A 111,398-nucleotide genomic window follows, 5' to 3' on the forward strand; every position below is an offset into this window, starting at 1 on the left:
GAAAGCCCACTGCATGGGAGAACATATTTGCCAATGCTATTTCAGATAAGGGTTTAATAATCTCCAACATTTACAGAGAACTCACACAACTTAACAAAAGGAAGATAAACGATCCAATCAAAAAATGGGCAAAGGACCTAAGTAGACACTTTTCAAAAGAGGACATACAGAAGGCCAAGAGACATATAAAAACATGCTCAAAGTCATCAATCATCTGAGAGATGCAAGTCAAAACAATGAAGTAGCATCTCACACCTGTCAGACTGGCTATCATCAACAAATTAACAATCGACAAGTGCTGGTGAGGATGCGGAGTAAAAGGAACCCTTGTGCACTGCTGGTGGGAATGCAGACTGGTGCAGCCACTGTGGAGAACAGTATGGAGTTTCCTCAAAAAACTAAGAATGGAACTCCCATTTGACCCAGTGATCCTACTTCTAGGAATATATCCCAAGAAACCAGAAACACCAGTCAGAAAGGATATATGTACCCCTATGTTCATAGCAGCACAATTTACAATAGCTAAGATTTGGAAACAGCCTAAGTGCCCATCAGCAGATGAGTGGATTAAGAAACTTTGGCACATCTACACAATGGAATACTATGCCGCTATAAAAAAAGAAGGAACTTTTACCATTGCAACAGCATGGATGGAACTGGAGAGCATTATGCTAAGCGAAATAAGCCAGTCAGAGAAAGATAAATATCACATGATCTCACTCTTATGTGGGATATAATGATCAACATAATTTGATGAATAAAAATAGATCCAGAGACAAATGGCAGGGGAGGTGGGGGGGGCGTGGTTTAGAGAGCAACCAAAGGACTTGTATGCATGCATATTAGCGTAACCAATGGACACAGACACTGGGGCGGTAGGGGCTTGCCTGGGGTGGGAATGGTTAGGGGGCTGGGGGTGAGTCGATTGGGAAAAAAGGAGACATATGTAAAACTTAAGATAATAAAAAAATAATAATTATGCTGAATGAAAGAACCTAGATGAAAAGAGCACATTAAAACCTAAATATGTTTGTTAGTGATCAAAAATGGGAATAACAAGATACTAAATTCCAAGCTTAGATACCAGTCACTGAAGAGCACATCGATGATAGAAAATTATTAGTGACCTGGAGATGGAAATCAGGGGATTTCATCTTTCTTTTCAAAGGTTGGTGAGAAATGGCAAGTTGATTTCAATAGTCAGAGTCTCCTTGATTATTAACTCATGAGATCAGATGTCAATGTTCATCCTTCCCAATCAATTCACCTGCAGACAACTCGTTCTTTTTTATCATCAGGGATAATTTTAAACAATCAGAGTAGAATGAACACTGTAATGAACTCTCCTGTTCCCGTTAGTCAGCTTCAACGATTTTCAGCTCATTGCCTGTCTTGTTTCATGTCTATATCCCCACCCACTCCCTGTGCCTCCAGGCCCGACATCTTGCCGTTTCACTTGGAAATATTTGTTTGTATTTCTACAAGAAACGGATTCTTTTCAGTCTTTGTTTTAAATTCCTAATAATTCAGAACCAGTCCTGGCAACTTCATCTGAAAATCTTGGCGGGGTTTAGAAAGAATGTGGGACTCTCTTCTCGCACACATTGATAAAGGAGAAGGGTTTACCTGCCAAGAAATTTTTCTTAAGGAAAAAAAAAAAGGCTTATCTTCTCTGTTTACAAAAAAAAAAAAAAAAAAAAAAAAAGTTGGTTCTTCTGTAGCTAGTGGCAGTGATATCCTTTCAGGCTCTCTGTGAAAGTCCCAGGGGCCGTTGTGTAACACGACCATCATCCAGGAAAGGAATGTGCATTTTTAGATGGAAATGTGAAATTCTAGAATCTATTCCCTGTGCGCAGCCGGGCTCGTAGGGCATCCGCACTTGCTGAAGGAGGCCACCTGATATGGGAAACCTCGGACCAGATGTTATGCTCCTGCGAGTGCTTCTAGGACACGGTCTCTCTGGAGATGTTTTCACGAGACACTGGGAGTCTTTGTTCTTCAAAACCTTCAAATCTCTCAGCTTCCTTTTTTTTTTCCTGCTGTGGAACCATCTCTCTTCTCAGATGCAATAACTGTACTAAAGTTGCTGCCAAGGGAAATACTGCATTGCATCCAAAGTCTTTCTAGTGAGAAAGAAGTAACTTTTTGAAAACAGAAATTTAGGGATCCTGCTCTTTCCCTCCTTTTTTTGTGTATGTATTTAGGTATATGTACACGAGGGGCGCTTCAGAAAAGAGACCGCTTTAATCATAGGCCAAGTGAAATGTGTTCAAGTTGTTGGGGCACCCAAAGGCGATCAGAATCAAACTGTAACTGGTTAACTCCAACCCCAACAGCCTGGTTGGATCCTGGAGATGGCTCTTGCAACAGCTGATGGTTAAAATTTCAGAAATGTTGCAAGTTGGTTACTGATTACAGCTTTATTAAAAATTAAATCATATAAACTCACAATTAAATAAGCGGTATTAAAAACAAAGGTTAAAAAAAACCCACAAAGGTAATACTCAAAAATCATCATTTTTCAATTCGTTTACTATCATCTTTGCCCGTCAGGTAATTTCCATTTATTGTACCTATATGGTGAAAATAGTACTGATGGCCTTTTCCCAACGCTGCATTGAGTGGCATCACAGCGGAGCTGGAACTTGGCTGTGGTGGGAGTATTTACACCTGCCATGGCTCCTACAGCAGCGGTTTAAAAACCTAGTTCCAGGACCTGGCCCTGCTGCTCCTTGTTACACAGTTGGATTATACTTTGGGAAGAATGCCATTGTGATGGTAGCCTAAGGCTCCTTGGAGAGGCTTCAGGTGTTTAGCATCTGATGTTCAGATGGGGGAGTTACAGGGCCCCTAGTACACACATTTGGAACAAATTAGCTTTTACTTATTTATACACTAAAGTTTGGGATCTTTGCCATTAAAAAAATAAACATAGCAGATCTACAGGATAAAGTCCACCGCATATTCTTCTCTTGATACCCACAGGTCTCCTATCCTTCCTTCCCTGCCCTGCTCTGTAGGACCTCTATGGATAACACCAATCAGGGTCCCTGGCCTGCTATGCTCCCAAGGGTTTCAGCCAATGGGAGGCTCTGATGGAAGATGGGAGGCGGGACAAGAGACAGGTCAGGGTATTTATGCCCTGGCTCCCTCCTTGCCAGGCTGTGGTTGGCATCGGCTGTCGAGTGGCTCTCTTATAGGTAGTTTTCTTTTGCTAATGACTGCGTCCTTCTCTTAGCCCTCTGCCCCTAGGGATGGTAAGTTTTCCCCTTCCACGGATACCAGCCCAGCTGCTTCACCTCAGTTATTGGTTTCCTGAACCCTGCCCATGCCCTGGTCCATAGCCCCTTTGTTATGCTCTCCTCAGCCTCCTTCTGAGCAGGCTGGCTGTTTCCTCCTGGATTCCGACCCAGACCAAGCCCTTATTCTTGTGTGACTTACAAGGCCCCCATCCTTCCTCATTGCACCCTTTCTCCATACAGCTTGCCTCCATCACCTGAGACTGGTCAACGCTCCACTCACACTCTCAGCCCTTCTCACCTGTATGCATTGCTTCTGCTGTGCCTTCGCTCCTCTGGGCCCTGATGCCATCAGCTTCACCCGTTTGCATGTCAGTCTCGCTGCTGGGGCATGTGGGTGCTCTTGGGCAGCAGGAGAGAAATCCCCCTTGGGTCTGGCACAATCCTGGTACAGAGCCATTTTCTGGCTTAAAATGACGGCTGAAAGGCAATTATTTCCTTCAAATGGCATCCCTGTGCAGCAAATCATTAGCGCATTTTCTTCCTTGGATGGAAAAATACCCAGGCACAGACAGGGTTACTGAGGCCTCTATGCTGGTTAGGAGAGTGGGGGATACTTACCTTGCTCCTCCCACAGTCGCTGACTGGACTGGACACTCAACCAACACCAGGGCTGCTTCCAGGAAAAGAGCCCTATTTGTTGGGTTGACAAAGAAGGTGAGGATAGTCATCAAGCCAGGGCTGGCTTGTCACTGGCTTACCTACTCCCCAAACCCATCAGAGAAGGGGTGGGGGAGTGTCCTAAGGAAGCAAGGTTTGGAAACACCAGGAACCAAACCCTTCCTGTAGTCAGGTCTCACTATCTCAACTTCCATTCACAACAGTACATTCAAGGGCAAACCGTTTGCAGCCTGCTCTGTACTTACTAGTCTAGGTTACTCTGATGGATTATGACAATGCTTTCTGGGAAATTCTCCACACACCACGGGCCTCACAGGGCAGGAACCAATTAGTCAAGAATTGTGCAGCATGAGGGCCGAAGTGGCCGGCCCTTCCTCCCCGGGTTGGGAGAGAAACCAGCCCGGCATCACTGAAGGAAGGAAGGGCTCGCTGGCGTTGGACTTCATCGCACCGGTGACACTGCCACTCAGAACCCGCCCTTCTCTGGTAACGCTGGGTGGGCTGGGCGGCTTTCTCTGGCCTGGAATGTACATTCTCACTAACAGCAACGGCGTCCCCACTGGCGTGACTTAATTAAGCAGCTCGTCCCGTGGGGCTGCCCATTAGAATCACCTGGGGAGCTACCAAGGCTGGGCCCCACCCCCAGAGGACGGCCTTTAATTGGTCTGGGACTTTTTACAGATTTCCTTTTGGGATTTTAATGTGCACCTGGTCTTGTCTAACCCTATCAGCCAGCTCATAAAAGAGGACCCGGGATCCTTGTCCTTGTCTCGTAGGGGTTCACTGGTTAACCAGAGACACAGACAGTCTTGGTGTTCAGGCAGAGATCCTGGGGGACTGTGAACTTCTCAGCGTCTAAGGCTGTGAGATACTTCACAGTCAAGTCCAGAGCTAGCAGACTCCCCCCGCCCTCCCCCCCCCGTCCCCGAACTCTCCCTGGGTTGGTGTGTGTGTTTGTTACCCTCTGATGTATGTTATGGTTATAGTCTAGAGCAGCGGTTGCCAACCAGTGGTCCATGGAGCACTGATGGTCCACAAAGTCTGAAAGGTTGGCGACCGCTGGTCCAGAGTCCAACTCAGAAGCCTTGACTCAGACCCAGGCAGTTAAAGCCCATGAGAGAGGTTGACTATGGGATGTCCTGGTGCTGTGCCGTGGGACTCACACCAGGGCTCTGGCCCCCTAGGCCTGAGGCCAGGCCTCTACACAAAGCTGCTTCCCACAACCTAACGGAAGGATACCCCCAGAGGCTGAGCCCAGCCACCAGCCCAGGTCAGAAGGGTGGGAGAACACGCCCCCTGGCAGCATGCAGCATGGCTGGTTCTTTGGGTCTGCCCTCACCAAAGTGATCTTCCCTAAAGAAGCAGGTGTGGAGGGTGCCTCTTCCTCCAGGAAGCCTTCCAGGCAGGCCCCTGGAGAGCTTCCTCTCATTTTATCAGGCTGCACTGTCTCCCCTGGGGAGGGGCATATCTGCATGACTGCTGGGTCCTCGGTATTCATTCTCTTGGCACAGTGCGTGTTCTGGTGGGCCGTATGGCTGAGTGGAAGTTGTGCCAGTCCTGACCCATTCCCCAGCCTGGATTGGCTCCTTCCAGCCTTGAGCCTGGCTAAGCCACACACTAACCCTTCAGCAATCTGCATGGCTCCTTGGTGATGAGGTGCACTTCCAAAGTCACACCCAGCCCCACCATTGGGTCTACTTTGAAATGGTTGTCTTACAGGGTTTACCCTGCTTGGCCCTGTGTCCCCTGCAGAGCTGCCTTTTGGACATCACAGCCCTGGCCTCAGGAGCTTGCCCTGTTTTTCCACCATCACAGCCAACTTTGCATGGGCCCAGGACCCGGGCACAGTTGCTCTTTCAGGGCAGGCCTTTGTCAAATGGCTAGAGTTTGGGCTCAAGTGGGGACAAGACAGAAGAGACAAGAACAGTCTGGAGAGGGAGTCACATTCCTGCCTGAGTGTCTGGGGAAGACCAGCCAGGTTGACAGAAGAAGCCCTCCCCCCCTGCCCGCTCCCCCCCCACACACACACCACCAAGAGCATGAATAAACAGCTGAAGGACTGAATGACACACTTTATTAGAAACGTTCCTCATTCATCAGTCAAATTCACATTAAAGTGGGGGCGGCAGTGCCGTCTGGGGCTCCGAAATTCCACTGCTGGGACAATTTCCAGTTAAAAATGAGTCTGGGCAGAGAGCGTCGGCTGCCCAGGGAGGTGCTCTCAGCAGCAGCATCCTTCCGGGAGAGGGCCAGGTTTGGAGCAGGCGAAGAAGGTGCCTCTCACGTCCACCCTTCCAGTTACGGGGCTGCCCCCACGGGCCCCACGCTGATAAATAAACAGCACGTCACACACACATTTGAAACAAACAAGCTCGTACAAGTCTCCTAAAGTGAAAAAATAGTTTGCTCAAATAAAGCTTTGTGGCAACCAGGCTGCATCCTGAGTGGATGGTTGCCTAGAGACCCCGGCCTCCCCGGACATCATCCACCAGGGGGTTGCAATGCCCCCAACCCCCCCATTAGCACCTTTGGACTAAGTACTGCCCTCACTCCTCTACTCCTCTCTTAAAATGCACCTGCTACTTAAAATAATAATAAAAGAAACACTCTGTCCCTGGGGTGAATTGTGAGACTCAGCTTCCCTGAATAAGAGGTGCCGGGGCAATGGGGGGCGGGTGAGGGGCAGGAAGGCAGTGACTCGGGTAAGTAAACGACTTTCAAAGAGGTAAGCCAGAGGCGGCTAAACACTGCTCGGGCCACTTGCCAGTTCTGCCTGCGGGCATCCCTCTCAAAGGGGGGCAGTCCTCAAGTACCGGCTGCCCTGACAAGGGGTGAGGGCCCAGGGGACCTGGCTGCTGTCATCATTCATGACCCAGAGGCAGTTTCTCCCCCAGCCGGCCCTGTCTGCTCGCACACAACAGTCTCCTGCCCCAATGTTTGATTCATTCTCTTGAATACGGAACGGGCTCCCGGATCAATACCATCCTGCGGTGTCCAGTGGGCAGGCCGGCCCTCCTCCGGGGGCTTCGCGGCTTCCAAGGAGGTGTCGGGACTTGGGGGAGCTGCTTCTCGGGCAGCAAGTACTGTTGGCAACAGACATTCATTTTTCAGGTTGGGAACGCGTACTGGCCTTCCAAAGAACTGCAAGTTCTGGGGCGTCGGGGCGAGAAAGGCCCCTTCCTGAACGTTCCGTGTGCCGTGAAAGGCAAGGCCGGGCCGGCGGCCTGCCCGCTGCTGCCCTCGGCGCCACAGCCCGTCACTGGTACAGCAGGTAGTTTTTGAGGGACTGAGGCAGGGGCAGGGCGCCGATGTCCTGCAGGCGCTGGCGGCCCAGGGCCAGGCGGATGGATCTCCGGCACAGGTCCATCAGCGGCAGGGGCTCGGCTGCAACGACAGGGAAGCGGGTTAGAGTCTCGCCAGAGCCTTCCTCGCACCTCCTCCCGCCGGTCCTCCCACCCGCCCATTGTGCGAGGCCGCCTGTAAGCGCAGCAACAACTCTGCAGGTTTGCGGAGGGGATGGGAGGGAGTGACAGGTGCACAGTGCCGTGCCCGGGCCACGGATGTGATGTAGTGGGAGCTCCGGTCCCGGCTCAGGGCGTGCTGGCACCGAGCACCACCCCGACGGGACATGCCCTCTTCCTCCCTTCAGACAAACAGCAAGGATTTTCCGTTTCATTCACTTAATGAATTCGTGACAAGGAAACTGTGAACTTCCTAGAGGACGTGACCCTGACTCATCCGTCCCAGGCCCCAGGCTGAGCCTGTTACCGGGATGACCCGGTGACCATCGGTTAAATGAATGAACTGACTTGCTGCTCCGGGTCTCTCCTCTGTAGCTGTTGGAAGCTATTGAAATAAGCTGCTCTTACCCGGCAGCACTTCTGTCCTGGCGCCCTCCTCTCCTCTCCTCTCCTGTAAACTCCCGAGAACAGGGCATGTTTTAATGGACAAGAGGCTTGTGGTGAGAGTTAAATGCGTTGGAAACTGTAAAGAACTTAGCGCAGGGCTCAGCACATAGTAGGTGCTCAGTAAACACCATGTCCGGCTCTCTCCCTCATGCCCAGGCCTTGGCTGGTTGCCCTGGTGAGGAAGAACTCAGGAGGACTGTTAGCAGGATAGGCTCGGGCTGGCAGACAAGCAGTCCCTTTTCCGATGGGAGATGGGCTTGCATTTTGTATCGGAAAAAATTGAGCTGTTAAAGTTTGATAATCATTGTCAAAGTTTAAAAGCTTTCTTCATCACTTTAATGCGCTAGGCACATACTAGGTCCTCAACCCCCCGAAGGCATAGCCTTATCAGCACACTCAGCTCCCTGTGTGCTCCCGGCCTAAGTAGGAGCTGAACGGAAGGGAAGGTGGCCTTTTACCTTCACTCCTCTGCAATCACTGAAATCAATCCAGAGCCCAGACTCCAAAGGCAGAGAGAAAGGAGGGGCTGGAGTTCAGAGCTTGTCTTTAGGTCTGTGTGCAATACCAATCCTCTCTCCTAATTCCTATGGCTGCACAGCAACCCCCAGTGCACAGAGAGCGCCTGGTGCCGCTGTGGAGCTTCCAGCTCCGAAGATGCCAGTAATGCCCGGCCGTCCCTCCAACTCCTCCTCCTCACCCACCTCGGCTTTGGAACTTCTTAGAGCTGTCAAATGTCAAAGTTTAGAAACTGTGGGCGAAAAGGGGCCACACTCATCGGACTGGCTCAGGGAAGGCCTGCCTGGCGGCCGTGCAGACTTAGAGACAGACCTAAAGTAACCACCGAGGATGGTCTGAAATGAAAACTTTTAAAATTAAAAAGCAATGTATGGTGAGTGGTCATGTCCTAGGCCGGAATTTCCCCTGATAAAGGTCAATCTTTACTTTAACTGAGCCTATTGTCTTTTTCTATCTATGATAACATCTCGTTGGAATGTCAAAGTAATTTTCCTTTTTTCTGGACCCCTCCAAGCACAGGCACCGCTCTGTGGAGACCACAAATCCCCTCATTGTTATTGAGTTAATTGTTGACTGTTAACTACCCTGCACTCACCTAAGTAAAAGAAGTATGTGTCTGTCATTTTACTTTTTATCCAATCCCAGAGGTTTCCCCACTTTGCTTTCTCCCACCTCCCTAACCATCACCAATGGATTCTGTGTAACCCACTTCTGTCTCCTCTTCCGATTGTAATGTAAAAAACCAGGTGCAAAACTGCCGTTCTCTGGAGCATTATCTCAATCTGTTGAGATTCTGCTTCCTGGCAATTGTTGACAGTTTGGCTCAGATAAACTCAGAAAAATCTTCACAGGTTTGAATGTTTCTTCCCTTAACAAAATGATCAACAAAGTGATGAGAGGCATTCTCAGAAATGCTTTCTGACTAAAGATAAAATTTAAAAAGAAACATTGTTTGCAAAAGTGAATATCCAAATGGCCAATAAATATATGAAAATGTGTCTACTTCCTGAGCCATCAGGGACATGCAAATTATCACTATACTGTGACTCTCTGAGATGCCAACCAGGATGGCTAAAATGAAAACAAGACAATAGCAAGTGTTGATGAGGATGTGGAGCAACTGGAATTCTAATAATGCTGCAGGTGGGCGGGTAAACTGGCACGCCCACTTGGGAAAACCGGAGGCATCTCCTCAAGCTGAACCTATGGCCTGCAATTTTACTCCCGGGTGTACACATGTTCACCCAAATGCACATGCACGAATGCTCATGGAGGTAACCAACTGCAAACAACAACTTTACTAGCCACCAACAGTGGGATGTCTACATAAATTGTGTATCTTCACAGAGTCAAATACTAATCCACCATGAAAATGAAGGAACCACAATTACATGCAAAAATATGGATGAATCTCTCAAACATAAGTATGAATGAAAGAAAAGTACATTTGGTGTGACTTTATCTGTACCAAGTTCAAACACACAGAGGGATGAAGTTAGGGCAGTGGTGACGTGGGGGGAGCAGTGACTGGAAGGGGGCATGCTGGAGCTCCTGGGGGGGGGGCTGGTATTGTTCCCCTTGATTTGATTTGATTTCTGCCTATACCAGTGTGTTCAGCTTGTAAAAATCATCAAGCTTACTCACCGGAGATGAGTACACTTTCTGCATAAATGTCAAAAACAAATTCACAGTAAAACAATGAGTCACTGAGTCCAGAGTGCTTCATTCAGCTCCCCGCCGGGTGAGTGTGGATACAACACAAGCCAGTGAGGGCAAAGTAGGAGGAAGGGGGCTGGCATGGAATCCTGGCTCATGCTCCCACCACCAGCGGGCCAGAGAGCGGGCTCACCTTCCTGGAGCCACGTTTTGCTCATCTGTGGAGAGGGATAGCAAGGCCTCCATCATGCATTGTGACGATGGCAAGACCCAGCATGCTCCTTTCCTTAAAGGCATTCTCTTATTTCATGCCATCAGCCCAAGAAGTACCTTTAAAAATAGTAATAATTTGCTTATTGTGGTTCAAAAATGCCTCAGCACATCATACTAATTGTCGACAATGCTATGCTCTGGTTGAAGATTCATTGGAGCCGGAGCTGGATGTCTGGTTCTGTGTTAAAAATATCACCGGGCGATCATTTCCGAAGTGACCTGCATTTTCCATGATTCTCCATCACTATCCGCCTGCACGACCCCGAGGAAACCACATTACTTCCTGGACTCTGTTTTGCAGGCAGTAAAACGGGGGAGTTAGCTCTCTGGTTATGATGGTCTATGACTGTGACAGGAACGAGGAGATCTTGGCACAGGCATTGGTAGCTTCGGCTGCTTCCCTGGGCCCCTCCAAATCTTCGCTGCCTGCAGTGGGGAGATGCTAAGACATGAGTCACCGCCCTACCTCCTTCCCTGTGTTTATATTTTGGAAAAAAATGTCAACGTTTTAAGGTCAGGAGGTGCAATTTTTCTGCAACAGTTGAAGACAATGATCAGCAGATGGAGGAAGGTTGGAGCAACAGCCCTGAGATCGGAACTTAAGTAGACAGGGCACCGTTGTTTGTTTTCAGGAAAAGAAATGAGAAGACACACATGGGCACGCACACACACTCCATGTGTCAGACACATCGCTCGTCACTTATCCACAGCCCGAGGCCTTGGTGTCTGGAGACGGAATTGCCTGCTGGCCTCTGGGCCTCTCCTCACGCAGCCCCTTCAGCTGGAACTCCCTGCCCTGCTCGTTCTGCTGGGCCTGCCTCCTCCTTCAGGACCCAAATCAGGTGCTTCCTCCTCCCCAGGGACTTGGCTCTTCTGCCCTCGGCTGGCACCTGGCAGGCGTCGACTCACTGAGGAAACTACACAAATGGTCGAATGTATCCTTACCCACTCACCTCTCAACCACAGCATCCCTGTGCCTGTTGGCCTGTCATGGCCAACAGAGACCTCGGCTCACGTCTAGAAAGCGTCTGGAGTTTTCTCTTAACAAGCCTCACCATTTCCCCAGCAAAAAGGTGGTGACGACAGGTGGGACACGGCAGCATCTTCAGATGAACTCTGTGCCAACAGGCGTCATTGGCCCAGGCGGTCCCCAGGGCCCAGGTGGGGCTCATGTTTCCCGGGGATCTCGAGTGAGCAAGTCACTTCACGTGCTCAGGAGCCCCACACAGCAAAACCGTCCAAATAGTGCATGGCCTTCCCCAGCCACCCTGCCGGGCAGGGACGTGCAGAATCTCCAAAGGGGAGAACCAGGAACGGGGAGTGCGGGAAATGCCACCTGAACTGGGGGGGGGGGGGCTGTGCCCCCGACGCAGCGTGTCCCTGAAATGACAGAAGAGATGTGCGTGTGCGTGTGCGTGAAGGACCTGAGAACAGTGCTGTGAGGCAGGAAAGGCAGTCAGCAGGCTAGAGGTCGGGATGGGGTAGGAGGGTGGAGACATCGACCAGGGGACAGGTAGCGCTACACACCAGGGGTGAACACGGCCCTCACCAAAGGGGCCCTGGAGAAGCCCCGCTCCAGCAGCAAAGGCCGGCTGGGCCCGGCGCAAGCACCAGGGCACCCCCTGAAAGGGCCTAACGCCGATGCCTGGGCTGCTCTCCGGATGAGGCGGCGGCCTCCGGGGCCCTGCCAGCGCTGAGTGCAGGTGAGCCCTGCACCCCGCAGAGGGACTGGCTGCCCGGAGCTCCCTGACCCAGTGCCCAACAGGAGAGTGTGTCCCGCAAAACCTTCTCAGCCAAAGACTTCCAGGGGCTCCCAGCAGAGAGCGGTTCCGCTGCTGCAGGTCGCACAGCCGCTCCACTGTCAGGTGTGTCTAGTGAAAGAAGAGCCCGGCCTGCCCAGTCTGAAGATCACTCGAGGGGGCAGTGGGCGCTCCAGCAAAAGGAAAGCGGATCCAGAAAAGGGGGGAGACTCGGCGGAACTCAGAGTGAAGGAAGGTCGCTGAATGATGGGAGATCCATTAGTCTTGATGCTTGGAAGAGCCCCTCACAGTGGCCTTCATTTCCCTAAACCCCCCCCCGCCCCCCCTACACACAACCCCCGCTCACACACACACACACACACACACACACACACACACACACACACAACCGCTCTGTGCCTCACCTCTGACCCAGCCCGCAGCTTCCCACCACTCACATCTCCCACTGTGCCCACTGCACCTCCGCCGCCCGCCTTCGCGGGACTGCACGTTCTCTCCCAGGACACCGCTGCCCTTCCTTCCACCTTCTCTGGGCTGTCTGTGCTCCCAGGCTTGTGGCTCCCAGGCTTGTGGCACATGCCAGCCGGGCTTCTGAGGGGGGTGGGGCCGGACTCCTCGCTTCCTTTTGCCGCATACAAGGCGCCTCCGTCTGCTTGTGAGAAACCCCAGCCCCTCCACAGCTCACACCACTCGGCTCAGTCCTCTCCCTCCCCTCACGGCTGCTGACTACTGACCTCTGACCCCGGTTTGCCAGGGCTCTGGCCTGGCCTCCCAGGCCCCCTCTCCACCATACCTGCCCCGCCCCCGGGACAGAATCCTCCACAGACACACCCTCTCATGCCTCATCCTCCGGGCACTCTCCTTCTCCCCCCAGGGACCGACTCCCTGGGCCACACATGGACATCAACATCACCCCCAAATGCCCATTCTGGTACTTTATGGTCTGACCACCGGATCAGCCCCCCCCACTGTGACCCTGTTTCCCATCACAGACACCTCTAGACGTCAGAGCCCCCTCTTTTTGCTCAGTCCATCAGCATTCCTTTCCTCCACCTTCCCTCTTCACCCAGCTGAACAACCCACTCTTCCCAGAGACACAGGGCCTGGGGCAGGTCGGCATGACGGCGTGGCCAGTGAGTGGCTGGGGGCGCAGGGTTGGGGCCTGGACAAGTGGGAACAGCAGCATCTTGAGTTCAGGTTATCTGTTCGGTTCCGTTTCCAGGCCTCCTCTCCTGGGACCTGCCACACCGCTGAGTGGAAAGTGGCTGAGGAGCTGGCGGCCCTGGTTCAGGCCAGCCTCAGCCACCAGCTGGCAGAGCGGCCTGCCTGCCTTCCCAGGGCCTCAGAGTCTGCAGTGTGGCAAGTGGCTTGGCAGAGAAGACGCAGGGTCCTGGCCACCAGCTGACACTTGGCAGAGCAGAAATCACAGATGAGGTTAACATGTCCATGAAAAGTAGATGGCAAGCCAGTGATGTAAATGTTAGCTAAGCCTTGGAGGCCCGGGGTTGTGGCTCCCAAGTTTGTGGCACAGGCCAGGTGGGCTTCCTGGAGGAGGTGGTGCGGGAGAAGGCTGTGGAACAACCCCAGCTGGAAACATCCCGTCGTGTTCAGACGTCATCATCTAATTTTCGGTTCAGGAAATGTGGTTTCCCTGCCCCCGACCTGCAACAAATCCCTGACTGCCCGGAGGTGCTGTGGAATCCCTCCCAGCAGCTGGTGTGGTCTCGCCCCTGGAGACTTCGGGCTGCCACTGGCTCTTGTCCTTGCTGGCCAGCCCTTATGGCTCTGCCTTGACATCATGGGGCTGGGGCTGGGGCTGGGAGAGGGGCAGCGGCTCCTGTGAGCCCCGTCTCTACAGAGGCCACTGTAGCTGGAGAGCCCTCCAGCGCGGTCCCGGCAGCCGGCAGAATGAGAAACACTGCGCCAGTTCCTCCGTCTGGAAGGCGCTCCTGACTCAGCTGAAACATTTCCCAGAAAATCCGACTGTTTTCAGTTTGGAGCCCATCCTGCTGGCTGCATGGTGGCTGGACAAGGGCAGCCCCGAGTCACATGAGAACCTCAGGGAGGGGCCTCTAGCTGGCGTGCACCCTGCACCACGGGACAAGTTTCTCTGCCTCTGCAGCCATGGGGACAGCCTGGCTCCGTGCAGATGCTGAAGGAAGCACATGGGACAAGGGGAGACAGGCGTGGGAGCAGACAGCCCTGCAGACAGTCGATGCTCGTCCCACCCAGGGCAGGGGCAGGCCCTCAGGGATGGGACCCCTTCTAAGAGGAAGACTAAGGAGTGTGGGGCCGCAGGACTTGCCTACCAGAGAGCAAGACCTATTTAAAGCCACAGCACTGAACAGTGTGGCACTGGCACAGGAAGAGACAAACTGGAAAATTCTAGACCAACTAGAACTAAGCATGGCATCGTTTAGACACACATCTATATGGAAAATGTGGAATGTCTACAAGGAAAAAAGCAAAGGAAAAGTGAACACGAACTTCAGAGGCGTGGTTTGTCTTGAGCAGAGGGTGGGGGTTGGCAGGGATGAGGAGGGAGGAGCACAGAGGTACCCGACTGTCTATGACTGGTCCTCCGGCTGGGGGCAGAGTCATGATGGCACTGACTCCTAAAGAAGGAAACACATACATAGCAAATTAGGGGCTATGCATGGCACCACCGTGGGACTCTGTCACAACCAAGGGTTATGTTTAGTCCAATTCTGTGTATCAGAGGTTCAGTTTAAGAGAGAGAGAGGGAGAGGGAGAGGGAGAGCGCAAAAGTGAATGAGAAAAGTTATGAGTTGGTCTCAATCTGCCTCAAACAAGAGCATGCCTAGAAGATGGGTCAGAGTTAAACTCTCGTTAATAAACAGTAACAGTCACTCTTGCCTAAGCGCTGAGGCTGCTCAGGAAAGCATCGCGGGCCAGGGGCAGTAGCCGGCGGGAGTGAGACCTGGAGACGCGTTCTGGCCGCATCCTGGGAGCTGGGGGACCACGCCGGCCTCCCGGGGAACGTGCCAGGATGAGACGAGGGGCAGAGGCCAGGCACCCTCCTGGCACAGGTGGGCGATCAATACACGGCAACTGTTGTTTCAGCACAGTTAGTCCTTCAGGACAAAGTGAAAGTAGAGGCAGCTGGTGCGGAGCCGAGGGCAGGACACCAGGTGGGACGCCTCTGTGTCGACAGCCACAGGTAACCCCGCCCAGAGGTCCGAGCGGGCAGAGTAGCGGGCCAGGGAGCCGGGTCCGAGTCCCGTCCTGTGGGGTCCCAGCGCCAGCCCTGTCCGTCAGCCTCTGCTCCGTTTCAGGGTGTTCCTTCCAATCTTCCCATCAGAGGAAGCATGAGGAAACCCGTAAATGTTGGCATATTTTCCAAGTCCAGGTTGATGGTCTCACTGGGCTCCTCGGCAATAACAACAAGTTACAGTGGGAAGAGTCGCAGCGAGGACTCACACAGCACCTCCCGCGTCATGAGACGCTCTAAGCACTTCACTTTCTGTGCTTCTCACTTCGGAGAAGGTGGCTACTGATTTGCATGTCTGGTTACAGACGGAGGAACCGGGGCACAGAGAAGTCAAGTAACTCAATGACCAAATCTAAGGGGTAAAAACAAAACTGGAACTCGGGCAGCCTGGTTCAGGACCCACCCTCTGTTGCCAGACTCCTGGGGAGGCGGGGTGACCGTCACTGCAGAGGAAACCTTTCCCAGCCCCACCGATCTGTCACTCGGTCCTAGTGTCCCAGTCCCTGCCCCTCAGCCTGGCTCCATGTGCGGTTGCTGGCTCACCCCTGTGTACTGAGGCCCCAGAATGCACTGGAGGTGGGCCCCTGACCCAGCAAAGCCCTGCCCTGGGCTCGCAGGGAAGCTGTGAGGTGGCCCCGACGAAGGACCCTGCCTAGTCGGGGACAGTGACTACTGGGTCGTCCCACCCACCTGGTCCTGACGGGCATTTGGCCTGAAGAGTTTGGAGGGGAGAAGGGAGCCAATGCAGACGGTGCGAGGGGTCTTCTCCCCCCAGGCCGCACCGCCAGGCCCACCGCCATCAGGCTCCGTTGCTAACGCAGCCCTCGCTGCGCTCTTCCCACCCATCGGGCTGACGGGCCCGGCCGACTCCTGGTTTCCAGCACGGAGCCAAGGTCAGGCACACTCCCTCCACTTGGGAAACGTCACCAGGTTAGCCTCTTGCTAAGCTGCACGAGCCCCTGGGGTTTAACACGAGGGCTTTCTAATGGATTTATTGTGTGTGTTTGACCTTTCCAAGTGTGAGCTCAGACCAGGCCCAGAGGAGGATGCTGGAAGCCCGTTTTTCGCAAAACTGATAAGTAAACCAAATTCTTGGATGGAGTCTGCCAGGTTTTCTCAACAGCGTAGCTTCAAAGAGACCCCGTTAGGCTCCAGAGGGGGCTGTGCTCACAGGGGGAGGAGTGTGCCTCCGAAGGAGTGGTGACTGAGGAGGTCTGCAGACACAGATTTTCCAGCGTGGAAAGAGCCACGCCACAGAGAAACAGCTAGCAAACCTGGAAACTACTGCTCTCGCTCCACTTCTAGTTTCAAGGCAAATGGTTCCTTGTTTTAGGAGACTTTTTAAAAAGTTAGTGATCAGCACGGCCGGGGTCGGGGGGCGGGGGCGCACTCAGTGGTTGAGCATTGACCTATGAACCAGGAGGTCACGGTTCGATTCCCAGTCAGGGCACATGTCAAGGTTGCGGGCTTGATCCCCAGTGGGGGGGTTGTGCAGGAGGCAGCCAAACAATGATTCTCTCTCATCATTGATGTTTCCGGCTCTCTCTCTCTGTCTCCCTTCCTCTCTGAAATCAATAAAAATAAATGTTTTTTAAAAATGTTAATGATCCGTGCATAAATAAAAATCACTTCTAGTAATCACAAATATGTTTGGACTTTAGACCAGAGGCTGTGGACTCCAGTGCCTAGGGCCGTGATGGCGAACCTTTGGAGCTCGGCCTGTCAGCATTTTGAAAAACCCTAACTTAACTCTGGTGCCGTGTCACATATAGAAATTTTTTGATATTTGCAACCATAGTAAAACAAAGATTTATATTTTTGATATTTATTTTATATACTTAAATGCCATTTAACAAAGAAAAATCAACCAAAAAAAATGAGTTCCCGTGTCACTTCTGACGCGCGTGTCATAGGTTCGCCATCACTGGCCTAGGGGCTGGGCAGGTAACCTAAGTGACTAGCCAGGAGCAGGTGTAAGCAGTGGGCAAAGGGAGGGGGTGGGGCTGTGGTCCCCACAGGACATGCAGAAGGGGCCACCACTCAACTCCAGCAGGAAGGTGGGCCCCTGTTATAGATGTCCTGCTCTTTCAAAAAAAAAGGCCAGGAAGCAAAGATTTTTATGTGCTGTCCGGGCTATTTTAATTTAGTATGGCCAAACAAAGTATTTCTAGGCCCAGACACAGCCTGGGGCTCACCCTGCCACTTCTATTTCGGAGTGAATCTCACCTGCCACCTTTACGGCAAGTCGGCACCTGCCACCCCACTTGGGGGCAGCCCATCCTCAGAATCTGCCAGAAGCTCTGATCCAACCACAGAGACACGACTCCACCGGATCCAGGCACCTGCTCACCGTGCTTCCGCGCCGTGGCCAACTCTAGCTGCAATCCCCATAACTCTGTGCAAAACCCAGAACTGGGCGAAGACCCACTCTCCCCGTGAGGTGTCCCAGTGCGGTTCTCCGCACCCAGCCTGGGAAGAGCTCACTGTCCAGCTTTTAAACTGAAGGTGTGAAAGCAACAACTCAGGTTTACAAAGCATGTTGTCTTTTCCGAGGACCTTCCCAAACATCCTATTGGCAGCGAGAGAATCATTCCACCAACACACTCACGGATGTCTGAGGCCCTAAGGAACCTGTATTGAGCAGGCAGCAGAGAGAGCTGCTGGTTTCAGTAACATGCAGACCGGAGCGCTCCCCTTTCTCGTGCGTCGGACTCCGCTCTCTCATGGCAATCTCTCCCAAGCCCACGCCTCTTTCCTGCCTCGTCAGTCCAATCTAGGGGCCTCAGATAGCCACGTACTACATGCTGGGCCCTGGGCCCCAAATCTTTGACACATCATTTCCCTCCATCCTCACTCCCAGCCCATGAGAGAGGTGCTACAGAGCCACAGTCCCTTATCCAAAACCCTGGGGCCAGCCTGTTTCAGAATTCAGAGAATTCCAGAGCTTAGCAATTTGGCTGCATATGCCATGTATATATTGCATAACATCCCAGTGGCCCAAGGCAGCGCCTGCAATCAAACACCTTCATATTTCTATAGTGAAACCTATGAATATTCACACCGAGTGGAATAAGAAACAACTATAAATAGCGTTACACCAGTTCAGGTTGAGTGTGGCTGCCAAATGAGTTTGGCTCAAACTTAGGAATAAAGCTTTGGTTTTCAGAACACAGTCCTACACGAGAATCTTCATTTTACAGATAGACGAGGCTGACAGGTGAAGTGACTTGCCTAGCGAGGGTCATCCTGGAGATGGGATTCAAGCCAGAAGTCTGTCTTCAGAGCCCAAGTCTATAACCACTTCGTTACACGGGGAAAGAGCACAGATTTCTGTGGGAAACAGCTGAATGTTCTATTCCCTGCTCTGCCACTTAGGAGCTGTGGGATTTGGGCAAATCTTCACCCCCAAGGCCCTCAGCTTCTGTGGAGGTCATTAGAACTCTTTTCAAATGTCCCAGCTGTCACACACTGGGCACAGGATGAGCGTACCCTTCTCCACTCACTTGAAGTTGGGTGTGTGGCCATGAGACTTACTTTGGCCGGAGAAACGTTAGTGGAAGTGACATGTGTCATTTCAACTGGAAGTTTTAGGAGCCTGTATGTGCATTACTGCCTTTTGTTTTCCATCAGTGACCATTAGGGACTGCTCCTTCTGCCCTGGACCTAAATGAGGACACAAACCTTGCACAATCGAGCCTTCTGCTGACCAGCAATAGGCATGCAGCAAGGGCAAAAACAAACATTGCTTGAAGCTAGTACCATTTGGGGCTTGTCTGTTACTGCAGCAAGGCCTGGCCTATGCTGAGTGATATAGGCTCTTTCTCTATAAAACAAGTCATGTGAAAACTGAATCAGGGGGCACATGTGAAGCTCCAACATTAACTAGTGCCTGGTAACAGACACTAGTTAATTCCCCCTCCCATTCTCAGCCAGAATTTCCCAGCTGTAAGGGAAGGGGTAATAGTTAAGCTGCTCTGTTTCAATGCGTGAAACTGCTTGTTGGCCTATGCGGTATTAGTGGAAAGGATTTTCCAGCATCCACAAAAATGTGAATGTTTGCTGATGCATTCAAGTCACTCATGTCCCTCACCTCACTCTGGTCTTGATGACAAGGCTGGGAAAGATGGTGGGAGGTTGGGGACAGAATCCCAATCTAAGGATCCCAGGTTCCTCCTGGACAAGACAGCGTGGTCCAAATATTCCCAAAGATGGGACTGCAGAGGGCCCACTGTCAGGAGAGATCAGGAGAGCCAGGCAGCCTGCAGACAGCTGCTGAGCACAGGGGAGGCACCGTTTCCCGGGAAGGGCTGCCAGGCGGGGGCTGCTCAGGCGGACAGATGGAGGGAGTGAGGCTTCGGGGAAGAGAATCTCAGAGACGAAAATGTTCAGTTGCCACAGAACTTGCATTAAGACCCCATTTAGCAACACTGATTAGGGAGCTATAAATAGCACCTGGGCTCTCACAGGCCATAAAACACACTTCCCTGCAGGCTCCCAGCCTATAGTCGGCCCTGCTTAATTGGGGCTCCAAATAAAATACCTGGAAGGCCCTCATTGTCATAGTAACCAGTTGCTGGGCTAGGGATGGGGCTGAGGTTAGGCACAGGGCAAAGGTGGGAGGAGGAAGCTGAGGAGGAGGAAAGAGAAGGGGGAAAGGGTGGGGTCACTGCTAAAGGTTACCGTGGAGTCTGGGATCACATCAAGAGGCTGGTGGATGAGCAGACTGCAGCCTCACCCATCTCCTTTTCCAACCACAGGCTACCGAGGCAAGGCAGTGGGCCCGGCCGGCCTTGGGTGGATATGAGAGGCAGAAGACCCGAGTTTGAGTCTTGGCTTGGTCACTGACCAGCTAGGAGACCTTGGTGGGCTCCCACCTTCTCTGGGCCTCTAGTCTATCCCACTGTAAAAGGAGGGGCCGAGTGGGAGGGGGGTCTCTAAGCTCCTCATGCACAGCTGGGGCTCGACAACTGGACCCCACCACTGCCGAGAAGAATGGAAAAGCCCTCCATGTTCCCAGTCACCTCCAAGACGTGGAAAGCAAGGCGCACACCAGGGCGTGAGGGGGATGCTGCCGTGGGTGTGTTTGCAGAAAATATCTCAGAAGAAAACACAAGAAACTGAAGCATCTGCTGCCTCTGGGCGGGTGGCTGGGAGCAGGAGCTTGTCACTGTCGTGTTTTATTTGAGCTTTATGAATGTAGTTCACATCAGTGCAGCCTAAATCTAACAAATACTGGACTTCAAAAGGCCCAGGTTTTATTGAATGAACAAATGACCCACTAGACAATGGGTCACCCTCCATGAACTGGTCTCTTCCCTGAGGACTCGCTGCCCCTGTGCTCCTTGCGGTCTCTGGAGCTTGGCTATGTGTTTTGAAGCCTCCGTGCCTTTGCACAGGCTGTACCCACTCCGGAAATGCCTTTCCCGGACTTTTCCGTCCAGTAACTTCTTTAAATGAAACTCCAATATCCCTCCTGCTGGGAACACTTTCCTGATGCCACAGCTGCCCCAAACACCTGTTACTCTCTCCACTGCACTCCTGCCTCACTCCCTGTGGCCCTTTATTCATGCTACCGCATATGTGGCTGCCCCAATAAACTAGGAGCCTGTGAGGGGGGCCCAGGTGGGACTCTGGGGGGTTCACAGGTCCTAGCACACAGTGCTGCTCGGTACAACACTCTCATCCCCCAAAGGACCACGCACAGAGCATCCATTCCAGGTGATTCCCTGGCAGTGTCCCTGCTGAAATTCAAGTCTCTGCTCTCATTCCACCTGCTCCCTCGGCCTCATTTGAATATGCTGGGAAAATCCACTTCTTAACTTTAGCCTGAGCTAAATAGTAGTAGGAAGGGCTGCACCCAGCAACGCACGCAGTGAGGGGCCTGCCCTCCTGCTCTGCCTGACTGTGGATAATGAATGTTGTGGATTGTCCACCACAAAGGTATCTTCTGGGCCTTCGCCTGGGCTGCCTTCCTGCCTGCTAGCTAGAAATCCCATGGCAATGAGGCACCCACAGGAAGGGGCTGCCAGGCAGAGGGTCTTGGCAAGACCCTGACCCTTGCTGGTCCCCATCCACAGCAGGAGGGGCTTGGACCAGAGTCCCTAAGGCCCTGCCCTTTTGGACAGTCTATCTGGAATTTTAATTATCATCCCAAGCAGGGCCGAACAGTGAGAGAAGTCCACTGTAGATAAACAAATAAAATCCCAAGTGAAGGTCAGAGACCAGAGGAGGGAATGCGGGGAGGCCTAGTAGTCACAGGATGATAGTTACATGAAGGCACACTCCCGTGGGTAGACCCAGACACCTATGGAAATCTCTCGTCTTCCAGGTCTCTGAATTGAGGTCACTGTTGAAGTGTGCCAGACTTCCCCCTGTGGATGGCGTGTGGGGAGGACAGGACACAGATTACACCCAACCCCTCTCTCTGCTACAGAATGGACTTTCCAGACTGAATAAAGTGATGCTGTGGTCAGGACAGCCTTATCACCCTGATTGATCCGAAAGATCAATCGCTTGTATACTTTCATTCTATTAACCCTTATGTTAGTTACTAATGGGTTTCTGATGGTTTCGCTTCCAGCATCCTTTGCCTCTTTTAATTCCCTTGCGGAGGGTGTTTATTCCAGAGACCGCCCATCTCAGCCCCAGGGGGGGAGCCTGTGACAGAGGCTGAGCCAGTCAGCACTTTCCAACCCAGTGGCCATGTTCAGGGGTGGGTATGTCACCCAAGTCGGGCCAATCAGAATGCATTCTAGAACGTGTGCTGGATGAGGCTGGTGCAAGCATGCTGGTTCCTCAAGGCTAAGGGAAGGGAAGGGGTAGGCCCAGGGCTCCTCACAGTCACTTTGGGCCTGAGAAAGGAGACCCCAGGGGCCCCCATCCTTAATGTGTGTCCAAGGGCCTGCTGTGTGATGCTCTGTGGGATGGGAGATCTGGAGATCAGTGTGGAAACAGTCTTTATTTTCATGCAGGTTGAGAGTATGGGAACCTAAAGCCCTATTAGATATGAGACACAAAGGACGAAAAAGCTGAGAAATGCAGAGAGAGAGAAACCAGATCCTGGCAATAGTGTTTGAACCCTGGATATAGGTGAGGTTCAAGCCAGATTCACCCCAGGACTAGTTAGTGAAAAATTCCATACATCCCCTTTATCAACATAGGCGGTTTGGGTAAGATTTCCTGTTTCTTACACATGAGAATACAACTAATAAACCACCCCCTCTGTGCCAGGATGTCTCTAGACCCTGAACTTGAGTTCTTGAAGTCTGATCAGAAGTAGTTCCTGGTGGAGACACCCTGGTGTACGGAAGTTCAATGCAACCTAAGAGTGACGACCAAGAGTCGGGGGTGTTAGGTTAGAAGGGATCCCCAGAAATGCCCGTCCACACAGACGCTGCATAAGCAAGGACCTGCCACTCACTCAGAGAACTCAAGCGCCTGGCAGAATGGCCGCGCGGCCAGTCTAGGCCAGAGAGCAGACCAGCGCCCCCGATTCTCACTTCCAACATGGATTCCCTCCAGGGGCCCACAGCAGTCCTCTGGTTAGGTCTGCGTTTCTCTTCTCAATCTCTCTCCCTTGCTATGTAGAGGCTCTGCCACCAGGTGGCGATGTGGAGTCACTGCATGCGGTGTGGGATTTTGTGGTCATGAATTGACTTTTTTTTTTTTTTTAAATATATTTTATTGATTTTTTGCAGAGAGGAAGGGAGAGAGATAGAGAGTTAGAAACATTGATGAGAGAGAAACATCAATCAGCTGCCTCCTGCACATCTCCCACTGGGGATTGTGCCTGCAACCCAGGTACATGCCCTTGACCGGAATCGAACCTGGGACCCTTCAGTCCGCAGGCCGACGCTCTATCCACTGAGCCAAACCGGTTTCGGCATGAATTGACTTTTAAGAAAAATATATCTTTATTCATCTCAAACGCTAATTCACATATAAACTATGATTTACCTAAATATAACTTCGAAGATAAATCAAAGAATTATAATTGGGGTTATTTACACTGTCTCTTTCCTAATTATTTGCCTCCCTGCCATGAGTTAGCTGGATGTATTTGGTAAGTTATCCCTCTAGGACAGTGGTTCTCAAGCTTGGCTGCACATTAGAATCACCTGGGAATCTTTTTAAAATCCTGATTTCTGGGCCTCATCCTCCAGAAATTCTGTTTCTTTGTTATGGGGTGGTGATTCTAATGCGCAGCCAAGCTTGAGAACCACTGGTCTAGGAGCTCAGCTTAGCCACCCATACCAGTGGGTTCACTGCTACTCGGTACAGGGCTGTTGTGAAGGAGAATGTCACGGCGGCATCCTTAGGCACTAGCACATAGGAGGTGTTCAAAGCATCTCGGGGGAAGAAATGAATGTGGGGCCTAGTGAAGCAGTATAGCAACCGCTCAATAAATGACACATTACTGGAGGCAAAAGGGAAGCAGGTCTACTTCTCAAATGTTAGGCCATGGGCAGCAGAAAGGGTTTGGGGAACTCACTGGGAAGCCAGAAATCACAGTGCGTCCATGGCTGCCCATTTGCTGACCCATAAAGCTGATCCCTCCCCACCACGTACCACGCACCCCGGCTAGAATCCTCTCTGCCTTGTAAGTTCTGCCGGAGAATTCCCCTTCCCCTTCCCCTGTGGGCTCCCTGGCCTCCCCTGTGAACAGGGGGCTAACAGGTCCCTGAAAGTGCTCAAGATTCTCAGGGAGCTGGGTCTCCTCGTTTCTCACTCTTTCACGGGCTGCCTTTCCGGGCTCAGGGCCTCATTCTCTGCATCTGTAAAATCTGCCCCGGCTTGGATGTTGCCCCCATCTCCTCCAGAGGGGGGACCCTGGGAACACCCCTCCCTCCCCTCGGGCTGACAGGCCTCCCCAGGGGCCCCGAATTCCCTTAACTTCAAACCTCCTCAACTCTAACGGAACAAATTATGTGACGCTTTATTTTCCCCAGCTTGAATGGGCAGAGCTAGCACCTCATAAAGTGACAGGGAAAATATTTGGCTGGTTTCGTAGGCCGGGGCCACAAAGGCTCGCTTGTGATGGGCGGCCCTGCCCAGATCTGGGCAGCGAGGTCTGCAGACACTGATGCCCGCCTGACACGGGCCAGCTGTGCGCAGTCCACAAGGCCTGGGAGCCTCTCGGCTGCACCAGGCCCTCTCCTCCCACACACTGCCAGGGCCCGAGCTGCCAAAACAACCCGGTCATCGGCCCTGCAGAGGGATCCTCGTGGGCACGCCTGGGAGGCCCTCGCAGAGGCTTCTGTGGACTGGTCAGCACAGCCACCCAGGAGATGTCTGGAGGGTGCCCGGGCCACAGCCTGGCCCCAGCAGGAATCCACCCACAAACTTCCTTCTGGCCAGACTCAAGTGCTTTCCGGCCTCCCTGCCTTTGAAAAGCTCCTGCCGTTCCTCCTGCCTGGAACCACCACTCCGAGTCTTCTCCATCGAGTCTTCTCCATCGAGCCCAGTCCTACCCCTCCAGCCCCGCCCAAGGTCCTCCTCGGCCCACCCCTCGGGGATTCTGCACACGCAGGGACACACCCTTCCCTGAGCTGACCGCACCCCCTGCCTGTGCCCCTCGTTACATGATTAATCACACCCTTCTCGGGGTGCCTTTTATTTACTGCTGAGATTACTTATTTCACTGACACCTCATTTATTTGAAACGTTGAGAAAGAGCTTTTACAACATCAGTGACTTTTTCTGGAAAGTTATCCTTTTAAGTATAACCCACTTTTAGTTTGATCTCTTTGGGTGAAATTTTTTCTAAAATGCTGTATGCCCTCATCTTTTCTTAAAATTTAATATTTTTCAGTTTTATTGACATCTAAAACCATGTATGCTCTATAATTGACATATAAAACCATGTAAGTTTAAGGTGCACCAGAGTGATTTGATATACGCTTATATTGTGAAATGATACTATGCCCTCGTCTTAAACCAATCACCCTACACATAATGGAATCCATTTTTGAAGATTCAGGATTAGAAAAGGCAATGCCACTTTTGGTACTGACTGGGTTCTGCCCGGCTCCTGTGGTGGGGGCTGCGTGCCCCTTTGCCGAATGGCCCAGACTGATGTGCCTTAATGAACGGCCCCCACTGCTGTGCCTAAGCGCTCTGGCTGCTGTCACTGTCCTGTGCCCTCCGTGTGGGTGAGTGGTCCCTACTGCGGGGCTGCAGCTGGTGTGCTTGCCTCTGCGCCTCCCCCCACGTCCCCGCCCCTCCCCCCACCCCCACTCTCATTTGCTGTTTCTATTCAGCGAAAGCAGTGGGAGGAAGATGACCAGGCTAACGTAAACTCAAGTCGGGTATAGATGAACAGTAAATAGTATCTGAGATATTTTCTAGACTTCAAAACAGAAATTGGGTCCCTTTCACTGAGTGAATCTTTTCATTCATTCTCAGGGTGTGTGGAGCTGGGGTGCCAAATAGCTTCCTATGCTGATGGGTCCTCGGGTGATGAGTAGGCTCCACTGTCCCCACCCTGTGTGTGACCCAGCCTGGCTCAGCAGTAAGATCCGGATGACGCGCTTTGGGCAATGCGTGGCCAGGATGTGGCTCACCCTAGAGCACCATTACCAGTTGTTGCTTTAGAATGAATTGTGTCGTGAAAGAGGGGCCTCCTGGGCCTGCAGGGGAGCTGGCTCAGCCTCATCGCAGGCTCAGAGGGGCGTGGCTCCAGGTTGCTGGCAGCTGCTGCCTCCAGAGGATGCACCTTTGGGATGGGTGGGGATTTCTAAAGCCTCATTGCAAATAGTCTGATCTCTGGTTCTCGGGAAATAAGAGATGTCAAACAACTTTATGTAGCGCACAGAATCGCATGGCTACTAAGAACCCATTTCTTTTCTTGTGAGTTACCATAGCTGGTTTGGGCTGCAGGAAATCCTCTTTTAAGGACTGGGAACTGAGGGGCTGAACAAAGAGCTGGGCTTGGTGACTGCACAGCCCATCAGGATTCAGGGACAGCAGGAAGAAAGGGCCTGGAGCCCAGTGGGAGGTGGAGGCAGGGGTGTAGCCTCTGACCAACAGGTGGGGTAGCCTGGCCGCCCGGAGGCTTGATGAGTCCTGCCAAGCAGTGTCCTTCTCCCCAGTGATGCTTTCCTCAGGCAGCTGCCTTGGCCATGAGGCATCTCACTTTGGCACCTGGCCTTGGGCACTCACTGTTAATGAGTTTGTAATCTCACCCACACACCGAATCTTCCTCTCTCAAACCTCTTATACACACAAAGCGTTACTTCCTGCTGGCTTCCTTCAACCTCTGTGAGACCGCATCTGTCTCCCCAGCTTTGGTTCCGGCCCCACTCCATGTGTGCCACCTGCTATTCCAGTTCTTAAATTGGACAAGACCCCTTCTCACCTCAGGGCCTTTGCACATGCCATTCCTTCTGCCCGGAATACCGTTTTCTTCACTCCTGCCCCACAACAGATACCTTGCTAGATAATTCCTCCTCTAAGCTTAGGGGTTCCCTTGATTTGCCATCTCTGACTCCCAAGAAGACCAGGCCCTCTTCACACACTCTCCCAGCACCCCCTGCCTCTCTGGTGTGCCACCCCGCACTATGGTGACCACGGGGTGATTTCCGTGATTGGTTGTAACATGTCTCCCTGCTCAGTGATGAGTTCTCTGGGCTGGGCTTCCTGGCTGCCTTATCTTTAGCACCTAGCACAGGGCCGGGCACATAGTGCATGGTCAGTACAATTTTACTCAATGAATCAATCACTACACTTTCCTCTCCAACACCAGCCATGGCAAGCTGCCCCAGGTCCTAAACCCTCTCATCACTCTGATTTCTTGCATTTTCTGCCAGATACATCTTTCTTGCCTAAGTACTTCCTGCTCTTTGATGAAGGAGTGAATGAATCATTCAAACAAACAAGCCATTAGAATTGCGGATAATCTACCTGGGAATCAGGAGGCCCTGCGCTGCACACCCGGAAGGCACCGAGCGCGGCGGAGAAGCAGTCACAGGGGAAGAGCCCTCGAGTGGGGGCCTGCCTGCAACGGAGCTCATCGAATTCACAAGCATCCCTCTGAGATGCTTTCGGGAAATTCTAAAAAGTCTCCAGGGAGCGAGGCTGGTGAGTGGAAATGAATAGTGCAGGTTCTATTACGATTAATTTAAGATGGGCATGCGTCCTCAACACATCTCATACTACTGTCGTTCGGCCTAGGGAAGTGGAAATATCCATTAGGTGGGAAGAACCTGGGTGTCCATCATCTCGGGAATATTTTGCAGGGAGCCATCAGAGCTACCTGGCCGTGACCACTTCTGTGTGCCGGCACCATGCTGGGCAGTCACATCCATCACATTACTTAATCCTCAGGAGAACTTGGACAGATGGGAGTTATCTCCATTTTACAGATGAGAAGGTGGAGGCTCAGAGAGTGTGACTAACTCAGCCAAGGTTACAGAAGCAGCTGTGGCAGAGCTGGGCTTTACCTCTGGTGGCCAACCCCAAAGTCTCTGCCCAGCTGCAGAGGGAGGTGCTGGGCAGAGGTCCTCTGAGCTCCAGATGAAGTGCTGCCATGGAAACAAGGTTTCCAGCCTCTGGTCCAGGCAGACCTGGGGTCTTCAGTGGGGCCTTCCCCAGCCTCCCAGCCTGGACTGCCGTGGCCAGGGAGGAAGGGAAGGCGGCCCTCAGGCTCCCAGGCCAGTCCAGGCCACTAGAGCACGCAGGGTCAGCTTGCTAAGGTGTGGCAGTCTCCCAGGGGACGGCATTGGGCTCTAAGGTCCCCACCCTTCTCCCCGGGGACCGCCTGCACTGCCAGCCTTGGAAGGTCTGGATGGCATGGTTTTGGGGCCAGTGCCATTCATGAATGACAAGTCCCACCTGCACTGACAAAGCCGCGGGTGTCACGAGAAGCCAGCCCTCTGTCTCCCTGAAGAAACAAGCACAATGGCCCTGGTTGGTGCATTTCAGAGGTTGAGCATTGACTTATGAACCAGGAGGTCACAGTTCAATTCCCAGTTAGGCCACATGCCCAGGTTGCAGGCTTGATCCCTAGTGTGGGGTGTGCAGGAGGCAGCTGATTAATGATTCCCTCTCACCATTGATGTTTCTATCTCTCTTTCCCTCTCCCTCTCTGAAGTCAATACAAATATATATTTTTAAAAGAAGGAAGCATGATGGGTCCCAGGGAAGTTGCATTCCCTGTGTGGTCACTATGGATCTCCATCCCCAGAGCAGCAGGCTTGTGGTTTGGGCCCTGGAGAGGGGGCCTCTGACCCTTCACAGGACTCCTTGGTGGGTTTATGCAAAAGCCTTCCCCTAAGAGCTACTGTGTGGTTAGTTCTCGGGGTGCAGAGGGTACCCTTGCCTTCTCTCTCGGGACTCCAGGCCTGCACCCAGGGCTGCCAAGTCCTGGGACCGAGGGCGCCCAGTCTTCAGGCTCTCTCCCCTCTTGCCCCTCCTCACCCCTGGCCTCACCTGTTCATGCCATCTCGACGGGTTGTTCTGAGCACACACTCTGCGGCCATGGCTTCCATTGTTGAGCGCATGAGCCTTTACCCTCTGCCCGCGTCAGCCGGCGCTGCCAATTCCAAGCGCCACAGGCTCGGTGGCCTAAGCAACAGCAATGCTTTGTCTCCAGTTCTGGACGCTGGGAGTCTAAGGTCAAGGTGTCGGCAGGGTTGGTTCCTCTGACTGGGAGGGAGCCTGCTCCGTGCTCTCCCCTCGCTCTGGGGGGTTTGCTGGCAGTCTCTGGCGGTCCTTAGCCTGCAGACACCTCACCCTGACTTCCCTTCACACGGTGTTCTCCCAGCGTCCGTGCCTCAGTGTCCAAATCTTCCCTTTTCATAAGGAGGTAATCGTATTGGATTAGAGCCCCCTCTAATGACCTCATCTTAACTTACACGTTATTGCATCTTATTTCCAAATAAGGTCATATTCTGAGGTACTGGAGGTTAGGACTTCAACATACGGCTTTTAGGGGGACACAATTCAGCCCATAATACTCTGTTTACTTCCTGTAAGGAGAGATGAGGGCTACCAGGGAAGAACAAGATGTGGCCCAACAGTGGCTACTGTGTGGCTGGTGGACAGAATCCCCAAAGACGCCCTGGAGAGGCAGGAAGTGAGGAGTGAGACGTGTGCAGAAGCAGCACGGAGAGGCAGAGCCGCCAGGGCCACAGCAGGAGACCACGCGGCCGCTGTGTGCTGACCACAGCCACGGCCACACACTGTGGCTTCTGGGCCTGGGCCTGGGCCTGGGCACAGGTCTGATGGTTGTGTAGTTTACAGTGGCCTCTCACCGAGGGCATTCTCAGAAGAAGGTACACATGGGCTATGGTGATAAGCCTTCGGCTAAGGTGAGCCCAAGAGGACAGACTCACCTCAGCACCAGCCCATTCTGACGCCACAGTCTCTTGTCCTTAATTAAATCTGAGTTCACAATAAAATACCTTCCCAACAAGACCAACAACCAAGCTCACTCCATATAAACCCCCCGAAGGAAGGGTCCCCCCAATCCTGAGATGCAGCAAGGCATTAGCCAAAGCTTTGGTGCCCCCCCTTTCCAGGGCCCCGAACTGTAAAATATACATGTTACTTTAATTAAGGAGAAACCATTTCTGGAAAACCCGTTGGCATTTGGTACCAGCAACCTCAAACACACTTCATATTCCCAGACCCATTATTTTACTCCTAACAACCTCCCATGCTGAGGTAAGAAACAGAGGCAGCAGGCAAAAGCAAGCGCATCACTGCGATCCTGTTTATAAAAGGGAAAAATCGGAAACAACCTAAATGTACAAAACAGAGGAGGACTAATTACATTATGACATAACCAAATGGTGACATGTTATTTAGTCGTTAAAAATCATATTATGCCACCACCACCACCGCTACTTATCACTGTTCTGGAAGTACTGGCCAGACAATTAGAAAAGAGAAAGCAGGCAGTATGGTCCTAATCTGCAGACGATGACTGCATACCAAGGCCACCCAAGAGAATCAAAAGAGAAATAAAAATGCACCGAGGCGGAAAATTACTGGCAATCCAAAACCAGCAGCTTCCCTGCAGGCCTCTAACAAGGTAGGAAATACAATGGGGGGTAGAATTCTCCCCATAATAACAACAACAAAATGAAAGATGACATACCTAGGAATAAACATGACAAGATATCTGTGAGACTCGTGAGAGTAAAAATCATACTAAAGCGCATAACAGAAAACTTGAACAATGGAAAGACATATTTTATGCTTGGATTGGAGCTCTTAATAACTCAGAACTATCCATTATCCCATAACATAATCTATAAATGCAGTATGATCCCAATTAAAGTACCAACAGGGTTTTAGGGACACCTTACCAAGGTGATTAAAGCTTACCCGGAAAAGTACACACAAGAGAAGAAATGGGAAAATACTAAAAATAAAGAGCAATGCGGCGGGAACTGTCCTACTGGCTATGAAAACAGCTTTTTAATCATAGCACGACAGTAATTAAAACCACTTGGTGCAGGTCTAGACGGATGGAGCAAAGGAATGCTGTGTTTCTCCAAGAATCGGCAAATACCTGCTCCTCCATAAGATAATGGTCTGATGGAGAAGCAGGGGCACAGATTGAAGAACCAGATGGCCCTGGGCTGTCTTCCCAGCCTGTGTGGTCCCAATGCCTGTTTTTATTTCATGTGACTCTGGTGAGAATTAAGGTAATGCATGTAAAGTGCTCAGAATAGGGTCCCAATGCAGTGGGTACTCATTAGAAGGTCACTCTTATTATCAATAGTATGTTATTATTTTTTATTTTACAATGATTTTAACTACTGGTTATTACCACACTGCCACCCAACCAGAGGCCTTCTGTCCTGCGGCATCAGCTACATCCTAGCTCTCCATCGGGCCCCTCCCCGCAAATAGCACTACCTACCGACCTCTCAGCCCACCCTCCTCAGTTAACAGAGGGGAGGCCTGAGTCCACCCTCCTCATCTAACAGAGGGAGGCCCGTCTCCTCCGTGGGAGACGAGCGGAAGGTCAAAGGGAAGAGGCCGCAGGGGCTATTCCCACGAAAGGATGAAAACTGTGGGACACGTGTGTCTTTGGAGGGAAACGTGGGCAGCCTCGGGAACATGGTCTCTGTTGTTCGAAAGCCGGGGACAGAATTACTCAGGCTCTTCCCATTCTCAGGGTGAGTCGGAGCAGCGACAATGGTGAAAATGGGTTCAAGGGCCAACAAAGGCCCAGCCTGAGTAATTCAGGGATGGCCTGTGTGAGGGCAGAGAGACGCTAGGCCACATGGGGCCTGGCAGCTGGTGATGGCGAGGCCTGGTTCCAGCCATAGCACAGACGGTAAGGAAAGGATGGAGCCAGAAGAAGTGGTGTTTGAGAGGGATGCATCTGGAAGCCATGGACCAAAGATGCCAGGGTGAGGACAGGGCGCCCAGAGACAGGAAGGGCAGCCAGGACGCGGATGCAGCCGACCAGGAGAGCGGAGATGCCGGGCTGTTTCAACCCCGGGGCACTCCAGGCACAAGGCTCTGGACTACACATTTTTTAAGGGCCTCAAAAATGTTGGAGTCCTAACATGAATTCATTGGTTCAAAAACGACTGGGGGTGGGGGGAGTTTGCAAAATTAATACATGTTTAATTCACTATCTACCCCAAATAAAAGAGCATTACGTCAGGAAGTCAATTGCAACTTAGCACAATTCAACTCTCAGTTATAGCTTCATTATAATTAATGCAGGATGGTGTGCATTTTAACATGTTTGTTAAGCAGCACAAGCTAAAAAAGAGGTAACACAGAGGATGGAATTAGAAAACCAAATAGCCTCCATACTCTAGGAAATTTGCCATAATGCAAAAAGATGGAACCCACCGGTAATTCCTGTAAAGTCCTTGGAAATAAATCCAGTTGGCAGGCCAGGGAGAGCAGGCCAGGCAGTGTGTTCAGTGAAGGGAGTTACAAACTCCCTGAGACTGGACTATGTGAGCTGGCTGCCCAGTTAGCTAAAACTAACATTAGCATCCAGAGAAGTATGGGGTCCAGAGAACAGGCAGTGAGGTCCCACTATAACCTGTGTTCGAGGGGCCCTGGCTGTCCATCGTCCCATCTACCTCTTTTGGGCACTAAAATCACTTGCTGTCTATTAGCCTATTTAATTGCCTCCACCTGTGGCCCTGGCAGTCACCACATCCCGGGTTTGGCTCCTCTTCCACAGGGGTGCTTAGAAGAAGCTTCTGGTTGGGGGTTATTTCTACCCCATCTATGGGCTTCTGGCTCCCTAAGTCCAGGCCCGGACTCAGCCCAGACTTGCTCACAGGCATCTCCTCACAGCTCACCAGTTTGGACCCAAGATCTCAAATGGTCCTTTTTTATTTGGGGAGAGTCCCTCTGCCCACAGCGCCAGCTGCACCCTGTTTAGCCCCATTGTCCCCTCTGTGACTGTACTTGGTGTCTCAGAGAACATGTAGGGTTTAGAGAAGGCACAGCCACTTCAGCAGAGAGCACCGGGGCAGATTACCTAGGATGTTCCAGGGGACAAGGCACAAAACGTCCTGAGCCGTTCTGGGATTCCAGGTCCCAACTGCTTCCCGGGAAGTTTGGGCAGCCACGGCCCTCCCCACCATTCCTCACACAGAGAGAAGTGGAAATGTCTGGGGCCTGCTGACAACAGAGCCAGATGACATTAGGATTTATATGAGTTTTGACAACATCAAGTCCCAGCAAAGCCCCAGGGGAGCGGGAAGGGAGCAGGTGGGGGAGCGAGGAATGAATAGTCTGTTCTGAGCCCCAGGACAGCCTCTTACATTATGCATTTGTATTCATCCCCGTAGCCATGGCGCTCCAGGCAGAGGCCCAAACAATACAGAGGACACAGCTGTTGAGGAGCTTACAGTCTCAAATTTTCCGCCTCAGAGTAGCCCGGAAATCCCTTCCTGAACATGCCCGCCGCAGACTCCGAGGCCTGCAGAAGCCACCCTCTCCAGGGGCGCGGGGCTGCCACATCACCCTCACACCTGGCACCAGGCACATGTCTGTGCCAAGGCCCCTCCGCCCCTCGGCCGCGGCTCCCTTCCCCCCACAGTGCTGGGCTAGAGGTGCAGGACCAGCCAGGCCCATGGTGGAAGGAGGAGGGGCTGGCGATGCCCGGTCAGCCTGGAGAGGGCTGCTGCGGGAGCCAGAGGAGGAAGAGGATGGAGCTGCGTCCACGGAGAGTGACTACTGTGCTCCAACTGGCCCCCAAAGCAAGGCTGCCGCAAATATTGTTCTAGAAATAGAATGAGCGTGCCCAGCTACCACTGAACCAAGGGCACCAGGCCAGGCCAGGCTGGCATGTGTAAACAGAGGCTGTGCGCTGGGCACCTGGTGGGCTGTTCTACGGACATCCCCCACCAGCGCCTCCTGGTCACCCGAGGGGAGACCTGACCCTGCTAGTACCCACTTCCCAGAAGAGGAGACTGCAAGGAGGTTTGCATGGTATCAGGCGGCTCAGAGGTTTGCATGGTATCAGGCGGCTCAGAGGTTTGCATGGTATCAGGCGGCTCAGAGGTTTGCATGGTATCAGGGGAGGGGCCGGTTGCCAAGAGTTCAGCGAGGCATGGCTCAGGCTGCGGGAAGCCGGGGAAGGGGGCCCATGGCTCCTCACACCCAGCTGGTCAGGGCGACCCTGGGCTTCCAGCTGAGCCTCTTGCAGAGGTTGAGATGCGCATAAACACATATCTCTGTGTGTGTGACAAATATTGGTGCGGGAGGGGCGGGGAGCACAGCCAGGCTGGCAGCCGGCACAGCCCCTCTCCGGCAGGCACGGTGCTAAGGCGGCTCTGGAGATGCGGAAGTTTCTGCAGCTGTGACTGATCCACTGTGGGCCTAGAGCCCAGCTTAACCTCTCTGGGCCTCCCGTGTCACCTAAGAACAAATGTTCTGATGAATGAAGTTACACCTCAGTTAGTCTAGCACAGTGGTTCTCAACCTTCCTAATGCCGCGACCCTTTAATACAGTTCCTCATGTTGTGGTGACCCCCAATTTCATTGTTACAAATTGAACATAATTAAAGCATAGTGATTAATCACAAAAACAATATGTAATTATCTATGTGTTTTCCGATGGTCTTAGGCGACCCCTGTGAAAGGGTCGTTCGACTCCCAAAGGGGTCGCGACCCACAGGTTGAGAACCGCTGGCTCTAGCAGAATAAGCATGCTGAGAGAGAAACATCAATGGGTTGCCTCCCATATGCATCCCAACCAAGATCACACACACAATCTAGGTATGTGCCACGGTGGGAATCGAACCCACAACCTTTTGGCGTATGGGACGATGCTCCAACCAGCTGAGCCACCCTGCCAGGGCTGCTCAGGACACATTTTGATGGTCAAAAATAATAGAAAGTAGATGTAAACGTTGAAAAGCACTTGTAAGAAAGAGGCACTATGTTTGTTGAGACAATGATTTCCATCGTTACCAGAGTATGTTACTCTGTGCTGTTCCTTACTATGTGCTATCTCACATAATCTCCACAACAGCCCTTAAGAGGTAGTGATGGTTTTTAACCCCCGTTTTAGAAGGAGAAGCTGAGGCTCGGTTTCTAAGCGTCACAGTGCCCAGATACATGGCTGCAAAGCTCTTCTGCGTGCTCCACCTCTCCTCGGCACCCCTCATCCAGCTGCCTGCGCAGCACCTCCTCTTGAATGCCCATGGCCATGCCAACCTTCACAGATCCAAGGTCAAGGTCCCATCACCATCAGTCTTGCCCATCTCGGTTAATGGCACCCCCATCCTTCCAGGTGCTGGGCCCCACACCTGGAGATCATCCTTGACTCATTGACGCTTCTCTTTCTCTCACCCCCTACAGCAAATCCCGGGGGTCTTTCAGAACATATCCAGCCACCAGCTACTTCTCATCACATGGACTGCTACCATGCTGATCCAAGCCACCAGCATGAACAGCCTCCTAACTGACCTCCCTGCTCCCTTACAGCTTATTCCCAAGACCACAGTTAACTGACCCTGCTAAAACCCAAGGCAAGTGGTCACTCCCCTTCCCGGAAGTCTGTAGACTCTTCATCTCACTCAGAGAGAAAGCCGGATGTCATACTTGACCTGCCTGCCCCCAGGCTCAGGTCCTCTGTGCTTCATCCCTTGCTCCTCTTCCCTTTGCCCACTGGTTCCATGTGCCTCAGGGCCTTTGCACTTGCTGTGACTTCTGCCTAGACAGCTCTTTCCAGATATACCCACCTTGCTTGTTCCCTCTCTTCTTTCAAGTTCTTTGCTCAAACGTCACTTTCTCAGCAAGACCTTCTTCCTCAACACCTTACTTAAGTCTGCAAAGTCCGGCTTCCTCCAACTCACTCTAGCCCCTTTAGTACTTTATTTTTCTCCATAGCACTTACCATTTGCTAACATTTTATTATCTGTGTATTGACTGGTTATCTATCTCCACCTACTAAAGCATATGCTTCGTAAGGACAGGGATTTTTGTCTGTTTTGTCCCTGCTGTGTATCCCCAGTGTATGCAATAGTGCTTGGCACATAGTAGATGCTCAATTAATATGTGCTGAATAAATGAATTTAAAAAATTACTTGTTCAGGGTCATATGGCGGTGGAGTTGGGGTTTAAATTCTGTGCTGACCCTGATGTATATATATTGCCAATCTGGGAGGTGGAGGAGAGAGGAATGGGGTGGAGGGAGAGAAAGAGAAAGAGGACATGAGTGAGAACTGTTCTGCTTCCTATTTCCCTACATTTCTAAGTAGACTGAAGGGGGGCAGAAGCAGAAAAGGGGGAGGTGGCCAGCATCATCCAAGAGGATCCCACTCCTCACAAGTAGACATACCGAGCTCTGACCAGCTGCTCTAAGGAAGCAACAGAAAGCAATCCCAAAGGAGGCTCTACAGTGACTTTCTCAAGGTCACCAGCTAATTAGGGACAGAGCTGTCAACACCCACAAATTCTGGAAAGATTTCTGTGAAATCCCTGAAAATTGCTTTTTCACAGATAACTGGCTTTTGACAAATTTTCCAAAGAATAAGGCCAGGGCTTCCGTCTAAATGCGTCCACCCGTCCATCATCTCACCTGGTTCCTGACCCTGAGGCTGCTGGCAGACACAGGTTTGTGCAAGTCTCTGATAAAGCAGCAGTCAAGGACAATGGTAGGCTGAGTGGGTAGAAACACCACATCCGCTCATGTCCTTCCCCTCTCCACACCCTCCCCATGCCCTCTGTCACACCCCCAGCCTTTGCTCAAACTGCCCCCAGGGCCGGCCCTGCTCCTTTGGGCTGTGCCTCCAGGCAGAGGTCCATTCCTCTGCAGAGCTGTCCTTCACCCAAGCTCTGTGTCCCCTGTGTGCTCTCTGTCCCTTTTCTGAGGTGGATGTATGAGCTGGACCCAGTCAGCCCATTTTGCAGCCAAAACGCCCAGCCCAGGTCTGGGGGGTGGAGAAGGTTTGGCCTATGTTTGGACAGTTAAATACAGGCCTGCTGGACGAGGACAAGGATTCCTCACACACTCCCCTCCCTTGAGGGCCTGTACCTCTAGCTGGGGTTAGTCCCATCCTTGGGGGGTGAGGAGTGGGGAGTGGCAGGAAGCAGGCTGCCAGGAAGGGCTCCTGGGTGCACCGACGGGCACCCAAAATTCAGTCACGAAGGATGAAGTTTCAGAAGGGTAAGTATAGTGTGGACCCGTTTACGGCTTTTTTTTTTTTTTTTTTTACTTACTCAGTGAATTTATTGTGTGGATGGAATAAGACAAGCATAAAGGGAATAAGATGTGAATCTAGCAATCAGTATTAGAGGCGGATGCAGATGTGCCTGTGTGTGCCTGGAACGGGTCTGAGGGGCTCTGCAAGCAATCGGTGACAGCGGGCATGTCTTCCTGGGGTTCTCCTGAGACAAGGCTTTGGGTGCAGGGAGTTTTGGGGGCAGGAAATAAAAATGAGGGAGGGGGAGAGTAAAACAGGGAAGGGAGTGAGACGAGAAAGGTGCGTTGATGAGTGGACCCTGTGGGTGACTGGGGCCCATTTCTGTGGGACTCTCTGGCCAGCTGTGTGGAATGCAGCTCAGAACTGTCCCACTGGAGGCTGGGGAGGTGGGGCACTTAGCCACTGAGCCCTGCACCACGGGGGGCTGAGGGGTACCCCCAAGGGAAGGTCCTGGGAGGGAGCAGATGCCACCGCAGTGCGGGAACAACAGGGCTGGGACCGTCCACCACAGCGGCTCTGAAACCTGGCAGGGCGAGGGGATGCGGGTCCCAAGCATCTGCAGGGAAAGGAGGATGGCGGAGACTGCGCTTTCCACAGTGACACCCTCTGTGGGGCTGGTTTGGGAAGGACATTAGGCACAAGGAAGCCCAACAGCCACCTCTTCTCCTGCCACCTGGGAACAGCCTCCGGTCACCTGGTGGGCGCAGCCTCCGAGCATCATTGTTCTGCTGAGTGAATCTGTGCAGCAGAATCGACTCTGTGCTCTTCTGTGTGTCCCCACAGAGCACAGGTGACACCTCCCCGATGCTGGTGCCAGCCGCCTCTGCAGGCCAGGGCGGCGGTGGGCAGGCGCCGGGACCGTTTCCAAGGCAGATCTGGGGAGGAGGTTCGGGTCCAGCTGGAACCCCGAGCAGGGAGCCCCGTGGGCCGGCTCCCCACCCCGGCGCACACAGTGCATTTATCACCGACGCCAGGGCCGCAGCCATGACACACGGTGCTGCCTAAACGGCCACTGGGGCTTTAAATCCCTGCTCCAAGGTCACTTCCATTTTCCTGCTCACTGAGCACAACCAAACATTTGCTTCCTAGAGAAAAGTCTATCCCTTAACGTGGCAAGCACAGAAGTGACCCACCGCCCACCTCCTCTGCAGAGGAGACAGCACCTCCTCGGGTTGTGGCTGGAGACACTCACTACCCACCTCCTCTGCCTTCCCCCTCCCAGGGCAGCCTTGGCAGCAAGGGGAGTGCAGGGCTCTGAGGCTTGAAGGCACTCGGCTCTGGGCCACCTCTGGGGCCTCTGCCTCCTCATCTGGACAACGGGTACATCACGCCCACTTCCCAGGACACAAGATCGTGGGTGCAGAGCAGCGGCCGCGCTGCCTGATGGTGCTGGGACCCCAAAACTGGGAGCTTCACCAGCGCACCCTGGACTTTTTGCCTCCTGCTGGGTCCCTCCTCCTGGGTCACCTTCCTGTGTGACCTGCCTGCCTCCCACTCCTCCAGTCTTGTCTGCACCAAGTCCGCGGTGCCTCCCACCCTCCACTAACTGGCATCCTCTGCAGACGTGGCTTCATCAGCTCCTCCAGCCCCTCCCGTGGCTCCCGCAGCCATGCAGCCTGAAGTCTAAAATCCGCAGCTGAACTCCATGCCTGTTTCAGCCCGGCCCTGTCAACCTCTGCGTCTGTCACCCTCACCACAGCCACACTACTGACCACACTGCCTATCCCATGAGCTCCGTGAGGACAGTCCTCCTTTGAGGCAGGCCTGGAGGGCTCATTCTCCGAGTGAGGGTCAGGGTCCTGTGTGCAGATTTGACCACAAGAGCTCAGAGGTCTAGTCGTCGGTGCTGCGCGTCACCACAGGGCAGCTGTCCCCAAAGCTCCGGGCCATCTTCACCCTCAGCCCTTCCCCTCTTAAACCCGGGTCTGCTCTGCTTCAGAACCGACGTCCCCAAGCAGGACAGCACAAGCTCTGGGTCAGCTGACCCAGGAGGTCAAATCTCAGCTTTGTTTTTCACCAGCTGTGTGATCTTGGGCAAGTCCCCATGCCTCAGTTTCCCCATGATGTTCTTATCAGGTAAAGGCTCTAAGAATGGAGGCTGGGGCACAGCGTCATCATTATAATCTTCCCCATAGTTCTGACTTACGGAGCGTGTCCTATGTGTCACTCTACAGTCATTCTGTCCTCACTCTCACTCTGCAAGGAGGGACATATTATTCTTGTTTTACAAATGAGGCAACCAGGTGCTAGAGGGGCAATTTACCTAGAATCCTAGCCCAGGCTTTCCTGATCCCAAGCCCCTCCTCTTTGAGCCAATACCTTTTACATGCACACACCAGACGCTGGGTCCTAAGCTCTTTATGTGTATTATCACATGTGTGAGCCTTGCAATAGCCCTACCAGGTAGGTACTATTATTATCCCATTTCACAGATAAAGAAACAAAGGAACAGAGAGGTTCAGTAGCATACACAAGGTCACACAGCAACCAGCAGCACAGCCAGGACTGGAACCCAGGCAGCTGAGGTCAGAGCCTAACTGCTCCCTTCTGTGTCTCATCCCTGCTTTGCCCTCTCTTGTTTCCTGTGATCCTCTTAACAAACCCTCAAGGCAGATAGTCCGAGTCCTGTTTCACAGCAGGTGTGAAATTAAACCAAGAGACAATACATTTCCAGCTGTGCAAATAAAATGGCTCAGAACTTTCCTCAAGTTCTTTCTGCATTATTACATTCTGGAAAAGCTCTCACTGGGAGCTGCGGCTGCAGCTACCTTGGTGACACTGCATTTCTTTCTTGTCCTTCTAGTAGATGCTTTAACCGCACAGACTGTTCTGCGGACTCCAGACTGGCAGAAGGGCAACGGACACATTAAGGGGGTCACAGATCAGGAATGAAATCTGACGGCAGAACACCAAGAAACCCTTCACCCAGAATTCAGCTCAGTGCTGGGGGTTGGGGAGTGGCTGGCCGTGTGCCTGACACTGTTTTCAGGAACTGTACCCAACACCTTGGGAATGCCTGGAGGGAGGACCTTCTGGCTGTAGACCAGCATGTCAAACATGCTGTTGGCTCCATGCCCACAAAGAAGGAAGGCATCGTTCATTGTGCTCAATGTTCTTTCCCACAGAAGCAAGGTGCAGCCTCAGGATCCTTTGTAGAACAGAATTCCAGGCAGCACTTAGGACTGCATGTTGCCGCTTCCTTGCAGCTAAGAGTGGTATGTGATAACTTTTTGGCCAATGAGCTATAAGCAGAAACATAGTGTGGTATTTCTGAGGCATCATCTCAAAGGGAGACAGTGTGTCCTCCTTCAGCTCTGCTTTCATCCTACTGCCTGGAATGTGGATGCAAGGGCTGGAGCTCTGGCAGCCATTCCGGGTCAGGTGGTACCTTTAGGAATGGAAGTTACAAGTTGGGAAAGTAGAGTTGCAGGCGGAGAGAGTCTGGGGCACCTCGTGGAGTCCCACAAGATCCTTGAACTGCCTGCTTCCAGACTGGTCTTAAATGAGAAACGAACCTCTATTCTTGTTTAAGCCTATAGAGTTATTAGGGATTTGGGGTTGTACAAAGTCCGACCAAACTTATACTGATATCCCCCTAACACCCTCTTACTCCCCATGTGCACTTCCAGCATGCCGTCCAATTTGCAGGCCCCTGAAACTATCAAGCTGCTTCACACCCCAAGCCTGTACCTGTGACATGCTGTTCCTTTCTCTGAAACACACTGTCCCACCTCTAGTTGGCAAACACCACTCCTCCTTCAAGACTCAGCTCAAGTGGGAAGACTCCAGGGGAAGCTGCCTTGGATTACAAGGTTATCGTGCATCTACCTCCTGAGTTTTCATGGTGCTCTGCGTCTCCTGCTCAACTGTAGCCCCTATCACCCTCTCCTGTAATTATCTATAACCAGGGCTATCTTGGGAAGCTCCTGGTAGCAAAGGCAGTGCCCAAGCTTCCCCGTGGGCTCAGACGGAGGGAGCACCGTGAATGTCTGTGGAAAGAATGAATAACATATGAATGAGTGTCTGGAGGGGTCAGACATTCTAGGCTATAAAAGCTCCAGCAGCTGCTCTAGCCAGGGAGGGCTTCCTGGAGGAAGAGGTGGTAGACAGGAGCACAGAGCACACTAGCTTGGGCTATTGGGCCAGGCTACTGCCTGTGGCACAGAAATCAGACACCATAAACCCTCAAGAGATCTTTATATGGCTTAACAGAATGTCTCCAAGAGAGTCCCTAAGCATCTCTGAGAGGTCATGGCCCCCAGCTGCTGGATCACCAATTGGTAGTGATTGACAGGGCAGCTGTCTAAATGAGCTCCAAGGCCCCGGGTCGGGCAGGGGAGGGGTCAAGCATTGTTGGAAACTGAGCTTACTCTGCTGGCGTTGTGTAGCCATCTGGTTTGGGTCAGAGGTCTCCAGGGACAGGTTTGATTTATAGGCCTGTGTAGCCGACCAGGCGGCATGGGGGAGGGCACAGAGAGGCCAGGGCAGGGGCGTGGGGGAGGAGGAGAGAGGGCCAGGCAGGGGCCCCTCGGAAGCTGAGCAAGCACCATGCTTTTGCTCTCAGCCTCGGAATGCCTCCGGTTGCTTTTAATAGAGAAACATCGCAAAAGAAAGTACTGAAAAAGCCAAGAAGCCTTCATGGTGCACCACTCCCGGGGCTGTAGCACGGGCTGCAATCGGAGGAGACACGGATCCACGTGAGCTCCTGCCGTGAGGCCCTGCAGGAGACGTGCTCTGGGCTTCTCACACGGACGGGCTCACTGACCTCTCTGCCACCCTCCAGCACAGCCATTATTAGCCACATTTTACAGCCGACGACACCACAGCGAAAGCCCAGAGAGTCCCACAGCCTTGAGGGGCAGAGCTGGGATTCAAACCCCGGCTCTCTGCCTAACTTCAGAGCCTTTCCTCTCCTCAGGGCCTCCAGAAGTTTCTGGAGTTCAGAGGAGGGAGAGGTAAGCAGGGGCCACAGTCCGATGAGGAGGAGCCACAGAGAAAGGTGTCCGGGGACTGGTCACTAACAAGGTGGCCGTGCCTTCCTCCTCTCTGGGTTAAAAAACCCCCAAATCCCCTCCATCCACCCAAAGGTGCTCCAGCAGCCCAGAACGGAGTTGTCAACACGGACCAAGAGGATCAAAGAGGACTTTTAAAACAAAGTTGGCATCTCTCCGAGCCTGGAGAAAGGATCGCTCTAGGCAGATGGAGGAGTGGGTCTGGCCTCAGGCAGGGGGCACAGCACAAGCAAAAGTGTGGGGGTGAGATCTGCCTGCTGAGACGGGGGTGCTGGCCTGCGGCTACAGGGCCAGCTGGGCCTGGGGAGGGAGACCACACACGGGGCACACCCCCTCGGGTCAGCCTAGAGAAAAGCACAGCTAAGACCCTCCTCCCTGGGGCAGAGCCAGCTGTGGCCTTTCCCCTGGGAGGAGGCTGAGAACTTGGGACCAAGAGACACACCACCAGGGTTCTACTAGGGGTGGTGGGACTGGGCAGCACAGGGACAAGTGTCTCCTCTTCCCCTGGGCCCTCCACAGGAGCCGGGGAAGCCATGTGCCTGGCACTGCACCAAGCTCCTTGGATATGTAAGGTGGCCCCACTGTCTGGTGAAGGCGCCTGGGTCTCAGGGGAGTGCCATGGCCGGCCCAGGTCACATAGCTCGGCAAAACGGGCCTTAAACCCTTATCTGGAGAAGTTCAGATCATCACGCCGAGACTGAGCAAGGAGAACAGGGACGCCACTCTGCATTCCAGGTGCTTAAAAACCTGGTGCAGCTCATCAGAGCAGAGGGACGACACCAGGGCCAAGAAAGGAGGCCTCGGGGCATCCCGAAAGGGAGACTTAGAACCTGGGAGTCAGACAGACTCGGGTCCCAGTTCCAGTTCTGGCCCTGCAACCTCTCACAGCCTCAATGTCTTCATCCATGAAATGGGGATATTAACACAAACCATTCAAAAAGGCTTAATGGAATTGCATATGCATATACTATAAAGCCCTTCCTTGGGGGCAGGGAGATGTTCATCAAATGGTTACTCTGACTTATCTTCTCGGAAAGGTTTGTTGGGGAGCACACCCATTTTGGGTGGGAAAGATGGCTCTGGAGGCATTCAAACTCCCCTCTCTGTTCTGCACATCTGTGGTGGGGACTTCACGAAACACCAGATCCGGAGCGGAGCAGTGAACCCAACCAGGGCTGGTGTGCAGCCCGCAATCCATCACCAACAAGTCAGCCAGAAATGTCACCTAGGAATGCAGATGAAAGCCCATTTCAGCCGGGGACGGCCGCATCATGAAACTGGACACCAGGCTACTTCCTGCCAAGCGCACACCCGCAGGAGATGCTGGCGAAGCCCAGCCCTGGCCTTTGACCTCTGCCCTTGAGTTGTTTACGTGCACCAGCGGGGCGGGAGGCGGAGCCTGAGATGGGCCAAGGGTTCAGAAAATGACAACCAGACCCAGCCGGACGCACACATGTGTCAGGTACAGGGAGGGAGGGGCATGAGGACCGCTGGTGAAAGGCGGCGGGGTCAGGAGGAAAGCCAAGAGCCAGCGTGGCCCCACAGGCGGCCGCCAGCGCCTCTCTGCCCCACTGCGGTTCCACAGCATGGACAGAAAGCCACCTGCGTGTCCAGGGCTGTGAGGTCACGGGAAGAACATGCTTGTCGCCTTCCCCAAAGAGCCTACTGCCCACGTGGAGAGAAGGAAGGGAACCCCAGTACCTTCAAATCACGCTGCAGACAGCCTATGACAGTGATGGCGAACCTTTTGAGCTCGGCGTGTCAGCATTTTGAAAAACCCTAACTTAACTCTGGTGCCGTGTCACATATAGAAATTTTTTGATATTTGCAACCATAGTAAAACAAAGATTTATATTTTTGATATTTACTTTATATATTTAAATGCCATTTAACAAAGAAAAATCAATCAAAAAAATGAGTTCACGTGTCGCCTCTGACATGTGTGTCATAGGTTCGCCATCACTGGCCTAGGATGACGAGTCAAAATGCATCGTCCACAGCCTGTGAGAAGCAGCCTCTCACATGATCCGGCCGTATCACGTGCAAAGGGCTTGCAAGGGTCTGATTTAGGCCGTCTCCATAACAACCCTCTTGCTTATTCCTCCCCTTTCACCGGAGGAGTCAGAGGCCCAGTGGGCTCAGGGCCTCACCCAAGGACCTAGGAAGGGTGTTGCTGCTCCCCGACCAGAGCCAGGGTGTTCTGGGCTATTGTCTCCCCCACCAAGGCTGCCTCTCCCTCCAGCAGCGCTCCTGACCCCTGCTGTCCCCCAGGCCCCCCTCCTCTGAATTCCTGGCATACCTCTTGTCATTGCCCCCCTCGTGGCTCTCCCCACCCAGGAACTCTGACCTTCTGTAAGGTTGCCTGGGCATCTGCCCTGCATCGTCTTCCCACACCCACCCCCTCATGCTGGGGGCCTGTGGCTGTGGAGCACTTGAGTGTGGCTAATGCAACTGAAGAACTGAATTTTTAGCTTAATTTTTTAAAAATATATTTTATTGATTTTTTACAGAAAAGAAGGGAGAGGGATAGAGAGTTAGAAACATCGATGAGAGAGAATCATCAATCAGCTGCCTCCTGCATGCCCCCCAGTGGGGATGTGCCCGCAACCAAGGTACATGCCCTTGACCGGAATCAAACCCGGGACCCTTGAGTCCGCAGGCCGACGCTCTATCCACTGAGCCAAACCAGTTCGGCTAGCTTAATTTTTTTAAAAAATATTTTTATTGACTTCAGAGAGGAAGGGAGAGGGGGAGAGAGATAGATACATCAATGATAAGAGAGTCATTGATCGGCCGCCTCCTGCATACCCCACCCTGGGGATCGAGCCCGCAACCTGGGCATGTGGCCTGACCGATAATCGAACCATGACCTCCTGGTTCATAGGTCGATGTTCAACCACTGAGTCACGCCAGCAGGGCTTAGCTTAATTTTAATTAATTTAAACTTAACTGTAAATAGCCACATGGCTACTATATTGGGCAGCGCAGCAGTGTAAAGTGTCATCCCCCCAAATCAGGTATGCAGACAGTTTCCCAATAATTGATACCAATGAACAATGGCAACTCTGAGGCCATCTTGTCCTTCTTCTTCTGATGGAGCAGCAGAGGCACAGAGCGGGGAGGTGGCTTACCCCAGGCCATATAGCTGGCGGCCAGGCGTCCTGGCTCCCAGTCCAGTGCTCTGTCTCTTCCTAGGACTCGTCTCTTCTCCTCCCTCTTTTCCACCCAAATCAGACTCAGGGTAAAATCCAATTAGTTCAGGTAGAGAATGCTTTTTCAGCCTGCACCCATCTGAACAACCCATTTTGGCAAAACGCCTTGAAAAGCCAAGGAAGGCTCCCCATGCCAGTCAAAAGGGAAACAAAAGCCCTCAAACCGCCATGTCCCTGCTGGGTGGCTTGCCCAGCCTGGAGGTGACATGCGCCCAGACCAGCAGAGGCCTGTCCGGGCCTTAGGGCTCCGCCACACCAGGGGACAGAAGGGAGGGCAGAGCCCGCCTGAGCAGAACCAGCCTGGTGTCCCCTCCCAGGGTATAGCCAGACGTGGAGAAGCCACAGCACAGTGGACAGTGGGTGGCTGGGTGGTTGAGCATCGACCTATGAACTGGGAGGTCATGGTTCAATTCCTGGTCTGGCATGTGCCAGGGTTGTGGGCTTGGTCCTCGGTGTGGGGCGTGTACTGGGGGGAGGATTAGTGGTTCTCTCTCATCATTGATGTTTCTGTCTCTCTCCCTCTCCCTTCCTCTCTGAAATCAATAAAGACATATTCTGAAAAACAAACAAACAAAAACTACAAAAGAACAGCATGGGGTGGGGACTCCTCAAGACCACATGGGCCCCCCTCCCGCTCTGTAGGGCCCCTTCTCTGGCTGGACTGCCCGGTGGCGCTGGGTAGACCCATGGAACTCTGTGCTTCAACAGACACACACCTAGAGTTCTGCTTCTGGGACAATGACAAGGTGTCAAAACAAAATATGGGCTTCAAATCAGCTCTCCCACTCGCGGGGCGACCCGGGCACGGCCCCCAAACCTTCTGGGCCTCCACCAGCTCATGCGCAAAGTGGAAATGACGATATCCACCTCAGTCAAAGGCCATACCCCACCGACTCGCTCTCCTCCCGGATCCTCCCCCGGCTCTCACGTAGGGCTCACTCACATTCCCCGTCCCCAGAAAGGGGGCCACGGCAGCTGGTCAGCCACACTCTGCATCATTTCCTCCAGTTTTGTTCTCTGAAATCACACTGGACTATAAATTCACATGGCATCGGTTTTTCTGGGGTTTTTTGTCTGTTTGTTTGTTTTTGGGTGTTTTTTTTTCTGTTCCTGTCTGTCTCCCCCTGAATAGTCATCGCAGCATCGCCAGTGCCTGGCACAGAGGAGGTGTTCAGAAACTAGCCACCGAGTGACCGGTGGACGGGGGAAAGCCCCTCCCACTGTGGCTGTGGCTCCCGGCACAGGCGGCACAGGCAGGCCCTTCACAGACGCCGAGTGACAGGATCAATGCTGACGTCACCGTCCCCTCCCACACCAGGGCAGGCTGCCTCCGCAGGACCATGTGTGGCTGTGGAAAAGGCAATGGCTTCTTGACACGCAGATCAAATTAGTGGCTGTGGCAGGGCGCGCCTAATTTCCAGGTACCGTTCCCAGCTAATTGGAACCTTCTCAGGATTCCCTTCCCCGAAGTTTCAGCGAGAAGCATGCACACGCTTTCTGTTCTGTGCCGAGGCTGTGGCAAGGGGGTGCTCTTTCCCCCGGGCCCTGCTCTCCACCCAGAGGTGGGGGCTTTGTCCTCTGCTGTGTGGACTGAGTTACCTGGCCATTCAGTCAATAGACGCTGATTGAGAGCCCACCACATGCCAGGACACAAGGGCAAATGGGACAGTCCAGCCCCCCTCCTCCCCACCCCCTCCCGCGGGGAAAAATGCAGCAACTCAGGGGGACTCCTACTGTACCTACGCCATCTTGGTGGAGGGCACAGAAGTGGCACAGAGAGGAACACACGGCTCCCAGAACCCTGTTTGAGGGACTGACTTTGGGCATTGCTTCCGTCCATCCTGAGGCCTCTCCCCCCGCCACCCCCCCGGGATGCTCCAGGAGGAAACGGGGGGGAGGGGCATAAAGCGGCCTTTCCAAACTCAGTGCCCAGCACTGACACAGGCCACATGGACCAAGCGTCTGTCTCCTTGGTGCTAGAGCTGCAAGCACAGTCCTCAGGTCCCCAGGCCTGACCCAGTCAAGACTGGGATCCTGAGCCCTGCTGCCTGGGGAGCACTCCCCACAAGCAGTCCCTGGGAATCGGGACATCACTGCTCACCCCCCCTCCCCCCTCCCCCCTCCCCACATGACCTTGCACCCACCCACCCAGCAGCCTCCTCCCAGCCAGGTATGCCAAACAGCCGACTTCTGGCCAGTGCTGGATTGATGACATGATCACCTGGGAAGCTTGTAACACACACACACACACACACACACACACTCCAAGGCCCACTGACTCAATAGGTGAGAGATAGCCAACATCTGTGCTTTTCACACTCTCCCTGGGGGATGCTGATATACAGGCAGGTGTGCTAAGTAACCAGCACATAGGACCCAGCCCCAAGGCAGCCAATCAGAGGACTGGCGGGCACCTCTGCCTGCACCTGGGAAGCACTGGGCCCATCAGCGACTCTCAGGACTTTAAACACAACCTGGGACAATAACGTGCAGCCAACAGTGAGGAGGAAGCCATCAGGGCGCAGCGCTGGGGTCAGGGCCACCGTGAGCTAATGCCAAAGGCGCCCGAATTATGAGGGAAGAGAAAGAAATACAGGAGAGGTCAGAAACAGTTCGGGGGGGAACGTCCATGGAACAGACGTGCAGCTGAGGCAGCAATGGGGTGCCTGGGCCTACCCCAGTCCTCACGCAACCTTACACTCACCCCCTTTCCTGAGGCAGCTTTAGTCTTCTGGGGTGTGGACCTCCAAAGGGGCCCCAACTAAACATCCCAACCCCATTCCTGGCGCCTGGCCTCTGGGTGAGCGCTGTGAGCGACCCTCAGCTGTGATTCCGGCCCCTCGCCCCAGAGGTGGCCACCCGGGGGACCCCATGTGCCTCTCCTGGGGAGGCCCAGACATCAGGCAGAGAGCGGTCACCTCCTAACTAGGCACCAGCAGCACACCAGCTCTCACCGGGGACGTCCTCGTGAAATGCGTTTTGAGGAAGAAACATCAACAAGCAGGGCAACATCTGCAACGTGGCTGAGGCTCCAAATGGCTCAACTCAAAGGCTTCCTCTGAAACGGTTCTAAGCCCAGCAAAGACAATGTCTTTGCTGGCAGCGCTGGCCCCTCGCTGCACCGCAGTGGGGTCACTGGCCTCGGAGGTGGGAGAGATGAGGGGCGGCAGGTGTCCCATCAAGTGTGGTCTCAGGGGCCAGTGACAGGGAAGCCTGTGCCCATCGGAGCTCCCAGCGGTCGGGTCACAAAGTAGGGCTGGCAGCTCTATTTATAGAAGCGGCCGCCAGCAAAGATAAAGAAGTGGGAAGCCAGCACGGCAGTATTTTCCAAGCTCACGCTGTCTCGGCTTAATTTCATCCCAAGCAAATAAATCATTAAGGAGGCACCGAGTCCTGGAAGATCTGATGAAGAAGGGCTATTAAACAGCACAGCCTTAACTTGAATTATGGAAGGCCGCAGACAAGCAGCCTTATTAGTGTCTGGGCTAGGCCGTAACTCACGCTAACCGCCCCCTCGCCTCAACCAGGGGACAAGACTGGGAGGATCCGCTGGCTTCCCAGCCTCGGCAAACAAATGCCGCCGCCTGCCCAGCAGGCCGTGGGCTCTCCCGGTCGTTTAAACAGCCTCCTGCGGAGCTGCAGGCTCCAGCCACGGCTTTCCCAAGCAGCACCCACTCAGCGTCAGCACCCGTTCCAGTCGGCAGGGTGAGGACGCACGCAGCCTGGCTGTACTGTACTGTACTGAAGGGTGTTTAAACGGGCCTGCCAATGCTAGCTTCGGCAAACACTCGCTGTGACGAGCATGGCGTGGAGGTTAGAGACGTGGGCACTGGGTTTTGAGGCCTGGGTGCGAGTCTGCAGATGGCTGCCTCCCAAGCATGTGCCACATGTGAGCAGCCCCTTCATCTCCCTCGGCCTCAGTCTCCTTGCCTGTGAAGTGGGAGGACAGTTCCTTCTCCTCCTCTGCGGGGGTTAAGTGAGCTCATGTGCAGGGGGAGCTTGCTAGCATTTGCACTGGCTGGTGGAGGTTTAAATCAGACGATGCCCGCAGCCCTGAGCGGTGTCTAGCCTTTTGTAAGCGCTCAATCAATGATATTTAACAAAGAGCCATTTCTATTTGCGATAATCCCTTCCCAAACAAAGTGGCCCCCGTGGGAAATTCATGGATAATGGTGTGGATTGACTTGTGTTGACCTTGCTGGCAACTGTGAGAACCTGGGTTCCAGGACACAGAGACGGAGTCACGTGGCCGTAGGGAGGGTGAGAACAAGAGGGCAGTGGGCTGGGTAGGAAAGGGAGTGGATGCAGAAGGCACGGGAATCGCCCTCACAGCAGCCAGCCAGGAGGGTGAGTGGCAGAGCCAGACTAGGCAACACTGGGCCTCGCTGGAACAGGGAAGAAGCCATTTCCAATAAAGAGCTCAGCACAGACCAAGGCGCGGAGGAATAAGCAGGTTAATGTGGCTGCAGGATCAGAGGGGGGTTTGGCGGGCGGAACATGGGAATATGAGGCACCCCAGAGTGTGGTGGCCTTGTTCTCGGCCCACCTTCATCGGGCAGCATCATGGGCATCACCTAGGAACTGATGAAATGCAGAGTCTGGGACCCTGCTTTCCTAAGTCAGAGTCTGCACTTCACAAGAAACAAGACACCCTCCCCCGCTGTACTGACCCCCCCCCTCCCCCCCCGCGCCCCACGCTGACTCCAAGGCTCGTCAAGGTTTGAAAAGCACTGGTGACAAGCCTAGGGGTGAGTCCCACCATCATACTCACTTTGCAGGTAGGAGAAGGTAGGAAACTTAGGCCCAGGTCACCCAGGTAGTAAGAGAAGAGATCACTAACTTATGGTCTCTGAGATGCTGAACCTCATTGTTCTATGGTCTCGAGCATGTGGGAGGCATTGAGAAGCCAAAGAGGGTCTTTGTGTGGGTGTGTGGGGCTGGGGGAGCACCTATCTAAATCCTGCCCAGGCCCCAAGGCCACCCCCCTAGGAAACCCTTCAGGCCCCTGCCCCCCTCCCCATCCTTCTGCACGCCAATGTCCTCCAGCATTTGTGCCAGGGTTCTTCAAGACAGGCCTATAAACTGCATGGAATTCTCACTCATCTCTGACCAGGTGTGTTTTCAAGGGGGATTGGAGGCCTGGGATTTTTTTTTTTTAATCAGCAGGTAACTTTGGACAAATTCTCCCAGCTCCGTGGTCCATTCAGCTCCTACCTGTAAAGTGAGGGTCTTGCATTGGCTGCAGGAACCTCATCTGTTCCAGCCCCGATGCCTGTGGCCCTCCCACTCCTGCCAGCCCCTGAAACTGGGAGAGAGGCAGCCTCTTTCCCCTTCTCTTTCTTCCAAAGATCCGGTAGCCGACAGCCCGCAGCCAGGCCTAGACACATCTGTTCGGAGGCAGAGTCTGCCCTCAGGCCCACCAGCTCAGCACTCACCTCCCCCAGATACACATGGGCACAGCTGGGGGGACACTGCCTGTTTGGAACACCCTGGCGGACACACTCACCAGGCAAATCACCCCTGGGAGCTACAAAACACTTGAACCCGACATTAAGCTGGATGCCTTTAAAACGGCTCAGAGTGAAGGTGAAACACTGTTGGCTCATTGGTAACACAGTCACAGTGGCCTTTGAACCTCCGATGGCATTGCCATCATATCCATTAAAGAGTCAAAAACCTCCCAAACCAGCATACTCCCTGGTGTGAAATCCCTCAGATTTCACGACGAGGGCCCAAATTTAATAACAATAATTGTTTCTGCATTTAATAACACTAAGTAATTTTACCAATCTACGGAGCTATTTCAGTCATAATGGGCATTCTTTAAACCCACCTTTTTCAACACCTACTATATATCAGGCGCCAGCCTAGTCATTTTGTACTGGAATGTCAAGATCCTGAATTGAATTGCAGGGCCCATCGTGTGGCGTCCGCTTGGCCTGGATATGGGGACAGGTGTGCCCGGCATGGCACACAATTCAAGGTGGGAATGGGTCACTTGGGAGGCAGGTTTCCAAGGCGGCAGCAGCTGGTAGCCAGGCCCTCTCTACTCCAGCCAACTGTGGCTCGGCCCTGCTGCCAGGCAGGAAAAAAGGCTGTGCAGGTGACGGGAGGCCAGTACATGAATGTGCATTTATTGAGCACCTACCATGTACTCTGTTCCAAGGGGTGCTGTGGGGGGTGGCCAAGAAGGATACAGTCTCCACTTCAAAGAATACCACTTTCAGCCGTAGCAGCCACAGCAATAACAGCAGCAAAACACACTGCGTGTGGGCCTCCTCTGGGCAAGTCAGGGGCACAGGGGTCCCACTCTGTGGACATACACCTTACGTGAGGACTGACTGGGTTATACAGCTCGAAGGAGCTTAGTCCAACCATGTGTTTAAAACCTCTTTAATAACAAATCAATGCTATTCCACTGTATTTTAAACTAGAAATTGAATCATTCACAAGCATTCATCGGGTGCCCACGATGAGCTCGGCACTGGGCATGCTCCGATTGGTCATGCGGGAGAAGCTTCGTTTCTGCATCCATTTTAAGACCCACAGCAACTCTGCAAGGTACATGTCATTATTCCCATTGCACAGATGGTAAAACTAAGGCTCCAGGGTGTTGATTTGGCAGAAGGGGGTAGACATGGAATTCAAATCAAGATCAAGAGTTTATTCTCAAAGCCTGGAAACTGTCTAGTCTCCAAAAATAAGGGTTGGAATAATTAAATTATGATACAGCCATAACATGGACACCCATGCAGCTGTTAACAAAGAACGAAGCAGCTCTATGTTAATCATATTAAACAATCACCAAGATATATGAAGAGGGGAAATGAGAGGCAGAGCCATGTTTGCAGTATGATCACATGTGTGTACAATGTCTGTGTCATAAAATTCTGGAAGGACACACGAGAAACTGCTAACAGTGGTTGCCAGCAGGGAGAGGAGCAGGGGAGCTAAGGGGGTTGTGGGGGTATTTCACTGGCTACCCTTTGGTAGTGTTTAAATTTGCTGCCATGCACGCAGTTTACCTTTGAGAAGTAAATGCATCCTATTTTTAAATCTCTCTCTGTCCACTTCCCCACATATGCCTCCTGAGTCACCCTCCGTGCCCCAAGCAACTTCATCTCCATCCGGGGAAAGAAGGCAGACTCACATGGAGAGTGAGGGAAAGGGGCGAACAGGAGGAGAACTCAGTGCTGAATTGAGGGCGCAGGGGACAAAACCCTGGCTGAGGGCTGGGGGGCGAGCTGGATCCAAGGCAGAACCATAGGGCAGGAGTGAGGGGGAGGCCAGGCCTGGGCCTGCTTAAGAGGGAAGGGGAGCTGAGTCCAGATGTCAGCAAGGCTGCGAGGATCGCGCCGCCCAGGAGACACAGGGGAGTTGAGCAGGAAGGTCAGGAGTTCAGCGCAGACTGGGAGGGAAGCTCTGGCGAGGGCATGGTGTCCTTGTGGTCATCCTGGTAGAAAGCTCTCTCTGGCCTTCGTCAATACCGGGAACCTTGGCTGGCCGCCAGCCTCCTCTGCTGAGCCATTGCGCCAATAAATAGTTGTTGGCAGATCAATTAAACCATCTAGGAACTACGTCTGGAAATACAATTTCCCCGGCTCGATGCAGGCAGACAAGTCTCTCTGCCAGTTAGGACCGAGATCCTACGGTTCCCACTCTCCACCCTCAGAAAGTCAGCCCAGGACACCAGCACCTGCTCTGTGGGATCAGGCCCTGCGCAGTGGGCAGAATGGAAGAGGGCTGGCCCAGGCCACGGGGCCGGGCACAGGAGCGGTTATGACCTGGGTTTAAGTACAGCTCTGCCACTTGCTAGCTGTGTGGCTTTGGTCAAATTCTTCACCTTCCAAGAATCAGTTTCCTTTTATAAAATGGGGATGATAACAGTCACCTTGCCTCTAGGTTTATTGTGTGGCACACACGCACACATACACACACACACACAGAATAAAATGAGTGCAACACTTGGCCCAAGGTACAGAGCATGGGTGGCATCTTTTAAAAGGTATAATTATTATGACCCCCAAATCAAAGCTGTTCAGGACTCCACGCCTGCTTGTCTCTGCCTGTGGCTCCTCTCCACTTCCTGTGTCACTCACATACCACTCACCACCCAAGAACTCCAAGACAGGAGACAAAGCCGGTCTGTCAGCCCTCCTGGCAGCCAGCATGGAGGAGGAGCCAGGAGCATGAGCCCGGGAGCAATTCCTGAAACCAGCCCAGAGCTGATTCCAAAGGCCTGGCCCATCCCAGGGGCCAAACCTCACAGCAGTTGGGACATTTTCAGCGACATTATCCCGTTAGCAATCAAAGCATGCCTGATTCATGGCCACTGCTGGGCCGCCTTCATGCTACTAGCTGTTTGGAACACCCAGAGGAGCTCTGTGCTGAGCCAAGAGCTTTGAATGCTGGGAGGGAGTGGGAAACACAGGGGCAGCATCTCAGGACCTCCCCGAAACTCACAGCTAGAGGAAGGGTCCCGCCCTTTGCTGCACCGGGATGGGGGAAGCACCTTCTTCTGTCCGTTCTCTTTCTGCCTTGTCTGCAGACAGCTCCACAAGGGACCCATTGGACCAGTCTGCCAATGTGCATCCTGCTTCCCCCAGTTACTAGCTGTGTGACCTTGAGCAGCTTACTCAAGCTCTCTGTGCCTCAATTCTTCACCATAAAATAAAGATGATAACACAGGGATTAGCCCATAGAGTCGTTACAAGAATGGAGTTAGAATTTGTAAAGTGCTTAGAATACAGTCCAGCACAGACTAAGCACTATATTAGTTTTTGCTGTTATTGTATAAGTATCAGTTATTGCTGTTGTTATTATTTGGGCCCCGGGCCCCATCACCTGGAGACAACTTGCCCATTTGCCTGGCTGCGCATCGTGTCTCAGCTCACTCAGGTAGCAGAGGCCCCAGGAGGCCTGCAGCTCTTTAGAGCAAACCCCAGATGCTGAGCGGCTCTCTCCGGGGCATAGCTGAAGAACTGCATTTGCAACGGAAAGAGCACTTCCGGAGCTCTTCCCTCAACAAACACATGCTTCAGAGTCAAATGCAGTTAGCACTTTCTAAGTCTTGCTTTTACAGTCATAAATATTCCAAATTTGAGAAAATGGTATAGCTTACTTTAATCACATTAGAGGAGAAGCCTCTATTAAGGCCATTTCTGTTTTAATCCATAAGTGAACCCCAGGACCCGGCCCAGCTCACTTAGTTAATCAAAGCAGTGAGCACCAATCGCTGTGCGCCTGCTCTGTGCTGGGCGAGCTTTGTCGTACCCGCTATACAAAGGAGAACAATGGGTTCAGAGAGAGGAGGTAATCATTGTCCATGGCCTCCTGGTGGGTGCTGGGGTCTGTGAGGGCCCTGGGCAGAGTTCTGCCCCATGATCTTGTGGGGAAACAACCCCAGAGAGCAGCCCCACCTTTCTGCTCTGGAGCCTGTCTCTAACTGCGGCCAAATCCCAGGAGGGTCTGAGTTTGAGGACCCACCATCATCCCACGACCACTGTGGGCTCGGAATTCTCATGCACAGAATCCCACCTTGGGTCACCTTCCCTGCCCAGAGACTCCCTAGGGCCAAACCCTTCCCAGTGTCCAGGGACCCACTGGTGGACGTCAGCCCAGGTCACCAGCTATAGGCATCACAGAGTCCCTTCCCTAGTAGTTCCTGCAGACTCCACTGCAGCTGTGCTATGGCCCATCCTATACTCAAGTCTTGTCCCACTGACCATGGGCCTTTAGAAGCCCAGAGAAGCTGAGCTCCCCATTTCTGCAGGCCTACCCTGTCTGAGACAGAGAACATGACTCCTATTGGGGGAGCAGGCCAGTGGCACAGCAGACAAGGCAATCCTGTCACCAAATGGGAGATGCCACAGGCTCACATCCCATGACATCCTGGACTCCCCGGGAGTCCTGGATGAGCATTCCAGCTCCAGCCACCCTGAAAAAAAAATCACTGCCAGTGCGGAGGACGGAACACTCCAAATTTCAGTCTCAAGTCCCTTTAGCCACCTGAAGGATCCAGGAGTTCAAAATGCCCCAAACACAACTGTTCTTTCCCCACCCCCAGCAGCACACCCAGGAGGATGCCATGGCTAGATTGCTCCAATCCTATCATGTGTGGGAGAGCCACTGGCTGCAACCTTGCTAGCACCTTAGCTTTGAACCTGAAAACCAAGCACCAGATGATACCCAAGTGTGAATCAATGCCCAGGCGGAAGCCCACCTCGGGGCCCAACTGTTGGCTCAGGTAGCTCCCACAGGGTATCAATGTCAGCCTTTAATCCCAGCTACCATATTATTGGTGCTCCCACACCAGATCTCACAGTAGCTATGAAAAGGATCTGATACTGTCCCAATTTACAGATGAGTAAAATGAGTCACAAGGCATTAGTGTGACTGACTTGCCAAAGACACAAAGGCACTGAGCGTTAAGGATGCAGTTGGAAATAAGGCAGATCAGACTCAAGAGCCATACACCAAGCCCACCTGTCTAGTACAGGGATCAATTCTGGCAAGTAAATGTTCCGATTCTGATTTTAAACGAGTGTTGTTGGTGTTGGGTTTCTCAGCACTGAGGTTTGCCTGGTCACCATGTCCAGACATTCTCCACAGGCACTGGGATGACTCAACTAGCCTTCCTAGAACAGACTCATCTGCTCCTAGATTTAACCAGTTAATCAGAGCAACCAGAACAACACTGTGCCATTCAATGGCGATCTTAGTCCAGAAGGTAGAAAATAAAATATGAGCAAGAATGTCACCAATTATACCAGAGAGCTGAGCGTACCAGCCATGTCTGTTGGACTGCCACCCTTGAAAAGCCAACCACCCTGCACGTAAGTATAAATCTTACTTGAGTAAAACCTTGTTCTTGACTTTTCTTGAGTATTACCCTCAGTCCCTCAACCTATGGGGGAAGCATGAAAAAAAAGTGAGCTTCAAAGGCTGACACACCTGGGGAGACCTGATACTAGCTCTCCGTAGCCCCACGCTTCAGTTTTCTCATTTCTAAAATGGGGACAATTATGGCTCTCATTTAAAACGAATAAACTGAAATGCTGGCTTTCAGCACCCACCTCTGGGAGCTTTATCAGGGGTGTGAGCTTTTAGGGGTGTGGCAGCACCTCTGTTTGGACAAGGAGTGTGTGAGCCCACAAGATCCTGCCATTGTTATGAATAGACATCCATGTGCCCCTCTGTCCAGAGGCCACCCTGCCTCCAGGAGTGACTCCATCCTAAAACCAGTAACCACTTCTGTCATTGCTGCCTCGCAGGAGGACTGTGTATGTTCAGTGCAGGGAGACCTTAGAACTGTTAGGGGTCAAACCCAGCAGCCTACGGGCTTGTCTGCAGCCTGCAAGGGTGTTTTGTTGGCCCACGTGCTGATTTCAGCAGCGACCAACTTTAAAATTGGGATAGCTCACACAAAATCTAGATTTCTGGGTCCCCTTGAAAAAAACCAGAAGATTCCCCAACGTGCAGCTCTCATTCCCATCGAGGGATGATCAGCCAGAGAGGAGAGGCAGCTGCCCCCTGTAAGAGACAAGTCACTAAGAAGAGCCGGAAGTGGGGTGTTTAGCCCCGCACACAGTGGGTGGTCAATAAATGATAGTTGTGATCATTACTTATTATTTTTCAGTAACTTCGGAGCATGGCACTTACATACAGGGACTGTGCCTTCTACTGGCCACTCCCCTTCTGCCGTGAGCAAGAGGCTGGGCACACAGGGGACCTCATTTTGCATAACCTTTATACGGGCGGAAGGATTCAAAGTCAGCATCCACACTCAAAGCCCTTACTAGGTGCCAGTCCCTCTTCTAATTACTCACATACAGTATTATCTCATTTGATCTTCAACGCAGCCCCAGCCATAATCACTAACATTGGGGAAACCGAGGCACAGCGCAAGGTCACTAAGCCAGCAAAGGGGAGTTGAGAATCAAACCCCAAGAGCGTGTCCCCAGAGTCCACGTTCTCATCACACTCGACCCACGGCAGGGGCACCCCAAGTGCGGATGGAGGGGGGCGGGGCCTCACCTGCGTCCAGCCTCCCTCGCCGACCCCCCGGGAGCCAGGCAGACTCCGGATGCACTTACGGTCAAGGCCGTTGATGTAGCGCATGGTGACTTCGCAGTGGCCCCACACGGCACTCACCACCGGGTACAGCTTCTTGCCCTTGAGGCCACGGAAGGCCACGCCCAGGTACTGGCCGTCCACGACGAAGCTGAGCGTGCCCTCGTCCATGTCCAGCACCACGAGCAGCGAGTCCGGCAGCGCGAAGGCCTCCTCGGGCTCCAGGAAGGCCGGGTACGCCACGCCGGGCCGGTTCTTGCCATCGTGGTAGAGGCGACTGCGGCCCAGGTCCCAGCCCCACGACTCGGCGTCGCTGCCCACCAGCGCCGTGTAGCCCACCGAGTGCAGGGGCGCCCGGGCCGTGGCGACGCCCACCACCGCGTGGGTGCCCCGCTGGCGCACGGGCCAGTGGATCTGCCAGGCGTGCAGGCCGCGGGCGTGGCCCACCTTGCCGCGGATGCCGTCGGTGCTCTGGGCCACCGGGTGCCGGTGGAAGGTGAGCCGGTCGTCGTCCTTGACGAAGACGTTGAGCGAGCGGTCCTCGGGGTTCCACGCGTGCCGCAGCTGCACCGCCAGCCCCGCCGCCGGCATGTCCAGCAGCTGGTCCAGCCGCGCCGGCCGCTCGGGCTCTGCTCCGCGCAGCTCCCGCTTGGCCGGCCGCAGCGCCGGCTCGCGAACCTCCACCGACTTGAGGCTCCCCGAGAGCTTCTGGCCCATGGTTCACTCCCGGGAGGGGCCCCGGCTCAGGCCTCTGCTACCTCGTGGGAGCTGCCACTCCCCGCTGCCAGGGATGGGCCAGGGGCCTGGGGACCAGGCTGCCGGACGATCTACCTCCACAGCCTCTGCCGGGCTGGGGCAGGGGCCCAAGCTCCTGGAAGGAAGCAAAGGGCACGGGTTATAGCAGCAGCAGCAGCAGCCACGCCATTTATGCCCATGCCTTGGCTGGGCCCTTACCATGCCTTAATAATAATGAATTAATGTATCTGGCACTTGCCTAATACTTGCCATATGCCAGACACTGTTCTAAATGATTTACATGTATTATTAGCTTATTTAATCCTTAAGCCTCCCCATGACATATACACGACTCCCAAATTATAGATGAGAAAACTAAGAGACAGGGTATGTAATTAACCAAAGCCCTACAGCTAATAAGGGGCTGAGCCAAGACTCAAACGGAGGCCACCTGGCTTCAGCGTCCATGGCCTGTACCATGGACATGTAGATCATTTCCTTTGAGAAATACGGACTACACCCAGAGAAGTTAAGTGACTTGTCCAAGATCACCGAGGCTGGAGAGGAACCCAGGTGGCATTTGATTCCAGAGTGCACGCCCCGAGCCAAGGCTGGGGGCACAGCTGCCTAAGACATGGGGGCCGGAGACACAGAGGCCATGGCCCCTCATCTCCTTTCCCTGGCGGCCCTGGGGAGCTTACACAGCATCTAAAGTCCAGTCAGTGTTGAGAAGTGAGATACGGAGCGAGGATCCAGCACCATCACCCAGGGACATGGAGATGGATACAAGGCAACCGTCTGAGGATAGGGTGGGGTCTCCATGGCAAGATGAGCAGGAAGCAGGGGGATAAGGGAGCTGGTGTCCAGGCTCTGGAACCAAACGGAACTGCATCCAAATCCCTCTCTCCATCTCTCTGAGACTCCAGTTTCCTCAACTGTAAAATGGAGATAAAACGCTTCCCCGCAGGTGGCATAGGAATCTGAGAGACAATCATGTAAAGGGCTGGCCTGTGGGCAGGCTTTCCTCGCTGGGTCTATCCGCTGGGCATCCCACGTGAATGGTTTCCCTTTGGAGGGGCAAGCTCTTTCTTTGGGCGTGTAAACACTGTCCACAGCATTCACTCCGGGAAACCTCCTGTGAGGCAGGATCCTAGTGTTCAGGGAGGAGCACTTGGCCACCATCACTAGGAGACCAGCCAGACCCAGGGCGCTTGGAGGGGCCCTGGTGTGAGTTGAGATGGGGAGCTGAGCCCTGCAGCCTGTCCAGGGCAGAGGCATGTGCCCTCCCCACCCTGGCCTGAGAGTGGCTGGGCTCAGAAAATCTTCCACGGAGACAGACCAGGAGACAGGTGTTTTCCATCCCTTGCTCCGGCGGGCCGTGGCCTCCCACCCACACAGTGGCACGACTCCCAGCCAGAGTGCAGGTGGAGAGGGAGGGAAGCCTGCTGCCACACAGACAGGCAGAGATGCTGACATTTCTTCTTTAACCCTCCTACTTTATTCTCAACTCCCGTCTCCTTCCCTTTCTATGGTTAGACCCCAGCTTCAGTTCGTGCCCACACCATCCAGAGAGCTCTGGCTGAGGTTGAATCTGGAGGGATACCAGAACACATAGCGAGAAAAATTCACAACCCCAGACAGTTCTAAGTTAGCAGGATAAAGGTACGCCTTTTGATATCCCAGATCACCCACGGTAAGAGAGAAAGCGACACAGAAATGCAAATTCTATCTTCGGCAAAACTAGAGCACATTTGTAACCCGAGCCACAGCTTCTAAGGAGAGGCTGCCAAAAGCAGTGAAGGGCTGCCAGAAGCAGTGAGGATCAAAGGGGGTGTGAGAAAGCACCTACACAAGCCACCTGTGGCTGCAACGCTCGGATAAAGCTGTCTGATCTCTCTTGCTTGTACTCCCAAAACAAAACAAACAAACATGGATTCCTAACCAGGAAAAATGGGAACAGGGCTTGTGGCCTGGCAACGGGAGCTGCCTGTGACACCCAGGTCACCCAGGAACATGGATGTGAACATAAGGCAACCACCTGAGGATGGGGTGGGGTCTCATAGGAAGCTCGGCGTGAGGCAGGGGGATTGAGGAGAAAAGAGGAGGACAGGGCTAACACAGAAAACCACGGGCCAGCCATCTTCACAGGAAGCAGTGTGTTGGTGAGGCAGAGCGGGAAAGGGGTCTGCATTGGGGTAAGGCTACAGCTGCAGGTCTCTGCTGTCTGGGTAGACGCTAAAAGAAATCACTGCCACCGTCCAGTGAACAGTCACCATGAACCTGAGAGCGACCTGCTGTCCTGGAATGCTCCCGCGAACCTCCTCTAATGCATGCCCTGCAAATGCTGATCTGAGAAGGTTCGGCCCTTTCAAAGAGCGACCAGCACACAATATAGTCAAAGATGCGAGAGGAGAAATCAAGAAAGAAAAGAACAGAAAAAAATATGGCAAACCAAGAAAACTCACCAGAAAAAAAAAACTGTCACAAAGCACATAAAAATCGTGACCACATTTGTAAACTAATTTTATGATCACTTTTTCAAAAGGGAGACAACTAGTACAGTCTTTTACAAAAATTAATGCATTTTATGTAGTCCTAAAGGCTACCTCCAGAAGAACTAAAAATACAAACCTTCCAGTTCTTAGAAGGAACACAATACAAAATAAAACAAACCATACCATGAAAAGAGCTTGTTTTAAAAAGCAATGGAAGCAAAAAGGCATAAAACTACTAAAAAGAAAGGATCCTAAGACTGGGGAACAAGACAAAACCCTCAACAGTATGCTTCCTACAAGAGACATCCCCAAAGCAAAGTGATTTGACAATTTTGAAAATAAAGGAAGAGCAAATACATACCAGGTAAGTATATACCAGGTAAGTGCTACCTCAAATTAAACAGGCACTATCGCCTGAATATAGTCAAGTGAAGTTGAATTCAGGATAAATGGTTTCAAATGAGACCAAGAAGAACACTTTACAATAATAACGAATATGACCCACAATTGGAGATCTAACACACCAAATAACAGCACCAAAATTCAGAGCAAAAGCAACAGGAACCACAAGGAAGAACAGACAGATACACAGTAGAGGCAGGTGGTTTTAATTCACCTCTTTTAGCTCATGACAGATCAAAGGACCACATCAGGTAAAGTCAGAAAAAACCAAAATTGCATCATTAATAAGATGGTTTTAATTGATATATATTTCAAAAAAAATTCCCCATATTTTAGGCCACAAATAAAACCTCGCCCAAAAAGCTGAAATAATACAGAATCTGATAACATAGAAGCAAAACGAGAAATTAATCACAAAATTATGGATCACAAAACTCTACCACATGAACATTTTTAAAAACTCTCCTTTAGTCGCCTTACTCTGTTTGTATCTGTGTTATTTACAAGCGATCGGCTCACCAGGCGTGTTAGGAAATTCCCCTTCAGAGGCAGCAGTGGTCTCGGGCCAACAGAAGTAGGCCACCTATTGCCGGAGCACCTTCTTTCCTACCACGCGCACCCCTCGGCGCTGTTGGCAGACTGCTGCAGCAGCCCTGGGTCACTGTGGCCCTTCTCAAGCTTCACGAAAACCTTCCCTTATTTTTCTGTGCATGACAGGGCTCTGTCCTGTCTCTCATGGAGCAGTTTTGCCAATTTAAATGTGACTACGGTATCAACAGTAAAATGGCTGTAAACAAACAAACAAACTCTCTTTTACTCAACCCAGATTTTAAAAAGAGAGGTCTATACAGAAGTTCCAGAATACCTAGAGACTAAGAATAATAAGAAATATTCCATGTATTAGAATCTGTGGGATCTCAATCAAATCGTTGCTCAAAGGCCATTATGTCTGTCTTATACTAGCAAATAAAAAAGCATAAAAATACATAAATGAAGCATAATAAGATGGAAAAAAATAGAACTAATCAAACAATCTGAGCACTGGTTCTTTGCAGAGGGGGGGGGGAAATACAGTACCACAAAAACCAAACCGATAAAACATATAAACCACTTAATCTACTCATTTAGTCTATATTATGTTATATTATTATTATATTATATTAATCTATCATGTTGATAATATGTACCCTTGATAGGATGTAATGAAATAACACATTACCTCTATGGTTGTCCTCCAACAAACCTGAGCCTAATCATGAGAAAAACATAGGACAACTTCCATCAAAATACCCCACTAGTCCTCCTCCAAACTGTCAAGGCCATAAAGACAGCCACAGCCAAGAGGAGCCTAAGGAGACATAACAACCAAATATGATGTGACGTCCTGGATAAGATCCTGGAACAAAAAAGGACATTAGGTAAAAACTAAGGAAATCTGAATGAAGTATGGCCTTTAGTTAATAACAATAATCCATATTGGTTCATTAGCTGTGATAGATGTAGCACACTAATATAAGATGTTAATAATAGGGGACACTGGGTGTGAGTATATGGAACTCTCTGTACCATCTACTTCGTTTTTCTATCAATCTAAAACTAGTCTAAATAAAGTCTATTTACTAAAAACATTAAATTAATTTCTAAATTTTAGATAATACCAAAAAAATGTACAAAAACTTGAAATCAGCTCTATCTCATTAACCAGATATAAACATTGTTAGTAGTTGGATGTATTTCATTTTATTCCTTTTTTCTCCATAAAATATTAGTAAGTTTTCTTTTTTAAAATTGGCATCATGGGACTTTATTCAGGTTATCTCACCTAAAACTTAATAATTAACATGTTCAGATATTACTAAATATACTTTAAATGCATGACTTTATGACTAAATAATAAACCTTGTAAACCACTTAATCATTTAAAAGAGAGGAGCGGAAGACACAAATACGTAAAATATGAAATGAAAATGTGAAATAACCAAATGGCATAGCAAAAATCACCCATAAAAGAAGTTAGACTTGTTTGTAGTTTTAAAATGGGGAGATATGTGCAACACAAATCATAAAGATGACAAACTCCTACAAATGAGTCTGAGAGATCAACCCAAATACAAAATGTGGCAGGATACTACAAACAGTTCACACACAAAAAACAAACAGCTTCTTTGAAAAGATGACCTATCTACCAAATGCGTAATAAAAGAGAAACGAACTATTAGAACTACAATGAAATGCCCTTTTGGTATATTAGTGAAGATCAAAAAGCTGGACAACACTTTCCTGGAGAAGCAGGCAGGTTCCTACATTGCTAAATTGAAGGTTAAATGATGTAACGTCAGTGAACGGCAAATTAACACCATCTCTCAGAATTACAAATGCACACACCCTTGACCTAGCAAGTCCACTTCCAGTATTTATTCAGATATGCTCTCAAATGTGCAAAACTTCATATATACGTATATATGTGTATATGTAATATATATCATGTATGTATTGTATAATATATAATATGTAATACAAATATATATAAATTACTACATGTGTCACATATAAATATGCAAGAAGTTCTGCTTTTATTGCATTGAAGGCTGTAAATGATAAGGCTATAAATTATGGCAAATCCATATAACAGAAAACCATGCAGTTGGAGAAAAGAAGGTACTGATATGGATAGATGAAGTCAAACAAACAAGGTGCTGTGTCCAGTTTGCTACCATTCATTACTGTGGAGGGAGAGGGAGGGGCGAAGGAGTAAGAGGGAGGAGAGAAGAAAGGGAGAGGGAGAGGGGTATTTAACCCAAAGGGTTTCATCCAGCCCTTGAGACTCATCCAGGTCATGAGAAATAAGATAACATGTGAGCCCTAGCCAGTTTGGCTCAGTGGATAGAGCGTTGGCCTGCGGACTGAAGGGTCCCGGGTTTGATTCTGGTCAAGGTCATGTACCTGGGTTGCAGGCTCCTCCCTGGCCCTGGCTCTGTTCAGGGCTCATGCAGGAGGCAACCAACATCAATTTCTTTCACATAGATATTTCTCTCTGTCTTTCCCTTTCGTCCATTCTCTCTAAAAATCAATGGAAAAATATCCTCGGGTGAGGATTTAAAAAAAAAAAAAAAAGATAACATGTGAGAGGCACAGGGCGTGTAATGGAGACTCAATCAGTTGAACCAGCACACTCACCCAGCACACTCACACTCTCTGGAAGTTTGCACAGACTGCCCAAGGGCATCTGACTGGGAGGTCAGGGGGCTTGGAATCTGCCACTTTTGTAATTCACTTAAAGGCACCTCTGCCGGAATTCTAACAGACCAGGGAACTAGGCTCCCAGAGGAAGCAGCCTGACCACAGTCACACAGGTAAAAGCCAGCAGGGCTGCTCCCACCCTAGGTAGCCCGAACCCGAAGTCCCCACTGCCTCTACTCCTCCGAGCTTTCTCCATCGCTAACCTTAAATATACGTACTCACTCTGTGCCAGGCGGCGTGACAGCTGCTTCACAGGAACTACGAGGCATGTACCCCTTTATTCAAAAGAGGAAACAGACTCCCAGGGAGAGGCTCCCAGTGAGTGGCAGGGCGGGGATGGACCCCAGGGCCACGGTAGCACGAGCCTGCGCTCTACCATCCTCCCCCGCGCTGTTGGAACAGAGCCTCTCCATGGTGCCCACACAGGACACTCCTAAGGGAAAGGTCCCCGACCATGCCAGCTCTGTTGCTGTGGAAGAGACGACTTGAAGGTGTGTGAAAGCAGCAGCCAGGCAGCAGCTTCAGAGGAGACCCATGCGGGGTCATCGAGGGCAAGGTGCCCTCCCTCCTGGCTGCGGACTCAGGGCCTCAATGCCTCTGCCACCATCAGTGGCAGGCGGGGATCCTGAAGGCTGCCCACACGGGGGACATGGCCAGGTGGACATATAACAGACAGCCCCTTTGCTGCCCCCCTTCCCCCAGACAGGGACCAGGACGGAGTGTTCATGTCCACTAAGGAAAACTAGTGACATCACAATATAAGGAAGGGCAGGCAGGGGCTGAATTCCTGTCTGTCCATTGGGCCTGGGCAAGGAGTTAACCTCTCTGGGATGCATCCGAAAAGTGTGGCTAACCATGTGCTAACCTCGCCTGCCTTTGCAAGGATCAGGGTTGACATCTGTGAATCTAGAATGGCACAGGGCACCCAAGAGGCACCCAGGGAATGTTAAGTGCTGCTTTCAACTGTGTACGTCCTCCAACATTGCCCTCTCTCCATCTGAACGCATCTGAAGAAACAACCATGGGTGTGCGCCAGGACTCAACTACTAAAGAACCTGTCAAGGGCAACAGTCAGGATCAGAATCAAGAAACAGAATGACCAGCCCAGCCAGCATGGCTCAGTGCTTGAGCGTTGACCTATGAACCAGGAGGTCACAGTTCGATTCCTGGTCAGGGCACATACCCGGATTGCGGGCTCGATCCCCAGCGTGGGGTGCGCAGGAGGCAACCAATCAATGATTCTCTCACATCATCGATATTTCTATCTCTCCCTCTCCCTTCCTCTCTGAAATTAATTTAAAAAAAAATAAAGAAATAAAGAAACAGAATGACCAGCTGGAGACAGGGCCAAGGCTGGAGCTAGAAGACAGGAAGCGACCGAGTCCCAACTCCTAACCTGGGTAAGTCACAGGTAAGTCTTCATGTCTTTGTCCAGGTGTGTGGGGCCCTGAGTCCATCCTTCCTCCTCTCCCCAGTCCTGCCTGAGAGCCCCACCTCCTCCAAGAAGCCTGCCCATTCCACTAGGCCTCCAGGTGCCTGCCCCACACCCTGTGCACTGGGCCAGCCAGCACTCCCTGGTCCTGCTCATCTGCATTTTTCTCCCTGGAGGAGCACTCCTCTGAGGACAGGGAGCCTTCACCTGGGCTTCCTGGCTCCCTTCGCGCAGACACAGGCTCAGTACTTTGAAGACAGGGCCGAGCACACGTGTGGGTGTGGAGAAGCGACGCTGGGCTTCAGGGAGGTCTCGTTGTCTGCTCTCTTTAGAGTCACAAGTTGGGGACACCGGGCCCAGTTCTGCCACTGCCACAGCCTCTGGGCAGCTGACTCACGGCTGTAGCCAGTCCGCCCCTTTATTAGGCACCACTGTGCACCCTTCCTGCTTCCAGTCCTCCTTCGTTTGTTCAACAGACACTCAGTGAATGCCTACCATGTGCCAGGCTCTGTGCAGCTAAGACAGGGATGGCGAACCTATGACACGCGTCTCAGAGGTGACACGCGATCTCATTTTTTTGGTTGATTTTTCTTTGTTAAATGGCATTTAAATATATAAAATAAATATCAAAAAGATAAGTCTTTGTTTTACTATGGTTGCAAAGATCAAAAAATTTCTATATGTGACACGGCACCAGAGTTAAGTTAGGGTTTTTCAAAATGCTTAGACGCCGAGCTCCAAAGGTTCGCCATCACTGTGCTAAGAGCTAGGGACACAGTAGTGGCCAAGTCAGGCTCAATCCCTGCCCTCTCTCTCCAGCCAGAGGGAGTGGGCGCTTGTCACATTTCCCTTGGTCTCCACCACAGCTCGTGGCCCGGGGCCAGGATCAGACACGGCAGATGCAAGAGCGTTAACTTCCTGGTAGAAATCACATTATCTCTGAGCCCAGGGAGCCCAGGGCACACTGAGCAATGCCTGAGGCGCCTCCTTCACGCTCCCCCAAACCAAACTCACTGTCCACGGCCACGCTTGGAGGGGATGCTTAGTGACATTATCCGGAAGGATCCGCCCCAGGACTTCAACGATGGCAGAGCAAGAACACAAAAACTCAGACTGCCCATGCCCTTCCCAGGCCCCTGGCGGGGGTTGCAGTTCAACAGGGAACTGAGGAGACACGAAGCATTGATGTCGCAATGCTTCAGAAGCCTCAGCTGCTTGCACAATGTGACGCTCAGTCTTAGAGGCCAAGGACTCGGGACCCCCTTCTGGGAGGCCTGTCTGGCTGGGCTCGCCCAGGCAGGGGGTTTGCCAGGCGACATGACTGCTGCAGGAACTGGTCATGATGGGGTGTAATGCCCTCCCCTCAGTGCGGCCTTTGGCTTCAGACTTGCTGGGGTGGTGGGTGGCTGTGGGTTTCATTCCTTCTTTTAAGCAGAGCAACGCTGCCTCCGTGGGCCTGAGGCCACAGGAAAGGCTGAGACCCTATCACTTCCCTCGAGGGAGAGCTGACTCCGAAGGGGCCGGCCCCAGTTATAGGTCTGAATAATGAATGACAAGGACTGTAAAAAGCAGTGCAGGTAATACCACTTGAATTCCTCTAATAGACTGCATACTGCTTTCAAACACATGCTCCAGCACTTGTACAACGCAAAGCCGGTCTAATCACACTCCCTGCTTGAGATCCTCCCGTCTCTCCACCACTTTCCGGATCAAGTGCAGTCTCCTGACCCTAACCCTCCCCAGATGCTCCCCTGTGCTCCCCCAGCCATCTTCCTCCGTGAACCCCTTCACCATCTGCCCGCCCACATGCCCTGACACGCGGCTGCCATTGTTCCTTCTCTCTCCCTGCTCACCCCCACACTGCACACAGCTGGGTAATTCATTTGCCTGGGGTCCCAAGGCCTCCCCCTGTTCTCAGAACCCTGTACCCGTCTCCATCACAGACGAATCACAAGGGGCCGTGATGTCTTCTTAGCTGTCTCCCTCCCACCCGCCGGGGGAACACACAGTGGGGCTGGGTCCTCTCACTGGAGTCCCCAGGACCTGGTGTGGCTCTGGCCCAGGGAGAGTGCCTACACAGTGCACAGGCCTGAACAAATGAAGAAAAGCCACCTGCTGCCTTAGAAAGCAGTCCACCGAGACATGAACTGGGGGCACAGAGCTCCGGGAGCCCCGTCTTCATTCCTCATTTTCACCTCCGTACCTTTGTAAAGAGACAAGGATGCCTACTTAGGCTGGGGTTTTTAAAGATTTTCTTAGTACAAATATTAAGCAGAAGAGCTGTTGTATGAAAAATTGCTCATTCAGAATGAACCTGCCAATGATGAATGAGCTAAAGAACCCCCAGGTTTTATTCACAGGCGTCCATTAGCGTTCCCCCTCTAGACGCAGGCACAGAGCTCACCCTGCAACTGGCTGGGCAAGCCCTTTCTTCCCAGGAGCTCACAAAGAGAGCCATCTGTCCAGGTCCAGGTGCGACTGTCTCACGCCTGCCTTCCTGGAGCTGAATCAATGAGGCTTCCCCGGCCTCTCCTTCTTGTGGGGTTTCCATGGGAATCCTCCCACGCGTGACTGAGCCAGGAGCCCCCAAGGCGGAAGCTCGGGCTGTCAGCCAACAAGAGCAGGGGATGGGATGAAGGAGGTTTGCAGGCCAGCATGCTCTGCAAGGTCATTTGAAAGAGACACACCTTCCTGGCAGGCCTGGTCCCCGCTGCAGCTACCCCTGTGCCCAGAGGGCTACCCCAGGCACATGTGGGTGGGTCTGCAGGACAGCTGGTCTCTGGGAGGCCCAGCATGGCTCAGGCTGGAGCAAAGCTGGAGGAGTGGGGGTGGGAGAAGGTGCTGCATAATGCGACCCTCTTGGGAAGACTCCTATGAAGAAAACACACGAATCTTCGTGTCTAGTCCCCCATTTCTCTCCCAGGCTGCACTCTGCCCCGTTGGTATAACTGGTTGCCTGAAAACTCGGATGCCTGAAAGAAAAGCGAACCTATTCATGCCTCAGACTTGATGTAGGCTATCATAATAGGGATCTGCTGGGAATTCTGAAGGTCTCTCTGGTAAGCCTGACGGGTCTCTGAGATCATTTTTGAGATACCAATCATTGTTGAGATACCAGGGGGGAGACTAGAGAGGAAGAGGGGATGGTGAGGAAGCAGGGAGCCAGGGGGACCCAGAGGGAGAGAGGCAGCACCAGGTGGGAGGGAGCCACTCGACCCCAGGAACCTGTGTGACTTGCATATTGCACAGTGTGTGGGTGACAGGTCAGATGTCTCTGTGGCCCAACTCACTGCATTGAACTGCACTTTTTCCTGGAGAAGGCAGAGCTCCAGGCTCACCCCAAATGACATTCCACAGGACGAACAGCCAGGTGGGCGACTGTGGAGCAGCTCTGGGCCTCTTCCTTTGGACATAACAGCACATGATGGTGTAGGGCTCACAGCAGCTTCCTGCCACCTCCTGGCTCCAGGGCCCACCTTGCTTGCCCCATAAATGGGACACCCCTTAGGTCACATCTTCAGTCTCTGCTCCCCTCTCTCTCTCTCCATGTCTCCTGGCTTGACTGGCATTCCCAGCCCTTGCAGATTCTCCCAAATCGGGTCTCCAGCCCTGCCTTCTCTCCTCAGCACCCAGCGATCTAGAAGCCTCAGGGCACCCCAGACTAGGGCTCCTTCAAAAGACCTTGTAAAGCCAGTTGCCTTCTTTTCACCATAAGCCTCCACCCTCTCCAGATGTCAGACATGGAAACACCCACTGGCACCTCAGAATCCACACCCCAGGGCTGACCTCAGCCCCTTCCCTCTCTGGCAAACCAGGTTCCTCTCTGCACATCCCTGTGCCTGCCATGGGTCCCCCCTCTATCTGTCTCCCTCACTCAATGTCTTCCACTTCCCTGGCCTGGATTACTGCAATGGTCTTCTTACGGGGCCACGGGGCTCCAATCTGTGCTCCCCAACCCACCTTTCCTGCAGCCCACCTACCTTTTCTTTCAACTCTCCAGGTGGCTTCTCCAGGGAGAAGCTGCACCCCCTCTTAGCTTAGTGCATAAAAGTACTGTTCTTACTTCTTTCTCCCACACCCAGTCTCCCTGCATGGCCCACTGCAGGCCAGTCACGCCAGACTCCCCAGGCACCACATGCCTTGGTGTCTCGGGAGCCTTCCCACCACCTCTTGCCTGGCTGACACTCATTAATCCCTACCCCACATCCAAGCAGGCCTCCTTCCTCCTGCATCAGTCTTTGAAATAAAATAGAAATACAAACTGGAAAGATGTTTAAATGGAACAGCTGGCAAGTTGAATTTTGTTTGTTGTTTGCCAAATGTAGCTTAAATTTCATCTATTACTACTTTTCAGAAAGAAAAAAAAATAATGAAATCAGGGCCCTGGCCGGGGAGCTCAATGGGTTAAAGCTCATCCTGACATGCTAAGGTTGTGGGTTCGACCCTCGGTCAGAGCACATACAAGAATCAACCATTGAATGCATAAATGAGTGAAACAACAAATCTCTCTCTAATCAATAAAAAAATTATAAAATAAATGGAATCAATCAGAGGGCTATGCCCTTGTGTAAAGCATGTTTATATTTCGCCACCGATACTTTGTCTTTCTAAGAACTCCATAATCAGTAGCACTTAAAATAAATGAAGGGTTTGGAGGATGAGGAGGGATTCCCCGTCAGCCTGAGTGACAGAAGCTGCAGGATTTGGTTGGAGGGTAGCGGCTCCCAAAATGGGAAAATCTAGTGTCCTGATCCCCTCTTGCCCAGGTGCAGGGTGCAGTGACCCGCAGGGAAGAGGGCAGGCAGATCCTGAATTCTAATAGCATTTACCCCAAGGCTCCGCGTTACATTTTAAGTCTTCCTGATTTAGGCTCATCAGAGTGCAGGGTGGTGGAGGGAGCGGGGGAGGGGATGTTGGGAGGATGGGGATGAAGATTCCTAGAGAGGAGAGAACTACTCTCACCCCCACCTCCAACCTCCTCCAGATGAGGAAACCGAGCTGGGAGAGATCACAGTACTTGCCCAAGGTCACGCCACAGGCGGGTGGTGGAGGCAGAATTTGAACTCGAGCCTGACTCCAGAGCTGGGAGCCCTCCACCTCCTGGTGACAGCGTTGCCGTAGCGCCCTCCTCTCCCTTAGAACCCGGAACAGCCCGGGCAGCACGCTCTGACTGCGGGGAGGTGGGGGCAGCCTCTCCCCTCCCCCCTCCCCGCCCCCGCTTCTCCCCGCTAGGGCCCTCGGTGGGTCCTGCGCCAACCAGACCGACACGTTTGCCGCCCTCCAGGCTCAAGCCTCCTCCCTTCTTCCCAGCCAGCCCCCAGCCCCCAGCCCCCTGCCCGCGACTCCGGAGCCGGAGACCCCCTCCCTTCCTGAGCACCGCCAAGTTTGTCTCCAAGCAAGGCCGGGGACTGGCGCCGAACACCGCTCAGGCCGGGCGACCAGCCACACGACCCCAGGGTCAAAAAGAAAAATAATAAATAACGACAGCTACCACTTCACCAGAGCCAACTGCGTGCGGGAGCTGCTGCAGCTCCGGAAAGTTGGGTGGCACGCTTGGGCTCACACCGCTGATAATAATGCCAGTTAACATCTGGCTGAGTGCTTCCTAAGTGCCAGGCACAGGTCTGCATACATTACACGCGTAGATCCCACCAGCACCCCTAAAAACGGGTACCATCATCATCCCCATCCTACTGGGAGAAAAATCGAGGTTTGAAGACTTGCCCAAGGTCACCCAGCTAATGAATGACAGATCATGGACCCAAACCCAGGCAGGGTGACTGGGGCGGGGGGGGGGGGGGGGGTAGGGTGAGAGCAATTTTTTATTTTATTTTTTTTATTTTTTTTTTTGCTGTCTCCATTACTCAGAGAAGTAGCAGGCTTCGAACCTGCAGTTCCAGGGGCTGGCCCCAAACGCCCCAAGGCTGCGCGCAAACCACCCAGCTCCGACTACTACAGCCGGCAGAGAGGAATTCCCGGGGACCCAGGCGGGACTCAAGCCAGGAGCGCCGGCTGTGGCGGGTGCTGGCTCGCACGCGGTCCGCGCGGCCAGATCTCGGCTCCCGGCTAAGGGCTCCCGGCTCCCGGCTCCCGGCTCCCGGCTCCCGGCTCCCGCGCGCCTCAGGGGGCCCCTCACCAGAAGCTGGAGAATACTCACCATAAAAGAGAGGGCGAACGCCTGCAGGTTCTGGACTCCCCGGGGAGGCGGTTGCCGCCGACACCCACTCAGGGGCGCCCGAGCTACCCTGGAGATGCCGGCTCGCTCCCTGGGGCCAGGGGTGCGTCCTCACGGCTGGTGCCCAGCAGCAGCGCCCCCTCTGCCCAGCAGGGTGGCCTGGAGTTGGAGCGTTCTTGGGGAAGTTGGCGCTCGGACGCCACGGGAAGGTGCGAGAGGTCGGGTAGGAGTGGGCAAGCGCCCTCCTGCGCAGATCCCGGGGGCGCGCCGAGGCCCTCGCAGTAGCCGCTCCAAAGCTCTGCGCCCGACCCGGAGGGCGGCGAGTCCCGAGCTCAGGGCTCACGGGCCGCGCCTCGGCCGCCGGCCCCTGGCGCGCCCTGCGTCTTCCCCTGCGCCCTGAGCGCAGGCAGCGGTGGCTGGAGCTGGGCCCCGGACGCGGACTGCGGTGCGCTCATCGCCCTCCCCAGGGGCTGGGCGCCTTTGTGCGCGGGGCGCGCCGGCCGCCGCGGCCAGCCCTGGATGCTGCAGCCGCCGCCGCCTCCCCCTCCTCCACCGCCGCCCGCTCCCCGCCTTCCCGGCCGGCCCGGAGGCTGCAGCTGAAAGCCGATCCGGCTGAGCTCATCCCTGAAGGCCACTAATCCAATAGCCGCGGAAGGCGCGGCCGCCGGGAACGCCCCTTCCCCCACCATCCCGCGCCCCGGCCCGTCCCAGCTCGGGCCGCTGCTGGCGCCGCCACCTTCCCGAGGCCACCAGCTGGCGGGAGAGGGAAGTGGAACCCTCGCCCGCGCCCCAGTGCAGATCCGCGGCGTGGTCGCCATTCACCCGCCCGCTCGTCCGCTCACTCCCTCACTCACGCACTCATTCATGCGCACGGGTCCTCCCCCATTCATTCAAGCGCGCCCGGGTGGGTACCCCTGAGTGGGAGGAGACACCCAGAGTCATTCCGAAAGCTTTGGTGTCTTTACCCAACGCACGTGGGAAATAGCAGCCGGGAAAAGAGGATGGTTTAATATCCTCTCACTTAGACCCATGACCACACTTTATTTTTTTATTTTTTTAATATTTTATTGATTTTTACAGAGAGGAAGGGAGAGGGATAGAGTTAGAAACATCGATGAGAGAGAACCACCCATCAGCTGCCTCCTGCACACCCCCTACTGGGGATGTGCCCGCAACCAAGGTACATGCCCTTGACTGGAATCGAACCTGGGACCCTCCAGTCCCCAGGCCGACGCTCTATCCACTGAGCCAAACCAGTTAGGGCCACACTTTATTTTTTAAGATCAAGCTCCAACTCATCTCTTGAAGCCCAATTTCATACTGTACTTGCTTCACAGGGCCTTCCCGGCCCACCAGAGTTGCTGGGAAATGGGTTTCTCTGCTCAGCCTCCCTGATTACCAGTGCTAATGGTGGGCCGCTGCTTTGTGAGAGATCCTGAGTTGAGCTGAGAGATAAGGAAGACCAGAGTGGAGGCCTAGAGGGTGCTGCTAGCATCCGTGCTTCCTTGGGGAAACTGAAAGTTCCTATTCTGGAGGCCATCCTCTGTGCGCCCAGACTTGACTTCAGTTCCATTCTGCAGTCCTGTGTCTCACCCCAGCTGTCTCTGTGCCAAGTACCAGAAAGCCTAGCTCAGAGCTCCCATTTCACCTGGGACACAGACAAGTGAAGACAATCCAATCAATGGGGCTGTGGGGCTCCTTTCCCAGACCGGGAAGGGCAATCTGGGAATGCTTCCTAGTGGAGGTGGCTACACAAATTAGCTCCTGGATGGTCACTTGGGTCACCTACCACAGCACAGAGCCTATGGTATGATGGGAACATGAGCAGAAAGTGGTGAGATGAAGCTGGGGGGATAGACAGTGGCTAGGGTCTTGGGGGCCATCCCAAGAGTCTGACCTTTTCCCAGGATCATTTGGGGAAGCCGTTAACCAGGGTAGTGACATTGTCAGGTTTGCATTCTAGAAAGATCTCTCAGCATCAGAGTGGATGGATGGAGGAAACCAGCATGGAAGCTACTGAAATAGCCCAAGCAAAGATGATGCTTCTTGAATCGGGGCAGTCGTGGTGGGGTGATGGAAGAATGTATTGATCAAGTATTTGTGGCACTTATTCTGTGTTGTTGTTGCATTTGTACATCTGCCTCCCTCCTAATACTGGGAACCCCCAGGAGGGCAAGTACCTGTACTTGATATCTCTGGATCCCATGTTCCTCTCCCAGATCAGATATTGAATAAATGGGATTGAACTGACCTGAATGGCAATTCAGAACTCCCTTCACACTTACTGTATTTCCAGGGATCTCCACAACAGTCCTTCCTCTCAGAGCACCTACTTGACAAGCAACTGTGGGGCCGATGGGCATGGTTGAGGAACAAGAAAAGAAAATCTGAGGAAAGAAGATCAGAAGCAAAGAGGAGTTTCAAGAAGACTTTTAAGCTGAAGGTTTCTCCACCTGGACCCAACGCAATCTGGCCGACGGGGTGGACGAGGGTATGCCCATTGCTTCCACTCCTTGCTAGAAAACATTATAGCAGCTTCAAGTACAAGATAGGGAGGGCGCAATGACCACAATTTGAGAAACTGCCTCCTCCCTCCATTGGGGACGCCAGGTGGGCTCACCACAGTGGCCCCTGTATATGAGACTATGCCTTAAGCACAAAGGAGTGTCCACATCAGCGCCTCAAGTGTCCCTGCAGGCTCAAAGTACTCCAGCCCCTGCGTATCCAGGGAAAGAACTTGCCATTTTGGGAGAAGCCAGGAGAGCCTGGCTATGAAAACTCCAGACTGAGGTGGGCAGCCTCTGAGATGGCTCCCAGTGACCTCCGACTCTTGATTTCACACCCTTGTGTAACCTCTTCCCTTAGCTGTGGGCTGGCTGCACTGACTTGCTCCTCACCAATAGAACACCATATAAGTGATGGGATGTCCCTCCAAGATTAGGTTATCAAAACCTCTGGGTTGCCTGGCCTTTGTGGCTCAGTGGTTAAGCATCGACCTATGAACCAGGAGGTCACGGTTTGATTCCCGGTCAGGGCACATGCCCTGGTTGCCGGCTCGATCCCCAGTAGGGGGCGTGCAGGAGGCAGCCGATGAATGATTCTTTCTCATCATTGATGTTTCTATCTCTCTCTCTCCCCCTCTCCCTTCCTCTCTGAAATCAATAAAGATATATTTTAAAAACAAACAAACCTGTAGCTTCTGTTTTACTCATCTTCTCCCTCATTCTTGCTCTTGCTGTCTTTTGGGATCACCTCTCTGGAAGAAGCCAGCTGCCAAGTTCTGAGGCAGCCTTTGGAGAGGCCCATGTGGTGCGGGACTGAGGGCGGCCAACAACCTGTGAGTGAACTTGGCAGTGGATTACTCCCTAGCTGAGCCTTCATATGAGACTGCAGCCCTGTCTGACCCTTTGGCTGTGATTTCACAAGAAACCTTGAGTCAGAGGTACTCAGCTGGGCTGTACCCAGATGCCTGACCCACAGAAACTGTACGAGAAAAGATGTTTGTTGTCTTAAGCTGCTAAATTCTGGGATAATTTGTTGTGTAGCAATAGATAATTAATACAATATGGTCTTAAGTGTCCAAGGATGATTCAAAAAATAAACCCTCAAAGAACTAGCCAGTCTCACTCAAAAGTAAGCACAATATTCCATAAGCATAGCCAGGCAGTCCTGGGCTTAAATTTCAATTCAGATTCTTTGCTTTCTCATTGTAACGGGGACAGAAGAATCTCCTGAGCATGGCTATCTGTTGTAGTCGCCTACTTCTCACCAAGATCTGCAGCAGCCTTGGAATGCCTGGAGCAGAAGGTCCATTAGGGGGCCGGGCAGTCAGAGCTACAGAACTGCTGATTATAATGCAAAGCTGTGAACCCCACCACTGCTCATCTCTTCTCCCAACAGGGCTTGGTTTACAATCTACTTACCAGGTTTTAGACGTCGAAGCCTTGGTCTCCTTCTCTGTCTTCCACAAGGATCAACCGTGGTTTAACAGAAGTCAAGGAAAAATCACCCGTTCTGAAATATTTCGGAGCTTGAAGCTTGCTCCAAAGATGCGCCCGCCATGGAGGAGAATGTGGGGTGTGAGGTCTGCAAGGCTCGGCCCGCCTTCCCTCCTTCCTTTTGAGCCCAGCCCACAGTGTGGCATTGCCCATCAGCGGCTCATCTCTCTGATCTTGTTCCTCTTAACAGCTCAGGGGGACATCCTGTCTTTCCCCACAGCCACAGCAGCCTCCTCACCTCACCTCTGCCCTATGCCAGAGCCACCTTCATCAAGTAAACCTCTCCCCTCCCGGTCCCTTCAGAGGTACCCCAGGGCCCACACGATGGTTTTCCCATTCTCAGCTGAATTTGGCTCCTGTGTACTAGTCTTACATCTGTGCTCTGGGTCAGGCCACACCGAGACCCTCTACGCCAGCGGTTCTCAACCTGTGGGTCGTGACCCCTTTGGGGCTCGAAGGACCCTTTCACAGGGGTCGCCTAAGACCATTGGAAAACACATATATAATTACATATTGTTTTTGTGATTGATCACTATGCTTTAATGATGTTCAATCTGTAACAATGAAATTGGGGGTCACCACAACATGAGGAACTGTATTAAAGGGTCGCGGCATTAGGAAGGTTGAGAACCACTGCAAACAATTCCAGTGAACCAAGCTCTTTCTCCCCGACACAGGCCTTTGCACACACTGACCTTTCTGTCTGGTACGAACTCCCCAGGGAGCTCTGATTCACCTTCAGCTGCCTGTTTGCATGTGGTCTGCCCCAGGCGCCTCCTGACACCCTGGGCTCAGTGTGCTTCCCTCCCTCGGGGGCCCAATCCCACTGTTGCTATTGCCTCTTTTCCTGCTCCCCCCCTGCTCCCAAGATGTAAGCATTTCTAGGGCACAACTGTCTTTTTCCTCTTTATGGCTTTTGCACCCCCACCTACAATTTCATCTTACTTATTTCTAAGTCCAAAGCGCTACAGTCTTCCCAAGTAGCCCTGGGTGGGCCAGGGGCACACCATTTTGTGGCCTTACCCAAGTCACACTTTGCAAACCCTTCGGGAATTGTGAGGCTCCTGCAGCCGACGGTGACTCTGTTAGGACAGGACTGATTCTTCCAGATGCTCCCGGCACGGCAGAGGGGCAGGAAAGAACGACAGAGGTTGGAAGGAAGGAAGAGAGGCGGGCTCTACTGGCATATTTCCCTCTTTCTCTCTTCCTTCCTTCTAATTTAATACATTGAATGCTGAAAACTGGATTAATCATAGTCCCTGGTTCATGACACACTTGTCATCATTAGCCTATGCACAGCCCTTATTTATTTATTTATTTATTTATTTATTTATTTATTTATTTATAATATAATAAATACCCATGAACCCACCATCCAACCCCAGGCACCTACATCTCCATATGATCTCCTTACCTAGCCTATCTTTTGCCTTCCCTTCACATAAAACCGCTATCCTGGTTGTTAAGGTTTATAACTTCCTTGTATTATTTAATATGTATATTAGCCCTGGGTGGAATATATATATATATATATATATATATATATATATATACACATTTAGTTGGGCATATGTACATGCCTAAACATTATTTTATTTAGTTGTGCTTGTGTGTTTTTAAACTTTATTGAAACACATTATAGTGCATCTTGTTTTCTAGTACTTGCTTTTTGGAATTGACAAGGCTCATCCATGTTGGTGCATGTAACTGTAACCCATTCGTTGTCACGGCTTATAATAGTTCAGTAGGTGGACAAACAGAATGTTAAAGATGGTAAGGAGAGCTCTGTTCAAGGGGGGCTACTACAATGAGGTTTTGTAGTTGAGTGGAGAGGTCAGGCCCCATGTTGAACACAACAAGGACAAGTGGGAATTTATAGCCAAGGAGCAGGGTGAAGGCCGGTGGATAGAAAATTACTCAGAGCAAACATCGGGGGTAAGGGAGGATTCTGGCTAAACTGACCTCACAGGGTTTTTGTAAGAGGCAGGCCAGGGTGAGGGGTGAGGAATTTGTTCAGCTATCGAGGGTGGTCAGATGCCGAAGGCTGGTAGATTTTCACTAAACTGACAGGATTCTTGTTCAAACTGGGTTCTAGAAGGAGAGAGGGAAGTGCATAGACAGGTCTGTTCAAACAGGAGCCTGAATAAAATTTGGGGAAAGGAGAGCGTCTTTGTCAGCAATTTATTTATTTTTTAAAAAATATATTTTATTGATTTTTTATAGAGAGGAAGGGAGAGGGATAGAGAGTTAGAAACATCAATCAGCTGCCTCTTACACACCTCCCACTGGGGATGTGCCTGCAACCAAGGTACATGCCCTTGACCGGAATCGAACCTGGGACTTTTCAGTCCACAGGCCAATGCTCTATCCACTGGGCCAGACCGGTTAGGGCAGCAATTTATTTTTTCATGCTCCTCTCAAGGGGCGTTTGGATTGATTTTAGTTCGGGGCTATTGTGGGCAGCTCTGCTATGAACATTCTTGATTCTTGAACATTTCCCCGAGTGCATCTGTGCTAATGTTTTCTTAAGTCTATTCTTAGGAGTGGAATTGTTGATTCACTGTCTAGCATGGGTCAGCCCACCAAAATGAAATGCTAAAAACTGTTTCACTCCTCCACATTACATGTCATCAGGGAAATGCAAATTAAAACAACAGTGAGCAACCACTACATACCTATTAGAATGACCAAAATCCAGAACACAGACAGGACCAAATGCTGGCAACAATGTGAAGAAACAGGAAGTCTCATTCATTGCAGGTGGTTTGCAAACTAGCACAGCCACGTGGGAAGACAGTTTGGCAGTTTCTTACAAACTAAAATACTCTTACCATATGATTCAGCAATCAGGCTCCTTGGTATTTATCCAGACGAGTTGAAAACTGATGCCTACACAAAAACCTGCACGTGGATGTTTATAGCAGCTTTATTCACAATCGTTAAGACTTGGACACGACCAAAATGTCCAATAGGTGAATGGACAAACTGTGGTACATCCAAACAATGGAATATTATTCAGCACTAAAAAGAAACGAGCTATCAAGTCATAAAAGACATGGACCTAAATGCTCATTCTGAAAAGACTACATACTGTATATGACATTCTGGAAAAGGCAAAACTATGGAGACAGTAAAAAGATCAGTGGCTGCCCTGGGATGGGGGGAGGGAGGGAGCAGTGGGAGGGACACAGAAGATTTTCAGGGCAATGAAACTACTCTAAACATTCTCCATCTTACTGCCCTTTACTTCTTAGATTATTAGAGCTAGTGGGGCCCAGGGATCTCTGGAATACACCTAAATTAGTCTGCAGTGAGAAAGAAGAAAGGTGAGACTCAGTGACCAAGACTCCCAAAGTCATTCAGTGAACACTGAGCCTGGTGCAGGACAAGATATTAAGGACCCACGCACACATGCACTAGAACATACATAACTACATCCAGAGGTCTGGAGATTTCTATTGTCATAAAATGCCTTGCTACATGGTGATGAGGTGGTGAGATGGGAGGGACAGATCATGGCAGGGTCACACCACAAGATTTTTAGGTTTTTAATTCATTTATATAATCTTCATTTTTCTCTTATATAAAACTAGAGGCCCAGTGCATGGATTTGTGTACCGGTAGGGTCCCTCGGCCTGGCCTGTGCCCTCTTGCAATCCAGAACCCCTCGGGGCATGTCAGACTGCCGGTTTCGGCCTGATCCCTGCAGGCCAGGCCAAGGGACCCCACCGGTGCACAAATCCATGCACCAGGCCTCTAGTATACATATAAGATCTTTGATTAATCTCTTCTCACCCTCCCCGCTCCCCTTTTCCCTCTGAGATTCATCAGTCTGTTCCCTGTTTCCATGCCTGTGTGTTAAGCATCTACCCCTTGGTGGTCAGTGCACATCATAGCTACCAGTCAAATGGTCGAACAGTTGCTTAGGCTTTTATATATATATATATATATATATATATATATATATATATATATATATATATATATATATATATATATAGACTAGAGGTCCAGTGCACAAAATTCATGCACAGGTGCAGTCCCTAGGCCTGGCTGGTGATCAAAGCATGAGCGTCTGGCATGGAAGGTCAGGTCCCAGCTGACCTCTGGGCTCTGGGTAGCACTTGGGCCCCTGAGCCCCTGTGCGCCCCCCTCCACCTGAGTAACAGTGCCCGAGTCCCCATGTGGAGATGCAGTGAGCAGATGCCTCAGGCCAGGATGCAGCATGGGCCTCTGGGCCACCCAGCGATGCTGCACAGAAGCGGGGCAGGCAGTGCGCTCTCTCTCAGCCGGCCTCGTAGACCGGCTCCTGCGCGAACCCATGGGGAGCCTGACAGGCCCCTGCAGTCCCGGTTGCTGCGGCCCAGCCCACCCAGAAGATGCTGCACAGGGCGCAGGGAAGGTTCCTTGCGGGTGCCCAGCACCTGAGCACGGGGGCTTCCCCAGTGCTTGAACCCTGGTGTCCTGGGGGAGGGTTGCAGGGGGAGTGAGAGCGAGCTGGGCAGACACCCTGCATTCTCACTGCACCTCCGTGCCCATCACCCCCGCCCCCAGGTAGCCGGCAAGAGGTCACAGCGTGTTGCTGATGCCTGCCATGTTCCACGCTAACCCAGGGTGGTCAGCACACGTCATAGCGAGCGGTCGAACTCCCGGTCAAGGGGACAATTTGCATATTAGGCTTTTATTGTATAGAATGGGTGATAATATCTACCACATGGAGTTGTGAGGATTAAAGGAGGTGATGTCTGTAAGGGCTTGTCCCACAAGTGGTGATCTTACATCAGTTATCAAATGTCTGGGAGCTCAGTTTTCTGGTCTGCAAATTGGAACTAACCAAGTGCCTTTCTCTAGTGACATTTGTCTTTTGGACTTAGAGCAGACAAACCACCTTCCTAGGCGTGAGGAACTCCCCACCACACGAGTCTGGGTAGGAAGCAGAGTCACTTCCCAGTGATGGGCACAAAGCCCAGCACTTGGTCCTGGCTCTCGGATCTCCTGCAAACCCTCTTCACATTTTGCCTTTGGTGAAGTCAAACACCCAACGCCCCTTCATTTCCCAGCCTCCCTTGCCGCTGGATGATGCAGTGTGATCTGGATTCTGCCGAGCAGACACACCAGCCTGTTTCAAGCAGTGAGCTCCGTGGGGAAACGCGGGGCCTAGGCCGTCCATTCTGGCTGGTACATCTGGGGAAGTAGAGGCAGCTCTTTTCTGATCTCGGCTATAGCAGAAGCTCCCTGCCAGGCCAGATCTGCAGTGGAGTTACAAATATGTTCCTGAAAACACGGTCCAGGACCTCATTTTCCATAGTCCCGATGATTCTGTCAGTTATTTAATGTTTTACTATGTCCCCATCTGCACAAACTAGGCACCCTTTCTGTTACAGCCCCTTTTCCAGGCTTCCTGACCGCTCAGCCAATCAGAACCTTCCTCTTGGGTCTTCAAAGCTGGAAGCAGCCCTAGCCAGTTGCTCAGTGGTTAGGGTGTCGGCCTGTGGACTGAAGGGCTGTGGGTTCAATTCATGTCCAGGACACAGACCTCAGTTTAAGGCTCCATCCCGGGCCTCGGTTGGTGTGCAGGAGGCAACCAGTTATGTGTCTCTGTGTTTCTCTCGCATCAATGTTTCTCTCTCTCTCTGTCTCTCACCCTTCCTTCCATTCTCTCTAAAAAGATCAAAAATATCCTAGGGTAGGAATTAAGCAAGAAAACTGGAAGCAAGCATTCAAAAAAGGATGGTGTATTTATTCTGCTGGGGGGCGGGGTGGCCACAGCAACCTTCAGGCCTCAGGGACAGTATTAGCAGTGGTGCCCACCCCTGTGTCCAATGACAACCTGGGAGTGGCATCTGTCCTCCACAGATTGGGTTTGGGGTGTGATTCCAGCTGTGGTTCTGCTGCCCTGAATTTGTTGTTGATTTTATTGTTCCTGCCTGCCCTTTTTTGGATCCGGTTCTCCAGCCTTCCCAGTCATTCTGTGATTTCCTTTCTTTTTGTTCATACAGTGAATTACATGGATTGAGTTTTCCATGTGGAGCTAGCTTTGCATTTCTGGGATAAGTCCCACTTGGTCATGATATTTATTCTTTTAATACCTTATTGGACTCCATATGCATCTAATATTCATAAGGGATATTGGTCTGTGCTTTTCTTGTAATATCTTTGCCTGGGTTTGGTATCAAACTAACACTAGTCTTCAAGAATGAATTAAGAGCCCTGGCCAGTGTGCTCAATGGTTGGAACCTCGGAGGAAGGATCTCAGGTTTAATTCCCAGTCAAGGGCACCTGCCTGGGTTGCAGGCAACTGACGGATATACCTCTCTCACATCGAAGTTTGTCTCTCTCTCTCCCTCTCCTTTCCTTCCACTCTCTCTAAAAATCAATGGAAAAAATAACCTCCAGTGAAGATTAACAAAAAAAGAAAAAAAAAATTAGTTAAGAAGTGTGCCGAAACCGGTTTGGCTCAGTGGATAGAGCGTCAGCCTGCGGACTGAAAGGTCCCAGGTTCGATTCCGGTCAAGGGCATGTACGTTGGTTGCGGGCACATCCCCAGTAGGAGATGTGCAGGAGGCAGCTGATCGATGTTTCTCTCTCATCGATGTTTCTAACTCTCTATCTCTCTCCCTTCCTCTCTGTAAAAAATCAATAAAATATATTTAAAAAAAAGAAAAAAAAAGAAGTGTACCTTTTTCTTCTATTTTGTGGGAGAGTTTGTGTAAAATTGGTATTATTTCCTCCTTCAATGTTTCACAGAGTTCACCAGTGGTGTAATTTGGCCCTGGCATTTTCTTTGAATTTCTTTAAAATAGAAATTCAGCTTCTTTACTAGATATAGAGCTATGTGGCTCTCTGTTTCTTTCTTATGAGCTATGGTTAATTTATATCTTTTAAGAAATTTATCCATTTCATCTCATTATTGGATATATTAGCATTAGGCTGTCCATAGTATTTCCTTATTATCCTTTTCATATATGTGGAATCTGTAGTGATGTCTGTCACCTCTTATTTCTGATATTGGTCATTTGGGTCCTTTTTATCTTTCTTTTGCCTGTTCAGTCTGGTTAGCAGTTTATCGATTTTATTGCCCTTCTCAAAGAAGCACCTTTTGGTTTTATTTATTTCTTTGGACTTTTTTTCCCTATTTTATGATATGCACTCTGATCTTTGCTATTTTTTTCTGCTCACTTTGGCATCCATTTGCTTTTCCTTTTCTAGTCTCTTAAGGTGAAAGCCAAGATAATTGACTTGAGATCATTTTTCTTGTCTAATATAGGCGGTTTGGTGCTATAGGTTTCTTTCTAAGGACTGTTTTAGCTGCATCCCACAAATTTTGCTATGTTGCTTTCCATTTTCATTCAGCTCAAAATGCTTTGTGACTTCAAATTCTCCTTTGACTCATAGGTTACTTAGAATTGTGTTATTTTGTTTCTAAATATTTGAAGATTTTCCAGACATCATTCTGGTATTGATTTCTAATTTAATTCTATAGTCCTCAGAGAATATTCTTTGTGTGACATGAAGTTTTAAATTTACTAAAATTTATTTTATGGCTCAACACATAGTTGATCTTAACCTGGCCAGTGTGGCTCTCTGGTTGAGTATCGACCTATGAACCAGGAGTCACGGTTTGATTCCCAGCCAAGGCACATGTCCTGTTGTGGGCTTGATTCCCAGTAGGGGGTGTGTAGGAGGCAGCTGATCAGTGATTCTCTATCGTCGTTGATGTTTCTATCTCTCTCTCCCTCTCCCTTCCTCTCTGAAATCAATAAATATGTATTTTTTAAAAAGAACATAGTTGATCTCTGTAAGTGTTTTGGGTGTATTTAAAAAGAACGTGTATTTTGCTGTTGCTGGGTGGAGTGTTCTGGAAATAGCAATGAGGTCAAATTAGTTGTGGCAGTCAAGTTTGCTACTGACTTTCTGTCTACCTGTCCTGTCAATTATTAAGAGAAGGATGTTGAAATCAGTTCTTGTTTCACATGCTTTCGGTACAGTCACCTTTGAGTTACATCCTTTACGAAATGACCTTCTCTGTGCCTGCTAATATTCACTTCTCTGAAATCTATTTTGTTTGATTTTATTATATTCACTCTAGCTTCATTTTTAAATGTTAGCCTCATGTATCCCTCCCCATCATTTTATTTGTAGCCTATAGTCTATGTAGCCTCTAGTATAGTATATTTAAAATGGGTTTCTTCTAGGTAGGTAGCATATGGTTGTGACTTGATTCTATTATCTGATTGGGTAATCTCTGCCTTTTGATTGGGGCATTTAAACTATTACATTGAATGCGATTATTGATATGGTTGGTTTTAAAGCTACACTTTTGCTATTTGTTTTGTATTTGTTCTCCCCCCCCCCTTTTTCTCTTACTTTTGATTAGTTTTTAAAAGTTCATTTTGTTTCCTCTGTTGGTTTATTGGCTGTAAGTCATTGTTGTGTTATTTTAGTGGTTGCTTTGGGGCTTATAGTGCACATCTTTCACTAGTCACAGCCCACCTGTAAGTAGCATACCGTTTCACATAGAGTATAAGAACTTGTCATGTCTCCCCTCTCGGCCTTTGTGCATAGCTGTCACACATTTTACTCCTGTCATGCATTTTACATATGTTACAAACCCCTTAATACATTTTAATTTTTGCTCTAAACCATTGATTATATTTTCAAGATATTTAAATAATAATTTAAAAGTCATTCTATTTACCCATATAGTTACCATTCCAAATACTTCTCATTCCTAGATCCATATTCCATCCGCTATAATTTCCCTTCTGCCTGACGGATTTCCTTGAAACATTTCTTATGGTGCAGTAGGCTGCTGCTGATTTATTCAGCTTTTGTATGTCTGAAAAAATCATATTTGCCTTCATTTTTGAAAGATATTTTCTCTTGGTAAAGAATTCTAGGTTGATGGAATTTTTTCCCCCCATTTCAGCACTTTAGAGATGTTGCTACTTGTCTTTTAGCTTAAATTGTTTCTGACAACAAAAATCCACAGTCATCCTCATCTTTGTTATTCTGTAGGTAATGTGTTCCCTCCTCCCTCCAGGCTACTTGTAACATTTTTCTTTATCAGTCGTTTCAATCCATTTGATTTTGATGTGTCTGGGTGTAGTCTTCTTCATGTTTCTTGTGCTTGAGTTTTGCTGAGCCTTTTAGATCTGTGGTTTATAGTTTTCATCATCTGGGGATTTTTGTTGTTGTTGTCATTATTTCTTCAAATATTTTTTCTACTCCCTCCATTTCCTTCAAAGACTCCAATTACACACATATAGGCCACCTAAAGCTGTCCTGCAGCTCACTGTCCTTCTGTTCACTTTTTTCATCTGTTTTATCTCTGGGCTTCATTTTCAACAGTTTCTATTTTTATGTCTTCAACTTCACTAGCCCTTCCTCTGCTATATCTAATTGGCAGTTAATCCCATACAGTGTACTTTCATCTCAGATACTGTAGTTTTTGTCTCCAGAAATTCAACTAGGGCCTTTTTAATATCTCCCATGTCTATATTTAGCATATGCAGCTTTCCTCTAGTATCCTGAACATATGCAACACAGTCATAATAATTTTGAAATGCCTTTGTCTGCTAATTCTATTATCTGTGTCACTTCTGAGTTAGTTTCAGTGGGTTGATCTTTCTCCTCCCTTTGCATTGTGGGTGCCTGCTTCTTTGCATGTCTGCTCATCTTTGCCCACTGGGCAGCAAGGCCCTTCGGAGTATCCCATTTGACGTCCAACTGGCTGATGCAAATAGATACGGTTTCCTGTTCTCAGGGAGCTCCAGCGATTGTGCCCTCTGGCCTTCTTGGTAGTTATTTCCTGGGCCTTGGATAGTTTCCTCGTATGCACATCGTGATCTTGACTCAGCTGAATCCTTCGGGTGCCCCTTTGCAAATCTCCACGGTCCTCTTTCCTAGAAATTTCTGTCGCCTTGGCCCCTCTGTTCTCAGCTCCATATTCCTAAATCCAGGAGAGTACCAAGCTCTGCCTGGCTTCCCCCTTTTTTAGTGCCACGGCCTGGAAATTCTCTAGGCATAAGCTGGGTCAGCTGTTTGTTCCCATCTCTTAAACCAGCGGTTCTCAACCTGTGGGTCGTGACCCCTTTGGGGGTCGAATGACCCTTTCACAGGGGTCGCTTAAGACCATCGGAAAACACATATATAATTACATATTGTTTTTGTGATTAATCACTATGCTTTATGTTCAATTTGTAACAATGAAAATACATCCTGCATATCAGATATTTACAATATGATTCGTAACAGTAGCAAAATTGCAGTTATGAAGTAGCAACGAAAATAATTTTATGGTTGGGGGGGTCACCACAACATGAGGAACTGTATGAAAGGGTCGCGGCATTAGGAAGGTTGAGAACCACTGTCTTAGAGGTAACTGTCCTTCCCTGCCTATTACAGGGTCCTCAAACTACGGCCCGCGGGCCACATGCAAATACAAATATTGTATTTGTTTCCGTTTTGTTTTTTTACTTCAAAATAAGATATGTGCAGTGTGCATAGGAATTTGTTCATAGTTTTTTTTTAAACTATAGTCCGGCCCTCCAACGGTCTGAGGGACAGTGAACTGGCCCCCTGTTTAAAAAGTTTGAGGACCCCTGGTCTAATACCTTGGGAACCGCTGTTTCATACATTTCATCTGGTGTTTCAGTTCTTTCAGGTGGGAGGGAGCATCCAGATTTCGTTGTTCTGTCTTGGCTGGAAGCAAAAGCCTTCCTTTTGCACGCAGAGTACTTTTCTGATGTTTATAATGGGAAACCCGTGCTGACACCCTGCCTTACATGACTGATGTGAGGATTAAATGAGGGAACACATGCAGATGCTCAGGACAGCGCCAGCTCAGAGCAAGTGTTCAATTGATGTTGACGTACAAGTCAGCGCTTGCTGTGACCACAAAAACTTCCACATCTTACAACATCAAACGTTGCTAGTTCATGGATCTACTAGTCTATGTGGTCTGCTTAACGCTGTTTGTCACGACTCAGCTGTGGGTGGCTTACCTTGAGCACCAGGCTTTCTCATTCTGGGACCCAGGCTGACAGACACAGCCTCTGAGAAGAGGAGAGCACGAGGCCAAATAAACCTGTGAAATGCATTTAATGTTTCTGCCTGATGTGGTGCCTATAGCATCCTCTCATCTTCCATTGGCCAGAGCAGGTCAGATGGCCTCTCTGAGAACCAATGGGCTGCTGCTGTGCTCTGCCCACAGAGAGGCCTGCAGAGAAGGGATGTATAATTCTCTTACAGAAGAGGGAGCTGATACTTGGAAATAATAACACAATTTACTACAGCTGGAAATTGTTATTAACATCCTCTTCTGCAAGTAAATTTCCTTGTACAATTTTGTTCAAAGCAATGCTTTAGGAGAATTGAGGTGGATGCATCTCTGCCCATTAGCATTTTCTTCATTGTAGACATACATCTGTCCTCACTTGATTTGTTATTGACTGTGGACTCTGATTACTGCAGGAGGAAGGGCAATTCATTCATAATGGGCTGGAAGGCCATTGAGACAGGTTGATGGAGACAACTGGCAGTTCGAGGGCAAACAGCTGAGCATTGGGTAGATAACTGAATGGCTTGGTTCAGGCATCAACATGCCACTTCTATTTTAGGTGCCCAAGCCTTTACTTTTTACCGTTTGTACAGGAAACAAGGACCCAAGGCCAAGGCTCCCATGATGCATTTGAGAAAGTCAGCCCATCCCTAGAGGATGCCAGTCACTTCCCTCTTCATCCAGGAAGCTACCCTACCTACCTCAGCCTGCATGGTGCCGCCCGCCACTGAATTCAAAGAGCCTTTGTTCCAGGGCATTTCACTTGGCAATGAATTACAGGCCTGCGTGGAATAGATTTTCTGTTACATTAATTAACTACCATGTGGTTCGAGGATCAAGGAAGTCAGATTTCCCAAGCACTTCCTCTATGCCAGGCCCTTTACATATAGAGGCTATTCTAAAACTCACAATGACTTGCTGATGTAGGCACTGGTGTCTCTGTTCTACAGGTGTGGAAATAGAGGTGCGGAGAGGTTAAGTTCAAGGTCACATAGCTAGTAAGTGGCAGAGCTGAGATTTGAACTCCTTTAGCGTGTGTTATAGCAGAGAGTGGCTGTTCCATTCCATTTCATGATCAGAACCAGGAATCTGGGGGTCACCCTGATGCCTCTCTCTCTCCCTCGTTCCCCATCACCAGTTCTATGGGTTTTGCCTCCTGATAGCTTCCTCACTTGTCCTCTTCAGGCGAAGCTAACGTCGCCTCTCACATTTTAACCACCTCCCTGTGCTTCATCTTGCGCCCCTGAGACTGTCTCCAGTTCTCCACACAGCAGCCACATTTAAAACACAAATCAGACCATATCACCTCCATGCTGAAAACCATGCAAAGCTTCCTTTTGTTCTTGAACTTCCTTCAGGAAACCATAAAGGAAACATTTTAATTTAAGTAGGAAAAAATCTATAAAACTCTCAGAGGCAAAAAATATTAATACTGGTACATATAAATTGCCATAAAGCAAGCTAAAAAAAACTAACAAATTAGAGAAAAATATTTATCATACCACATGACTAACAGAGTTTTATTCCTCATTATATATAAAGACTTAACAAATTAACAGAAAGTGATCAACATCCAATAGCAAAATCACAAAAATTCCGTTTACAATAAGAGAGAAAAGTGACCTATAAATTCATAAAAAAGGATGTTCTACTGCTCATATAATTAATTAAATAAAACTAAGAAACAAGCAAAAACGGTTGCCTACCATGTTGGCATAGATTAAAGTTCTGAAGATACACATGTTGATGAAGCTGTAAGGATCCAGGCAATTTCCCACAGGGTTTGTACAATGAAGGCTATTTTAATACCTTTGCAGATCTCAGGCACTCTGACTCGGGAGCCACGCTGCATAAGAAATATATTAAAATAACACGTGCGTCCTGTATTAAGTATAATGCTTGCTGATATTGAAATATTGAAAGAATTTTATAATGTTGCCTTTGAAATCACTCGGCTGTAAGTAATTCTTATGATCGCCTGTTTAACCTACGATAGGCTCTTACTCAACAGTCATTACCCATACTTGTGAATTCTTGCAAAATGAGCCAAATAGATAACTTACTGATTGTTTTCAAATAGAATCAATTTTTTATGACTAAGGACATTATAAGTGATACATGGCAGAGATAGATAATTAAATATTGATTGGTCCCAGATTTGCCGTTTGCCTGGTGTCAGGAAGTGAATATGCACTGCTCAGTGCCCGCACTTCCGAGGCCCTGATACTGAGCTACGCCTCTAGGCCATGCTCATGGCGAAAGGGCCGCGGACAAACATCTGGGGGGGGGGGGGGGGGGGGGGGGGATGGGGGGACAACTGGGCAATGACTCTCAGCATTACACGTGTGCAGACTTTCTTACCAAGGACTTTTTTTCCTACACATCTACTCACTCATGCGCCCAAACATGCCTTTATCAGAGTGTTCCTGGCCACATTGTTCACAATCACAAAAAACAGAAGAAACTTAAATTATGCGTTAGTATGGATTGAGTCATAGAAAATGGCATCCACTGCACCGATGTGGAAAAGGCACTCTGTGCATTGTCAAGCAGAACAAATGAAGGTACAAAACACTGTGCTTAGAATCCCATCTTCCTCCTGCACACACTAGTTAGTATCTTTTTTTTTTTAGGAGAAGTGGTATAGTCTTACATATGTGTGTGCATTTGTGAAATAGTTCTGGAAGCGCATATGAGAAACCTTGACCGTGGTTATCTCTATGGAGTGAGACAGGGATGGAGAAGGCACTGAGTTCTCTTCAAATACAATCCAGGAGTCACCTATAATAATAAAAGCATAATGTGCTAATTAGACCGGACATCCTTCCCAACGTCCTTCCGGACGACCTTCTGAACAAAGCTGGGGCTGCAAGGGAAGCCCAGGTCCCAGGTGCCAGAGGGAAGCTGGTGCTGGCAGCCGGGGGAAGGAAGGCCTACTCTTGCACGAATTTCGTGCATCGGGCCTCTAGTTTTTCATAACAGTTTAACAAAGGGGTGAGAAGAGGAGGATGGGGAAGGAAAGGAGAAGGAAAAACAAATTCTGAAACTGGACTACAAAGTTGCATGTTCAGGATCCTGCCCTCTCAGGCTTTATCTTGGGCTCCTTGCCCTCCCTGTTAATGCTCTAGCTCACCCACCTGCTCTCAGTTCTTCACATTTCTAGTTCTCCCTCCCATCTCTGGCTCTTTGCACATGCTGTTCCTTCTGCCTGGAACTACCCCCACTAGCACACACACACAGTTAATTTTCATTCCTCTTTCCAATGATTTCTTGCCCCTGAGGGAAGCCTTCCCTGACATCTTGGGCTGGGCCAAGCTCCCAGTTATGTACTTTTGTAGCACCCTATGCCTTTTACTCATGACACTAATCCCAGTTTAAAATTCTATGCCTGGAGGGTTTTGTTTCATGTCTGGGTCCTTTAGTAAATTGCTGATAATCATATCTCTGACATCAAACACCTGATCCAACACATATTAGGTGCTCTGTAAATATTTAATGAGTAAATGAATCAACTAGGGAGGAAGCAGGGGAGGGCAGGGCATTGTTTTTCCAACATGGCCCCTGTCAAGTTCTTCCCATCCAATAGCCTTATAATTTGCGCTAACAACTTTGCCTTCATCACAGTAAGTAATCTGCAAAGGACTTCCCCAGCACTGACATAACACACAAGAATGAACACTCTCTAGAGCAGCCGGCATGACTCAGTGGTTGAGCATCAACCTATGAACAGGTCACAGTTCAATTCCCAGCCAGGGCACATGCCTGGGTTGTGGGCTCCATCCCCAGTAGGGGATGTGCAGGAGGCAGCTGATCATAATTCTCATCACTGATGTTTCTATCTCTCTCTTCCTCTTCCATGTTCTCTCTAAAATCAATAAAAACATATTTTTAACAAAAGAATGAATACTTTCTTGTGGAGAAGTGGAAGAGGTGTCAGTGGGCTTCCTTTTAGTAATTTTAAATTTTTGTTGATGTCATGGCTGTTCAAACTCAACAAAATAAAAGTCCATTTCATATTGGACATTATTTTGTCACACATGCCAGACAGGCTTAAAATTACTTTAAAAGGAGCAACTACATAGACAAAACAAAGATAAAGGGAGATTTCCACTGATAATATGGCTGACCGACCTGACTCTCCCAGAGAAAACAATATAAACTTTGGATAAATTTACCTCTCCCTAAATTTACCACCCCCACCCCCCACCCCCCAAAAAAGAGACCTGGTTACACAGAAAAATGAACAAAGGCAGGTTCCTGATAGGAGTCAACATTTGGAAAAAAGGGAAAACTCGGATGAGTTACTCAAATTCAAGGCTTTTAGTCTCGGCCTAAAACTAATGCAGCACCACACAAGGCAGCTAAACCTCCGCTAGAAATCCTGCATTTTTTCACCTGGAAAAGCAGAGGGCCGAGTTCAGGACAACTGTGGCCACTGGAAAGTGAAGGGCAAAGCTATTGAGGAGCAGGCCAGAGAGAGAAAGTCCCAAATTTGTGCAAAATCTCTCCTCAAACCTCTGTGTAACCCTTCATCTGCGCACGTCTGGGGCAGGGTGTGAGCAGCATAGTTAAGTGAACTGAGATCTGAGCTGCTACCCAAGAGAACGAATTTGCAGATGAAATCCAACAAAAGTAATTGCCTGCAAAGGAAAACAAGCAAACATACAAAGCAGAATCTCGAATCTCTGCAACATGATTCCACAATGTTGGGGATACAAGCCAAAACTGTTTGACATAGGAAGATTAGGAAAATTTGACCCATCGCCAAGAAAAAAGGAAATCAGCCCGGTAGAATGTTCATTTGCTTGAGCATCATCCTGTGCACCGAAAGGTTGCCGGCTGATTCCCCGTCCGGGCACATATCTGGGATGTGGGTTCAATCCCCAGTTGAGGCAAGTATAGAAGGCAACCGATTGATGTTTCTCTCTCACAGATGTTTCTCTCTCTCTCCCTCCCTCTCCCCATGCTTGTCCTCGGGTGAGGATTAAAAACAAGAAAAAAATCAACAAAGACCAACCTTGAGATAACTCAGATGTTCAAATGAGCATATAAGGATTTTAAAGCAGCTGTTGTAATTATAATTTTACCCTATAATTCTACACAAACTCTTCCAAAAAAAACCCAAAAAGGAAACACTTCCCAATTCATTCTGAGGCCAGCATTACCCTGATACCAAAGCCGAAGACACAGCAAGAAAAAAAAACCACAGACCAATATGAACTTAGATGCAAATGTTCCTTTAAAAATTCAGTGAATTTTATTTAACAGTGTATTAAAGAAAATAATACATCCTGACCAAGTGGGGTTTATACTAGGAATGCAAGATTGGCTCAACATTCCGAAGCCAATCAATATAATTCATTACACAGACGAAAAAGACAACTATATGATCATGTTAATAAACACACAAAAAGCTTTTGAGAAAATTCAATTTTCATCTATGATAACTCTCAGCAAATTAGGAATAGAAGACAGTAAAGGAAAATTTCTCAACCTGATAAAGGGTATCTACTAAACACCTACAGCTAAACTCATACTCACTGGTGAAAGACTGAAGGATTTCTCCCCAAAATGTAAACAAGAATGCTCACTCCCATCATTCCTCTCCAGCATCCTATTGGAGATCTTAGCAAGAGCAATGAGGCAAGAAACATAAATGAAAGACATTTAAACAGGAAAGGAAGGAAGGAAGGAAGGAAGGAAGGAAGGAAGGAAGGAAGGAAGGAAGGAAGGAAGGAAGGAAACTGTATTTGTTAACAACATGATCAGCCCTGGCTGGTTTTCTCAGTGGTTAGAGTATCAGCACGCAGACCAAAGGGTCTCTGGTTCAATTCCCAGTACTTGGGTTGCAGGTTCAATCCCTGGCGCTGGTCCAGGTGCGTGCGAGAGGCAACTAATCAATGTGCCTTTCATATTGTTGTTTCTCTCTCTCTCTCTCTCTCCCCCTCCTCTCTCCCTTCTACTCTCTCTAAAAGCCAATGGAAAAATATTCTTGGGTGAGGATTAACAAAAAAACAACAAAACAATTCCCTAAAAGCAAAACATGATCATCTAGGTAAAAAGTTTCAAAAATCAACAAAATAAGCTATTTAGAATACTAAGTGAGTTTAATGATATCAGAGGACAAAATGTCAACATATAAAAATCAGTTGTGCTTTATATACTTTCAATGAACAATTGTAAATTGAAATTTATAAAAGTGTCATTTATCTGTATATATGAAAGCCTAATATGCAAATTTTCCCCTCGGGTGTTTGACCTGAGACTGGGAATGCGATCACTCGCTATTATGTGCACTGACCACGAGGGGGCAGTGTGGAACAAAGGAAGGCCCCTGCTGGCAGCCAGGGAAGGGAAGCCTTGGACAGCAGCCTGAAGGAAGGCCCTGGCCAGCAGCCAGAAGGCCCTGATCAGCCCTGATCACTGGCCAGGCCTAGGGACCCTTCCCGTGCATGAATTTCGTGCACTGGGCCTCTAGTAAGATTATAAAAGCCAATATACATAGTAATAATTATTTTTAAAGTATGTGTAAAATTTGTCTGAGAGAAATCAAACAGGACTTAAATTAATGGATAGCTATACCATGTTCATAAATCAGAAGACTTATTAATAAGATGTCAGTTCCCCTAAATTGATATGTAGATTCAACACAACTCCAATGAATATTCCAGGAGGCTTTTTGACATTGACAAGCTGATTCTAAAAGTAATATGGGGGGGGGGGGGGAGAGAATAAAAATCTACAATAATCAAACCATTTGAAAAAAAGAACAAGTTAAAAGATTCAAATTATCTAGTTTCATAAATTTTTAAGCTATAATAATCAATAATCAATAGTATGGTATTGGCATATGAGTAGACATATAGATCAATGGAACAGAATAGAGCCCAGAAATAGACCCATTCATACAGTCAATTAATTTTCAACAAAGGTGCTAAGCTAACTCAATGGAGAAAACAATCCTTTTTATTATTTTATTTTATTTTATTTATTTTATTGTTAATCCTCATCTGAGGATATTTTCCTAATGATTTTTAGAGAGAGTGGAGGAGAGAGGGAAAGAGAGAAAGAAATATCAATGTGAAAGAAACACATCAACTGGTTGCCTCCTGCACGAACCCGACCAGGGCCAGACTGGGGTAGGGTGGAGAAGTCGGGGGGAGCACGCCCTTGACCAGAATTGAACCTGGGACCCTTCAGTCCACAGGCAGATGCTCTATTCACTGAGTCAAACTGGTTAGGGCAGAGAAAATAATCTTTTAAAAAACACACACAAAAAACTTGATCTTAAACTTGTACCACATATAAAAATTAATTCAAAAGTGGATCATAGAGGTAATGTAAAATGTTTCTGACCTTAGATTTAGGCAAAGATTTCTTAGAAAGGACACAAAGAAACATGGACCTTACAAGAACAGTTGGTAAATTCCTCAAAATGAAAAGTTCCTGTTCTTTGGAAGACTGTTAAAATTATGAAAAGACAAGCCACAGTGGGGAGAAATATGTGCAAGACGCATATCTGATAAGGGATTTGTTTCCAGAATTTATGATGAACTCTCACAGCTCAATAATAAGAAAACAAATAAGTCAGCTTAAAATATGGGTAATAAAATTTGTGTATGTACAAAAATATAGAATGTTAATAGAAGTATAAATTACCCTGTTTTATGCTTAAGTGGGGTCTTGGCAGTTTTCCTTGCTCTTGGGGGTGTGGGCTGGGAAAAGCAGGGGACCAGAAGCCGGATGCAGACACCGGTGATTTATGTGTCCATTTGGATGTGGATGTGCAAAGTCACTGGAAGGTCAAGATGCTAACATGGCTTGCTTTCTGTGGCTTTCTCTCTTTCCTTCGTTTGTGTGTGTTTTTCCCCTTCTGCTGCCAGGCCTCCCTCCTGGCTCTGCCTCTAGGATGCACATTATCCCTCCTGCCCTGGCCTGTGGCCGGTTCCGCCTCCTCGTCATCTTCACGCCTTCCTCTTTGGAGCCATCACAGTCAGCACCTGCTCTGTGGCCAGGGCCGCGGCATTTCTCCCTTCTCTACTGGGGGAGCTCCCTGAGCCCCCGCGGAGCATGCCTGGACTGTGAATGCAGTCGATTAAATGAAACTACAGGGCTCCCGGCTCAGGAAACAAAGCAGCACCTGTACAGGGAACAGCTGCTCTGCACTTTTAAAAACGCCTCCCTGGTCTCTCCCTTCAGCCTCAGTGGGGCCTTGTGCGATGGGATGGGATGTGTAACATCCTCACTTCACAGGGAGGAGCCCCGTTGCCTTCCCACGGCCATCAGAATGAGCGAGCAAGGAGAGCCGCCTGCTCACAGGTTGGCCCCTGTCTCACAGGAGACTGGTGGGTGCTGAGCTGAACCCGCTTTGCAGCCAGAGAAACCCAGGTCTGAGCTGGCCTCCCACATCCCAGCTGTGTGACTCTGCGCAAGTCCTTTACCTCCTCTGAGCTTCCCTTCCCTGTGCTCTGCTGCGAGAACGCCACCGCCTCTCAGAGTTATTAATGATGAGCAAATGCACACGAAGATAAAATGCTTGTATAAGGAGCTCATTTAGTTTCTTTCTCAGTGAAGACAAATCTGCTTATCTGTGACTTTTCCTTGTGTCTGTTCTCACTCCTTTTATTTTGAAATATTAAAACCTAAACATTAGAAGCCTCCTGTTACGTATATACATAAAAATGGAACTATTTCCCCCCAATTATTTGCAACTATTCTTTTCCTTCTCCATTTTTCCTACTTCCCCTTTTCTCTTTCCTCCCCCCCTGGCGCCCTAAACATAATCAGATACCCTTGGCCCATGAGTTCTCCCTGCGCTTGAGCCTCACTCAAAAAAGATCGGCAGAAGGAAAGGGAACCCTTATGCACTGCTGGCGGGGAAGTAAACCAGCGCAGCCACCATGAAGAACAGTATGGAGGTTTCTTAAAAAATTAAAAATTGAACTAACGTAAGATCTAGCAATTCCACTTCTGGGTACATATCTAAAAGGTATGAAACCACTATCTCAAAGAGCTATCTGCACTGCCATGTTCATTGCAGCGTTGCTTACAATGGCCAAGACACGGAAACAACCTAAGTGTCCATCAACAAATGGATAAAGAAAATGTCTATCCTATAAAATAAAAGCATAGTATGCAAATTGTCCCCTCGACTGGGAGGTCCTCTGGGAGTTCAACCAGGAGGCGGGGCCAGCCAGGGGAGAGGGAGGGAGGCCCTGGCCAACAGCTACTAGGGATCCTACCAGCACACAAATTTCATGCACTGGGGAGGGGGGGGGGAGTGAGAGAGAGAGAGAGAAAACCCCCCCAAAATATAATGCATTTGGAATGATTATAAAGAAATGAATAATTTTTTTTTGTCAATGCCTGTTTTCAAACTAATAACTGTTCTGGTCCAGGTACTGCTGATAACTGTGAAGCAATGGAATTGCAAACATCAAGAATCATTTTGTTCAGTATTTGTGTGCCCTCAATTTGTCGACTGTTGCTAGTTTTGAACTGTAAACTTTATCTTTTATGTATCCCCATTAAAAATAGTCTAGTGGCACTTTAGGATAAATTTTCTTTGTTCAAAGCCTAGTCTGGCTTCACCCATTATTTCAAACCAGTTAAACCTGAAAAGGAGTGAAAATTTAGTGAGTTATCAGCTGTTAAAGTCTGTATACACTTTTTGGGGCACTATATATTAATAACATATATTATTATGTATATCAATGTATTACTATATTAATTCTTGAACACATATAATAATAATATATATTATTCAGCCATAAAAATGAAGAAAACCTTGCCATTTGTAACAACATGATGGACTTTGAGGACATATGCTAAATAAAATAAGTCAGACAGAGAAAGACAAATTCTGTATGATCTCACTTATATGTGGAATCTAAAAAAGCTGAACTGACAGAAATAGAGAGTAGAATGGTGGTTACCAGGGGCTGTGTGTGTGTGTGTGTGTGGTGGGGGGGGGGGGCGGGAGGTGGTAATGGGGGAGATTTTGGTCAAAAGGTACAAATTCTCAGATAATAAGATGAATAAGTTCTGGGGAATCTAATGTATAGCATGGGGACTACAATTAAAAATACTGTGTTGCACAACTGATAGTTTTTAAGACAGTAGATCTTATATATGTTATCACCACACACAAAAATGGTAATTATGTGAGAGGATGGAGGTGTTAACTAACCTAATTGTGGCAAATATTTTGCAATATATATATATATGTGTGTGTATCCAATCATCACACTGTACACCGTAAACTTACATATAGGTCCATATCTCAGTAAAGCTGGATAAGAAAAAAGAAAGACCCCCGTCATCGCAAGAAAATTATATGATCGAGAACTTTCTAGCAAATGCCACCTACACACGTGTGCGTTAGCATCCAAAAGGGAGGGAGACGGAGACTACTTGACAGGAGGCAGAATTGCCTTTGCATGAAGTTCTCATACATTCGGACACACTGGTGCCTTTGGGCCTGATCTGCCCCCTACACACTCAGAGCCCTCCCTGCTCAGGAGACCAAGGCCTGCGGTGAACAGTGAGAGAGTCTGGGGGCGAGGGGGGGGGGGGCATCCCTGTCTTCTGTCCTCACATTCCTGCCCACAAAGCCCCTCTTTAAATCCCCTGCAAGGGCCTGGACCACGGGCCCATCTGGGCTTGGCCGTGAGAGTGAGAGGCGGCCAGGCGGACACAAAGCGGAGACTGACCCCGGCCCCCAGAAGGCGTCCCGCATTGTTCTGAGGGAGGCTCTGGGCAGCCCCCAGGCCGGGGGAGGGGAGCAGGTGGGGCTCAGACGGCAGGCGGCACCCTCCAGCCAGACAGATGGCGAACAAAGGGGCACACAAAGGAGCCCAAGGCACCAGGCAAAGGAGGCAAAGCCCCCACGAGGGCCGGCGGCTCGCTGCCTCCGACAGGAGCTGCCCCTCGGAGCATCGTGACGCAGGGGGAAGGGAGCAGCCTCTGGGCTGTTAGAATTTCACAGCCAAATTCTAACTCCCGTTTTACAGACAAGAAAAACTGGGTTAAGAAACGTTTGTCCACAGTCACGCGTCAGGATGTAAAGCAAGCAGTCTGTTCCCAACGCCTGTAGGCTTGACCTACTTCGCCGACTTTTTCTATATGGTGAATATTGAGCTCTTGGCCTCGCGCACACAACGTCTGGCCAAGGTCAGAAGACAAAACTCTAAAATTTTCTGAACCCGTGTCATGCAGGGCCAGGGAATTCGCGGCGGGGACAAATGAATCAGGATGCCAAACGGCTTGACTAGAGGTAATCACATCACAATAAAATGTGCCTTCAGATGTTTAAAATAATTGCTTCGAAAAAGAGAGACTTTTGGACCACACACGGTTGCGCTGAAGCACAACCAATCTGAACAACTGCGGGCTCCCGTGAGCACGCTTTGCAAACACCTGGCAGTGGCCCACACATCTGTGAGGTGTCACCCTCCCCAGAGGTCTTGCCAACATGAGGGCTCCCTGGTACCACGAGGAGGAAGGACATGAGGTGGCTGTCATGCAGAGCGCAAGCTCCGCCTCCATGGAAAAGCATAGAAGTAGAACCGTCAGAGAGCGGGGAGGGGACAGCAGCCCCCTTGGTCATTGCTGAGTGCCAGGTTTTACAGACCCCACTGACTCCTCGAGTATTCAGCATCGTCTCCATTTTACAGATGAGGAAATGAGAAGTCCCCCTTCTTCTGGCAAAAGCAATGCACTTTCCGTTGCCCCACTCACAGTCTACCAGGGTTCAGGGGAGGCTGCCAGGGACCCAGACGGCCCGCCCCATCATACTCAATCCCTGGGATGCAGTGATTGGGTCAGGAGTGTGCAGGTGACTCAAGTCAGTTGAAGAGATTTGGTCCTGGGGCTTGGTGGCCTCCTGGGAATGAGGATCCCTCTGTCGTTGGCCAGGGTGGCAGCAAAGATAGAGGGGTGGGTGGCCTCAAGAGGTGAGGGGCGTGTGGAGTAAGAGCCTCCCTGTGACTGGACCGTCCGGTGTAGGACCAGGAGATGAGTGAGACCCGATTCCGGGGTTCTCTGAGCATTGCTTGAAGCCTTTCGGGTCTATGAACAAAGCAACGCCCGGTTTTGTTTAAATCCATTGGTTTTCTTCTGCTGCTGATTTCCCCTTAATTCTCGGCACAGATGGTGGTGCTAATCATCTTGTTCAGCCATGTTCTGTCCTCATTAGTCACTGGAGGGCCCCAGGGGCAGAGGATGGGCACCTGGGGAGACAGATTTCCCAGCCTCCCTTGCAGCTCGTGGGGCACACAACAGAGTCCTCGCTCTTCTTTCAACTATTCTATTTACTCTCCACTCCACTCTTTCTGCTTTTCCTGGATTATCCCAAAGGAAATTCTAGACATCTTATCATTCTACCCTCAGGTAAGGTCTTTTTAAAAAACACTACCACAATACCATTAACATAGCCAACAAAATTATGATAATGTCTTAAAACCATTTATTACCCAATCCATGCTCATGCTTCCCCAATTGTCTTAAAATGTCTTTTTGTAATCAGTTTGTTCTGATCAGAATCCAATTATGCTCCTTTTGCATATGGCTTCTGTGTCTTAATGCCTTTTATGTTTATTTTTCTCTATAATAATAGCCCCTGTTATTCTTAACCCACATTATTTATTTCTTGGGGAAACAGTAATTTATCCTGTAGAATTTCCAACATTCTGGCCTTGAAGGATTGCATGCTCACAGTGTTTCTTTCTTTTTTTCCTCTTTTTTTTTTATTTTTTTTTTATGGATTTCAGTGAGAAAGGGAGAGGGAGAGAGAGATAGAAACATCAATGACGAGAGAGAATCATTGATTGGCTGCCTCCTGCACACTCCACAAGGGGGATCGAGCCTGCAATCCGGGCATGTGCCCTGACCAGGAATTGAACTGTGAGCTCCTGGTTCATAGGTTGACGCTCAATCACCGAGCTACACCGGCCAGGCCACGGTGTTTCTTAAGATGTCCCTCCATCCCTTGTATGTTCTATAAAGTATAGGAAGACCTGGAGGTGCGGTTAGATTCAGGTTCCTTTCTCTTTGGCGAGAGCACTTCCCCGTGGTGTTGTGTGTGTTCTATGCAGCCACACATGGAGGCACATCACCCGTGGTGATGTTAAAATTGATCAGGGTTGAGGTCTCAACCCGATGTATCCATCATAAGGCACCCCCACCTTCCACCTCATGGTTTTTAGCAGCATTGATGATTGTGGCTTAGATCCATTATTTCAACAGGGGTTGCAAATGGTGGTTTTCCAATTGTTACGTTTTTTGCTCTTCTTAACCATAATTCTTTCAGAAATATACACTTTTCCCCAGCAACTACTTGGTAACCCTTAAATATAGTCCATCTGGTAAAGACAGAATGGAATGCTTATTTACTTCCTTTTATTTCCCTGTTTCCAGGATAATGACTTATTTCCTACCAAACTTAAACAAAATCCCCACAAGTTTTAAATGCGTATTATTTAAAGGGGGGAGGGGTTAACGTACATGTAATATTTCAATACCTTACAGTCATTATTCTTTTTGATGCTCTAAGCGTCTCATCTTTGGCCACTGAGAGCCCCTGGAAGCTGCACTCTGCACCTACCCACAGGACCGGCCGTCCTGGGGGCTTCCTGGCTTTCTGCACAAGGTGTTCCAGGCTTATCTTGTCTGTGTCCGGCCCCGCCCCGGAGCCCGCCGTTTCGCCAAGAGCCCTGGTTCCTTTCCGTGGTGAACGATGCTTAAAACAACACAATCATCTCCCAAGCCCTTCCCCTGTGGAAGTGCAGCAGACAAGCCAGTGCCCACAATCGCTGGTCAGATCTCCCCTGGGCGGCCTGGGGGAGACAGACACTGCAAAGCTGCCTCGCTGTATTCAAGATTTTGGCCTCTGGCTGGCCCTGCCGGAAAGGACCGTGGAGAAAAGCCCAGAAAAACCAAGCCCAGCTGTCTTCGCATCCTTCCCGCAGAGCAACTGGCCAAGAGCTGACAGGTGTGAGGCGGCGGCTTCCTGGAGACCTGCTTCCTCGGCTCACCCAGCTGATGTCTGAAACAAAGCGCGCCGCTTCCCCCCGCGGCCCGCGCTCCGTGGCTCACGCGGCATTGTGGGAGCCGAGGGGCAGAGGGTGCTCTAAGGGCTCTGGGGAGGGGCTTTACAAGCAGTTAAAACCTCACAACCACCCTAGGAGCTCAGTGCCGTTTCCATCCCCATTGTACAGATGAGAAAAATGAGGCTCAAAGAGATGCAGTCACTCGACTAAGGTCATCATATAAGTAAGAGGATGGATGGGCTACAGTGGACCTGAGTCCTTGGGCTTCACAACAATGAAACTCCCCGAACCTGGGCAGGGAGGCACTGTTACAACCTCAGAAAATACTAGTGCGGCCGGTGTGGCTCAGTCAGTTGGTTGAGCGTCGGTCCCATATCCCAGGAAGTCATAGGTTCGATTCCTTGTCAGGTCACATGTTTGGGTTGCAGGCTTGATCCTGAGTATGGGGGAATGCAGGAGGCAGCCAATCGAAGGTTCTCTCTCATCGATGTTCTTCTCTTTCTCTCTCTCTCTCTCTCTCTCTCTCTCTCTCTCTCTCTCTCTCTCTCTTCCTCTCTCTGAAATCAATAAAAACATATTTTAAAAAACACACAAAAAACTAACAAACAAAAGCAGCTAGTAGCAGTGACTGAAATTGCTAAATGCCACTCCAATACTCCAATATTAATTTCCCAGCTTCCCTTGAAGTTCGGGGCAGCCAATGAGACGTAAGCAAAGTTGTTGGATGGGACTTCTGCGTAAGCTCCTAACTAGGGTAGGGGAACAATAGCTGCAGGGTGCCCCATTGCCCTCTTTTCATTCCTAGCTTCCTGCATACATGTCGGCCAAGATGATTGGACTCCACTGTCATCTTGAATTGTAAAAACTTTTTAAAAAATATATTTTATTGATTTTTTACAGAGAGGAAGGGAGAGGGATAGAGAGTTAGAAACACCAATGAGAGAGAAACATCGATCAGCTGCCTCCTGCATACCCCCCACTGGGGATGTGCCTGCAGCCAAGGTACATGCCCTTGACCGGAATCGAACCCGGGATCCTTGAGTCTGCAGGCCAACGCTCTATCCACTGAGCCAAACCAGTTAGGGTGAATTGTAACAACAGCTTTGAAAATGGAAGGCACTAAGGGTGAGGGAACAGAGAGATAGAAAGAGCCTGGGTCCTTGATGGCAGAGGAATGGCCATGCCAGGTGGACTGCCTATGGCCAAGACTCTCTCCTTGATCAAACCTGACCAGACTCCCCTGAACTCTCTTTGCAACTAGACCCTGGCTTTTGAGTTTCCATGTTTATCTCTGCACTGCCCAATTTTAGCAAGAATCCTGCTAAATCAGGTTAGCCAGAAAGCCCCCATCCTCAGTACCTGACCACCTGGACATAGGATCGGCTTCCTCATCCTCCACCATCCTGCAGGTGATGCCAGATCACCCTGGCCTGCCTTCAGCAAGAACCCTGTGAGGTCAGGTCAGCCAGAATCCCCCCTTACCCCTGATGTCTGCTCTGAGTAATTTTCTATCCACTGACCGCCCCCACCCCCACCCCACACCCTGCTCCTTCGCTGTAAGTTCCTTTCGCTACATTGCCCTTGTTTGATGGGCAGCCTGCTCTCTCTCCCCATCTACAAAACCCCACTGTAGTAGCTGCCCTCAAATAGAGCCTTCCTTACCACTATCTTTAATGTCACAAATAGTTTTTTTCTTTGACATCTGTCTTTGCCCTTCATTTATGGGAGAAAGAAACAGATCTCTGTTTAGCTTAAGCCCTTTATTGGGTGTTTTGTTCAGGGCAGATGAGTCTAATCTACATTGTTATAAACAGCAACCTCAGAAGCAGAAGCAGCACAGAATTCTGCATCTTCACTGAGGCCCTCGCTTGGAGGCTATCAGCCTTCCTGATAAAACTTTCTCTTTTATGATAAATATTTTGCAAGGCCCTCTTTATCATCTTGAGACAAATTCGCATGTAATATATCCAAATCAATGCAAAATCCTTCCGAGATCATAATTCTAATATAAAGGAGAAATGGAAGTAAAGTAATTTGTATAAAAAAAAAAAGTGTATTTCAATATATAAATGCTTTAGCACAATTACACCAGCACACAATAAAGCAGTGAGATGCCAACACCTATACATACAATCGCTGTGCGTGTGACCACTTACGTACAATGCAGGCTAACAGGGGCGGTTGTTAGTGACTCCGACACAGGACTGGTATTGTCCTTGGTGGTGTGACTTTCTGAAAAGGCAAACAAACAACCCTCGGTAAAGTTTCAATCCTAATGAAACAAAGCCTAACTTTACCCTGATTTACACAGTAGGTGCCTTTCTAGAACACATGACATTAAACCACACAAAAACAATTTGGGTGTAAACATGAAATAAAAATGCTTTGTGTTTACATATGAAACAGAAAATTCTAGGAGGAGCTAATTACGAACAGCTTTTTCATCTACCTGAACTTCTGGTGGGACACTGAGAATTCATGTGGGGTCAGGGCAGCTTTGTTTATAATGAGATTGCCCCACAATGGACCCCACACCTGCCAGGACTCCTCTCCAGTCAACCTGAGCACGAAGAGCACTTCTGGAACTTCCCAAGCGCCCCCTAGTGTCCTCACTGAAAACTGCTGGCAGAGCGCGCTCTGGGAAATGCAGACAGACAGGAACTGTGCATTTCCAGAAGGAGGGCAAAGTCAGCCGCCAAAATGAGAGTGGTGTTTGCACTTCATGCTCCTTCTGGGTGCCAAGGGCGACTCTGGGGTCATGTATCCTGGTTCCCCCCGCCCCGCCCCCCCTTCCCCCGTTTGCCAGATGAAGAAGCAGAAGACGCTGGGCAATCACTGAGCTAAAAGAGCCGTGCCTGGAGCCCCTCGATACTTCAGTTCCAAATCTCCCGTCTAACAGAGGAGGAGGGAGAATGACCACCCACACAGCCCTCTGCTTTGTGTACAAACACCTAGCCAACCCGCACATTTTTCCCAGAAGACCCTTGCCCTTACCTTGGGCTGGCTAATTAATCCTTGGATAATGTGAAATTATAATCCAATGATGCTCGTAGGAATAGAGAGGACATGACTTGTGGCACATTTCTGCTAACAGTCACTCAGCCGGAATGCGAGAGGGATGAGCAGGAACTCCTTAGGCTCACAGTCCTGCAGCCGGCCCTCGGCTGATATTCAGCGGCAAGAGGAACGATGTTAAAGGAGTTCCCAAGAACAGCGCGGCATGAGAGGAATCAATACGAAATACGCAAAAATTCATATTTCCTCTACAAAAAAACCCAACAACACCTGACCAGTTTTCTTCATCTACCAACACCAGATTGGCATCCCCGAACTTTGGGCCTGGTGGGTTACATGGTGATTTCTCTCCTTCCCTCCATAGGCACAGGGTGAACACTCAACTTCCTGGCATGTCCCTCTCATTGTTTCCATTTTTCATTTTAAAGTAAATAAAATGCTTTCTTTACCCAACACAAGTTTTTGCTTTTTTTTTTTTTTTTTTTGAAACAGCAGAGACAGGCTGGCAGAAGTTTCCCGAAGCATAGGTCAGGTAGACAAACGGTTTCCATGAAAGTGCAGTTGCCTGCTTCCCTCTGACTGGGCAAAGGGCGGGCCACGGACACTGCCCTCATGGGCCTTCTCACACGTGTTTATCAACTTTAATGCTCGGGTAGCATCATCATTCTCATTTACAGATGGGAAAATAAGAGAAGATGACTTCTCAAGTTCCCAGAGCAGGCGCCAGAGTTAGGCTCTGGACCCAGATGTGTCTGAACAAGGAAACCATGGTGATTCTATCCCACCCTTTGGAAAGCACCTGCTGGAGCAACTTTGCCCTCCTCACCACTGCACAGGGGACCAGGTGTTCACTGCCCATCAGGCATCACTTGTTTTGTGGCACAATGAGCTGGACTTCCTGTCCTCCGAATCTGTCTGAGTCCCCAAATCTGGAACCCAAGAGCCGCAACTGTAAATGCAGATTCTACCTACAAAGTCCTTTGGAAAGTAGTTCTCTCCCCTTTGAGTTCTGTCTCTCTCACAAATACAACTGAGTATGATTCTACTGGTCTCTCACTATGAAGAACTGTTGAAGGAAGTTGTTAATTCCAGGGAGCTCTGCCAGGATTCCTCTGTAACTCAGTAAACATTTGCTGAATATTAATCTATATCTGTAACTCAGTAAACATTTGCTGAATATTAATCTATCTATCTATCTATCTATATATATATATATGGCTAATATGTAAAGTGTCCCCTCAGGAGTTTGACCGGGAGACTGGGAGTTCAATGGCTTGCTATGATGTGCGCTGACCACCAAGGGGCCGGCATGGAAGGCAGGCCCCCGCCGGCAGCTGGCAGCCGGGAAGGCCTAGGGACCCTACCAGTTTACAAATTTTGTGCACTGGGCCTCTAGTAAATGAATAAACAAGAAAACTGGTGAATGTATTCCATGCTTCCATGGACTGAGAATACATTCCCAATTATATGGCTGGTACAGGCCTGCTGCAGTCATTGGCTCTGCTCCTCTCCGTTGCTTTAAAGTGAAACCCTCCAGGAACAAAGAGGAAATTGCCCCAATAAACACAATATTACTTTAAATCCTTGGTTTCCTCTGTGACATACCAGTTTACTCTAATGCCTACTCAAGTCAGCATGAAATCTCATCCCCCAAAAGGAGAGGGGCGGGAGGGAGATAAAAGGAGGGCATTTGTCACAACCGTAATTAGACTCAGAATCAAATTGTTTTAAAGATACAATGTCAATATTTTGCAGACATTCCCCCGTGGGGCGGAGAATCTGGGAGCACCCAGCTGCTCTTTTTAACTTCATAATCTCATTCTGGCTAAATTATACCTTTAAATCATAATATGCAGCCCACATCTGCACATAGACAAGAGGGCCAACTAGTGCCTTTGAGGACAAGTACCTAATGGTGAATGTATTTATTCAAATTATATTTAATTTGCCCTGTGTCATCACAGAAGACGACGGAACCACTCTTTATTTCTCCCCACGTTTTAACATCTGCAATTTATCAGGCCCTTAGGGATCTCCCATGTTTTCAAAACGTGTGAATGTGATGAATGTCTGGGGTGCGCCTCTGTGGGTGAATGCTGTTTGGGGTTCTGGGGGCTCTGGCCCAGCCCAGGAGGGGAAGAGCCGGCTGTGGAACCTGAGCCTGGGAGACAGAGGCGGTGACAAGCCCCAGAGGGGCTGCTGGGTGCCCCCTAGGGCTTCTGAAGGGTCAAGACACCTTATTTCTGTGTAAGCCTTGAGCTAATTCTGTTCCTAAGGCCTTTTCAATTAGGAATATGCTTAGGTGGAAAGAAACCTTGGGGCGGGTTTTCCCATATTTTTCATGTAAATTAAGGATTGTGTTGCACTCACTGGTATTCGTTTCTAGCTGTTTCAGGAACAGAATGATCAGCTCTTTAAATGCATTGCAACCGCACAGGATCACGTCTGGGGCCTTCCCTCCCAAGCGGCATAACCTCAATCTACTCAAAAGGACAAAATAAGACAAAACCAAACTGCAGGTCATGCTGCCCAAGAACTGGTCTGCGCCTTGACAAATATTAGTGTCTTGAGCATGAAAAGCTGAGAATTGCTCCAGCGTGAAGGAGACTAAAGGGACATGATAACGAAGTGCCATGTGTGATTCTGAACTGGATCTTTTCTCTGTAAAGGGCTTGACGGAAACACCCAGCAATAGTTGAATATTGCACTGTACTTCAAAAAATAGTATTTGTGAATGTTACTTTCCTTGAACGGGATCAATTGCACTGTTGTATACGAGAATGCCCTTAATCTCTAAAATTTACTCTTCACTGAAAAAACACGTGAAACTAAAACAAAATTGAATGAGAATATGCATATAATATGCACACTGTCTTAGCTTCCTTTGGTTGCTTCAACAAATTACCGCAGATTTAGTGCTCAGTGGCTTTAAGTAACACAAATTTATTACCTTTCAGTTTTGGAAGTCAAGTTTAAAATGGGTCTTATTGGGCTGAAATCAAGGGGTCTGCAGCAGTATGTTCCTTTTTAGAGCATCTGGGGGAGAACGTGGGGTGGGTTTTTTGCCTTTTCCAGCTTCTGGAAGTGCCCCCCCCCTCCCCCCCATTCCTTGGCTCAAGGCACCCTTCCGTCCTCAAAGCCCGTGATGGCCAGTCGAGTCTTTGTCACGATGCCATCTCTTTGGTTCTGACTCTTCTGTCTCCCTTTTTCTCATTTATAAGGACTCTCGTGCGTACATTGGACCCACCTGGATAAGCCAGGCAACTCCTTTACCTGAAAGTCGGCTGATTTGCAGCCTGAAATTTGTCTGCAACCTTAATTCCCCCTTGCCACGTAACGGACAATATTAGGCAGCAGGCATTAGGATGTGGGCATCTCTGGGGGCCATTATTCTTCGAGAGAGAGAGAGAGAGAGAGAGAGAGAGAGAGAGAGAGAGAGAACAATGTATTAAGATGTTAAGAAGTTAACAATACACACCTGAAACCTATATGTTCATGTTAACCAATGTCACCCCAATCAATTTTAATTTAAAAAAAAAAACACCCCCCCCAAAAACAACTAGTTAACAATAGATGATACGTAGAAGCTAATTGTAATATTCTTGTGGGTTTGAAATTTTTTCAAAATATAAAATTTAATTTAAAAAAGTCCCTCCTTACAATAGTGCTGGATATTTTCAGCAGCACGAGTGCGCAATCCCTTATGTGAAATTCAAAAGCTCTGAAAACTGACCCCGTTGGCTCCAAAACTCGGCCGGAACTGTCCGGGGGCGCTTCCCGGCCTCTGCACTCCTTGCTGTGCTGCTGCTCATCCGCGCCCTCCACGCCCTCTGCCCCGTCTCCTGTGGGAGCCTCACATGCCAGGCTGGTAGGTCCTGGGAGGCGAAACCGGGAGGCAGCGCCCTGCCCTCGAAGGCCCAGAGTTCAGCAGAGCAAACGCCACGCCGCGCCGCCCAAGCTACTGGGGTCAGCACTAACCCCAGGGCTGGCAGAGGGGGACCAAGGACCGGGAGCGCGGGCGGCTTTGCGGGGAGGTGATGCTGGTTAGAAAGCAGGTGGCGAAGACCGGCCAGAGCACAGGGCCTGCGAGAGAAAAGCCAGTCCGTCGGTCGGATGCGAGGGCCAGGCCTGCAAGAGGCTTCTAAGTAAGGAAACTGCCTTGATCCTGAAGTTCCTGAGAAGCCACCAGAGGTTGTTTTTGTTACGGAATATTTAATAAGAGAACACACGCAGCCGCAGATATGGGCGGCGGGCAGCTTTTACGTGGGATGCCCGCGCTTCCTGCCATCCGTCCACACGCTGGTGTGATTCCTCACCCCCCACCCCCCACCCCTCACCCCGCACCCCGGCCTGAGCGCGGGCTAGACCTGGGACTTGCTTCTAAGGAACAGAATACGGCAAAGGTCGCGGCTGTCACTTCCCGGATTCCCCTCTGGCTCCCCCTTTGGCTTCCACTCACTCCCTCCGATGGAGCATCTGCCCCGCTGCGGACTGCACCGCAGGGAACTAATGAGGGCGGCTCTCAGGGGTGGGGGCTCTCAGTCCCACAACTGGATGCGGCTGAACCCCGCGAGGGAGGCTGGGGGCAGATCCTTCCGCAGTGGAGCCTGGAGTCATCGCAGCCCCAGCCAACTCGCAGCCTCTGGAGTCCCTGAAGGGGAGGGCTCAGGCCCACGGAAACTGAGATAAGTGATTTGCTGCTTTAAATTCTTAAGTTTTGGGGTAATTTGTTATACAGTGATATCTAAAAAGAAATTTTTAAAAAAATCATTTGACCCACCAGCTGCTTGAAGAAATGGAGCATCGGCTCCTTCAAAGCCTCCTGGGTGCCTTTCTCTCTCCTCCCTCGCCCCTTCTCCTGAAGTTTGCGTTGATCATTCCCTTGCTTTTCCTTATTATTTGAACACCTGTATGATTGCCTAAGCAAATTGTATTGACTTTTGCAGGTTTTAGAGCTTTATATGAAGTCAGACTCTATATATGCTTCTGCCACTTCCTTTTTTTTTTTTTTTTCATCCAAAACGAGGTTCCTGTGATTGAGCCATGTTGATCATATGGTTCGTTCATTTTCACTGATGTGAATTCCTCCATCTGCTGTCCTTGGACACGTAGAATGTTTTCAGTGTTTTGCTATTGCAACCAGGCTGCTATGGACACTTCCGTGCATGACTCCTGGAACATATGAGCCAAGGCTTCTAAAGGGTATACACCCAGGGGTGGAAGTGCCAGCTTATATGGTATAGGGCGACCCTTCAACTTTATAACATAATGCACAGTATTTTCCAAAGTGTCATATGATACCACTTTACACTCCCAACTGGAGTGCATAAGAATTCCTTGTTCTATATCTGAGATTTGTCTGATTTATTCATTTTTGCCTTTTTGATGGTTATAAAATGCTGTGTCATGATTTTAATTTGCAAGATGAACATTTTTTCACATTATTGTATATTGTTTTATTCTCCTGTGAAATAGTTGTGACTTTCGTCTAGGTTTTTATTGGGTTGTCTCACAGGAGTTCTTTATATATCCAGATTGATTCACAGGAGTTCTAATTTATATATTCTGAGACTATACCTTGTCAGCTATATGTATGTTTTAAATATATTCTTTTAGCTTTGGAATGATCTTTTCATTACTTTTGTTACTTTTAAAGTGTTTTGAAGAAAAGACATTATAAAGTTTGATGTAGTCTAATTTATCAATCATTTCCTGTATGAAATACACTTTTTGTGTCTTCCTTTAGAAAACTTTCTTCTCCCACTAGTTTAAAAAGATTTTCTCCTTAACATTGCAAGAGTTTGGCCTATCTGAAATGGATTCTTTTAGTATTGTGTAAGGTACCCGCCAATTAGATGTGACTACTCAAGTTCATAATCGTTCATATGGAAAACCTTGTTGGATGGTCCAGCCAGTTCTCACTGATTTGCAATGCTCTGACACAGTCAAGTCTCTGTATAAGTGTATGTCTGCTTCTGGGCTCTGTCTTCTGTTCCATTGTTCTAGTTATATATCCCTTTACCAATATCATACATCTTAATTAGTCTAACTTCATAATAATTTCACCTTATCTTACCCTTCTTCTTTAGACACATCTAGGTTATTCTATGTTTCACCATGTGCATCTTGCAATTATTTTAACTAAATTCCAAGAAAAATGCTGTTGAGTTTAAATTTTATAGAGTCCATAGGTCTACTGGAGGCAATTAGTATTATTCTAAATATTATTTTTCTACCCATATATCACACCTCTCCAATTATTTGCAATTTTTATAGTTTTCTCAAAGTTTTATAATTTTCTTCATATTTTTCTGAACTTTAGGTCTAGGTATGTTTTTTTACTGTTGCTATTATAAATGGTATTATTTAAAATTTATATTGTTTATTGCTGCTATAAAGCACAATCATTTCTATATACCTAGCAACATTGTTAAACATATGTTAACTCCAATAATGTATCTATAGATTCTTTTGAGTTTTCCACATGGGTAATCATAATAGCTTAGTGTCCTCTTTCTAATCATTTGTGGGTAGGATTGTTAAGTACAATGTTGAATAATAGTATTGACACTTTTCTTGACTTGTTCCTGATTTTAAAAGAACTGTAACTTTTAAGTAGATGAATTTAAGGGCAATTTGCTCTCATCATTAGGAGAAAGTTAGGGTTTCTATTGCACAATGAGTCCAGGGAGGAATATGAGGGGGACCCAGAAGATCCACTTGGGCATCAATTTTGATGGTAACTGGACAAGTAATACAAACTGTCCTGAAAAGGTTATGGTGACCAGAGATGAGAGATGAGAGTCTGAACCATGCCACCATGTATGCCACTGAGACCAGTAAAAGCATGACTTGAGAGTGAGGGTAATCTAGAATGGATAGTGGAACAGGAGAGTGATGAGTATTAGTTGCATCTCCAAGACTAGCTGAAGTGCTTGGGGCTGTGTGGACCACATAACCTTCCTCCTAACATTTCCCCAGGAAGAGCAGCCCACAGGCATTCTGGAGCTGCAGGGCACTGGGTAGACTGTACTGACAGGAAAATGCATCACACAGATTCCTGTTTCAAGGAATTTATTCATTTGCTCTAAATTGTTGCATTTATTGGCATGCACTTTTCATATTTTTAAATTAGCCTCTCAGTATCTGTAGTACCTGTAGGTCTCTGCTTATGTTGTAGAAACTGTTCAGTTCTTTGCCTTTTTATGTATTTTATTATATATTCTGTAAAATATATTGTATTTTCTCCCAGTCTGTGGCTTTTTAATGTCTTTTTACTTTTTTAAAATGTTTAGTGCACTAATCCTTGCCTACTCCAAAGTTGCAAAGATACTGTTTTCTTCTATGTTTGCAATTTAAATTTTTAACGTTAACCTTTCATCCAGTTTTTTGCATGTATGGTGAGATAATGGTTCATTTTTATCCATATTAATGTCCACTTGCTCTAGCATACTTACTGGGGGTGAGAGAGATAAAAAACAAATCCAAAACCAGCATATAATCTAGGAAAGTGCAGATCATATATGCTAGGCTACTCACAGCATCCCACTCACAGCCTGTTACAGTGGAGATCAATCTATTGGATAGTTTT

General features: G+C 50.0%; 1 protein-coding gene across 1 annotated transcript; it reads right to left on the reverse strand.

The window, feature by feature from the left end:
- Window positions 1–5,983: 5,983 nt before the first annotated feature.
- On the reverse strand, window positions 5,984–72,243 carry SPSB4 (splA/ryanodine receptor domain and SOCS box containing 4). Its single transcript, XM_036332390.1, has 3 exons — window positions 71,667–72,243; window positions 57,229–58,076; window positions 5,984–7,304 (listed from the first exon to the last, which is right to left on the reverse strand). Exons 2-3 carry the CDS (start codon window positions 57,920–57,922, stop codon window positions 7,177–7,179), a joined length of 822 nt encoding a protein of 273 aa, XP_036188283.1. The 5' UTR covers window positions 57,923–58,076; window positions 71,667–72,243; the 3' UTR covers window positions 5,984–7,176.
- Window positions 72,244–111,398: the final 39,155 nt, after the last annotated feature.

Source organism: Myotis myotis, unplaced genomic scaffold (assembly GCF_014108235.1).
Source record: "Myotis myotis isolate mMyoMyo1 unplaced genomic scaffold, mMyoMyo1.p scaffold_m19_p_13, whole genome shotgun sequence".
Classification (NCBI taxonomy): domain Eukaryota; kingdom Metazoa; phylum Chordata; class Mammalia; order Chiroptera; family Vespertilionidae; genus Myotis; species Myotis myotis.

Excerpts from the sequence above, each read along its gene's own strand:
- SPSB4 (XM_036332390.1), bottom strand. The coding sequence starts at position 57,922 with ATGGGCCAGAAGCTCTCGGGGAGCCTCAAGTCGGTGGAGGTTCGCGAG. Across the intron at positions 7,305-57,228 it reads CTACATCAACGGCCTTGACC|CCGAGCCCCTGCCGCTGATG; the intron begins GTAAGTGCATCC and ends CTGTCGTTGCAG.